At 44.3% G+C, this 144,179-nt stretch overlaps 3 protein-coding genes and 1 long non-coding RNA gene across 9 annotated transcripts; 2 read left to right on the top strand and 2 right to left on the bottom strand.

Moving 5' to 3' along the window:
- Positions 1 to 35,959: 35,959 nt before the first annotated feature.
- ITM2C (integral membrane protein 2C) lies at positions 35,960 to 84,562 on the top strand. Of its 2 annotated transcripts, none has more exons than XM_045031014.1 (6): positions 35,960 to 36,338; positions 68,262 to 68,402; positions 72,313 to 72,510; positions 75,721 to 75,831; positions 79,889 to 80,039; positions 81,370 to 84,562. In XM_045031014.1, the coding sequence occupies exons 1-6, from the start codon at positions 36,237 to 36,239 to the stop codon at positions 81,459 to 81,461; spliced, it is 795 nt and encodes a 264-aa protein (XP_044886949.1). In that variant the 5' UTR covers positions 35,960 to 36,236; the 3' UTR covers positions 81,462 to 84,562. The 2 variants fall into 2 exon arrangements, with proteins under 2 accessions (XP_044886949.1, XP_044886951.1); XM_045031016.1 differs by lacking the exon at positions 35,960 to 36,338 and adding an exon at positions 37,825 to 37,947.
- Positions 84,563 to 88,674: 4,112 nt separating this feature from the next.
- Positions 88,675 to 100,915, top strand: LOC123376979. 5 transcript variants are annotated; one of them, XR_006582016.1, is made up of 7 exons: positions 88,675 to 89,830; positions 90,684 to 90,749; positions 92,700 to 92,797; positions 93,107 to 93,169; positions 95,387 to 95,416; positions 98,710 to 98,760; positions 100,205 to 100,915. It is a non-coding gene; the product is annotated as an uncharacterized LOC123376979 (long non-coding RNA). The 5 variants fall into 5 exon arrangements; XR_006582015.1 differs by having other exon boundaries at positions 88,675 to 90,194; XR_006582019.1 differs by having other exon boundaries at positions 88,675 to 90,194; positions 98,710 to 98,961.
- Positions 100,916 to 127,535: 26,620 nt separating this feature from the next.
- On the bottom strand, positions 127,536 to 128,468 carry LOC123376833 (G-protein coupled receptor 55-like). The gene has a single exon (XM_045029075.1). The coding sequence runs from the start codon at positions 128,466 to 128,468 to the stop codon at positions 127,536 to 127,538; it is 933 nt and encodes a 310-aa protein (XP_044885010.1).
- A 4,162-nt stretch (positions 128,469 to 132,630) lies between these two features.
- LOC123376832 (G-protein coupled receptor 55-like) lies at positions 132,631 to 133,563 on the bottom strand. The gene has a single exon (XM_045029073.1). It carries the CDS (start codon positions 133,561 to 133,563, stop codon positions 132,631 to 132,633), a length of 933 nt encoding a protein of 310 aa, XP_044885008.1.
- Between the last annotated feature and the right edge of the window lie 10,616 nt (positions 133,564 to 144,179).

Genomic DNA, 144,179 nt, shown 5'->3' with positions numbered 1-144,179 from the left:
GGCTTGGATGAGTAAGAATTGTGCTTTACACAACAGTGGGGAGGTGGGAGACCCAGCAAGCAGCCACGAATAATAACTGAGGCTCTGAGGACTTCCACACTTCTCATCTGTTTTGTGATTTTGCTTAATTTTATTTTAAAATGTATTAAGATGAATTAGATGCAGAGCAGTGTTTCATATCCTGTTAATTAACTTAATTTTAAAAAGCACCATTTTTTTCTATCTAAACTAGGGTAGGGAAGTCATTATAAATTGTTAAAAATAATTGAAAGCAGCCACCTCCTATATCAGCTTTCATTGTAAAGTAACACGATCTCTCTTATATATGTATTTCCATCCTGTCACATTGACAGCTAGGTTATATTAATTTAAATACTCAGAAAGTACGTCCTTTAGTTATGTCTGTGAATTTCTTGTTTGTATCTTGCTAGCAAAGTTTTGCCCTAAGTGCCTAAAAATAATTATTAATTGAAACTGAATAACTCATTAAACTAAGAAAGATGAGTGTGGGAATGTATTGCTAACTTGGCGGATGGGAGTGTGGGAAGCTAAGGCATGTAGGCTTCAAGGACGGGCTAATTAGGCTGTGAGCTGTGTAGTGAGATGCTGGCCTTGGGCTGGTTCTCATCTGCCAGTAGGCAGTAAACAGGATAATAAATCAGAAAGTTGTACAGGATGACAATTACCCTATGAAGTTATAGCTGTGCCTGTGTGTATCTTATTAACCAATTAGCAATTGCTTGATTGCCTGCTATAATTGTATATAAGAGCATGCTGGAGAGAAATAAAAGACTTTGCTACCAATCACATTGATTGTTGGGCTCTGTCCATGCCCGCTTGAGAAGCACTGAGATGCAACAAATGGTGACCCCGACGTGATTCGAATCGAATGATGATAGTGTCGGTGGCCTGACCTGAGCCCAGAGGAGAGCGGCTATAAGTCGCGGCGGGGAGTGCTGGAGAAGCCCCCAGGCGTCCGAAAGGAGAGGCGCACCTGAGCTCAGAGGTGAGCGGCTATAAGCCGCAGGGCGTCCGAAAAGAGAGGCGCACCTGAGCCCAGAGGAGAGCGGCTACAAGTCGCGGCGGGGAGTGCTGGAGAAGCCCCCAGGCGTCCGAAAGGAGAGACGCACCTGAGCTCAGAGGTGAGCGGCTAATATGGGTACCGCTGTATCAGCTGAAGAAAAGATAACACAGAAGCTTTTATTGCACATTATGAACCGACAGGGGGAAAGAATCTCCCCTGCTGCACTACCTCACTTATTAAGGAAAGAGGGGGAGCTGGAGAGGCTCCTCCTAACCGCCCTTTGGGCACAGGACGAGGAGGTGCTCTGCTGGAAGCGAGCCCTGGACGGGAAGACTTTGGAGTGCACGGCGCAGGCAGAGGCTCGTGCCGTGGCCCCGGAGGTCGTTTGGACCTACAAGCAAGTAAGTTGTTTTGGCAGGAACCTGGAGAAGGCATCCTACGCTGGCTGGTCTGAGCCTGGGACAGTGCCGGGAAAACAGTTATGCTTCTCCGGTATGAGCAGCAACAGCTGGGTGTTCTGACACAGGATGCACAGATCAAAAGAAGCCAAGCAGGGAAGGAAAAAGAACAGAATGAGCTAACCGAAGACAGCTCATTCTTTTCTGGCCCCGGTCAAGGACACATTGCTCACAGCTAAGACTTGGCGGACAGCCTAGACAAAGGGGGGCTTGACTGGGCCCAAAAAAGCTAATGAGAGCTGCAAAACCCTGCTAGGCACTAACGGAATGTGTTAGCTGTCTCTTTTCATAGGTATGGAAGAGCTGCCCAAAGATCCTAGCAGCCCTGCCACTTTTTGGAACCAGAAGACTGACTGCTTGGACCCATGATTTTTACTGCAAAAAGACCCCTTCACATCAGGAGAATTTTCCTACTGATGATTGGCCTATTTTTTTTTAGCTCCATTGTGCTTCTAAACAGCAGGAAAAAAGGACAAGGTGACGTGCTGGTTAACCTCTCCCTTGTCCGCTGCAGCCCCCATTGTGTCATTGGACTTTTTTGAAAGAAGCAAAACCACTACAGGATGATGTGCTGGTGACCTTTCCCCCGTAGGAGCTGAACCACGACTGCTTCGGGAAAGAAGAAGAAACACTCACATCACTGACATTGCCAAAGTCCAGAAATTCCTGATTAAAAGGACATTGAGAACTGACCCTGGTGAAGAAATAAAAAATTGTACACTGGCAGGAAGAAATTTGGGACTCCTGCTGAGAAATGTGGTATTGATTGGATTTTGGGGTTTATTCTACAGGCTGCGCCCTGTGTTTTGGATAAATCCTTCAGTATGTATTGCCTTCCCTAATTGGATTGTAAATGATATTGCCCTTATTTAGTTTTTTATTGTTGGAGCTCCGCCAACCCAAGTACAGGCTGGAGTTGGTGAGTTACATGTCATTTCCACCATTAGTTTTAGGATTTAAAAGCTACTGGCAAAGATGGTATGGGCTATTACTGAGGCTGGGAAAGTATTGCGGTGGGAGCTAGTACGTTTAATATCCTGAATAACCAGCTGATGGCCATTCAGAGTGATTTTAAGCACCAGGATGGCCCACTGCCCTTACAGATACATTAGGAGTACCATCTGATTTGGGGCTGTAGAGACATACCTGGACACTGTCTGGGTGGAAGTGTGAATATTTGCAGTGCTCCTCCCCAGCATGTGGACCGGTTGGGTTGGGGGGTGAGGGCTCTCACATACCGAATCCTGCCGGGTCCATGGGGAGGATGATTGTGGAATTAATTACCCCCTCATTACTAACCCCAGCTTCCTAGAGTTTAATTGTTTTTTGTCCTCAAAGTTTGAGAAAACTCAGCCAAAAGTTTGTTGAGTATTCTCAAAGGGGGGAGGAGTTGGTGTTATTAGGCATAAATTTAGGTAACTCGGGAGGATGGCTTTGGGCCTGTGTGACCCAAAGTACCTTTATGTAAAGTGCTTTTGTTAGCCTTATTAGATTTTTGTAAATTTTGTGTTATGTGCTGATTATTGGTAGCTGTAAGATTGCTTGATACTAGATGTAGCCTATATTAAAATAGATAGGCTGAAAGCAGATGTTGTAATTAAAGTTATATGCATGAGAATGTAGCCCCCATGGTGGGAAAGTACAGATAACTGTTCACAGAATACCAGAAGGGTGGGGGCTAGTTAAAAAGTACACCCTCCTAGCTAAATTGGTAGTGGAATAAGTTAGTGTCCATGAAAGGAATGGTTTAGCAAAAGGAAAAAAGGATCGGGCCCAGGCGGGAAGGCAACAAACAGAGAGATTGGAAAACTGGTTGGAAACTTTTGAGGGTGTAGTGGATAGAAAAGGTAATTAAGCACAAGCATGGGGATTTCAAATATTCAGGAGAATATTTGGAATGGTTATTTGGATTAGTAAGTGGCTGTTGGAAGACAAGCTAGTAATTTTTTAGGAGAGTAAAAAGTTAATTCTGTGGTTGCTAGAGGGAATAGCAGTTGAATTTTGTAAAGATGCTAAAGAGTAAAGTTTTTGGTGTTTTTGAAATGTTTGTAAATAAATTTAGGCAAAGAAATTAGTTTGCAATTGTTTGGTTATAAACAATTTTGTTGCATTAGCTGAAGAATGTATATAGTGCTATGTAATTGAAATTGTATTAGGCTTAAGGGCATATAGTGGTGATGTTTTTCTTCAGTGTTTAAAAGCAGAAGTTAAAAGTAAAAAACTTTAAGCTGTTAATAGCTTTGAATTCAGAAGCAAGCCAGGACGCAACTGTATTACTGTAAATGATTTAACTGATGAAGTAATTCCCCTGTTTTGCCTGAAATTAATAAGGGTATTTGTGTATTTTACGTAATGATTGATTGCCCAGTAGGGGTAGACCTGTTTTTGTTTTTTAGATAATTAAAGAAAATTAATGCCAGCTGCACAGTATTTAATATACCATGCATTTACTAATTAGAGTTAAAATTTATGTTTTGTGCTTTGTTTTGTTTTGTGGTGTTTGTTTTCTGGCCAGAATTATTGTTGTGTTGTTTTAGGGAAGATTTTTATGTGGTTTATGGTGTGTTTTTTCTAGGACCCCCCCGCCCCCCTCAGTGTCAGTTTGATCACCTGACATATGAGGGATGAATTGGTAACAGAAATTTGTCACAGGTTGGTGTGCAATAGAGAAGGGGGGAACCCTGCAGAATTTACACCATTTATTTGTTTTATTTTGTTTTATTTTTGGTGTTTTATGTTTTGTTTTGTCTGGTGTTGTTGGTGTTATATGTTAAGGATTGCATGGTTATAGGTAGGCTTTATAGAGTTTTAATTTTGGTTTGTGATAGATTGTAGTAATGTAATGCTATAAGCTGGGAATGTATTGCTAATGCCTTTCCCCTTTTTTTTTGATTTTGAGAAAAGGGGGGAGATGTGGGAATGTATTGCTAACTTGGCGGATGGGAGTGTGGGAAGCTAAGGCATGTAGGCTTCAAGGACGGGCTAATTAGGCTGTGAGCTGTGTAGTGAGATGCTGGCCTTGGGCTGGTTCTCATCTGCCAGTAGGCAGTAAACAGGATAATAAATCAGAAAGTTGTACAGGATGACAATTACCCTATGAAGTTATAGCTGTGCCTGTGTGTATCTTATTAACCAATTAGCAATTGCTTGATTGCCTGCTATAATTGTATATAAGAGCATGCTGGAGAGAAATAAAAGACTTTGCTACCAATCACATTGATTGTTGGGCTCTGTCCATGCCCGCTTGAGAAGCACTGAGATGCAACAGGTGAGTCTCCCTGAGTAGATTTTTCTAACAGTCTGAGAAAACACCTGGAGGCAAGAGCCCTGGCAGTGTGTTTGGAGGTGCTGTCTGTGTTAAGTTTTCCCACAGATCTGGTCAAATTGAAACTGGCATGTGACCTATCAATCTCCGTGGAGGAAAAGGATGGGGGGGGGGGAAGAATGGGGATAAAAAGGCTACAGGTAAGTGTCCACCCTTCTTTCCCCTCCCCAATTAGTCTTCCATCGAGTCACTATTCTTTTAGCTTATTCCTCCCTTCTGTCCCCCTAGTTTTTCCGCCACTGCATCATTCCACAGACTGGCTAGGCAGCAAGTGAGGGAGAGTAATACATGAAAAGAAAGGATGTCTCTTGTGTTAAGGCACTGCCTGGGGACCCAGGAAAGCACAGTTCTATTCCTAGCTCTGCCACAGGCTTCCTATGTTATGTTAGGTGAAATCTGTCGTCATAATGCATAGACGTGTGGGTGGGTGCTAAGGTTGCACAGGGAACCTTCATTCTGGCATTTCCTAACTTTTGAGTGTTTCACTTGTGCAATTTTAACAGTCCTTTAACGAAGTTATTTTTTTGCAGTGAAATAGTAAAAACAATTCAGAAATTTAGCTGTCTGTGCTGCAATGAAACAGCCCCTTAGCCTGAGTTCTGTGAGCCCAAGTCAGCTGGCACGGGCCAGTCGTGGGAGTCTAATTGCAGTGTAAACATTGTACCCTCTCAGGCCAGACTATCCTGTGGCCTGCTCCAGCATTTGAAGTGAGGAAACAAAGCCTCTCTGAGCCCCCTCTCTTCCTTCCCTCTCCACTCTCTGCAAATGGGAGCCAGCCAGTCCTGACACCATTTCAGGGTGCAGGTAGGGGCAGAAAGAGTAGAGAGGCCCATGGTGTAAAGATCAATCTTTTGTGTACACCAGCTGTTTTTAACACTATGCTCTTCCCAGGGCTCCACGCTGTGCCCTTGTGACCCAATCCCCCCAGCTGCTGTGGAAGCTGGGGTATATCAGTGTTGTTTCATTGACTTCCAGAGCACTTTTGCAGCTGAGGATCTGGCTCTACAAACATAAACTTGCCATTTTCATTTAGGGAAACATTTAACTCAATGTACAGTCTCCAGTTACTGATATATTTCAGGCTAACAATAATTACAGAATGCACTTCCCTAGGCAACCTAGAGCGCCACACTTCTCGATCTTCCACTGAAAACTCAGACAAGTCTGACTTAACCCACATTAGCACATTAAAAAACCTGTCATACCTATTAGTATTCAAAGAAACTTAACAAGTGCAGTGTTTTTAGCAGATGAACATACACATGAAAACCTTATAGCTGTTTCTACTTCATTCTGCTTCATACATATTTGATATTTTTTCCATGATGTTAACTTTGGATTTTCTGTGAACAGTCCTCCCACTCTGGCCAATTTGTTTCCTCCAATAGTCTAGGAGCTACTAATGGATGATAAAATAATTCTTTATTTCCTTGAGAGAGAGACCATTTCCACTAGGCAGGCCTGGAAGTATTACGCACAGGCCAGACCACAATGAATGTCCAACTACGGATCAGATTATCAGCCAGTGTAAATTAGTGTAATGCCATTGTAAGTGGCAATGGAAAGGAGATTTTTTATTCATCTGTAGTTTTATCCCAAATCCAGAGGGTTGCAACCCTTTGCCAAAGGATGAATATGAATTTCCTGAGGGCATCATTTCTTTTATTAGAGCACATTACTCTAAAGATGATACATTTTTGCCACATTTTTCTTGTTCAATAAGCCGCTCCCCAGTGTTTTCTGGATTAAAATGCCCCAATGTACTAATATTTTAAATTGACAACCCTGCTAGTACAATATACAACTTGCTATGACTACGTGCAGCAGCTTTAATGATCTGTACAGAGTGGCTGCACACATTCTCCATCTCGTCTTATGCTGTGTGTTTGACACTCTTGCCTTAGCTAGAGTTTTCCATTGTAGACATGACTTGCATTTCTAATATGAAAGACAAGAAGGGGAGCGGGGTGGGGAGGGGAAGAGAGAAGAGACTTTTTGGAACCTTTTGTGCCCACTGTATAAATCACAAAGAAGCAAAAATGGCACAAGTCCAAGTTTTTGTTTTTCTTCCTTTATGGGTCACCTTTGATGCTGTATTTGAGGAATTATGTTATGTTCTTTGGAGTTTTCTGTACTACAACTCTTCCTCACCAAAACAGCAGCTGAATAAAATTCCTCCTCTTGTTTGTCATTCCGTGAAATATGAAGGTTCTACCCCTGTCTATTGGACTTTCTCATGACTGGACCTTGACCTTTCAGACTACAAATAGATTCTTCTTGGCTTACTCTGTCATAAAGGTATTCTTCCAATTCATTCAGTTTTCAGTAGATGAGCAGCTGTCCAATCTTACTGTGGAGGATGATAATAATGAAAGTTGAAACAACATGTACTTGCTTAGGCCATGGCTACACTTGCAAATTTGCAGCGCTGCAGCAGGGTGTGAAAACACACCCTCTCCAGCGCTGCAAATTGCGGCGCTGCAAAGCGCCAGTGTGGTCAAAGCCCCAGCGCTGGGAGCGTGGCTCCCAGCGCTGTACGTTATTCCCCACAGGGAGGTGGAGTACGGACAGCGCTGGGAGAGCTCTCTCCCAGCGCTGGCGCTTTGACAACACTTAGCGCTGCTTTGAAGCGCAAGTATAGCCTGTGAAGGGCTGAGTAGTCTCAACTCCCATAGCTTGGGAGTTGAAGGCACTCAGCACCTTGCAGATTGAGTTGTTAGGCAGGGGCCATATCAAAGACAAACCAAATGGAATTAATGTGATTTTGTTTCTGAAATGCTGCCCTCTGTTGCAAATTCAATTTTAAAGCTTCCACAGAGCTTAGATATAGGATAGAAGGAGCCTGTTTTGTCCAACAGTGTTCCTCCAGGAATACTTGCTGAGAACTTGGCTGGTAGTATTGTTGTTGTTGTTGAATATTCCATTCATATTTCAGTAGCACCTAAGGGTTAAGGCCCCAGACATGATACCAATAAAACAAAATGTCTAGATTTGTATTGCTACGGCTTTTACAGGTTCTGGAATTTCCAGTTAAGATGAACTATAAGTCAAGGTTTCGATTGATTTCTAAATATTTAATAAAACTAGCAGGGAATTAAAATAATTTGAATCCTGGGAGCGATGCAAGTGCAAAGTGTTATCTTGTTTATCTTTGCACTGAGTGCAGCATTGCTTAGCCTCACAAGTTCTGAATGTTTCACCTAAACAAGTTAGACATTTTAATTACACTTGTGGTTTAAAATTCAGTAAAGTTAAAGTCAATCTGTTCCCTAGAAGAACATGCTGACCTTGGGTATGAAATCTTCTGACTTAAGAGGAATGTTACGGTTATTGATTACAGATGTTATTTCACCCAAAATGCAGAGGGTTCCTTGGCCTATTAATTACAGAGACACACACATCCTGTTCTCTTTGGTTCAATCCACTGGAAAAATTCAAAATGACTATTTGCCATATATTGATCTATATATAGACATAGCTATGCTGTGTGTGGTGTATTTCCCGCAAAAGGAAATATATATGTATTTCTCTTTGTGGGAAATCTCAGAACAAAGACTTCTGCGAACAGAGCGCCCTGTTTCTTGTCAATAAACACCACTTTCATTTGCAAAGGGGAGAGACAGCCATTGATATCAATGGAGCTAAGACAATTGACACTGGCTCAAGATCTGGACCAGTCTGTAACCTGGGTGTACAGTAAAAGAGTAGAGAATTTGCTCAGAGGGAACCTAGGCATTTTTGCATTTGTGCCTAGATAACATAAGTCAAAAATCCCTTACCATTTAGAAGAGAATAATCAAGGAGAGACCGGGCCTTCAAGTATGCATGCCTGGCAAGAGGAAGAAGTGGTGTTTAAAGGTCAGAGTGCTCTCTTGCATTTGAATAAGAGGGCTATATTGAAAGGGCAAAGGAAACATTTAACAGAGAAATTTCAGCTCCTATGGCTCCTCCATCAGGTGCTGCACAAAAGAGGTAGAATACCAGTGAGAACTGCAATGCTGGCTAGGTGTTTAAAGCAAAATGGAAAATAAATGAGCCATTGCTTTTAATTTTAATGAGGAGGAATGGATTTGTGCTCTTTTTAGCTTCTTTATGGCATAAAAGAGCAGCTCGAATACTTTTCATTAACCAGAATGTTTTTTTTTTCTGCCCTTAAAAACAACAAAAAGCCTCCCAACCCCAAATCAATGGAAAATATCAGGAAAATCATGACTGTGTTCCTTGTTTTTGGTGAAGGACTTGTTGGGAATCTCAGACATAAGCCTTCTCAGCCTTTAATTGAAGAGATGGGATGTTATATTTTTTTAACAAAGACACCATTTCTCCCAAGTGCTTTTCAGACATTTGAGTTATATAGGCATTAGCAAAAACAAATGAGAAACCATTTTAAAACAGTCTGTCTAAAAATATTAGACTGACTAAAATAGTGAGTCTGGCTAAAACCATATTAAAATCACTTAGGTTTCATTTAGATGGCATGTCAGTTATCATACTAAATGTTCTTTGATCATCCACAGAATCTTCCAGGGAAAACAGAATAGGCCTGAATTTCTAATTTTAATAAAACCTCAAAAAGCCAAAATTGTCCTTAAACACATTTAATAAAGAAAAGAGTACAAATACATTTTTAAATGTTATTTTACAGGGCACTTTAAAAGCATGTAAGTGGCAACTCCTTTGAGATTGTTGGAGGAGAAAATTACCAAAAAGATGCCCCTTTGGCCTTTTGGCAAATGTTAAACAAGCTACACCAAATCTTGACTGGCTCTTGTAGGAGCTGGTGAGCATTAAAAACAACCAAATCAGTGGGTGAGCTGCCTGGATCAAGATTGTGAAAGGATTTATAAGGCAGTATGGGCATCTTTATTCTGATACACAAACTTGAAAGTAGTGCTACAGCTTATATAATAAACTGCACAGTATTTGTCACTGAAAACCCTAAAACCAGTGAAAATATTGCTAGTAAAAGTCAAAGGTTTGGTTAGGACTAGTTCATGCTGTACAACAATTGATATCACAGGGACACACTAGAATAACTTAAAAGTTTATCATGTTGACCGTGGGAGCTGCATGCTGAAATGTCTGCAGCTTTTGTAAAGTGTGCCATTTGGAGAGAGATCATGGCACTTCACTCTCTAACCAAGCCTTTTCCCAAAGGAAGGTCTGTGTTTGGAACAGATTTGGGCTGCATAACAAGAAGCCGAAGGTGCCACAACCAGATAAGATATCTTAAGACACATCTACACCCTTTAAAGCATTCTCTTTAGTCATCGGGATCTTAGCCTAGTTCTTTCAATTTGAATTTACTACTAATTGCTAGGTACTGTACTAAAAATATCCTTTCTAAACGTATTAAACTGTGTGATATCAGAAAAGTTCACTTTTTATTGAGATTGTCCATGATCTGTAACTACACATCTGCTTCTGAAGACAATTGTCCAAGAAATGTAAATTAGATAATGTGCATACTCTGGGGGATGGGATAGTGTTGACATCATAAGTGCTCTGTCACCTAGGCAATGGAACTTGCTGCTATAGTAACCTGAAAATGGCATTACTCACTAAATATGAATTTTAACAAACAGAAAGCATCGAAGTTACAAGCAAGGCGTTTAAATCTTCTCCCTCTCTATAATTGAATTAAACCACCTACTGTACTTTTAAAATATTTTGAGGAAAGGTCAAATAAGCCCATAATGAAAGGTTTTATTTCAGACAATTTGATTTCAAACTGTGCACTGTAAAATATGGAGCTGATTGTCACACACCAAATTGGTGGATAACCAGTTACATGCTGCCATGAGTATCATCTCCGGCACCCTGCGTCCAACTCCACTTCCATGGCTCCCAGTTCTGAGCAATATTACTCCTCTTCATATCAGAGAAGAGATGGCCACTGGCAAGTTACTGGATAAAACACGCACCAACTCAAGCCTGCTGCTGCACAATGACCTTTTTAAAGCACCAGCTGCACATTTGCTGCCACGTTGCCCATTATGCACCATGCCAGGATGTTAGGGTGGAAACCCTCTGGCGAGAGAAGTGGGTATCTGTTACTTATAATCCTCAACTGGTCCCTCGTTGCCGACTCCACAATCTGCCAATGGTCCTTGTTGAACAGGTTCTGGACTGGCAAGGTCTCTGCACAGCCAACCAGAATCACTGGGGCCTTCACGACAGCCCTGTGTGCAGCTGCAGTGTAACACAGATGATGACGCACATTGTTGATGAATGCCTGCTGACTAGGTTCAGCGATGGCCTAGAAGAACTGCATCACACCACTGAAGATGCCATTGCTTGGCTAGACGACTATGCACACGCTAAATAAAATAACTGTAAAATACATTCCTTTTGCACAGAAATGCTAAATTCAGGGTAGTGGTGTTTGGAAAAAAGGCAACACCGCTGCCTATTACTGTTTGTTTCATCCATTGACTCAGAACTCATTCAATTAGCTGAAACAGAGCGTACTGAATTGCTTTTTCAGTGTTTGTGTATTGGCACTTCTGGCTACTAACTACTGTGGTATTATTCCACTTGACCTGAAGATTTTACTATGAAACTATCCCTGCTGTTCAATAAAGGATTACCAATATGTCATAGAGCTTGGGCCAGTCAGCTTAAAACACAGGTTGGCAACAGATTGTGCCTAGAAGGGTCCCAGTGTTCTTTCCCGTCCTCCCACAACTTGTCTTTATGATTAGGCTTGGAAAGATTAATTTTTGTCGGTAAATGTCAACGTCAACAAATACACACAAACCAACAAAAATATATTTCCATTTATGATAATCAAAAATTGCATGGAGACAAAGTAAGAAAAATGCTGCTTGAGAACTTAGTAGAGTTTGACTGAAGGATATTTACTTTGTATATTTTGATATGTGATGCTGACAAATTGTTTTTTAATGGTTATCAAGCTTTAACTTTTTCAATCTTAATGGCTACTGTCATTACATAATTATTGTCTGACCCTCCCAGGATTTGCAACAAATGACAATTTAAATAGATAAAAATAAACATTGATATTATCTGTCAAAATGATAAAAACATAAACATTGAATTCTGCCAAGCCTATTTATGATTGAGACACTGCTGCTGCATTGAAAGGCATCTGATTAGTATACAAGATCTTCCGGCTGCCAATGGAGCCCTAGAAGATTATCCCTGAAGACTGAATTCTGCAGAGCATCAGGATCTGAAGAGGCTGTCTACAAGATTTGCCCTTTTCCCCTTAGGAATATAAGTCCAGTTTGCAATTATAGAGCCTAGTTTCAGAACCCTCCTCGCATTTGTATACAATCTTTGATATAAAATAACAGAAATAAGGGGAGTGTTAGTGACCCTTATAGTTAAGGTTGCGTGAGTGTTTCCATTATTCTTAATCTCTTTTTGAGTTTCTCACAGTTTTCCAAAATGTTCACTTGTCAGGGAGAAGGTTCCTAAATTTGGGGTTTGCCTACAAGGATTTTTTTTTAAAGTTTGCATAACGAATAGTTCAGCTGCTTGAGAACAAGGAGAGTGGTAAGTAATTGCCATTATAGATAAAAAACAATCTTGATAGCTTCTCTCTCCCCAACAAAGCTCTCCTTGAGGAATGCCCCTTTGAGATTTTTGGTGACAATTTGGCTTTGATCTGGTGTGCCAGGTGAAAGTGTTTATAAACACTACTGTATATCTGAATATTAATGTATGCCTGATGTGCCTTGCACTGTGCCACAACTTTCAATAAAATCAAATGTCTAAATCTTCATTCAGTGCAATTAGCTTGCATACTTGGTGTTGGTGGGGGTAGATACCAAGATAGGTACTTTCCCCATAGATACCATACTCTAGTACCCTGGCTCTCAACCTTTTTTCACACATGATCCACACTCCACCCTTGGTTTCGTTCCAGACCTCACCCCAAATCCCTCTATGCATAGGTGTTCTATGAACATGCCATAAGGCAGCTTCTGCCCCAAAGAGCCTGAAGTCTAAAAAGACCCAAGGAGAAAAACAAATGAAAGGATTAGGATACAACATACATAAAAATAGTTAGCGTTGTGATAGGCACATGTCTTGTAAGTTTCATTTTTTTTGAAGCGAGCTGCAGGGAGAGTTATCACAATACATTTTAATTCCTCTACCATGCAATTACACCTATTAACCCTATCAGTTGGCCAGTTCCTCACAGGCAGTGAGGGATCACTGGGTCTCTAGAAGGGATCTGAAGAAGGGAAGCACAGAGATTTTTACAGTTCAGTTTGGGGAAGGGGGTTCCATGCTTAATGGTGGCATGAAAGTGAGTGCAGAGTGAAGGGGATGACTGGTCATTCAAAGCTGGCACTGCATCATTACTGGTGGAGGAAGTAGTTATAATCTACTGTGACTTGGAAGCCAACAATTTCAAAGCCCCTTGCTCCCTCTTCACCTCGTTGATGAAGTTGTGTCCTGGAGAATGCTCTTGGTGGCTGACTTCAGGAATGAACTACTTAAGAGGGTGAGTGACAGGTATTCTTGGTGAAGGTCCCTTGGTTCTGGAATTCACGCTGTGTGGCCCACCCAGATGAGAATTTGGTGATTTTTAGGATGCTGTTGAATTTGTTTGCCCTGGATTTTATTTCATTTGGGCTGTCAGCCTACTTAAATGGTAGGGGCTAGATTGATTTCTGCTAATTGCTGGTTGTAGCTTGTTTGAATTTTTGTGATATGTGCTCACAATATAAATAAATGTGACTCTCCTTTGCCCGGAAAGCTTTGTGTCAACCATGAAATTCACAGATCTTATTGACTATTAATTAGGTGCCTGGTATGTATAGAATGCTGCATGTTGCTAGGAGAATGCACTTAGGGACTGATGATTATTCCCCTGTGCTCCAATTTCCAGTAGGTTTAGGTACAATAAACAAGGTAAAAACAATTTTCCTAGTGTCTGAATGAAAAGATTGTTCACTGAATCATTTCCCTCACAGGAAGGTGAAAGCGTGAGAGGATGCTCAGACAATTGTTCAGCTCTCATTATTAGAGTAAAACAGACCATTACATCTCTGAAAGGCTGGCCAGGATTTCAATGATCACAATTGCATATAGGGTGTGTTAGAATCATAGAAGGTCATCTAGTCTAACCCCCTGCGCAAAGCGGGACCAATCTCCTGACAGATTTTTTTTTTTACCCCAGTTCCCTAAATGGCCCCCTCAAGAATTGAGCTTACAGCCCTGGGTTTAGAAGGCCAATGCTCAAACCACTGAGCTATCCCTCCCTTTTCAGCAGTAGGTTGCATTTAAGGGAAACACTTGAAGGAAGACAAAAAGGCTTGTGTGTTTAAACCCCCAGTTGTAGTGAGAGGGGAAACAACAGTCCTAAATCCTATAAATTGTTGATCAATGAATTAATACTAGTCAAAGCTGTAGGTAGCTAGAGGGGTTTTGGAGATTCCTGCTCCACCCCTACAGTATGTTAGTAACTACTGGTGTGGTGTCTTGTGATAGTCCTTCACTTCCACTAACAGCTGTACCGAGGAATTAAATTTCCACTTCCTGCTATGTCAGAATGAGCCCTCCTAAGTGCAGTACAAAACCTGGAGACATTCCTTAGGATCTGCCATTCGGTGAAGGGGAGCAAACTCATTTTTGGGTTCATCCCTGTTGTAAAAACACTACAGTACCTATCCCAGGGTTGTGGAAACCAGAACATCACCTGCTGCAGGCTCCATATGGTTGGTCTTTCCTCCCCAACTAAAAACTGCTGGAGAGTCGGTGCTAATATTCTGTTTCATGCACGTGCTCTCTTCAGAGTGTTCTGTAAGGAAGCATTTTACCCATGCTGAGCTTAGTCACTTTCACTCATAGCAGCCCTAAAGCACCTCCTTGCAGAATTGCAATGCTGCTGGTCCTCGCCATTAGCCAGCTTGAAAGCAGAGCAAATACAACGAAGAAGAAAAGGAAATCAGGAAATGCTATATTGGGTCACACCATTGTGCATCAAGTCTTGTATATGCTGCTTCAAAAAAATGGAGTTCACGGCCTGTCCCAAATATAATGCATCTGGTCAACTCTACAGTGTTGTACATAGTGGAGAAAGTTCTTTCTGGTCCCATCCAGGTGATCAGCTTACGCCCTGTAGTTTCAATATAAATTTCCATAGTCTCATAAAATTATCCAGGCCTTTTTAAAGGCAGCTGAAGTGGTCATATTCCAAACCTTGATGTTTATAGCATTCAAAAGTCCATGCTGATTAAGGGCACATTTATTTGGAGACCAGTATCTAGCAGTGCAGAAGATCAATGCTACCAGACTCCATCTTTTCAGTCTCCAGGAGTGAGAGACTATTCTTATCCTTTAAGAATAGCAGGTAAGTAATTTTCTCCTAAGTATGTAATGCTAATAGATCCCCACTCTGTGCCTTCTGCTGTGTCTAACCATCAGTTCCATTTCTGAACCAAAGGTAGGGAGCACAAAAGAATGGAGCTATTAAGGGTCACGGTACTATTTCAGCAGGGTCAGGCTTGCACCACCCACTGGTGAGGCAAATTAATGAATGTTGGGCTATTAAACTATGTGTGTTCTCACTGGTCATGAAATCTAATGGGGTGTGATTTAGGAGTGAGATTACATTCTATATTTGATATACTTAAATTACAGGTAATTTCTCTGTCTCTTCCAATTAAACAAGTTAATTACAGGTATGTATGTTGCAAAGAACAAACCAAAAATATTGGTGCACTTTCTACTCTGTGTGTATTCCTTTAAAAAGTGCATTATGGATCTTTACCAGGAACCCTACAGGTCTTCTATCCCAGCTAATGTGTAATCAATGTATCACAGGAATGTAAAATGAATAAATACAATCAGCTGATGATTGAGCATTGCACATTTTTACAGTACAGCATTTAGCAGAAGCCACTGTAGGAGATACAATGGGAAAACTGAATTATTTAATGGCTTTAAAATTCACATTTTCTCCCATCCATGTGATACATACGGCTGCTCTATAAAAACAACTCCATAAAAACCAACCAACCAACCAACCAAAACACCCGAGCTGGTTCAAGATATATTAAAGATTGCTTTCTTATGCTGCCTATACTGCTTTAATCAGTTAGATGGATTCCTTGGTTTCTACATTAGGTAGCACATTTTAAAAAGGTGAAAAAGTGCCAAAGAATGGGTTGCTTCTTTGATAAAGGTTTATAAAGTCCCTACTGATCCATTACTTCAGAAGTGCTAGCATGCTGGCATTTTTAATGAAAGATCCGTCAAGTTAATTGTTCCTAGGATTCAACTTAATTGCATACAGGGGATTAGAAACTTTGTTATAGTGACCTAATAAAGTATCAGGGCTGTTTAATAAAGTGAAAGGGGAGGCAATTTTAAACTGAAACCTGCCACTGAGTAATAAAAATGATGGTAGGTTTCAGTTACATCTTTTATATGAAACACCTCTAGGTCTCCCATGCAAGGAAAGGAACATGTTTTCTTAAACTATGCTGCTGATCAACTTTAGGTTAAGTCTCTGTCAGCATTTATATTATAAAAAACTCAGACTAATGGGTTTTGTAGCTGAAGTGTGTTTCTTAATGAAAAATGGCTGTATCCTGAAACTTGGCATGTGGTGGCCACATTTAAATAAATCACTTGGCTAGATATATAAGTATATAAACAAAAAAAGAGGAGGTTTAGCAGAATGACACTTGTCAATTTTGTTGAATGGAAAAGCTTCGACTTAAAATAACTGAAGCAGTTAAGGATTTTAGACCCTAATCTGTTCTAGGGAAACAGCCAGTGACTTGTGAAGACTGTTTTTTGTTTTATTTTTAATTGATCATACTGTAACTGAGAATAAAGCACCTCCAGCTCTGCCACCATTTCTGTGTGTTCCTGCTGCTATCTTCACAAGTGCTTCTGACTAGTAAACAGTTTTGGGGTCTGTGCATATTCCCATTGGCACAACCGCATAAATGATTAAATAAACCTAAGCGGAGCTGTGCTAACTGACTTTGGCTCCATCCAGGAACCAGGGGGAAAGAAGGCTGATAATACAGACAGTGCTTAATGTGTAATGAAAGAGGTGCGGGGGCTCAAGCAATTAGCTCCTGGGGCTCAAGTAATGTTTTTACATTCATAACTGATGCAGCAAACCTAGAGGTGCCGGGGCTATGAACTGCCACACCTAGAGGTCTGGAGCTCAGCCCTGGCTCAAATTAAGCACTGGAGATAGACCCCATGACTCACAACACAGTGTTTTTTTCCTCACTCCATGTTGGAAACTTGGGACTTTTACACAGTTGTTGGTTTCAGTCTTTCCAAATTGCAGACATTATCACAGAGTCAGCGGGAGGCAAGGAGACTGAACTGCCCACTCAGCCCTAGACATGAGTCTTTCATAACTAGGACCCTACCAAATTCATGGTCCATTTTGGTCAATTTCATGGTCATAGCATTTTAAAAATCATAAATTTCATGATTTTGGCTATTTAAATCTGAAATGTCATGGTGGTGTAATTGTAGGGTCCTGACCCAAAAAGGAGTTGTGTGTGTGTGTGGAGGGGGTGTGTGTGTCAAAATGTTATTGTAGAAGTGTTGTGGTACTGCTACCCTTACTTCTGCGCTGCTGCTGGCAGTGACGTGGCTTTCAGAGCTGGGCACTTGGAAAGCGGCAGCTGTTGGCCAGGAGCCCAGATCTGAAGGTAGCAGCAGCACAGAAGTAAGGATGGCACAGTATGGAATTGCCACCCTTGCTTCTGTGCTGCTGCTTTCAGAGCTGGGCCCTCAGTCAGCAGCCACCACTATCCAGCCGCCCAGCTCTGATAGCAGCAGTGCAGAAGTAAGGGTGGCATGATATGGTATTGCCAACCTTACTTCTGCGCTGCTGCTGGTGGGGCGCTGCCTTCAGAGCTGGGTGCCCAGCCCACAGCCGCCACTCTCCAGTCGCCCAGCTCTGAAGGCAACACAGAAGTAAGGATGGCAATACTGTGACTCCCCTAAAATAATCTTGAAACCCTCCCCTGCACCTCCTTTTTAGATCAGGACCCCCAATTTAAGAAACACTGGTCTCCTTGGTGAAATGTATATAGTATAGGGAAAAAGCACACAAAAGACCAGATTTCACAAGAGGAGACCAGATTTAATGGTCCGTGATGCGTTTTTCATGGCCGTGAATTTGGTAGGGCCCTATTCATAACAGAGAATGGATAGATTATTTGGGAATGTTGGTTTCAGCCACAGTACCTGTTCTGTGAATTGGGGACTAGACCCTTCAGTGCTGTCAATCTGACACATTGGCTCAGCATTACTGTCAGTTTAAAAAAAGAATGAACTATTGTACACAGGAGGCAGCCAGGCTGGCTCAGTTCTTCATCGATAGTGTTTGAGTTGCATAAGAAGTAAAGAAACATTATCACTATAGGGAGCTTTTGTGCTAACAAAACACTGTATTATGCTACTTTTCATTACATTTCCTCCCTAGCAAATCAACAAACTAATTCTATCAGAACTTCATTAATTAGCTTCAGAAGCCTCATGCTTAGTTCTGTCATCATCCTTCTCAAATGTGAATGTTATAAAACCTCCACTACTTCTCTCCCCACTCCTGCAACTAGATCCAAGCAGGCAGATTCTCACCATGTGGATAAAATTGGAGGACTGGTGCCTTAGATTGTAAGCTCTATGGGGCAAGGACCATAATTTCATATACACCTCTACCCCGATATAGCACTGTCCTTGGGAACCAAAAAATCTTACCACGTTATAGGTGAAACCACGTTATATCGAACTTGCTTTGATCCACTGGAGTGCGCAGCCCCGGCCCCTTTCCCCACCTGGAGCACTGCTTTACCGCGTTGTATTCAAATTTGTGTTATATCAGGTCACATTATATCGGGGCAGAGATGTATGTTTGTATGGAGCCTTGGGCTGTGGAGCCCTGATCTGGATTTGGGTTTTTGGGTGTAACTGTGGTATTCATAAATAATAACAAAATAGGAAAAAGACGATTGTTCTCTCAGTGCCTGGCCTTAAATAAATCAGAGGGCATTGCATGAATGTTCCCTGTTATTTATCAGCATTTCTTGTGAGATTTAGCTTTATTCTTGTTTTGATCCCTGAGTTCTGAGTTTGATCTCTGACTTCTTGTGTGATAGAGGGAGACACGTTGGATAGTTTCGTTATCACTTGAGTGGGGACAAGTAAAACAGCATTGCTACCACTACAGGGGGTTCTTTTATCAGCAAGAGCACTTATTAGTATGGCAGCAGGGCCAAAATATTGCAAAAGGCTAAATTATTGGCAAGATCAGAACTTTTGTTCAAACTGTGCAGCCTAATGGAATGAACATAGGGCTGGGGACAGGAATTCCTGAACGCTAAACCTGGGTGCATCGCTGACTTGCCTCAGTAGGGTCACATAGGGCAAAATTTTCAACTGTTTTTTTTCAGTGCCTACTTTTTTGAGTGCCCAGCTTGAGGTGCCTGGGGCCTGCACAGCACCTCTGAAAATCCAGGTCCATGATGTCTCAAATTGAGCTCCCAAAATCGGAGGCTACTTTGGAAAACTGTGGCCTTAAACTTTTTGTGTGTTAAAACAGAGATCCTGATACATCTACCTGCCTCACAGGGTTGTTGTGAGGTTTAATTAGTTAATGTCTGTATACTGTTTAAGAATTGTAACATGGTAGCTAAGTGCTAAGTATTATGATTGTTATGCTTCAAGTTATAATCACTGCCAACAATTCCTTCTGCAAATGAAGTTCAGCACTGGGTTAGTCCATAATATTATCTAAAGCAGCAGCACTCAGCTATTCACAGTCAGAAAGTCACTCTGTCATCAACTGGAGCCCCAGAGAGTCACAGAATTAATCACATTATTTTTTTTTAAATGTACATAAAATTTACATAGGCTATGTCTATACTACAAGCTAGGAGTGTGATTTCCCCTGCTCGTGTACACTTACTCTAATTGAGCTAGCATGAGTATAAATAGCAGTGGGTGTGTACTCAGCCCAGCTATGCCATGCTGCTGCTGCCCCTACTCAAGCTACCCCAGCTCCGCTGTTATTTACACTCATCCTTGCTCAGTGAGAGCTGGCGCAATGAGCAGGGGACTCACACCCCTAGCTCAGAGTGTAGACATAGCCTATGAGGGACAGCAGCGTAAGCTCACTTCCATCTGAAAATGGAGCCTTTTGTTACAAGTAACAGCAAACATTACTATAACTGAAGAGATTAGAAAGTATATTTTTTTCTGATTTCTTTATTTAGCACACTGGCCAGCATCTGCAGTTCTTTACTCAGCATTTTGTGTACAAATGGTGTCAGGGTTCCCTCCCCACTCTGAACTTTGGAGTACAGATGTGGGGACCCGCATGAAAGACCCCCTAAGCTTATTTCTACCATCTTAGGTTAAAAACTTCCCCAAGGCACAAAGCCTTTCTTTGTCCTTGGATGGTATTGCTGCCACCACCAAGTGATTTAGACAAAAATTTAGGAAACAGGTCACTTGGAATCCCTAGTTCCTCAAAATATTCCCTCAAACTCCTTTATCCTCTTTTCTGGGGAGGCTTGAGAATAATATGAGTACCGGCCAGACCTTTTGTCTCTAGAACACTGAAAATCAATCAGGTTCTTAAAGGAAGAACGTAATTTTTTTAAAAAGTAAAAGAATCACACCTGTAAAAATCAGGATGGAAGGTAACTTTACAGGGTAATAAAAAGATTTAAAACACAGAGGAGTCCTCTCTACGCTCAGCTTCAAAGTTACAAAAAACAGGAATAAAACTCCCTCTGACCATAGGGAAAATTCACAAGCTAAAACAAAAGATAATCTAGCGCATTTTCTTGCCCTTACTTACAATTTTTGTAATCTCAGATGGATCATTTTAGGTATGTTTTCAAAAGATGTTTTTCCTGCCTGGTCTCTCTCTCCATCCAGAGAGGGAACAACAAAGAGAGCAAAAAAAAACAAAACAAAACAAAACCTCCCCCCGCGACAGATTTGAAAGTATCTTCTTTCCTTATTGGTCCTTTTGGTCAGGTGCCAACCAGGTTATTTGAGCTTCTTAACCCCTTACAGGTAAGGCAATTCAGTACTGCTACTCAGGAGGTATTTTATGCTACCCTTAGCTGTATGTTTATGAAACGCCCCCCCCCCCTTCCCCAATCATAGATGGTACTGGACACTGAGTGTCACACTGGCTGTGATTTTTTTTCCTGGAGCTGTAGGAGAAAATAGAGTTAATAAGACACATGCACCTCTATATATACTACTGATTATATAAAAACTAACAATATTTCCCACATTTTAAGGACAATTTTAACCAGTTGATTCTGGGAAGCTTTTACAGGAGAGTGCATCAGCCACCTTGTTAGAAGCTCCTGAAATGTGTTGTATATCAAAATCAAAATCTTGGAGAGCTAAACTCCACCAAAGACATTTTTTGTTATTTTCCTTGACGGTATGAAGCCACTTCAGTGCAGCATGGTCAGTTTGCAGGTGGAAACGCCATCCCCAAACATATGGGCATAGCTTTTTCAGAGCATACACAATGGTGTAATATTCCTTTTCGGTGATTGACCAGTGGCTTTCCCTCTCAGACAGTTTTTTGCTGAGAAACACGACAGGATGGAATTCTTGATCCGGTCCTTCCTGCATTAAAACTGCTCTCACACCATACTCAGATGTGTCTGTGGTTACTAGGAAAGGTTTGTCAAAGTCTGGAACCCTTAGCACGTGGTCAGACATGAGTGTTGCTTTAAGCTGGTTAAAGGCCTTCTGATACTCTTCAGTCCGCTGAACTGCATTTGGCTGTTTCTTTTTGGTCAGGTCTGTTAGTGGGGCAGCGATTTGGCTGTAGTGCGGTACAAATCGCCTGTAATAACTGGCCAAGCCTAAGAATAATTGAACCTGTTTCTTTGACTTTGGGACAGGCCACTTTTGGATAGCATTTACTTTGGCCTGTAGGGGGTTGATAGTTCCTTGACCCACCTGGTGTCCAAGGTACGTCACTTTCTTTAGCCCTATTTGACTCTTTTTAGCCTTAACAGTTAGTCCTGCCTTCCTTATGCACTCAAAGACTTTTTGTAGATGCTTCAGGTGTTCTGCCCATGAATCAGAAAGTATGGCCACATTGTCAAGGTAGGCAACTGCAGATTCTCCCAATCCCACTAGGAGACTAACCATAAGTTTTTGGAAGGTGGCGGGTGCATTTTGCAGCCTGAAAGGGAGCACATTAAATTCATATGGCCCCTTATAGATGATGAAGGCCAACCTTTCCTTAGCAGATTCATCTAGCGGTACTTGCCAGTACCCCTTGGTTAAGTCTAAGGTAGAGATGAACTGGGTATATCCCAGTTTCTCCAATAGCTCATCGGTGCGTGGCATTGGATAGTTGTCTGGGCAAGTTACAGCATTTAGCTTACGGTAGTCCACACAAGGTGTATTTCCCCATCTGGTTTGGGAACTAGAACCACTGGAGATACCCATGAACTTTCAGAGGGGCAGATTCCACCCATCTGTAGTATGTACTGGATCTCCCATTTTATAGCAGTTTTGGCTTGAGGAGCCACCCGGTAAGGTTGGGCTCCAATTGGGCGAGTATTACCTGTGTTGATGGAGTGGTATGCCTATCCTGGGATGGCTGAGAACACTGGCGTGAAGCTAGCACACAGCTCCTTGATCTGCTGTCGCTGCATACGTCCAAGGGTCATGGAGAGGTTCACCTCTTCCATTTCACCGTCACTTTTTCCATCATAGTAGACACCTTCAGGCCACTCAGCGTCATCTTCTCCCGGGGCTGTAAACTGAAGAACCTTTAACTCTCTGGAACAGAAGGGCTTTAGACAATTAATATGGTACACATTAGGCTTTAGGATTGAGGTTGGGGATGCTATGAGATAGTTAACAGCTCCCAGGAGCTCTTGGACTGTAAATGGCCCTTCCCACAATGCTTCCATCTTATGGGCCAGGAGCGCCTTCAAGACCATGACCTGGTCCCCTACTTTGAAGGAATGCTCTCTGGTATGTTTATCATACCAGGCCTTTTGCTCTTCCTGAGCATCTTTTAGGTTTTCTTTAGCAAGGGCCAAAGAGTCTCTGAGGGTGTTTTGTAGGTTGTTTAAAAAGTCCAGAATGTTAGTTCCTGGAGAAGGCGTAAACCTCTCCCATTGCTGCTTCACCAACTGTAATGGCCCCTTAACCTCGTGGCCATACACAAGTTCAAATGGTGAAAAGCCCAAACTGGGATGTGGTACAGCCCTATAGGCAAAGAGCAACTGCTGCAACACTAGGATCCAATCATTGGAGTGCTCATTTACGAATTTATGTATCATGGCCTTCAAAGTTCCATTAAACTTCTCCATCAGGCCATTGGTTTGATGGTGGTAAGGGGTGGCAACCAAGTGATTCACCCCATGAGCTTCCCAAAGGCTTTTTATGGTCCCTGACAGGAAATTAGTTCCCAATCCCATAAGGATGTTGGAGGGGCAACCTACCCTGGCAAAAATGTCCGTTAATGCCTGGCACACACTTTTAGCCCTTGTGTTGCTTAGAGCTACTGCTTCCAGACATTGGTGTCAAAATCCATGAAAGTCAGTATGTACTGCTTTCCTCTGGGTGTCTTTTTCGGGAAAGGACCCAGAATATCCATAGCTACTCGTTGAAATGGAACCTCTATTATGGGGAGTGCCTGGAGAGGGGCTTTGACCTGGTCTTGGGGTTTTCCCACTCTTTGGCACACCTCACAAGACCGGACATAGGTAGAAATGTCCTTGCCCATTCCCTCCCAGCAGATTGACCTCCCCAAATGGTCTTTGGTCCTGTTCACCCCAGCATGGCCACTAGGATGATCGTGGGCTAAGCTTAAGAGCTTTACCTGGTACTTAGCTGGAACTATCAACGGTCTTTGAGACTGCTAGTCCTCCTGGTGCCCACCCGAAAAAGTTTCCTTGTATAAAAGTCCTCTTTCTACAAAAAATGGGGATTGATTAGAAGAGCTGAGAGGCAGTGGGTCGCTTTGTGCCGCCGTCCAAGCTTTTTGGAGGCTTTCATCTGTTTTCTGCTCTGTCTGGAATTGTTCTCTTGATGCTGGAGACAGCAGTTCCTCACTGGATTATGGACTTGGGCTTGGTCCCTCTGGAAGCGATGTAGGCAAGGGGGTTGTTTCCGTTGTCTGTGAACCACTTTCTGTTGGTGCACTAGGTTGTATTTCAGGCTCTCGCTGAGCCTCTTGTGCAGGTTTAGCAGTGCCCTCTGGCCTTGGAGTTGTAGACAGGGTTACAAGTACTGGATTGAGTGCTGGCAATGGTGTTGGTGCTGGTTGCTCCACCAGTTCCGGCTTTGGGACTGGTTCTGGCTGGGTCTCTGGGTCTGGATCCACTACTGCTGTTGCAGACATTGGCATGGGGTCCAGTTCCATCACCTCAGTCTGGGTCACTGGTAACACAGACTGGGCCCTGGTAGAAGGCTCAGGAACAGAGCTAGGTGTGAAGGCTTGCTTAGCCTGGCTGCGGGTGACCATTCCCACCCTCTTGGCAAGCTTACCAAGGGAATGGGATAATCATCATAGACTGCAAAAGTCCTCATTCCTGACCAGCCCTTGTACTGGACAGGCAACTTGGCTGTAGGCAAGTCAAAAGAGTTTGACTTGAAGGGTTGAATCATCACTTGGGCCTCTGGGTTGATGAATTTGGGACCACTAAGGATTGGTGGATAGCTGACACCTATGCTCCAGTGTCCCTCCATGTGATAACCTTCTTCCCACCCACACTCACAGTTTCCCTTCGCTCTGAGAGTAACTGGGAGGCATCTGGGCCTAAGGACCTTTTCTGTGATCCCGGTGAAATGAACTGCAATCTGTTGTGGTTCTTGGGGCAGTTGGCCTTTACATGCCCCAGCTCATTACATTTAAAACATCGCCCCACTGACTGGTCACTGGGGCGAGGTGGGTTGCTGGAGAATGGTGTGGTGGGACAATAAGGTGTCTGGGGTTTTCCTTGGGATGTTGGTGGTACCTTGGGCTTCCGCAAGTGGCATGGTGTGGTCTCAGGGTGTCCCTCCTGGTATCTGCCCAAACTGCAACCAGGGTTGTTCCTCTCTGCTACCTCCACCCGTTTTGTTCCAAATTTTTCCTGCCTCTCTGACGGTCTGGGACTGCTTGTATTGATCAGCATAGGAAGCAAGACTTTATTCTGAGTTCATTTTTTTTATCCCATAAACATTGTTTTACATCATCATTGGTCATAGGTAGGAACTGCTCCTGTACAAACAAATCACACATCCCTTCAAAGTTAGTTACCCCTTTCTTTGACCCATTTATCTAACAGATCCTTCATCTGGTTTACATAAGCCATATTACTTAGTCCAGCCCCTCTCTTAAGGGCTCTAAATTTTACTCTGTATGTTTCAGGTTTAATTTGAAATTGTTTCAAAACCAAATCCTTAAATTTACCATAGTCAGAAGCATCCTCGATAGGCATCTTGTTGAATATGTCCAGAGCTCTTCCAGTCAATTTTGCTACCAATGTGGTCATCTTTTGATCTTCAGGAATTGCATGGAGGGTGCACAGTCTCTCAAAGGTGATAAAATATTTAGCAATATCACTGGATTCATCATACTGTGGACATAGTCGCTCCCATTTGTGGATTTTTGGGGAAGTGAAGCCAGCTGCTGAAGGGTTCCATTTTCTCCACTTCATCACCTCCAGTTCATGCTGCCTCTCTCTTTCCTTCTCCTCCTGAGCATGCTGCCTCTCTCTTTCCCTCTCCTCCTTAGCAGCTTTTTCTCTGGCCACTTGTGCATCAATCTCCATTCATTTGAATTCCATTTGTCTTTCATGTTCCTTCTTTTCCTCTTCAGCTTCCCATCTGGCTAATTCCAGTTTTTTCTGGATCTCACTTTCTGTCATATTCACTAACCTTCCTGCCCTTACCGCAGCCTAGCCCAAGAGCTAGAAAAAAACAAACAAACAAAAAAAAAACCAGCTTGTGAATTCCCTTGCTGTAGCTTAACTCCTCTGCCTTCAGGCAAAGAAAAACAAACAAACAAACAAAACCTCCAGCTGCTCTCAGCTAAAAAAAAAAAGTGACCTTTAAAAAAAAACAAAACCCTCCCTGGTTTTCAGGCAGCTAAAAGGAAAAAATGTGTCCTTTTAAAATCCTGAGGTCTTACAGGTAAAGATTCAGTACAGCTGCTCAGGAGGGATTTTATGTTACCCTTAGCTGTATGTTTATGACAAATGGTTTCAGTACAGCCACTAGAAAATGAATCAGTTTCCCCCTGTTTGTGTAGGCCTGTAGCAGGCTGCAGCTGAGAGCTGGCTTTCAATAAACTGACAGTTAAACAAAACTGAAATAAAACTGGTGAGGGGTTTTTCTCCCAACTCTCCTCTGCAGCTTGGAGTCCAGGCTGCTCTCATTCTCCCTACACCAAGGAAAGGCTAGCAGCTCCTCTTCTTCCTACCATTATCTCTCCTACTCTAAAGGTAGAGGCAGATTATAAGATACACTTCTTCCCAGAGCTTGGCTTGATCCACTGAGAGACAGGGGAGCCCAGCTCTACCCTCTATTACAAGGCTCCTGATTCCATGCCCTAAAGTGTATGTCTACACTACACCTGGGAGGTGTGATTCCAGCATAAACAGACTCATGGTAAAAATAGCAATGTGGTATGGCAGCTTCTGAGGCTAGCAACCCAAGTCCAAGTCTGCCTAACCCCCTGGTCCAGATAGTAACCTGTTTTTTTCCCCAGATACCACCTGTTTCCCCAGAACTACTTTCTCTTTGGCCTGGTCTACACTACGGGTTTATACTGAATTTAGCAGCATTAAACCGAATTAACCCTGCACCCGTCCACACAACGAAGCCCTTTATATCGATATAAAGGGCTCTTAATATCGATAGCTGTACTCCTCCCCGACGAGGGAGTAGTGCTCAAATCGGTATTGCCATTTCGGAATAGGGTTAGTGTGGCTGCAATTCGACGGTATTGGCCTCCGGGAGCTATCCCACAGTGCACCATTGTGACTGCTCTGGACAGCAATCTGGAGTCGGATGCACTGGCCAGGTAGACAGGAAAAGCCCCACAAACTTTTGAATTTAATTTCCTGTTTGCCCAGCGTGGAACGCTGATCAGCACAGACTGTACGGGAGATACTGGATCTGATCACTTTATGGGGAGACAAATCTATTCTATCAGAGCTCTGTTCCAGAAGACGAAATGCCAAAGCATTTGAAAAAATCTCCAGACAGAGGCCACAGCAGGGACTCAACACAGTGCTGCGTGACAAGTGTAACGGAAAGCCATAGAATCAAATGGACGCTCATGGAGGGAGGGAGGGGGGACTGAGGATTCCAGCTATCCCACAGTCGTCGCAGTCTCCGAAAAGCATTTGCATTCTTGGCTGAGCTCCCAATGCCTGAAGGGTCAAAAACATTGTCCCGGGTGGTTCAGGGTATATCTCGTCAATTTACCCCCCCTACCCCCCGTGAAAGAAAAGGGAAAAAAAATCGTTTCTCGCCTTTTTTTCAATGTCACTGTATGTCTACTGCATGCTGCTGGTAGACACAGTGCTGCGGCGCTGAACAGCAGCATCCCCTCGCCTTCCTTTCCTGATGGCAGACGGTACAAAATGGTGGAAAACTGTCCTCATCATCCCGTGAGTGCTCCTGGCTGGCCTCGGTGAGGTCGGCCAGGGACGCCTGGGCAACAATTGGAATGACTTCTGGTCATTCCCGGCAGACGGTGCAAAAGGATTGAAAACTGTCCCCATCATAGCAACTGGGGGCTGAGCTCCATCAGCCCCCCCTTTCATGTCTAATGAAGATTCTGTACTGCCTGGACTATCATAGCAGCGGGAGGCTGCCTCCCCCTCATTTTATCTCACTAAAAAGTCAGTGTTTCTTATTCCTGCATTCTTTATTACTTCATCACACAAATGGGGGGATGCTGCCACGGTAGCTCAGGAGGGAAGCAACGGGTGGGATTGTTGCAGGGGCACCCCCTAGAATGGCATGCAGATCATCATTTCTGCGGGATATCTGGAGCTCTGATCCGGAGCGGCTGTGCTCTCTGGTTCTCTAGTAGACTTGCCCCATATTCTAGGCAGGACTGACTCTATTTTTAGACAAAACATAAAGAAGGGAATGACCTGGGGAGTCATTCCCATTTTTGTCCATGCGCCTCCGGCCGACCTCAGTGAGGCCAGCCAGGAGCACCCATGACAGCAGCAGACGGTGCAAAAGGACTGGTAACCGTCATCACTAATTTCCAATTGCAGATGGTGCTATAGCTGGTAACCGTCTCTTTAACCTTGCAAAGGCAAATGAATGCTGCTGTGTAGCACTGCAGTACCGCGTCTGTCAGCAGCATCCAGTACACATATGGTGACAGTGACAAAAGGCTAAATGGGCTGCATGGTTGCCATGCTATGGTGTCTGCCAGGGCAATCCAGGGAAAAAGGGCGCAAAATGATTGTCTGCTGTTGCTTTCACGGAGGAAGGATTGAGTGACGACATTTACCCAGAATCATCTGTGACACTGTTTTTGCATTGGGATCTCAACCCAGAATTCCAATGGGCGGGGGGAGACTGCGGGAACTATGGGATAGCCACGGGATAGCTACCCACAGTGCAACGCTCCGGAAATCGACGCTAGTCTCGGTACATGGACGCACACCGCCGAAATAATGTGCTTAGTGTGGCCACATGCACTCGACTTTATACAATCTGTTTTAAAAAACCGGTTTATGTAAAATCGGAATAATCCCGTAGTGTAGACATACCCTTTCTTAGTGTCTGCTTCTGCCATCCTCTTGGTCTACATCTACTCCAGAGCTCTTGTACCAGGATAGCCTGGCCTCATGAGACTTCCCCCACTGGCTGTTGAGGACCAGCAAACCAATGAGAAGCTCTTACACAGCATGAGAGAAAAACATCAATTTTGTTTAAAAAAAAATTGGGAGGTGGGGGGTAGACACAGGCAAAGGCTTAATTTTGGTGAAATTGATTAGTTTCAAGTTGTCTCTTTAATACATTTATAAAGTTGACTAAATAAAGGTTGAAATATTAGACATTTTCACTTATGTTAGTTTGATATTAGCAGAAATAATGATTGAATCACCTGTCCCTCTACAACTGTTGTTTTAGGAGTTGATCCTGTAAAGAGCCTTATTAGCCTAACTTCAATTCTAGGCAAATTGGTTGAAACTATAGTAAAAAACAGAATGATCAGATACATAGATGAACATGATCTGTTGGGGGAAGAGTCAACATGGCTTTTGTAAAGGGAAATCATGTATCACCAAGCTATTAGAATTCTTTGAGGGTGTCAACAAATATGTGGACAAGGGTGATCCAATGGATGTAATGTACTTAGACTTTCAGAAAGCCTTTGACAAGGTCCTTCATCAAATGCTCTTAAGCAAAGTAAGCAGTCATAGGATAAGAGGGAATGTCCTCTCATAGATCAGTAACTGGTTAAAAGACAGAAAACAAAGGGTTCCTTCAAAATAGTGTGCATTTCTGGTCACCCCATATCAAACAAGAGATATGAGAATTGGAAAAAGTACAGAGAAGGGCAACAAAAATAATTAGCGGTATGACACAATGCACAGTCAACCTGTGAAACCCATTGCCAGGGGATGTTCTGAAGGCCAAAACTATAACTGAGTTAAAAAAAAACCTACATAAGTTCATGGTCAGGGATGCAAACCTGTGCACTGGGTGTTTCTAGCCTCTGTTTGCCAGAATCTGGGAGTGGATGACAGGGGATGGATCACTCGATGATTACCTGTTCTGTTCACTCCCTCTGAAGCACCTGGCATTAGCCACTGTTGGAAAACAGGATACTAGGCTAGACGGATGTTATATCCTTGGGGGGAGCCGGTTTAAGAAGAAATCACTTGAGGCCAGACAGCAGACAGCTAACAAAACTACCATTTTATTTACAGACACAGAGCTCACCCAACCGGCCGAAACCGGCTGGGCTATCCCCTAATAATCTAACTCAGTTGCCATAGGAACAAAAACCATGACAACCAAATACACAACATATTCCTCCCCCCCAATAAGAACATCCCCTAAATAAAACACACACTAGACTAGAGAAGGAGGGTAGACTGCCTCCATTCCTGGCTAAACCCTGGGGATTATTTTGCCCCATAACCGTGGGTTCGCCCTAGCTAAAGATCCAGCCGATGAGGAGGCCTTCTGTCTCTAGGTGGATTACGGCGAACTTCTGGTGTTGTTGCACCTGAAAGTACCATGGGCTCTGGGTCTGCAGCACGAACAGGTGAGGAGGTGGTATCAGCTCGTGCTGGGCAAAGGGGTATCTCAGCCGCTGGCAGTAATGGAGGAGAACAGTCAGAAACAGGTGATTTGTGATTCGGTGTCTCACCAGAAGTGGTGAAGTCAGACCACTCAACTGCAGATATGTCCTGAAGACTGGCATGACCTGGCAACAGCTGATCTACATGTCGCCGCCAGGTAAGATTCTCTGCAGTCCGGACTGTGTAGGAAACAGGTCCTGTTTGAGTGATGATTGTGGCAGGGACCCATTTAGCTCTGGAAGTATAATTCCGAGCCAAAACTGGCTGTCCCGGGCTAAAGGTTCGCTCTTTTGCTCTGGGTGCCCGTCTGATAACTTGATTTTGCTGCTGATGTTGCACAATTTGTCGGGGTTCAGAAGGTTTCAGCAGATCAAAGCAAGTGCGCAGCTGTCGTCCCATCATTAGAAAGGCTGGAGATGCCTTGGTCGTAGCATGAGGTGTGTTTCTGTAGGAAAGTAAGAAGGTATCCAGACGCTTTTGAATGGAGTGTTGTCCCCTTGCTGATTTCAAAGCGTGTTTCATTGTCTGCACAAATCTTTCAGCTAATCCGTTGATGGATGGATGATATGGTGCTGACATGATGTGGTGTATCCCGTTTGCCTTCATAAAATTTTGAAACTTCTGAGAGACGAACTGCGGTCCGTTGTCGCTCACAAGTTGTTCTGGCAGACCAAAACGACTAAAGAGTCCTCGTAGTTTTTGGATAGTACTCTCTGCAGTAGTGGACTGCATTATAGAGACTTCTGGCCATTTAGAATGGGCATCTACTGCCACCAAGAACATGCTTCCTTCAAGGGGGCCAGCGAAGTCAACGTGAATACGTTGCCATGGGTTTTCAGGCCAGCCCCATGGGTGTAGGGGTGCCCACTGGGGTGCATTCCTCACACCCTGACATGACATACAAGCTTTTGCCTTCTCTTCAATAGCACTGTCCAATCCAGGCCACCAAAAATAGCTTCGTGCAATTTCCTTCATGCGCACCATTCCACAGTGACCAGAATGTAGCGGTTCTAACATCTGTGATCTCAGTGGTGGTGGAATAATGACACGTCTCCCCCACAACAAACAACCAGATTGGACCGATAACTCCGTCCTCCTGGACATGTAGGTAACAAGGTCGGGTGAGACTGGAGAGGTTTGTCGAGATTTTCCATGCATCACCAGGTCCATAACTTGGGACAATACTGGATCAACGTGAGTTGCCTTCTTTATCTGAGTAGCAGTGATGGGTGTATTCTCTACCTGTTCAAAGTAGATGATTTCCTTTTGGGCACTATCTTGATGTTTGACCGGCAAAGGCAACCTTGAGAGGCCATCTGCATTGCCGTGCAGAGTGGATTTCCGATATTTGATTTCATATGTGTGTGCTGAAAGTAACAATGCCCAACATTGCATACGACTAGCAGCTAATGGGGGAATGCCCGTGTAGGGTCCAAACATTGACGTCAGAGGTCGATGGTCTCTGAGAAGAGTAAACTTTCGCCCAAACAGGTACTGATGAAACTTCCGAATTCCAAAAACAATTCCTAATGCCTCACGTTCAATTTGGGCGTAGTTAGTTTCTGCTTTGCTTAGAGTGCGTGAAGCAAAAGCAATAGGTCTCTCTTCTCCTGAAGGCATAATGTGTGACACGACTGCTCCCACTCCATAAAGGGAGGCATCACAGGCCAATTGTAGGGGTAAGGATGGATCAAAGTGCGTTAGAACTTCAGAATTTAGCAATGCATCCTTAGCTTTGTTAAATGCAACATCACAGGCTTCAGTCCACTTCCAGGCCTTGTTCTGCCCAAGGAGCTCATGAAGTGGTTTTAGCAGTGTGGCTAACTGTGAGATGAACTTTCCATAATAGTTCAGTAGTCCTAGACACGAGCGCAGCTGGCTTACATTTCGAGGTGGGGGAGCCTCCACAATAGCTTTAACTTTTGCAGGGGTCTTATGAAGACCTGCAGAATCAATGATGTGTCCCAAATATTCAACAGAGGGCTTGAAGAATTCACACTTGTCTTTGCGAACTCGTAGGCCATACTCTTCCAGTCTTTGTAGGGTAGCCTCTAAATTCTTTAAGTGATCCTCTTCATTTCTTCCAGTGACCAGGATATCATCCAGATAGCACTGAACTCCTGACAAGCCACACAAGATCTGGTCCATAGCCCTCTGGAACAGGGCGGGAGCAGACGTTATTCCGAAGGGTAGGCGACAGTATCGATAAAGCCCCTTATGAGTCACAATAGTCAACAGCTCTTGGGACTTTTCATCGACGTGCATCTGTAAATATGCTTGACTCAGATCAATCTTACTGAACTTTTGTCCCCCAGCCAGGCCTGCGAAGAGGTCATCGATGCGGGGAAGCGGGTATTGCTCTGCACACGACACTGGGTTGACAGTGACTTTAAAATCACTGCAAATCCGGAGACAGCCATCTTTCTTCACTATTGGAACGATAGGAGTGGCCCATGAGCTATGGGGTAACTGGTATTAGGACTCCATTGGTGACCAGGCGCTCCAGGTCCGCTTCGACTTTCGGCCTGATGGCATATGGCACAGTTCGGGCTTTCAGATATTTTGGTGGACTGTCAGGTTTAATGTTCAATGTCACAGTGATTCCCTTCATACTTCCCAAATCATCTCCAAAAACAGCAGCATGTTTCCTTAGTATAGGGGTTAGAATGGTTTCTTCTTTAGTCATCCGGTGCACTTCTGCCCAGTTCAGTTGAATCTTCCCAAGCCAAGACCTACCCATTAAGGCTGGGTAGTTACCTCTCACCACAAACAGTGGCAATTTAGCAGCCTGTCCATTGAGCTCCACCTTAACATCAATAGTGCCCAACATGGGCACAGCTTCTCCCGTATACGTCTTCAGAACAGTTTTTGTTGCCTTAAGCGGAAGATGCTGTAGCTTTTCTTTATACACAGTCTCGGAGACCAGCGAGACGGCTGCACCGGTGTCCAATTCCATGCGTATAGGTTTGCCATCCAACAACGGGGTTACCCAGTATTCATGTGAGCCCATTGCCAAAGACAAAACATGCAGTGGCACTTCCTCTTGCGATGAGGTGTCACTTTGATCATCCTGGGTCTGCTCTAGGGTATGCAGGGTTCCTCTTTTTGTCAGCCAGACCACAGGCCTCTTTTTCTTTTGTTTACAGGCACACTCAATGTGTCCCTTTTTGCCACAGTGTCGACACACCAGGTCCTTACACCAGCATTCTGATGCCTGGTGACCCGGCTTACCACAGCGGTAACATTCTTGACTCTGCACAGTTTTGTGGATCGGTTCTTGTGACACTTTTTGCACCCTAGGGGATGCACCGATGTATTGCGCCTCCCCTGTAGCCAGTTCCATGGAGACAGCAATATCAACAGCCTTCTGTAATGTAAGCTGAGCCTCTGTCAGTAGGCGCTTCCGTATAGCTTCACTGTAGAGGCCACACACTAACCTGTCACACAGGGCATCATTTAACATCTCCTTAAATTCACAGTGTTCTGCTAGCTTTTTTAAAATTGCTACAAATTGTACAACTGTTTCATCTTCCTTTTGGTCTCTTTTGTGGAACCTATATCTTTCAGCAATTACCAGTGGTTTTGGGGAAAAATGGGACCCCAGGATTTCCACAATGTCACTGTAAGATTTAGTCGCTGGCTTAACAGGGTGTAGTAAGCTGCGTAGCAGGGAGTAGGTTTTAGCCCCTACAACACTTAAGAATATTGGCACCTTCTTCGCTTCCGTAATGTCATTTGCAATAACAAAAAGCTCAAAACGCTCAGTATACACATGCCACTGCTCTATATTCTCATCAAAAGGTTCCAGTGGCCTGGTCAGAGTAGTTTAGTTTCACTTTCACAGTCAGTGCAAACAAGCAGCTTTTTTGTTTGTTTGTTCTTTACCTTGACTTCTATTTCCTTCTGTTACTGGAGCAGCACCGGACTCCCACCCTCGTCGCCACTTGTTATATCCTTGGGGGCAGCCAGTTTAGGAAGAAATCACTTGAGGCCAGACAGCAGACAGCTAACAAAACTACCATTTTATTTACAGACACAGAGCTCACCCAACCGGCCGAAACCGGCTGGGCTATCCCCTAATAATCTAACTCAGTTGCCATAGGAACAAAAACCATGACAACCAAATACACAACAACGGACCATTGGTCTGACCTAGTATGGCCGTTCTTATGTTCTTAGACACATCTTGATTATACTGATTGAGTGGTTGCCTTAGAAAAAGATGATTGGTTGTGATCGTTCAAAGACATATGCACATGTTTAACTTTAGTGGCTTGACTTCCTGTGGTTACTTACAGTGCATAAGTCTTTGCAGGATTGGGACATACATTGCCATATTTTTTCCTGAGGCAACCACCTCATCATCCTTCTGAGGATATCTAATCTTATCAAACCTGAGCAGAGACCTGTATGCATATGGTTCAAGGGATACATAAGCAATAGTGGTTGTGTTCTAGAAAACAAATCTCATAGATAGTTGACGTTTCAAATGTGACTGCTGGCTGGTGCAGTAATCATCTTTATATGTGTAAGAATGGATTTTTAACTTGTAACATTCAGAGCTTGAGTATGCTCTTCAGTGGTGCACATTACTAAACATTTTGTAAAATCAGCCCCTTTCCCAAAATATAGGATGATATGTGCTGCACAATGTTAGTATTTATTTATACAGTACCTGAAGGCATGCTTGGCATACAAAGGCAGAGGTCCCTGTCCTGAAGAGCATGCAACCTAAGGTCCAGGTGAAGTGACTGCAGGATGAGGGCCTAATTTTAGACATGACACAAGTAGTGAGTGTAATGGAGGGGATGGAATATGAAAAGACAAGGTTTACACTGATAAAATCACGTGGTTGCTCATTTATGCTATGGGCACGTCATGTTTGTTCCATTAGACTTATTTATTAATTGTAAATTAACTCACTTGTAGATCGAAGGCAAAACAGGATTGATTTTTTGTTTTAGGGGGGATTCGCATGAGGAGAGGATGTTATGTGGAACAGGGATGAGGGGCATTGCATATAGGGGTGCACCCTGTATCTGAAGAATCTGGTCTGTATATACCTTTCAGTTATTTAATGCATATTTATACCATAGATCACAATGCCTCCATGAGAAATATTTTTCTTAAACTTACAAGCCTGAAAAGAGAGTAAATTAAATGCATAAAACCATGAACAACTAGCATTCTCTCTTCCATGGAGAAAAGCAAGGTTAGGCACAGTTTGTGTCCTCCCCCATCGTTTCTCTTGAATCTAGGATGTTTTGTCGTAGAAGTGCTAAGTTTTATTATTTATTGTTAATGTAGCATGTCTGGTATGCAAAAGTCTCTGCAGTCCCTAAACAATGGAGGTAATCAAGTATGAATTCCAGCCTTAACTTTCAGCTGTTGGGTTTGCCAATTTAAGCCAGATGCTACACTATTTTAACATTTAGGGCGAGATTTTATATTCTTACATTGACTAGGACCATACTCCATCAGTGGTCTCATTGGAGTTAATAAACTATTCTTAGTTCAAAGCATTACTAAACCCCAAGAAAGGCATCAGGATCTGGTTAGTGGTGGATGCTTTCCCAATACATTTAAGAAATGCACGAGAATTTTTGTTTTAAAACTGGAATGCTGAAGTGAGAAAACAAAGCCCAGCTTCCACTGTTGTGTGTTGTATTAGGACTAATTCATGGAAAGTATGATTCTAGCCATGATGGGGGAAATACTTTATCCACGTAACTGACCCAGATCTTTGTTATTTGTATGCAGAAAGGGGGGAGGGGGTTACTAGGAGGGAAGAAAAGGGCAAAATGAGGAAGGGGGCTAAAGCGTTCCTGGCCAAGCGGTTGCAGACGCTGTAACTTTTTCATGTATGTGCTTTTGATCCGCTCCTGCAGCGCAAAAGGCGCCCTGCAAACCCAGCGCGTTGGGAAAGGTTGTAGGTGTGTTGCAAGGAGCTCCTCTTCTCCCACATCCCCCGGAGCCAGAACCCCAGGGGCGCCGTTTCCACGCAGAGAGGGGGGAGCACGGAGCGGCCATTAACTCTTGCAGGGCCTGAGTTGCGGCGCCTGCGCTGGTGCTCTGGGTGTGAGCGGCGGCGGCGCGAGCGGGCTGTCCCGGGGCGCAGGGCAGCGCAGCGCCGAGCCATGGTGAAGATCAGCTTCCCGCAGCCGGCGGCCGGGCTCAAGCCGGAGAAGGCGGCGGAGGGCGATGCGGTCAGCTCGGAAATTCTCCTGCCTCCGTGCGGGGTGAGTCGGGGCGCGGGCTCCAGCGGGCGCCCCTGTTCTCCGCCCCGGGCCGGGGGAGCAGCAGGGTGCGTGCAGCGCGCCTCCAGCCGCCGCGGTGCCAGGGGAGGCAGGGTGGCCGCTCTGCGGGCGGCCCGTGCCTTGGGGTATGGGGCTCCCCCGTGCACGGTGAGCCCGGGGCTGGGGGCTCCAGACATGGCAGCGCCCCCCCCCACTACTGACCGCCCCCCCATGCACGGTGAGCCTGGGTCTGGGGCTCCAGACAGGGCAGCGCCCCCACACTCCGCCCCCCCATGCCCGGTGAGCCTGGGGCTGGGGGCTCCAGATAGGCAGCCCCCCCTACTGTCCCCTGCCATGAGCTGGGTGTGTGTAGGTGTCCAGATATGTTATCCTATCCCCTACCCGGGTCCCAACCCACTCTGAGTCCTGTGTTTGTTTTTATTTTGGCGTGCGGGGGGCTCTACCGAATGTATCTGTGCTTGCTTCCTCAATAGATCATGTGTTGAATCTGGGGAGCCCTGAGCGTCTCCCCCTCACTCCCCCCCATTGTGCATTGCTAGTCTGGGTGGCCACGGGGCCTTTGGGGTTATTTTAGGCCCCAGAGCTGGAGAGAAAAGAGCAGTGAGCTGGGGCACAGAGAGCGCATGCTGACTGGGTAAAAAATGTGCAGTGCCTCCTGCTCTGGATTGTAAGCCTCTTATTTTGCTACAGAGGTTTTTAAAGTGAAATCCTGCTTGCGAAGGCGGTTTCCCTCTTCCATCCCCTGGGCAGTAGTGCCCTGGTGGTGTCGGGGAACCAAGAAATGATGTTCGCGATGGCTCTGGTGCCTGCTTTTGCTTAGTTTTAGACTTCCTCGATATCACTCCACTCCTCTGCTCTGCGTTCTTCTTGTTGGATCTTTCACTTGCACGTTTTCCCTCCTACCTAGAAGGAATGGCTGTCATTTCCCTCCAAAGCCTGCCTGGAACATAAATAAAACAGCCAGATTTGAGCAAGCAGAGCCCTGTTTACCATTTGGGATTTTTCTGTTAGTTTGTTTCTATATAGCTGAGTCTGTATGGGGAGATCTCTTCCTCCTTCAGCCACCCCAAACCCATGTCCAGATAGCCTGCTGAGTCCCTGGGTGGGGACATCTTTGTCCCTGTTATTTAGGAAACTGCCCCTGACTCTTGTGAACTGCAGCCCCCTTTGTCTGGATGGTAGATTGACTTGGAATTAAAAAGACATCAGCAGATCTTGGCACACTGTTGACTTGTTACTGGGACATCTGGACTCATTTACCTGACATGTGTTCACCCCACCCCCATAGCTGGCCTCACTTATGTTTGCTGTTAAAGGGCTGCCCATTGAAACAAGGGCCCATTCTTTCCTTCCTGTTCCTGAAGTCACAAATTCAGCATTATATGACATCATCCAGTGCAGGGCAACAGATTGTGATGACATAGGTACAAGATTATAATTGTACGGCTCAATCAGGGACAAACTGGGTTGTGAGAGGGGGAGATATCCGGTGTTCGCTTGATGGTAGCAAAGGAAAAACAGAAGCATTGGGCAGCTTTTAATATTTTTCACCTCCCTGCCCACACCAAGTTAGACCTGATGTGAATTCTCTGTAAGCTTTTTTTTTTTGCGGGGGTGGGGGGAGGGGAGTGGAAGGGCTCAGCATAGCTACTGCTTGTGATTTTCTTACATGAGCAGACACCGTAAAAGAACAAAGCTGTATGGCATTGTAGATATTGGTTTGTCCTAGGGTGAGAAATGGGCATATTGAGAGGCAGCTGGGCATACTATTGTAGGGAGTGGTCCTGCTTGGGCAATAAAAATACAAGATGAGACCAATAAATACAAATATTGCAGCAAATAACGCCTTTTGGCCCTAGGCATTCACTTGGGTGGAGGTGATCTGGGGCTAATTGTTCCAGGATGATGATCAAATGAAAATGTCTTTTGATTGAAGTTCATCATTAGCATGGAGAAGAGAGTGGGAGAAATGAAAATTTGAGGTCTTGAGGAAATTCCGGGATCTTGGAAAGATTAGGAACCAGGGGAATGAAGTGGTGATAAAGTGTAACTAAGAGCATGGCACAATTGTGCTCAGATTATTCACTTTTTCAAAGATAGGAGTTGATGTTCCCAACTTGAATTTACTTTGCTGGCTTTGATTTACTTTCGGTGATGGATGATTGAGAAAGGAAAGGTCTTGCACAGAGGTGACTAGTGGGAGGGACACAAAGGGAGGTATCTGCTAAGCGGGGAGGAGGGAGCCCTGTGGAGATTGGGATCCTGCCAGGTACAGAGGTGTTTTGGGGGTATTATTACCTCCTGGGAGTACTAGGTTGTTCTTGGGATCCTGGGATCTAATTGATGCTGATGTGTCCCAACCAAGGAATGCTGTAATGAGGTAATTGGCAGTGCTTATTGCATGCTAGTGGCTGTGTATATGGTACCTCTCAATCGGAATGAACTACTATTCCTAGATGAAGAGGTCAATATTGTCACATATGGATAGGAATCTAAGTGCTCCTCAAATCACATGAACTGTTACGAGCTCATCCTGCAAGGTGTTCTTTGGGGGTGGACCCCCACTTGAAGTTACTGAAGGTCCATGTAGGTGTGCATGTGGAGCGTCTGCCTGAACTGAACAACCACAGGATCAGGGCCAGCTTAACTGACAACACTATCTGATTTAAAATGCTTGTGAAACAGATGGTGGCATTTAAACAACATTTTACATCCCTTCACAAGTCCCTGAAAGTGTGTGCAAAGTTTGATTATTTATTACATTCTGATATCCCACTGTGTTGAGAAAAATTGTGATGTATCCATGTTGTTGATACCAAGCTGGTTGTTCTGAAGTGCATTCTGGCTCTGGGAAGTGTCTGCCAGAACGGGATTGTGCAATTCTCTATGAAGGTTCCATTTATAAAGGATTAATAATAGGTGGTTTAATAAATTGTTTAATTTTTAGAGTCCAGCAGGTCAATAGGTTGATCAAAACCGTGATCTTCTCTAACACCCCCTACTGATGTGCTTATAACTGTACATAAAACATATTGCTAGTGTCTGTGTAACAGGCGTAAAACATCTATTAATCATTAACCCTTTATAAGCTATTTATAAATGGAACCTTAATATAAAGTATCACCATTTATGGTCTCTCGATTTTTGGATCCAATTTGCTCAGGGTTTTTTCTCTTTCTCCTTCTCTCTCCAACTTTCAACCCTGAAAACTCCACCTAGAATTGGAAAATCATGCAGGTCTCTTTTGGCTCACATGTCATCTGCAATAAAGATTTCTACAACTGGAACTTAGTTAAGAATTTTACTGATGTTGCATAAGTCAGAATAGGATCCATCTTCCCTTCCTCTGGTCTTTTGAAAAGAGGAGTTAAAAAGTAGCAAAAACATACTTCATTCAGCAGTGTTACCAACGCCAAGCATTCAAAAATCATGAAGTTGGCTTAGATCATGAGATTTAAACACAAACGAATGTTGGGTCATTCTTCTTTGCCTTTTGGTTTCTGAGTCTTTAGGATGCACTTGGGTCATGTTTTCAAGCTTTATTTTTTTCCTCCAGCCCCAAAGAAATATACCGTTTTAAAAAATGAAAGCTGGGACTTGAGTAGTCTCTGGAGTCCAGCAGTTGGGGCTTTAAGAAAAACACCAAATATTGCAAGATTTGTGATCAAATTGAAAGTTAGCAGCACCAAGTCAGTGACAATGAATGCACATAGGAAGCATGTGAGAGAGTGGTATTTTTATGATGTCACTTTCCAGACTAGTACCACACTTTAAAGGATTAGATATTTATTGATATTATCTTGTGTGTGTGTGTGTAACTCATGCTAACTGGACCAAAAGGGAGACATATTTCTTTGTGTGAGTAAGTTGTATAACAGAACAACTTTTACTTACTCAGTGGGGTTTCTCATTCAATAGGGGAAGGAGTAGGGGAGCCGTGGTATTGCTGCCCTTTCTTCTGCACTGCTGCTTTCGGCGGTGCTGCCTTCAGAACTGGGCGCTGGGCCAGTAGCCACCACTGTCCACTCTGTCTTCAGATCTGGATGGCTGGATACTAGATTTCCTGGGGGAGACTAGATTTCATAGTTTGTGATGCAATTTTCACGGCTATGAATTTGGGAGACCCCTAATTATAAAAAGTTAGTAAAGGAGGAGTCTGACAGCAAGCCCAAGTGATGCAGCAGGGAAGTACAATGCTGCACAGTTGAGGTGATTGATTTCATTTGGAGAGACACTGTAATTCAAACTCAATCAGAAAGTCCACATAATTTTGAGGCAATCACAATATTTGAATATTTCGTAGTGAAAACAATCTACTTTTCATTAACACAACCTGGAAGACTCTTAACAGCCTTGCTGAGTGTGGATTCAATAGTCTTTGGGGTTTGTAGTCAGCGGAATGACTTGTATTATCTTTTATTAAAATATATTTCAACATACTTAACTGCTTTCAGTATGAGTTTTAATCAGGCTACAAGATTGATTTTGAAGTGGAAAAGTACAGTTATATATGCAGATATTTTCAAATACACTGATGACAAAACAGCTTATTGTCTTTTATTTGTGTATGATCATGACACACAGGTTAAGTCAAAAGATTTGTTTAGACAGCCTTTAAAAAGGCACTCAAGATTAACAGACCTAACCTGTGCTGGCCTCAGCTCTCCACCCCGGTAGTAATGGGTAACTATTCTACAAGGATGGTGCAAGATCTGGAGTAAGGGGTTTCTTAAAAATCTCTTATGGGAAAGTGGGATAAGGGGGTTTGGAAGATAGGGTTGCCAACTTTCGACTCACACAAAACCGAACACCCTTGCCCTGTCCCACCCCCTGCTCAATCCATCCCTCCGTCCCTCGCTCTCCCCACTCTCCCTCACTTGCTCATTTTCACTGGGCTGGCTCAGGGGGTTGGGGTGCAGGAGTGGGTGAGGGCTCTGGCTCTGGATGTGGGAGGGGGCTCCGGGCTGGAGCCGAGGGGTTCGGTGTATGGGAGGGGACTCAGGGCTGAGGCTATGGGGTTGGGCTGGGGATGAGTGGTTTGGGATGTAGGAGGGTGCTCCAGGCTGGGATTGAGGGGTTCGGAGGGTGGGAGGGGGATCAAGGCTATTGCAGGAGGTTGTGGGGGCAGGAGGTTGGGGTGCCAGGAGTGAGGGCTGGGGGTGTGAGCTCTGAGGTGGGGCTGGGGATGAGGGGTTGGGGGCACAGGTCGAGGGGTTTGTGGGTGGGGGATCAGGGCTGGGGCAGGGGTTTGGGGTGCAGGAGGGGGTGAGGGATGCAGGCTCTGGACGGCGCTTATGTCTAGCAGCTCCTGGAAGCAGTGGCATGTCCCCTCTCCTGCTCCTATGCAGAGGCATGGCCAGGTGGCTCTGTGTGCTGCCCCATTTGCAGGCGCTGCCCCTGCAGCTCCCATTGGCTGGGAATAGTGGCTAATGGGAGCTACAGCCGGCACTTGGGGCAGGGGGTAGCGCATGGAGCCCCCTGGTTGTCCCTACATGTAGGAGCCAGAGGGGGGACATGCTGCTGCCTTTAGGAGCCGCATGGAGCCACAGCAGGTACGGAGCCTAATGTAGTCCTGCTGTGGCACCGACCGGACTTTTAACAGCCCAGTTAGCGGTGCTGACCGGAGCCACCAGGGTCCTTTTTCGACTGGGCGTTCCAGTCGGTAACCAGACACCTGGCAACCCTATTGGAAGAAGGTATTCCTAATTTCCAGCCCTCTTTTTGCCTGGTTGCAGTTCAGTTGCCTTTGGTCAGAAACTATGGCTGAGCTCCCCACTCTGCTGAGTGTGAAGCAAAATGCCACTTCCAGGAAATGTAGTGTTGGGTGTCAGCAAGCAGGACTGCAATAGTGCTTAGTATGGCTCTGGTAAGACTGCACTTGGAATACTGTGTTCAGCTGTGGGCTTTTAATTTCCCATGGAGACAGAGGCCAATTGAAGGGAATGCAGAAAGGAGTCATAAAATGATCAGGGGCTTGAGGGATTGATTTAAGATGAAAGATCGAAGAGCATTGTTAAATAATGATTAGATCTGTGAGATATTCATCAACACCTTTCAAATATTTGTAAACACAGAGAGGGAGCAGAAATACTTAGCATGGACTGAGGGAGCTGGGGATGTCAGAGGGGGATACAGCTGGAAGTAATTAAGGAAGGGGAAATTTTTAAATGTTTAAAAAAAAAAAATCTTCCTGCCACAAAATGGGCAATGTGTTAACTTGGTGTGGGTGTAGGGAATTATCGAGCATTGGAAGAGCTAGCAGCCTCATCCCTTTCCTATTGAAATCAAATGGAAATTTTGCCATTGATTTAATTGGAGCAGGATTGGGACCTAAAATTTTGAATTGGTATTCATGCTTTTCATCTTGAACCTGGTCCAAAGTCCACTGAAGTCAATGGGAATCTTTCTGTTCTCTTCAGTGGGCTTTGAGTCATGGCTATTCTGTTCATCGCTGTGTGATGCTGAAAGTGCTTATTGCGTGGCTGTGTCTGCTGCCCTGTGATCATCCTGCACCCCTTGATGGAGCCTAAATCCTTCCTTTTTTTTGTGTGGCCTCCCTCATATCAGATGGACCTTCCTTTTGTGGCATCCTGATTTTCTCCCTGCAGAGTTGCTAGCATCCACTGTAACAGCTCTGATGATGATTACAACCAGCACAAGAAGAATAGGTCTGGCTGTTGGAGTAACTGCGAGTACTTACTGTGAGCATGAGTTACTTGGCTCTAAAGGAGTTAACAGTGTAAAAAGGCCTAAATTCCTTTTCTGGCAATTATGGGGCCTTGGGGATTTTCTTCCTGGGTGCACTGTATTTCATCACTCCCACAATAATGACCCTCCCCTACTTAAGTAACTGCCATAATCAAATTTCCCAATAAAAAGCAAAAGGTCACTTTGAAATGCGGAAGGTTAGGTCCTCTGTGCCACAGTGTGAGGTGAGCAGTATCTCCTAATGCGGGGACTGAACATCAAGCCACCACATCCACTCTGGTTTCTTCTCCTTTCTGTTTTTCCTTCATGCTCCAGACAGGGAGAGTTGGATCTGGCTCTTCCCCTGAACTTACCAGTGACTCTGTCTCTCTCAGATTAGAGGTTCATCTGAGGTTTATAAAGTTGCTGCTCTGAGGGTGGCTGAGTTTCATATGTGGAGAAAGTGGATAAGGAAAAGTTATTTACTTATTCCCATAATACAAGAACTAGGGGTCACCAAATGAAATTAATAGGCAGCAGATTTAAAACAAATAAAAGGAAGCTATTCTTCATGCAGCGCACAGTCAACTTGTGGAACTCCTTACCTGAGGAGGTTGTGAAGGCTAGGACTATAGCAGCATTTAAAAGAGAACTGGATAAATTCATGGTGGTTAAGTCCGTAAATGGCTATTAGCCAGGATGGGTAAGGAATGGTGTCCCTAGCCTCTGTTTGTCAGAGGATGGAGATGGATGGCAGGAGAGAGATCACTTGATCATTAGGTCCACTCCCTCGGGGGCACCTGGCATTGGCCACTGTCGGTAGACAGATACTGGGCTAGATGGACCTTTGGTCTGACCCGGTACGGCCGTTCTTATGTTCATATGTGATGCGCAGGGGCATTGTGTTCCCAAGGGTCTGTGATTCCTGCTACATGTAGCCAACATCCCTTGTTTTCTTGGCGATCTGTGTTTAAAGTAGAGGTGGCAAAGATATGTTTAAACATAATAGCTTTTCTCAATCTGCACTTCTCTTGACCTCTCCAGTTATTATAGAAGTTATTTCTATGTCAGGAAGAGGTTTCTCCTTTCGTATACGCCTACAATGAAGACTCAAAAGAGCATTGTCCAAGCCACGTTGGCAGAAGTGCTTGTCAATGTGATTCTGGTGCAGGTGGCACTAAGTGCTAGGGTATGTTGTGCAAATTGCGACTATGAGTTTACCTGAACTCAGCAGTACTGTAAAAATTCTTAAGATGTTTCAACAAGCTAAATAACAGATGTCAATGGGAAAAGGTACAAAAGGGAGATAAAATAACTGTATTAGTCAAAACAAAAAGGCCAAGTTGACATGATTCAAGGACTGTTGAAATTATGCTTGTTAAAAACAGGAGATGTGGAGTTGTAAATTAATGAGGCAAAATTGGTATGTCAGAATTAGCCCTAACAAATGGACAGAATAATGAGGGGATAGATTGTTCCACCTATCACTCCCTTTGTGGTTTCTTAAAAGGAAGAGATTTTGTGAGGAAAAACAAAAGGAAAAAAACTCAGAATGAAAGAACAGACAGAGGCTACTGGAGCAAGCTTCACCATCATGCATGCCATTCCCCCCCCGCCATGTCTCCTGCAACCCTGAACCTTTGTCAGCCTGATCCTGAGAGGTATCTTGATGACTTGAGGCTAGAGAGAGGGATCCAGATGACTTTGCCACCCTTACTGGCTCCAGCTGACTCATAATTACTACCACAGATAAAACAGGATTGGATTTTAACAGCAGCAGCTACATCAGCTGTAGTCCATCTCAACTGATTTCTTCGCTTACCTAGTTATTACCATCTTTAATGCCATCTAAGAGACTGCCAAACAAGGGTTTGTTTTCCTTCTGAAATGCTCTGCAGCTGAAGGGAAAGGGAACAAGAAATATTGTTAAAATGCATGCCTTGCTTAATGCTTTACATTTCAAATGCTTTAACTGGTTTTTCTTCTTTTCTGTATCTTTAATAAAAGGTTAACAGGAATTTTAATGGTGTGTTTGCCATGGTACTACACAGGCTGAGGTCTCTGCATAGAGAGCGCTAGGCCTTATTTAATACTGTTTTAATGTTCAACAGTAACTGGGTTATGTTAACACCTTTAGCTCATATTTTCCATCTAAATTAATACAACATTTTCTGTGGCACAAGATAACCTAGATGGCTACATGGGAATGGACTGTGCTTTGCCTGCTTGTAAAAGCTGCTCAACACCAGGTCTAAACTAGCAGTTACACAGTGTTTAGCCAAAGTCATTCTGATAGTATGGTTCCAGCCCTCATATAGTGAGAATAGGGCTCTGGTGTGTGACTTCCATGCAGGATGGTTTGTGGAACAACAGTGCTGGGTTAAAGAATTTGGGGGCCCTGTGCACTACAGAAATTGCCCACCCCCAGTTCCTCCACCCCTTCACTCAAATTTGGCCTGGCACCCACCTGTCATGATGCAGGTTCAGCCAAGTCAAATCTTAATGCTCTGACCCCATATGCCACGTCACAATCGCACTCACTCAAATTTGGCCTGTCTGCCGCACCATCATGGCAGAGGGGTGGCCAGGCCAAACCTGAGCAGCGCTTTGACCCTGTATGCCAGGTTGCAATGCCACCCACTCAGAGTGGGTGGTCAGGGGGCCCTCTGAGATCGAACCCAGTGCAAGTGTACTGAGTGCACATCTCTTAGCCCCAACTTGGGGAGCAAAGAAGAGGGGATGTAAATAGACATCATATGATAGTAGAGACAGTAACACAAGCATGTGATATCTAAGTAGATTTATTTTGAGTATGTTCATCTAATTTTGTTTACAAGCATTAGAGTCAAGAGTTCAAGTTTCTGAAGTTGTTTGTACTTAAATTAAATTAGATGTTGCTTTGAAGATGTTTGGTTTTGTTTTTTCTCTATCCCCAAGTCTTACATATCCAACAGGGCTGAAAGAACTTTCTCTTCATTTTGCTGCATTGGTCATGAGACCAGAATCTGACATTTTAAAAGAATCATGGTCTCTGGTTATCAGCTTTCCAGTGTATTGGGGGGAGGGGAAAGGGGCAGAGGTGGGAGGATTGGGAAGGCATTGTTTGAGAAATGGCAACTATTTCCTGCAGGATCCACTCTTCTGGAATGATAGGATCTTAATTGGATTTTAGACATTATTGCTGGATATTCTAATCAAGGATAATATAGGCTGCTGCTAAAACTGGAGGAGAAAAAAGTTGGTAAAATAGCTATTTCTAACAGAGAAGTGCTAAATAATACTGGGGTTAGAAACGTGGGAATCTCTTTCAGCAAATGAGATGTAGGCTGAGGTGTTGGAGGCTTTCTGAGCCTGTGAATTTTGGTTTCTTAAAAGTGAACCCTCAAGCTGAGTACATTTTTTAAAAAACTGAACAGGATTCCAAGTCAATACAAAATTGTAAATAGGTGTGTTTCTAGCATGAAAATGGATCTTTCATTTACCTCCCTTCCTCACTGTACCTTTCCCCTTGAAAAGTTGGTAGTACAATAAGCATTGTGGCAAAGCATGGGGATCTAGTTGAGTGTCTCAAAAAGCAATAGTAATTTTAATAAGCATGAATGGAAAGAATGTGAGAAAGAGGCAGTAAGCTTATCTCTATATGGAACATACTGATCCAGCTGCCTCCCCCCTGCCTCCCAGGACACTTGAGAGTGATTTTTTTTTTCTTTTTAAAGTTTGAGACATTCCTTTTGAGATGCAGTAAGCTCTCTGCCAGTCTGTCTGAAACAGTTTTTCATAAGAACATAAAAATGTTCATACTGGGTCAGACCAATGGTCCATTTAGCTCAGTGTCCTGACATCCGACAGTGGCCGGTGCAAGATGCGTCAGAGGAAATGAACAGAGCAGGGCGATTTTCCGGTGAGCCATTCTCTGCCATCCAGTTCCAGCTTCTAGCAGTCAGAGGTTTAGGGATGCATTTGGTTGCATCCCTGACCATCTTGGCTAACAGCATATCATAGATTTATATAGTGGCATTATGATATTTTCTGTCTTATTTACCTATCCATTTCCTAATGGTTCCTAACATTGTCTTAGTTATTTTTGACTGAAGCTGCACAGAACTATCCACAGTGACTCCCAAGATCTTTCTTGAGTGGTAACAGCTACTTAAGACCCCGGATTATGTTTTCCAATGTGTATTACTTTGCATTTATCAACATTGAATTTCATCTACTGTTTTGTTTTGTTTTTATCTGCCAGTCACTCGATGTTGTGAGATCCCTTTGTAATTCTTCACCGTCTGCTTTGGACTTAACTGTCTTGGGTAATTTGGTATCGTCTGCTAACTTCGCTACCTCACTGTTTACTCCCTTTTCCAGATCATTTATGAATATGTTGAACAGCACAGGTACCAGTATAGATCCTTGGGGAACACTGATGTTTACTTCTCTCCACTGTAAAAAAAAAAAAAAAAAAAAAAAAAAAAAATATATATTAATCCTACCCGTTCCCCCATCTTTTAACCAGTCTATTAAAGGACCTTCTTTTTTTATCTCTTGGCTTCTTATTTTGCTTAAGACCCTTTGGTGAGGGACCTTGTCAAAGGCTTTCTGACAGTCTAAGTACACTATATCCACTGGATCACCCTTGTCCATATTTGTTTGACCCCCTGAGAGAATTCTAATAGATTGGAGAGGCATGATTTCCCTTTACAAAAGCCATGTTGAAAGTGTTCCACAACAGATCATGTTCATCTATGTCTGATAATTCTGTTCTTTATTATAGTTTCAGTGAGTTTGTCTGGTACTGAAGTGAGGTTTACCAGGCTGTAATTGCCAGGATTGCCTCTGGAGCCTTTTAAAAAATGGATGTAGCATTAGTTATCCTCCACCCATCTCATACAGAGGCTGATTGTAGCGATAGTGATACCACGGTTAGTAGTTCTGCAGTTTCATATGTGAGTTCCTTCAGAACTCTCGGGTGAATACCATCTAGTCTTGGTGACTGTGACGGAGTGGACTAGCCCTGAGGTCCTGCCACACCCCACCCCAGAAAAGGGCAGTAGAGAGGTCCTCCAAGATGCCTAAAGTGGCTGTGTGTGAAGCAGCCAATCAGGGCCCAGCAGGTTAGTATGAGAAGAGCTGCAGGGCCAGAGCGAGTTCAGTTCCTTGCTAGAGCTGGAGGAGAGTGGATGGTGCGCCAGGCTGGCTGCTGGGACTCCACAAGGACAATGCCCTGAGGTAAGGGGGAAGAATGTGCAGGAGCTGTGGGGAAGTGGCCCAGGGAATTATAGCAGTAACACACTTTATTTAAAGGGCCATTGCAGACAGCTGCTATCTATAGGGTCCCTGGGCTGGGACCTGGACGGGCTCCCCCGTCATCACCAACCACTGGGAAAGTGGCCTGGACTTTGAGACAACCCAGAAGGGGAACTGTAGTTGCCCAGCTGAAGAGCTGGAGCCAGAAAGGCCCTGAGAGGGCGAAGACACTGCCTCCAGGGAAGGAGCCCTGGGGCACTGCTTTATTCCGGAGCAGGGACAAACTGAGAGAGACATCACAGAGAGCACTTAGAGAGGCCCCTGTTGGACTTGTTGCTTATAGCTGTCAGACAGACTGTGTATGACTTGGCCGGAGGGCTGAGTCACTGAAGACCCACCACAATCAGAGTGTGCGTGCAGGCACATGCGCTTGGCCAGGGGGCGCTCGCGAGAGGTGAGTGACTTATACAGTGATTCATTACTGTTTAATTTATCAATTTGTTCCAAAATCTCCTCTATTGACACCTCAATCTATGACAATTCCTCAGATTTGTCATCTACAATGAATCACACATGTGTGGGAATCTCCCTCACGTACTGTGCAGTGAAGACCGAGGCAAAGAATTTATTTAGCTTGTCTGCAATGGCCTTGTCTTCCTTGAGTGCTCCTTTAGTACCTCAGTTGTCCAATGGCCTTGCTGGTTGTTTGGCAGGCTTCCTGCTTCTGATGTACTTAAAAAAAATTGCTGTTAGTTTTGAATCTTTTGCTAGTTGCTCTTCAAATTTGTTGGACTGCCTAATTATACTTTTACACTTGACTTGCCAGAGTTTATGCTCTGTTCTAGTTTCTTCAGTTTGATTTGCCTTCCAAAGTTTAAAGGATGCTTTTTTGTCTCTAGCTGCCTGTTTTACTTTGTTGCTTAGCCATGGAGGTGGTTTTTTGGTACTCTTACTATTTTTATTTTATTTTGGGTATACATATAGTTTGAGTCTATTGTGATGTTTTTAAAAAGTTTCCATGCAGCTTGCAGGCATTTCACTCTTGTAACTCTTCCCTTTTAGTTTCCATTTAACTAGGCTCCTCTTTTTAAACTTGAATGCTGCTGTGATGGGTTTCTTAGGTATTTTCCACCCTACAAAGATTTCTAAGTACTATATCAGAGAGTAGTCTCTGCTGGTATAAAAGTCCTGTGGTTCTCTAAGCCTATGTTATAAACTATAATCAAAATACATCATGTTATATCTTGTTGAAACCTCTCTCTCTCATTATTTTTCTCTGACCATTACATTCATGACCGTGCATTATTACAGCTGGAGTAAGTAGCTGAGATAGAAATGCTTATTAGAGATTTCTATCTCAGTACTTATATGGCTCCTGTTATTGTGGCATTTGAATGCTTCACAAGTATTTAGAAATAACAGCACTCTCTCCTTTCCCTACCTGTAGGCAAAATAGCTTGACAAGTTTAGTAGTTGGATTTTTTTTAGTGGTTTGTGTGGGTGGGGTGTGTGTCTGTCTACATGTTTGAGAAGAAACTGTTGCAGGAAAACTAAGTGGAAGAGATGGGCTTTGTATTTTCTGAACACACTGAGGTTAATGGTTATTCAGTTATTTCATCTGGACATGAATTCCCTCCTTTGGCTGGGACCAGCTCTCATGACATTCCTGTCTCTTGCATTCCTGAGCCACCCACTAGTGACCAATGTTATTTTGGTTCCAGTAGAACACGGCTGTTATTGTCCATGCCCACTGAAGAGGAAGCCATCTCTCAAAAGGGACATGTAGAATAGTTTTCAGGTAGCAGTCGTGTTAGTCTGTATCTGTAAAAAGAACAGGAGTACTTGTGGCACCTTAAAGACTAACAAATTTATTTTAGCATGAGCTTTCGTGAGCTACAGCATCCGAAGAAGTGAGCTGTAGCTCACGAAAGCTCATGCTAAAATAAATTTGTTAGTCTTTAAGGTGCCACAAGTACTCCTGTTCTTTTTATGTAGAATAGTGAATCACACTCTGTGTTCAACCCGAAGTCAATTTAAGCCTTTTGTTTCCAATCCCATAAAGGTGTTAATTGCATCACCACCTCTCCATGAGGTCTGGGAGCTGTATAATAGCAACACTGCTGTTGCTGCTCTTTCTCCCCCTCATTTGTTTATTAAGTCTTTCTGTATATTTTTATCTGTCCATATGCCAATGACTAGATCAGGAGTCAGTTGTTTTGTTTATAATAATACATTGCTGCTGAAGTGAGGGCAGTTCTTCTATTCAAGAAAATACTAATTGTAGATCAGAAAAAAAATCTAACTGGGTCCTTTCTAAGGAGGATGCATTATTGCAAGTGATCTGTTTTTGTGCTTGCTGTTTGTTTGCACATGCATGAGGTTACAGGGAAGATTTATTTTCCTTTGTGAGACTGGTATTTTTTTTCTAATGCCATGCGATCTAGCTCGCAGAGTCATCAATTTTGGCAAATACTGTTCTAGCTTAAAAAAGAAAAAATCTCCCTGATTTTATTTCCTATGTTGTCTAGATCATTAGTGAGCTATCACCTAATCTCCTAACTCCCAAGACTCTTTTAATAACAAATCCGAGAAGACTGAATTTGTCTCACTGGGTTTTTAAAAATTGAAAACAATTCCTGTGTGTGGTAAACTTTCTAGTGCAAGACTTGTTTTGTAAAGATTTTTCAGATCCTGTTGCAGTCAGTGTAACTTATGCAGAGAATTACAAAAAGAGTCTGTCACAGGGTGGCTGGCCCTTGTAACTGAAGCACGTCCAACTCCTCTGTGACAGAACAAATGCTCCCAGTTTGGCCAATTAAGAGGGCAGGGCAGCACCTGGGGGCTGTAAAAGGTTAGGGAGAGTCCCAGTGAGTTGGAGAGTCCTGGTGAGAGTCAGGGCATGTCTACACTGCAGCCCTAAGTCGACCTAACATAGTGTGGCTGATGTCCACACTAGCCTCCTTCTGTCGATGGGGTGCATCCACGTCCTCGCCAGGAGCAGTTCCACTGAATGAAAAGCGGCAGTGTGGGGGTCTGAGAGCCAGGGCTCTCCGCTCCACGCAGATTCCTGCCAGGAGTTCAGCTGCTCCCCAAGCTTCCCACTCTCAGCCAGTAGCGGGGAGCAGCCGCCTGGGTTTCTCAGCTCCCTGAACAGGGGGTCTCCGGGCAGCATCCCAGCTGGGAGTGGGAAGCTGGGGGCAGTTGGGCTTTAACTGCCTGGCTTGGAGCCATGAAATTGACAAGAATGACAGCTAACAGCCCGTGTAAGTAATGCAGTATCTACACAGACACTGCGTCATCCTAAGTACAGTGATATAAATCCTACGCCTCTCATGGAGGTGGAGTTATGTCAGTGTAGTAGGGCACTTACATCTGCGGGACAAGGCTGTAGTGTGTACACTGACATAATTAGGTCAACGTAAGCTGCCTTATCCTGACCTAACTGTGTAGTGTAGACCAGGGTTCAGTCAGGAGATTGGAGCAGAGAGCTCCCCAGGGAGGGCCTGCAGAAAGCTCTCTGCAGGCTGTCCCTGGGAGGGAGGAATTGGATAGAAGACTATATGTTTGGGACTTGAGAGAAGGCTGAAGTCAGGAAAGCAGTGAGAGGGGTTTGCTGTCTGGCGTCCCTAAGCCAAGGAGCCTGAGCCAGAGAGCTGGAGAGGACTGGAGGCAGGAGTAGCAGCAGAGGGATTTGCCTGCTGGCTCTGAGCTCATGCTAGGGGCTGTAGAGGGCAGAATAGTAACAGTGGAGGAGCTTACCCACTGGCATCTTCAGGGCCAGAGAGCTGGACCCAAAGGAACCATGAGAGGGTCAGGGGGAGTGAAGGATGCTTCCCTGGCAAGGATGCTCCCAGCAGAGAGACTGTAGGGATTCTTGCAGGGAAGAGTGGGGTTTCACTCCAGTCAGAAGAGCTGGAGTGCATGTCCTGGTACAAGGACTGTGCTGGAGAGCTGGGGTGTGCCTGGTGGCAGACACCAGGGTTGCACTGGAGAGCTGGGTAAGGTGGGAAATGCCAAGGCATGGTGGGGGGACACTGGGGCTATATTTAATGTGTTAGAACTATGGAGTTGGGAGGAGTTGTGTGCACAGGGGGCTTTCTTTAGTAATAAATTAACTCAACCAGGGCTAGAGGCACTAAGAGACTGGACTGTTTCAGGGGACTCTGAAAAGGGAACCTGAGGCAGGCATGCTGGTCGTACTGTGGCTTGCCGAAGGAACATGATCCAAGTGGCATGGCCCCATGACAGAGTCATGGCCAAATTTTCTGGAAGTGAGTAATGGTTTTTTGTGTCCAACTGAAGACCTCTTAAAGGGTTCCAATTTTCACAAAGCACTGAGCACACTATAGTCTGAAATATTATTATATTATTTGTATGACCCTATCTCCTAGGAGCCCTAGTCATGGACCAGGACCCCATTTGCTGGCACTGTACAAATGCAGAACAGAAGGATGGTCACTGCTCTCAAGAGTTTACAGTCTAAGTAGACAAGACATACTGGGGCGGAGTGAACAGTGTGATGGCAGCAATTGTCATGGTCCAATATTTTGTGGGGTTTTTTGGGATGGATTTAGTTAAGAGGGATCGGTTAAGAGAAGGGGGATGGGGCATTGAAGGATGGGGGTGCAGGGGCACAGAGAAGAGGAGAAGATGGTAAGAGGAGTAACACTGAGGTGAAGAGACTGTGAGTGGGGGGAGAGAGATGGTTGGACCAAACAGCCAGTCAGCACAGGGCACAGAAATCCAGTCAAAACTGTAGAACATTCTCCAAGGCTCTGTTTATGCTGCACTGTAAACCTGCTTGTGGACTTGGTGTTTCAAGGCCTGTGCTTGATCATCCATTCTGTCTTGTAAAACTGGGCTTACAGTTGCTGGACCCAGGTGTCTCAGCCGTGCTAATGCATCCACACTGCACTACGCAGACCTTCTGATTCGGGTCTGTGCCTTGACCTGTGTCCATGCTGCAAACTGAGAGGGTTTGGACTGGGACTTGGGCTCTGACCTACCCTCCTAACAGGATCCTAGGGCCAGGGTCCTGCGTCCTTGCTAACCTGAATCATACTCTTGGAGGAATTCTGTGCCAAAACATTTAAAATTATTTGCCCAAAAAAGTAAAATTCTGCACACAATATTTTAACATTCTGCAAATTTTGTGTGTCAAAATAACACTACATAATCACGCCAGTTTCAAATATTTCGGTAATTGATTTCAAAATACCTGTCAGCAAGTATGTCTGTAACAATACAGAGACACACGAAAACACCCGCACCTCTTCCTCCCCAGAGCCCAGCCATCACTCACTTTCACCGGGCTGGGGCATGGGGTTGGGGTGAGGGCTCCAGCGAGGGATGCGGCTTCTGGGGTGGGGCCAGAAATGAGGGGTTCAGGGTGTGAGAGGGGACTCCAGGCTGGGGCAGGGGGTGAGGGGTGTGTGTGGAGTGCAGGCTCTGGGAAGGAGTTTGCGTGTGGGAGGGGGCTCAGGGCTGGGGTTTGGGCTTGGAGGTGGGGCTGGGGATGAGGAGCTTGGGGTACAGGAGGAGGCTCAGGGCTGGGGTAGGGGGTTGGGGTGTGGGAGGGGGTTTGGGGTGTGGGCTCCAGCTGGGTGGAACTTATCTCAGGCGGCTCCCAGCTGTCCGAGCAGTGGGGCTAATGCAGGCTCCCTGCCTCCGCACAGCTCCTGGAAGTTGCCGGCATGTCCAACTCCTATGCGCAGGGCCAGAGGACTCTGCACGCTGCCCACACCAGCAGGCACTGCCCCTGCAGCTCCCATTGGCCGCGGTTCCCAGCCAATGGGAGCTGTGGGCCCAGCGCGCGGCACCTCCCCTGCACCTAGGAGTTGGTCATGCCGGCCACTTCTGGGAGCCGTGTGGAACCAGGGCAGACAGGGACCCTGCCTTAGCCTTCCTGTGCTGCTGACTGGACTTTTAACCGCCCGGTTAGTGGTGCTGACTGGAGCCGCCAGAGTCCCTTTTTGACCAGGCAGTCCAGCTGAAAACTGGAAGCCTGGCAGCCCTAACCCCAAAGGACCAGAGGCCCCTGCTTTGGCTGCTTCTGCCTTTAGCAGCTGGAACCTCTGGCTGGCTCCACTTTGCAGCTTTCTCCTAAACCCACATGGTGAAGAGGAGGGGAGATGCCCCGAGACCTACTGCCCCCACATTGTACTTGGGGGAGAGTCTCCATTGTACAGTGTTAGGGGTAGGAGTGGCCCCAGCTGGGCCCCTTTTTAGTGTGTCTCAGGTTGAGTGTTGAAAAACAGGCATCCAAAATCATTAATCATTTTTGCAAATCTCAGCCTGTATCTTTACAGAAGCTCAAAAAGTTGGTATTGTTCTTAAATTGTACATTTGGGCCTGAAGTGTGTACTAATGGGACTTGGAGTCTAAGGGGAAAGCATTACTAACTTCATTGATGCAACAAAGCAATGAAATGCCCTATTGCTAATGTACAAAATAAAAATTGCCTCCAGGATTCAAAAACACTAGTAGAGATGAATAACTTCAGAGGAAATGCAAAACCTTTTGATGGTGGAAGTTTTTTTTGGAATGTTGTCTGTTCCCAAACATGTCAAGACTGCAGAGCCTTTTCTTCTTCTGTAAAATTCATTAGCACATCATAGTAAGTCACTAACCTACTTGGCTTTTGTTTTGGCATTACTTGTACAGTCAGACAAAAAACGGCAGTATTCTCTAGGTTCGTCTACGCTGGAAAATTAGGTTGACCCAGCTACATTGCTCAGGGGTGCGAAAAATCCAGTGACATAGATAGTGTCTACACTGAATGTGTCTACTGCAGCTGTGCTGCTGTAGCATTTTAAATGTGGACAAGCCCTCTGTCTGAGTTGTACATGATCCATTGTGGCATTTGTATTTGAAAGGAGATTAGCGGGCTGTCTCAATGGAAGGTTTCTGCAAATAGCTGCCTGATCTGTATTTATTTTGCTTTTGTGGCATTGAATAGTTTTGTTTCCTCATTTACATGTACTAGATAAGGGTTTTTTTCATTTTTTTTAAGGACAGATTTCTCAAATCTGGGTGTACAAAGTCATGCTCAGAAATCCATATCTAAGGATCTAAAAAAAAACTGGCCTGATTTTTCAGAGTGGTTGTGTGCCTGCAGTTCCTGTTGGTGTATGAAAATCAGGCCACTTTTATTTGAATGCTTTAATATGGCCTTAGGAACCTTATTGTAAGCACTTAGGTTTGAAAATTTGTGCCTACGTCTTCACCACAACCATTTATTCTCTTCTGTCTTCACTTCTGTTTTACTTGGGCTTGGAAATCTAGCTAAAAGTCTTACCAGAATAGGCTTTGTTAGTGCTGCTAATGCCTTACATGGTTTTCCTCCTGGGAAACCATGAGGGAAGCTGGAAGAACTTCAGCTGAAAGCTATTATGCATCTGCCAAAGATATATATTTATATAAATTAAACAAGTATCCCCTACTCTTCACTAAGAGGGAAAATGGAACAGCCCCTTGGTTCCCTAAATCTTTGAAGGAAGGACAGGTTGGGGGAAAGAGGGTTGAATACTCCTTTTTACTGATTGGAGAGAATGAAAACATGATCACAGAACTCTGAATGCTCTCACACATTAAGCTGCATATTTAACATACTTCTATTTTTGTCATCTAGCCACAAAACTGTTTTAATTCATTAGCAGTTATTGTTGATATTCTAATTCACATTGCTGCAAAAAAGCTAGAAACAGGCAGGTAAACTTTGTTTCTAGTCACATGGGGTTGTATTGTTTAAAGATGTGATTAGATTAATTAATTGTGACCTTTTTGCCTTTAAATATGATAGTCTGTTGATTATAGCAGTTTCTTTGTGTCTCCTACACCTCTGAGTCAAAAAGCCACCGTTTGTGTTCTCAGTGGAAATGCTGCTTTTAGGGCCCTGTAAAAACACCCTGTATAAGTGCTTTGCACAGGAAAACTGGTTGCCTTGGAAACCATGATGCAATATTTTTTTCGTTTCTAAATCAGAGCATTAAAAATGCTTCCCAGTCCATAAGATGTCCGGATTCTTTGTTTTGCTACAAGAAATGATGTTCGTGGACCCTTCATAGTATTGCTGCAGCATGGCACCTCTGATTCGCACCCCTAGCCATATTCAAGACACTTTCTCCTGCTTATATGTCACTTCCCATTTCTGTTTATGTCACTGGCCTCTCCTACCTGCTTATAACCAGTTCTTATGATAGAAAGCAGGAGCACTTATCCCAATATACCAGGAAACCTTTTTAGTGTGGAAAATTATTGAAGTGGTTCAGAAGAAATTTCACCTTCTTAAATTTGCCTTTAAGAAATATTTACCCCATCTCCCTTATTAATTTATCAGCTCATTCCTTATCTGCACCCCACTAGATTTTCTTCTTTAAGATCCCTGTAGGAAATCTACTGCCCCTCTCTGACACCAAACCTTGGATGCGGGGCTTTGGATCGGAGACCGGAGCAGGAGCGCGGAGCAGCTCCGGAGCAGTGGAGCTGCAGGTTTTTTCCTGGAGCTAGAGCGGAGCCAGAGCACAGCTCCAAAGCCCTGCTTGGATGACTACTCCACCGTTAGCTGTTACCTTCCCCCAAGAGGTACTTGGTTTGAGCTCCTATGGTGTAGATCAGGAGTCTCAAACACGTGGCCCGCAAGGTTATTTTCTGCAGCCCGCGTGCCCTCCCCCAGCATTTACCTAGAGCGGCTCTGGCCCGACGCGCGCCTGCCTGCCCTACCCCCATGCCGCTCCTGGAAGCAGACAGAACCTGGGGGAGGAGAGGCGCAGGGGTGTGTGGTGTTGTTGCTTCAGGCACCGCCCGCAGCAGCTCCCATTGGCCTCGGTTCCCCGTTCCCGGACAATGGGAGATGCTGGGGGCGGTGCCTGAAGCAACAGCAACCCCCCCCCCATGCCCTTGCTCCCCCACGTTCCAGCCACGGAGCGGTGCGGGGGCAGGGCGGGCAGGCAGGCAGGGAGCCTGCCCTGCCCCCGTTGCACGCTGGGCCAGAGCCCACCCTCCGAACTCCTGCAGTCGAACCCCCTGCCCTGAGCCCCTTGTCACCCCCTGCACCTCGACCCCCTGCCACACCCCTCCTGTACCCCAACCCACTGTCCTGAGCCCCCTGCCACACCCCGACCCCCTGCCATACCCTGCACCCTGACCCCCTGCCGCACCCCTTCTGCACCCCGATCCCCTGCCCCACTCCCGCCCCTCCTGCGCCCCACACCTGAACTCCCTGCCCTGAGCCCCCTGCTGCACCCCTCCTGCACTCTGACCCCCTGCTCTGACCCCCTGCCACACCTCTCATCCCTCCTGCACTCCCCACCCCAACTCCCTGCCCTGAGCCCCTGCCACACCCCTCCTGCACCCCCTAAGGGCAGGGAGGGGGCAGAGTTGGGGTGGGGATTTCGGGGAAGGGGTGGGAAGAGGCAGGGCAGAGCGGGGCCTCATGTAAGGGGTGGAGTTGGGGTGGGGCCGAGGGCGGCTGGGGGTGGAGGTGTCAGTAATGTGGCCCTCAGGCCAATGTACTAGTCCTCATGTGGCCCTCATGGTCATTTGAGTTTGAGACCCCGGTATAGATGACTCCTTGGTACTTCCCTGAACTCTGTAATGCCTCTGAATACAGAAGGCACTGATACTGAATGCTGGAGTCTCATGGTATGAAAGCAATGGACTGGAGGATTGGTGGATGGGAAGTATGCTTTGGCGTTAGAAGGAAGGGGTGGGGTGCATTTTGATGTGGCGATTGGGACATATTTTTTCCTTAGCAAGATGATCTAAAAGATTTTTGTAAGTATGCTAGAGCTTTTCTGAACCTTTTCTGATTTCTGACCATCGCTACTATATGCACTACACCGTGGCTAGAAGACTCACAAGAAGTTAAGTATATGTTATTTATTCCCAAAGTCATCAAAGGTGCTTTTCATACAGACCTTTTAAAATTCCATTAAGTGGTTGCTAATGTTGGAGAAATTGGACACATGATGATGATTGCAAATCCTGGATACAGGTAGCTTGACCCTTTTATCTCTTCCCATAATTGACACTGACCTTTGGTTGCCAGAATTAGAAAATTGCACCATTGTGTAAATCTGTATTTGTTTCCAGAATTTCATTTTGCTGTGTGCTCCCAAGGTTTGCAGTCTGCTTGTGGTGTTTATAGTTCTGTTACCATACCTTACACTTCCAGAATACAGACAGTTCTTTTAAAACAACAAACAACTCTCTGAAGATAGCCAGCATTATTGTAGATTCTGCTCTGCCTTTCAGATTATCTATTGGCTGTAGAGTTTCCTCTTAAAGCTGCATCCCACTTCAGGCTTCTACTCCTAAGTTTCTACTCCTTACCTTCAATTCAGTTTAGAATGTCAAAATAATGTCTATTATTTTTAATCCCCCAAATGTGCCCCACTTTTGGGATGCATATTTAGAACATTTGTCAGGCAGTCTCTCTTACCCATTAACCCCTGATAAATCTAGGACAAAGGATTCCAAATCTGAATAGCACACAAATGCATAAAAGCAAAGAAAAGAGTTGGTATAGATATAGAAAAGTCCATTAAACAGCTGAATACATACAAGCGTGTTTGACCTTAGCTAATTTTAGTATTGCATTATCAACAGGAATATGTGTTTATTTTAAAGTAATTGCAGATCACACCAAAATGAAAGGGGAATGTCTTGAATCCCACGCAGAAGGTTTCAGGAGAAAGTGGTAAATAATAACATTCTTCTATGTAATTAGATGCCATTCTGATGGAAATAGAGTGCTGTACTAAAAAGCAATAAGCTTTGAAGGGCTGAATGCCCTTAACACTTTTCTGGGAAGGTTGTTACAGTCTCATGTTTTGATCTCTTGGCAGCAGCTGACAAAATAAGGCAGACAGAACTATTTTAAAAGCCAAAGAGACAGGTACAAGAAAAGGGCAGGAGTTAAATCCATCTCAGCTAGAGGACTCAGGTGGGGTATGATTTGAGAGATGTAAAGTGTGACATGGCACAACTTCCGTTCCTTCACTTTCATTTATCATCCCCATCACACGGTCATTAGGAAGGAGAGATCAAACCTGGTATCTTTTTTTTCATAACCCTGATGCAGTATTCATAAGCAAAGCTAAAGACCAGGCTAAATGGTTGCCATTACTGTGCTTTGTTAATAATACTCTAGTTTTCTAGGCCAAGGATTGCAAAGCATGCTACACACATTTAGGGGGAGATGTTCAAAGGCCCAAAAAACACCTAAGTGTACAGTTCCCATGGAAAGTCAGTAGGAGTTGGGTTCCTAACTGCCCTTTGTGCTTTTGAAAATCTCCTCTTCCATTAAACTTCTCCACACTCCTGAGATATAGGTGTTATCAAACTGAGGCACAGAAAGGTTAAGGACATGCACAGGGTCACTCATAAACTCACTGGCAGAGCCAGTAATAGAATCTAAGTCACCTGACTCCATCCTGTGCCTTTTCTACAAATCCATCTTTCTGACCCTACCACCTTGTTTTTCCACAAGGACATGAGCTTTGACAAGCTTCCTCTCCTGGTTCTGCTTTTTCTCACTTCAACCTCAGTCCCCAAAATTGCCTTCATGAAGTCTGATTTTAGCTCCATCGTTCTCCCACCCAAGGAGGATTGAGTCATGTTAGAGTCCTTCTACATCAGGCATCGGAAACCTGGAGTGTATGGCTGCCTTGTAATGTGAGTTAATGAATGTTCTGTCTCTGCAATACTCTGCTGATCCCCTGTTAGCAGAAACCTATGTTGGACTTTGTATTCTGTTTCTCCTTTCCCTTTATGCATCCTTCCCTATTCTGTATTGCCAGATGTCCTTTCCTTCCGCAGCCTTGTGTGTGGTGTAAATGTACAGGAAACGTGCAAGCCCCCCGAGCTCTGTGATGCAAACAGCCACTCACTTGGAAGCATGCCTAACAAGAAGAGGTAGTACAGATTTGCTGCATGCCCTCTCTTGGGGCTCAGAGGTGGAATCATGTACGTCTGCTTGATGCACTTGTAAGGAAATGGATATTATTTCCCTTCCTGCAACTTGCCAGCTATTCCTGTGTTGCTGGGGAGCTTCATCCCCATTTTCAGTTTCCATTTCAAGCACACAGATTAGTGCACACTGTGAGTGTGGCATGTGTGTATTAGTATTGTTATGACTATTTATTGGTATTATGGTAGTGCCTAGCAGGCCCGGTCATGGAGCAGGATCCTGTTGTGCTAGGTGCTGTACAAACACAGAACAAAAGGACAGTGTCTGCCCCAAAGAGCTGTTTATTTTAAAAATCATTGTAGCTAGATATTTATTTTTTGGGCCAGGCACATGCTGCACTTGCAGCTGCAATAAATCCCCATGCTTTTGGGGGAGCCTAACTTGTACCCAGGACTTCCCCTCTCAAATAGCCTGGCAACACCCCTCACCTTAAAGAATTCCATAAGGGTCCAACCCCTCCCAGTTGCAGGAAGCCTTTCTACCCAGCTGATTCTCTCTGCTCCCCCCTTCTTCCCTTCAGTAATAGGAAGTACCCTGACTCCACTCTTCCAAGTGCTGCAAACCCAGCCTATTCAGTTGTCTAACCCTCCCATCCCAGATATGTGCTGCGGCTTATGGAAGTCTACCTGAGGCCCTGCATGTTGTATCAGGCCCTACAAAACCTAGCACCCGCTCTACTTGATTGTTTCCCCATTTTGATACTCTTTAGACCTTGGATCTGTTACCCACTGTGTTCACAGATTCTGTCCAATGCCTAGCACGACGAGCCCTGACCTGTTTGGCCCATAGGTGTAACTCCTGTATGTGTTCGTAAATAGTTAAACAGGACACTGTTGATCTTGATCTTGTCTCTCTTCAGCCTGCTGTTTATTTAAAATTAAAAGAAAAACCCCAAACAAAGAGAGAGAGGGTTTTTGTATCTGCCTTAATTTTAAGCACATTCTCCCAATCAGCCTGCAATGTGACTTCATGGCCATGGAACTGCCCTGACAGTAAATGGGAGATGCTGAGGATATCTGACCTTCTGTACATGCTGCTCTTCTGCTCTGTTCTTGTGAGCAGGCAGAGCACTGAACCATACAAAAGAGCCTGTTTTATCAGAAAACAGGAATTCTTGTATATTTCAATGCCCTGTCTCCTGGCAGGAACTTAGGAATATCTTCAGTGCATGCATGCCTGCAGATCAAACCAAATTCAGCGAGGTTTATTATTCAGGCCCGCTAGCTTAGATTGCCTCTCTCTATCCCTGTGCTGTGCAGCCTGTTCACTAGAATACTTGGGTAAAAGCCAAGGGACACAGGCTCCCTTGTTTAGTAATGGACGGTTCCCTACCCCCACATGGGAAAATGTGCTTGTGCTCCTCCCCGCTCCAGACAGTGAGCAGTGTGAGTTTACTGCTAAATCCGTAAAGCAGACGTATCTCAGATTAGCTGGTTCTTTTTTCAGTAAGGCTGTCCTGGGCTCTGCTGTGTTTAAATATTCTTTGTCAGTACTAAATGTGTGGTTTGCTCACTACAGTGACCTTCATTGTACTACTAGATTGTGTGCCTTGTGTTACAATGTTAAATTAGCATTATCAGCATGTAGTGAAATCCCAGGGACATTGGGGACAATGATGTAATGTCACACACCAGACGCTTCTCATGTGATTTACTGTCAGTGGTTAGACACACTCATACCACACACTCTTGGGGCTTGGCTACACTTGTGAGTTAGAGCGCATTAAAGCCCTAGCTCACTCCCCATCCACACTGGGAAGGCACGTAGAGCGCAGGGCTGCCCGGGGGGGGGGGAAGTGGGGCAATTTGCCCCAGGCCCCCACGAGAATATAATATTCTATAATATTGCAACTTTTTTTTATGGAAGGAGCCCCCAAAATTGCTTTGCCCCAGGCCTCCTGAATCCTCTGGGCAGCCCTGGTAGAGCGCTCTGACTCCAGGGCTAGAGCACTCCTGGTACCCCACCTCAGCGAGAAGATTATGCTTGGTGCGCCTTGGCTGAAATGCCCGGGCATCAGTGTGAACGAGGTGTTTCATTACTGCGCTCTGATCAGCCTCCAGAAACGTTCCATAATCTCCTTAAGTCAAGTGGCCACTCTTGTCATTGTTTTGTAATTACTGCAGGAATGTGGATATGCCCTTTGAAAGCTCCATTTTGGACAGCCAGCATGCTTGTCTGCTCTGAGACAAAGCAGCCATTAGTGTGGAATGCTGTGTGTGTGTGAGAGAGAGAGAGGCGGTTGGGGGGGTGGGGGTGGGGGGGCTGCTGCTGTCTGAACTTACAAGAAAGCATGCTGACATGCTCTCAGCCCCCCCCAAAAACCCACTCTCTCTCCCTCAACATACACACAACACACTCCCTGTTACGCTCCACCCCTCGCCATTTGAAAAGCACGTTGCAGCCACTTGCAAGCTGGGATAGCTACCACAATGCACTGCTCTCTGTGGCTGTTGCAAGAGCGCTAATGTGGCCACGCCAGTGCGCTTGCAGCTGTCAATGTGGGCAGATTGCCGCGCTTTCCCTACTGCACTCTACGAAAGCTGGTTTAACTCAAAGCACTCTACATCTGCAAGTGTAACCATGCCCTGGGTTAGTGTCCAACTCTTGTCCCCTTCCTGTGGTTTGCCTTTCCATTAAACTGACTCTGTCTCAGCTTTCTCCTGAACTTGGCTTGTTCGGAAGGTTTCTCCCTCAAGGCCCTTCTCTTGCTGCCCCTAGGTCACTCTTTCCCCTCAAACTGCTCTTGGGCTTGAGCTAATGAGCAGCATCTGGTCTGATGCCCTACATGAGTCAGCAAAATAGATCTTGATGAACAGAAATTTGCACACAAAGTATTGAGACACATTTTTAACCTTGTCGAGTTAGTATATTGACCTCCCAAGAGAGTGGTTTTTTTTTTGGAAGACCTTTTTATATATTATTATTTTTAAAAAATGCTTCCCAATGCTAGAACTATGAAAGGTGGGGAGGATGCTAGCCCTGCAAAACTTGCAGGAAAGAATACTGTAAGTATGATATGTTACTGTGCTTCCCAATAGTGTGCTGGTTCCATTTGAGATATGTGCTATGTCTAATTTCGAGATGGACTGATTTTCTTATTAAGATTAGTTAAAGGAAAAACTGCTTCCATGTTAGGGAGTCAAACATTCTCAAGGCAAAAAGCTGTTAATGAATCAACTGCGATGAATTTTTTTAGAGCGTAATGGGCAATTTTAATTTGTAATACAGGGAGTAGCGATGTTACTGAGAACATACATACTTTGTGACTCTAGTAGTTGACAGCCCAATAGCAGATGTGGATGCTTTTTCTGAAGTTTAAAGATGTGGTTAAAGCAGGTTGTACACCAGTTTTTCCAAGAGCTTCCATTCTGTCTGTCTCATAAGTGACTCTGCCTCTGGCCTAGAGGCTCAAATGCAGATTGTAATTTAAAAGCAAATAAGTGTCAGTTTGTTCATGGTGACAAATGCTACTTCTCACCTTGCAAGTTTTTAAGCTGCTGGGCTGAGATGATCGGTGGGGCAAGTGCTCTTTACAGTGTATTTTGTCATGGTTAATAGTTCTCCTTTAACTGAAAGGCAGCATCTTTAACTTGTCTGACTGAGCCTTGCTCTTCTTTCCTCGTGTACTCTTACTTTCTTCATTTACTCTCTGGCTTTACTCTTTCATTGTTTCTTTGCTTCTCCCAACTCAAGCTAGTTTTTTTTCTTCTGCAAAATTCGAAGCATTTTTATCTTGCCACAGGGATACTTTGCAGAGATCAGAAATTTGTTATGTGCTAGAGCAGGGGTGGGCAAACTTTTTGGCCCGAGGGCCACATTGGGGTTGCAAAACTGGATGGAGGGCTGGATAGGGAATGCTGTGCCTTCCCAAACAGCCTGGCCCCCACCCCCTATCCACCCCCTCCCACTTCCCACTCCATGACTACCCCCCTCAGAACCCCCGACCCATCCAACCCCCCTGCTCCTTGTCCCCTGACTGCCCCAACCCCATCCACACCCCCGTGCCCTGACAGGTCCCCTGGAACCCCACCCCCTATCCAATCCCCCCTGTTCCCCATCCTCTGACTGCCCCCCCCCCCAACCATTCAACTGCTCCCTGTTCCCTGACTGCCCCCGGAACCTCTGCTGCCCAGAGCACTGCCCACACGGTGGCGTGGCTCTGTGGGGGAAGGGGGACAGCGGGAGAGGGGCCAGGGGCTAGCTTCCCTGGCCAGGGGCTGGGCAGGACGGTCCCGTGGGCCGTAGTTTGCCCACCTCTGTGCTAGAGAGAGCAGAGCAAGTCTACTCACAGAGCAAGTCTACTTTCGCTGCACTGTGAAAAGGCAAATGAGGGAAATTTGCCCAGTTCAATTGTTTTTCATGTTAAAACACTCTCTTTAAGTTTGAGTTTTATGTGCTTTGATCTTTCTGAATCCTCTCCAAATGCTCACACCCCAGCTCATCCTCTCCATGCAGTGTTAGCATCCACAAGAGGCAACTTGCTGAGAAAGCTGTGGATGCATTATCTCTTACAGGAACCTGGCACTCGTTTCAAGTAATTCACCCATAAGCGTTAACATTTTTCTTGGCTGTTGTTGCTTGAGTTTTAGTAGCAGGACCACCATTTTTTTTCCACCCTCACTCTCTCTGCATCATGACTGTGAGCACTAATATTCAGCAAAGTGTGTTTTGTCAAGGCCGTTGCCATGTAGCATGTTTTTCCCACCTCAGCATTGCTGGTAGAGATCCCTTAACTTCCTTATAAATGTGATTGGTTTTGAATAGTCACTGCTTTGAACTGCTCACTCTGTGATGGGAGAGAGCTTAAATTTTCTTCAACTTCCTTACTCTCTTCATGAAGAAGCAGTGCAGAATTGATTATGCACTGATCCCACAGCATTGGGAGTTGGCAATGTATTGCAAAGTTGTATGTGTTGTGCAAGCAAGTGGGGAAAACAAATTTAGGTTAGCTTCTCCTCGAGGTGCTTTGGGATTGCAGTTCATCTGACACCACTCACATTCTTGTCTTTGCAGATATACCTGTAATAATACTAAAAAAGTAGAAAATCTGTCTGATCCATGTCATCTGGGAATTAATCGTGCAGTGAAGTTGTATAAAAATGAGGTTAACAGCGTAAGGTCAGATTATTTGCTGACTGGCATGGTAGAGGTGGGACTATCAGAGCCGGTGACAGTTCCCTAATTCTCTGGCCAGCCGTTTTCCTGGAGACAAGTTAGTGCAGCCTAGAGGCTGCTCTAACATACACCAGATAGTAACTGTCCTTCTTTTCTTCCTGACATGCCCCTCTGCACTGGAGGTTGTGGGGAGGATGGTGTAGGAACTGGCAACACTGTCTCTACATCTCATTTGGCCTATGCTATACCAAGGGAATTTCCAGCTAGGAACGGGCAGCCTACCTGAGCAGAACAAAGGGAACAGAGTGAGGCAGAGTATCTGCCCCACTGACTTCAACTAAGATAGAGGGCTGCTATCCAGGCCTATAAAGATTTTGCCCAGGAAGACCACTTTTGCCTTTGGGGAAGGAAGATCTATGGGTTCAAGGCTTGGGATCATTCTACTGCAGTTCAGTAGTGGACGAAGGGGAGTGTTGCCGGCACAGAATGCCCGAGGACAGCAACAGGGAAGGTTCATTGCCCGGTGTGCTTCGCTCCAATAAACACACCAAGGTTGAGAAGCAGACAAAGTTTATTTGAGATCTCAAAGCGGTGCAAGGAGACAGAGGCGTCTCAAATCAAGCACACAGCTACAAGCAGCTTTTTCTCTTTTTATACATAACTTTAACTAAGCCTCTTCTATCCCCCCCACTCCCCCTCTCTCCCCACCTTTCATTCCCATGTAGCAGATACACTTTGCAATAGCAATTACATTAAGCAGTTAAGTCATACTTGGCATCTAACAATTTAGCTCATTAGTAACTCTTCTGTGAACCGTTATCTTGTCTTACTTTCTTTGATCTGTTATTTTGCCCCTTAGCCAGGAGCAAGCAGGCCTCATTATAGCAGGCCTCATTATTACCTTCTGGTACAGGTGTTGCAACTGATAACCATTCTCTGTTGCTGGCCTGTTAGGTCGATTAAAGTTCAAACATGGATCCGCTTTGGTTTATTCAGGCCTACTACAGAAAGGCTTCATTGACACTGTGGTTTTCCACCCTCTTGAGTTACCTAGTTACCTAGATTTATGCCTAGTGACACCAACAGGAGGGGATGGGTCTCAAGTCAAAGTCAAAATGCTTTTTATTTCTCTGGTGGGGAAAGCTCTTACTGTGACTTGTTTAGCCCAATCTGCTTTCCAAGCCGCCTTCTGATCACAGCCTGATTGCATGAAGCATGAAGACTTGCAGGACTTGAGGCTTGGAAAGCAGATTGAGCTAAACAAGACTTTAAAAATAAGCACCTTGTGCTGGATTCCACATAGAAGGTTCCTGGGTTTGACCTTCCACGGACATATTGGTCATCTCTGCAATAAATTCTGCTACTCCTGATGTAGCCATCTAGCTCAATCAACTTCAGGTGACATTGTAGTTGGTGCCCTACACCAGCCATACAAAAGAAGAAGCAACTCCTCTGTTTGCATGGCCAATCATCTCCCTAACTACCGTTTGGTAAATCTCACCTTTTCCCTTTGGATTTGTAATGGATTTTGAAGTTAACATGACATTTTGCATAAAGCAAGATTGTAAACAACATGTGAGAGAATATAAAATGCTGGCACATACTTGTCAGTAGGATTTTGGTCATTCTTCTGCACAACCAGCCCTGGAGCACGGAGCATAATTTATTTTGTCTAGGTTCTAGATACAAAAAGGGGCTAGATTTTTATTAAAAAATAATAATAATAAATCTCATATTGCCCTACAAGTTGTAACACTCTTCAGGCCAACCAAAGTCAGTCCTTTTTTTAAGTGCTTAGGATCAGTTATTATTTCTGTTGAGAGATTCCATCCCTTCCTTCTCACAGATAAAGCGTGTGCGCAGTTCCAGTCTGCATTATCTGCTTGTTTAGCTGGAATGTAGCTTTACATTCTTCCTTTTGGAAATCTGAGCACCTCTAAACCTGCCTGTCAATTTTCATCCCCCTGGTTCAGGATTCTAAGTGTCCTTATGTCCCCTATCTTAATGTTCTAGAGATTTTTTGGGGGGAAGGGGTGAGGGGGGGGGGTTGGTGGTCATACAAGATCAGAATATTGGTCCATCAGGTCAAATATCCTGTTTCCAAAAGTGGCCAGAACCAGCTGCTTCACAGGAAAGTGCTAAAGTCCCTGAAGTGGGAAACTGAATAATCTATACTTAGGGAAAGTTTATTCAGACCTCTGTCAGAGATTGACTAATGCCCTGAAACATGAGTTTATTTCCCTTCCAAACTCTTTTCTCTTTTGTTCCAAGCCCCATGTACCTTGAGTGTGTGTTAAAGGTGTGTTGGAATATGATTTGTGGGAGCCAGGGTAATGTTTTGAACACAGATGGTTGATAAAATCATTGCACCCCTATCATTAGGCAGCTCTTTAAAACAAGTGTATCCCTGTCCTCTATTTTATTTACTCCAAGGACTGTCCCTGAAAAATTCAGCTCCTCAGTTGATTTTCATATTTTTTTAAAAGCAACTTGTGCACAAATATGGGAGAAATGCACTTACATTTATCAGGCATTTTATTTCATAACTTCTAGTTATATAATTTTCCTGTTTGCTTTGTTGTTGAGACTTATCACAAATAATAAAAAAGGTGAATCCCTAGAAATCTGTCCAGCTTGCTGAGAGTAATGTGTGTGTGCATGTGTACATATATATAGGAAAGGGTATGAAATGTGTCCTTGTCATCCCTATTGGAATGATATTGTCACATAAGGTTCCTAGGATACCCATGTGAGATTACCTTGAAAGACCCTGATCAGCATTTATTATCTGTGCTTCATATTACCATGCGTGGGCTTTAAACAACATGTTGTTGCTCTTCCGATGGCCTCCTACCTCATCTGACTAATGTTTTTGTTCTTTCTTTTCACAGGAGGAGGAGCAGCCTCCCCCAATGCAAACAAGGAGGTCGTCTCTCAGTGGGTTATGCTACTTGACTATGGGCCTCATTGTTTTGCTCCTGGGCCTTGTTTTTGCATCCATGTATGTCTACAGATATTTCTTCGTTACTCAGGTACTATACAATCTGAAAATTCCAGTTCTCCTGTCTGTCCCCCCCCCCCCAAATAAATTTAAGCAGCCACAACTGCTGCCTCATTTATTTAAAAAAACAAACAAACAAACTTTTTTTATGGTAACACCTACCTGTCACAGCCTAGATCAGGGCCCCATTGCACCGGGCACTGCACAGACACACAATAAGAGACAGTCCCTGCTCTGAAGAGTACATGAAAACTTTCCAAAACCAACAGAACTTTTTCTTGCAGCATAAAACATTAACACAATTTGTCTTTGATTTTTCTGTACTATGTCACAATATAACTGGCTTTGCTTAAGCGATCCATATCCATGTCTTGTGATTAGCAGTTACATTTGATATAGCCCATTCCATCATTCGGTACACACAAAGCAGGAGGAGTACATGTCTTTTATACACAAAGTTGCTTTAAGATTACGTTCAAAATTGAGACTGATTTCCAGCAAGTAGATTCACGTGCATTTGTCTGCATGTGATTGTGTATGTGCAAAGTAGATGCATAGGCAAATATATGAAGCTAGTCTGGGCTTATATACAAATGCACATGGCTTTTGCTGATTCCTGTTGGGCTGTGTGTGTGCGTCCACACCTACAAATGCACTGACTTGGGTGGACACAAAATAAGCATCGCTCTATACAGTCTGACCTGTATACGGAATAGCAGGAATACACAGTCCAGAAGCTTTTTGTTTTTCCTGGGTCTATGTAAATGTCCTGTCACTCCTATGTCACAAACATAAGTTTACTGGTCTTAGTCATAAACAATTTTTAAAGTGTGTTTTGCTAGGAGGGAGCAGAAGGGGTTGGAAAGAACACAGAGCTTAAGAGAGACTTTCTTTGTGATCTGTATGTACAGCACCTAGCACAGTGGGACTCGGGTTTCTGGCCCTACTGCAGTACACATAGTAAATACCACCACTAAAGCACAATAGGAAATGCTATTGGAAAATCAGTGTGGGTTTTCCATGAAGCCTGCAGGAGTTAGGTGCCCAAGTCCAGTTGAATTGGGTGCCTTCTGTTAGGTGCCTCCTTCCTAGTCTAAGTACACAGCAGTTAAACAGCAGCTGTTCAATACACTTCAAAGAATATACATGTAGACTCATAGACTTTAAGGTCAGAAGGGACCACGTGAGGGCCCCTTTAAAAATGCATCCGAGGGTGGAGGTAGGGGGGAGTTGTTTTCTGTTATGTAGGTCAGATTGCCCTCAACTCTAGAAAGAGATTGGTGTATTATTTATATTACAGTAGTGCCTAGGGACCCCATTGTGCCATGCACTTTATAGATACATAATGAGAGAGACAGTGCCTGTCTCAAAGAGCTTAAATCTAAATAGACAAGGGAACCAGGGACAGACATGTGAAATGACTTGGTCAGGGTCTCTCAGCAGGGTAGTGACAGAACTTGGATTAGAACTCAGACCTCTGGAGTCTCAGTTGAGTGCTCTAACCACTTGGCAACACTGCTTCCCAATATAATTCTATTTAATATGAAAGCTGGGATCTTTCTGAAACTTCTTGAATGTTCAGCTTTTCTATATTGTGGCAGATAAGTAGTGTTATGTAATGATTCCCTAGAAATGTTTGAGGATGACGAATTAATCATATTCTTTTGTTGAAAATGTGACTTGTAAAATATAGAGTTTGGTGACTTTTAGGATCTGTGTGCTGGGTGGCCAACCAGAATTCAGTTGCTTTGGGGAAGGAGGGAATGTTGCTTATTTATAGTTTACAGTTCTAGGGCAAAACTTGCCAGCTCTTTCAGTCTTGACTTGAAAATTTCTACCCCATTGGTGTCCAGTTGTTGCTGCTTGGTGGTAGTGCCCTGATGTACTAAGTACTTTCTAAATATACAAGAAGGGATGGCCCCTGCCCTGAGTAGTCACAGTCAATGAATGAGACAGACAAGTAAATGGAAGTCAGGGAAGAGGAACAACAAAGGGATTTTTCTGTACAAATCATCTAGTCATTGTAGGTAGCATATTCAAAGTGGGATTTTGAGAAAGAGATCTTAAAAGTTGAGGGGGTAGAGCCTTGTGGATAATTCAGGTGGGTCAGACCACACATAGGATGTGGCATGGAAGAAAGGACAGAGGTGATTGCTCAGGAGACAGCAATGGCTGCATAAGGGTGAGAAGCTCGACAAGGCAGGGTGAGGGGAAGTTGCAGTAGATTAGTGCCCCAGACCCAGATTCAGATCCCCACTTGGGTCACAATCTAAGTTGTCCATATAAAATAAGAAGCCAAATTTGCATGTGATTGATGGTTTCTGCTCAAAGAAGACTCCAGACTGAAGTGCATTGATGGAGCTCTTGTGGGGCATTCTGTGCTTGTGCTGAAGCAGAAAGGAGGACTTCCCCTCCCCCCAACTATTTTCATAAGCACTGAATTCACATACTTTGTTTAAAAAAGAAAAATCCCTTGCCCTCATTTTAAAAGGCAGAGTGCATAGCTTTCTTGCTAGCTGAATTTCTAGCCAAAAATACACCCGGTCATAGCTGTATAAGGGCTTTGTGATGAGGACTGCTGTCTATTGAACAGCTATTACCAAATTAATTCTCTGAGGACTGCAGGATCTGTGTGTCCAGCTTTTATCCACTCAGCAATTTAGTTTTCTGTATGCTCCCTTGCTCAATACATTTCCTTGCTACAAAATTAATTTTTAATCTTCATTTTCAGGTATACAAATAAGTTATTTCCACCTGTCTTTATAAATGAGCTTTAAACCCTGTGACAAATTTCTGACTATTTTTTCACATCTTACCCATAGATGCAGTTGCTGGGGTTATTTTTCCGTCAGGATTGGTTTACAAAAAGCCTGATGTCACATAACATTTAAGCTGACTATTGACTGGGTGGTGGACAACATCCAGTATCGCTGCTATCTGAACAAAAGGAGGTGATCTGCTTGCTGAATAGCACTAAGTGTAAGATGATCCATTCAAGGCTTTACATTGGACATCTTCATTGTGTGCTGCATGCAGGGGCGGCTCTAGGTATTTTGCCGCCCCAAGCACGGCAGGCAGGCTGCCTTCGGCGGCTTGCCTGCGGGAGGTCCCCGGTCCTGTGGATTCGGCAGTGCGCCTGCGGGAGGTCCGCCGAAGCTGCGGGACCAGCAGACCCTCCGCAGGCATGCTGCCGAAGGCAACTTGCCTGCCGCCCTTGCGGCGACCAGCAGAGCGCCCCCCTCCTCCCCCTGGCTTGCCGTTCCAGGCGCGCGCTTGGCGTGCTGGTGCCTGGAGCCGCCCCTGGCTGCATGCAAAAGCAAAGGATAATTTATATCCAATAACAGAGAGAAGCCCATTGAACATTGACAGTGGTGCTTCCTGGCATCAAGGCTGTGTATGCAAGGTCTCAGGTGGTTGCAGTTTGCCCATCTGGTCACGGTGATCAGACTTCATCCTTTTATCCTACTTTTGTTTTTATATGCCATGGGTTAATGAACAAACGGGGTCCAGTGGTGCCTGTTTGTAATGAATTTAGGTAGAGTGAAACCATGTCTACAGTGAAGTCGAAAATTCCTTATGGTTTTGGTGCATTGCAGTGTGCAAGCTGCAAATCCAGTTAGATTGAACCTCTCTGCTTATGTTCTATGGAGGAAGATAACACTGCTGTAAACTATTCCATTTGGGTTTGTATGATGGGTAGGAGGGCTCTGGTGCTTCTAAAGGACTAGAAAAGAGCTACTAATGAGGGGTGTTTTTGCACTTCAGTGACCCGACTAATAAAACACATTGACAGACTTGTTCCTAAATGTTCTCAGGGACATGTTCTCTGAAACAAGCTTAGTGGTGTTTCTTTGTGCCCTCCTTCAGTGCCATGCAAAGCATTGTTTCTTGATGAGATTTGTAATGGGGTGTGTGTATGTTCCATCTCCACTTTGTTCTAGTTTCCACAGCTTCCCCGGGAGAGCGTGTTCCACTGTGGGGTCCTCTTCGAAGACTCTCTCTACTCACCATTTAAGGGGCAGTTGGAGTTGCATGAGGATGTGAAGATTTACATTGAGGAGAACTATGAGCAGATCAACATCCCAGTGCCCCAGTTTGGGGGGAGTGACCCTGCAGATATAATCCACGATTTCCAGCGGGTGAGGAATTTCTGTAGGCAGTGGTTTTTCGTTAGTATTGTTAAAACATAAGCGCTGCCATACCAGCACTGACTAATCATCCACCAGACTCCTTCCCCTGACTGTGGGAAATGGCAGGAGTTTAGAGGAAGGCACAGAAAATATTAATCACCTAATTGTGTAATACTAAACCATGCAGGTAATTTGTTCCTGATCATTGATGTTCCTAATCATCTGCTGGTAATCATGTTATGCCCTGAAGAATGCTAAGTGATATTGTTCCCACATATGACCTTATGTGAAATGTCCCAAGCTGTTTGGTTCAATGTCCTCAGCACTGAGTTCCATGGACTAATTTGGTGCTCAAAGTAATTTATTATCTCTCATATTTTTACTTTTGATGTTATGAGTTTGAGTGCATAACTCAGCTTTGGTTTCTGAATGCACCTTTAAGACTTAAGTATAGCATCGTGACCATATTCATAGGAGCTGCACACTCTGGATTCTTGTCTAAGTGCCTCCAGGGGGTTCTAAGAACCCCCAATATTTCCATTGCTTTACCTGCTGAAGGTACTGTCACAACCACCATCTTTTCAGCTGAGTGTTACTGGGCAGGAATCCTTCAAGTCCGTTGGCATCAGTTCATAATTGACCAGAGGTTCGTGTCAAGTGTTGGATTGCATAGCCTCTTTCTTGAGGTTTAAATGAGTCGCTTCTGCTTTACTCCCAACCCCAGCAGCACAGGTAACACATAACTGGACATTGAATCTGTATCTCACATCAGGCCGTGCAAAGCCACTGCTGTTAAACGAGTCAGATGACTAGATTGTACAGATGGGGTCTCTTTAAATCCCATAAATTCAGTAATGATCCTGTTCACTAACCTCTCACATACAGTATATAAGGCTAACTCTTTGAAAATGTTTGGTTCAGCCGTGCTCTGCTTGAGTATGTAGATCAAACCACAGTGCAGAGACTGACCAAATAAAGAAGTGTTCTGTGGAGTAATGGGAGAAGTCAGGCTTAGGAATGCTCTGGGACCAATGAGTCCCTCTGATATTCATGTTTTTATGTAGGTACTGCTCAAATAGCTAATGCAGCAGGTGGTACGGTAGCTGCACAAGCAGTGATGTCAAATATCTGAAGTTTAATGACTTGGTGTAAACCCAGGCTGCTCACACACTCATCTGCATTCCTAGTGTGTGTAATAGCATAATGGACCACAAGGACGTGCTGAGTTTTCTTCACAGAATTCCTAGTTTTTCAGGGTTGAAAATAACCTTTTTACAGTAACAACACATCCTCAATTCCCCTTTGCCATCCTTTCCTCGTATTGTATCTTCAGCTTCCTTCTGGCGACTGTTACAATGAAAGGGCCTGTTGCCCTTCCTAAAACTCACATTGTTACTGTTTTCGTGGCTGTGTGTGTTGGCAGAGTGTTGCAAGTTTGTTTTAATTCCTTCTACCTAAATGGTGACTTAATCCAAAGAGCAACTTCCTGAACAACTCAAGGGATAAAGGGCCAGATCCTCAGCTGGTGTAAATCACTGTAGGTCCATTGATGTCATTAGAGCTTTGCTTTACAATAGCTTGAGGATCTGGTCCATAAGTGTCCAGGGGAACATAATGACATTGACATCTGTTTTTTTTCTACACATAACACTTATCTGAGGTTGTGTAGTCCATAGTATCTTACTGCTACCCACCTTGACCCCGCTCTTCACCCACATATGCATGCACTTAAATTCTGCCTTAAGAAGAAGAAACTGGAAAATTCTTTTCTGCCACATTGGTTTGCTGCACCTTTTGCTGAAGCTTTAAATAAATAGAAACTGCACATGGAGATAAGGCGCTTTTGATGGCATGGAAGATAGCGTTTTAGTAAACCCCACAGGAGCTAGTGTTGCCTACCTGGGATACTTTAATGTTTGTATACCTGAGCCAAGCTTCTGTGCTTTTTATTGGTGAATGCTCAAGTGCATTGCTGAACAGGGGTAGGGGTAAGCACATGTTTAAAGTTACGCATGTGTGTAAGGGCTTTATTGCTGGATGCTATGGAAGGGAAGAGTAGTAAGGGGTTGTCAGGGCTGTGGACAGGTAAGATACTATAGAGAGAGGCAAAAACTTAATGTCTATTTTAAGTAACATTTTTCTAGATAACTTGAATGTGGGGCTTTGCCCCAAAGGGGATCATTGTGGTAAGTGAGTGTTTTTTTGTTCTTGTTTTTAAATAGTATCAATTTAGTCTTTAATGGAGCATAAGAACATAAGAATGGCCGTACCGGGTCAGACCAAAGGTCCATCTAGCCCAGTATCTGTCTACCGACTGTGGCCAATGCCAGGTGCCCCAGAGGGAGTGAACCTAACAGGCAATGATCAAGTGATCTCTCTCCTGCCATCCATCTCCATCCTCTGACGAACAGAGGCTAGGGACACCATTCTTACCCATCCTAGCTAATAGTCATTTATGGACTTAGCCACCATGAATTTATCCAGTCCCCTTTTAAACATTGTTATAGTCTTAGCCTTCACAACCTCCTCAGGTAAGGAGTTCCACAAGTTGACTGTGCACTGCGTGAAGAAGAATTTCCTTTTATTTGTTTTAAACCTGCTGCCTATTAATTTCATTTGGTGACCCCTAGTTCTTGTATTATGGGAATAAGTAAATAACTTTTCCTTATCCACTTTCTCGACATCACTCATGATTTTATATACCTCTATCATATCCCCCCTTAGTCTTCTCTTTTCCAAGCTGAAGAGTCCTAGTCTCTTTAATCTTTCCTCGTATGGGACCCTCTCCAAACCCCTAATCATTTTAGTTGCCCTTTTCTGAACCTTTTCTAGTGCTAGAATATCTTTTTTGAGGTGAGGAGACCACATCTGTACACACTATTCGAGATGTGGGCGTACCATGGATTTATATAAGGGCAATAATATATTCTCAGTCTTATTTTCTATCCCCTTTTTAATGATTCCTAATATCCTGTTTGCTTTTTTGACCACCTCTGCACACTGCGTGGACATCTTCAGAGAACTATCCACGATGACTCCAAGATCTTTTTCCTGACTCGTTGTAGCTAAATTAGCCCCCATCATGTTGTATGTATAGTTGGGGTTATTTTTTCCTATTAGTGGATGATGCCACTACTCCACCCCATTTTGTAGGGTTTTGTAATTTTTAGTTCGCTCTCCCTTTGGACTAATCAGAAGATCTCTCTGTTTTGGATCTAGGGGTTGACTGCCTATCATGACATAGCCCTGGATAAATGCTATGTCATTGAACTGAACACCACTATTGTGATGCCACCTCGCAATCTCTGGGAATTGCTGGTTAACATGAAGGTATGCTATTTTTTTTAATAGACTTCTGTTGAGTTAGCTCCTGTGCATCAATTAGAATTTTCCCTTGAAAAGAAACTGCTGTATCTGTGAAAACAGGCATCGGATATGACTATATTTCTGTGTACAGTTAAGGTTTCAGAGTTTAACTGAAATGTTATTTTTTTGCAGACAGTGCGGTAACTCAGGCATGTATAAATTTGTATAAGATTATTTTTATTCCCCCTACTTAGGTTTGTATCTGTTAAGAGCAGAGAGGAAATGCTCTGATACCCTTTATGGATTATATAATTGTAGCAGGTTTCAAGGACAGTTTAGTTTGTTTCCCTATTATATTCTCTTATCACTAAATGTAACCAGTCCCAAGGGTAGAAAAAAACCAGAAAAGACAAGCTTATGTATGTTGATAAGAGTCTAAAGAAAAGGAGGACCCAGGATTGTTGACTGCATAACAAAACAATAGAGAAACAGAAAAGCTAATATTAAATCTAGTCAACGAAAATGTCAATTTGTCCTTACTGATAGCTAAATTACAGAGGCAGTAACATGCTTTTTCTTACACGAGATTAAAGGTCTGACTTTCAAGATGTGACTGAAACTATATGCAAATTGGGTATCTGTGTGTCAAGGTCCGTTTTAGCTGAATAATCAGTCATTTGCCTGGGTGAATGCTCGACTTGTATGTGCATTTGCACACGTCTATCTTTAAAATGATGCCCTACATGTGTTTTAAGTGTAGACCTAGTTTTGCCCAGCTTTAAACCCTTCCCTTTTGGGTGAGCACCTGTCTTGGTGACCTATTGGATTGATAAATGTTAGAACACCCCCTCCCTTCCAGGAAGTTCACTCTTTTTCAAAATCCTTACTGAGGGAACTGGATGGCTCAGGTTGGTCCTGAGGCAGTCGGCCTTTTACATCTGGTCTGCTGATTTGAGTCCAGCCCAAGTCGTCATTGACCAAAACTTGTTATTATCTGATGACTGTTTTGGATCTCTGTGAAACAAGTTTGGGGGTCCCAGTCTGGTTCCTAGACTGATGTCTGCATGAAAATCAGTCAACAAAAAGGCACTAATTGGCTGCCTCACAGGATAGGCTAGGATTGAATGGGCAAAGAGATGAAATTATCATTCTGTGTCCTCTGTGTTTGTCTCTCCAGGTCAGTTTTTGTAGATTTAAGAGAGAGAGAGAGAGAAAATCTAAGAACCCTCATCTAGTTAGAGGAGGGGAACTGAAATGCCTGTGGCAAAGTATCCCTGCCATGCTGCAGTGATCAATTTAGATGAGCCAGCAAAGAACCTGTCAGTCCAAGTGGTTCCATATTGAAAACTTCAGAATAGCTGCATCTCCTGATGTTCTATTTTTCCTACAGCGAGATGCTTAAAACTGTTTTTGCCTTTTCTCTTATAAGCAGCCCTTTGAAAAGAAATGGGTAACAATGTCATGACCTCATAATTAAGTCCTAGGATTGAGGAACAATGATGCTCAATTGTTTTAGCTCCCACAAATAACTAAATCTAAAGACTGAAGAAACTAGATTGACTGTCTCTTTCCCACACACTGGGGACAAGAGGAATTCTGCTCTCCATCCTTGTATACTCACATGATAGTTGTGCCAGTAATTGAACCCGTCATGCAGTCGCTTTCTCTTCCTCTAATGCAGGTGGATCAATAACCTAACTTTTATAGAACTGTTGTGTTAGCATATAAGAACTTCCACTAAATGACTGATACTGCAGTATTGCAAGAGAGTTTTATTGATCCAGTAAACTGTGCCAGTCCAGCAGCACAGCACTGTGTTAAGATGACCTGTTTCCCATTCATTCTCTAAGGAGATAACCAGTTTTTTGGCCAGTGGTAATTAAAGGCCTAGGATCTGAAAACTCGCTATCACTGCTTGATTTTTTTCTGATCACATTTAAATTGGCCTCTATCAGGTTTGTAGAAGTAAGGGTTGATGGCGAGCAGAGGATTTGTTAAGAAGAGTTAATGTAGACTGAATGAAGGACTTAAGTGAAAGGTCACCATGAGTGAAAAATTAATCTTCAAATAAAGGCACAGTTAACTTTGAGTCTGTGTTCTAAAGCTCCCAAGCAAATTTTCCTCCTGATCTCTTATATTGCCAATATAGCTCTCACACAAATACCTGATCATTCCTCAATATGATATCACGACTGTCTCTAAAAATGTATACAGACACATGTATGATTTTTCTCTGTGACTGTTGTGAAGAAAAATTGATAGACACTAGATGGATCCTTCTCCTTTCTAGGAATTTGAAGGCCTACCATTATACTGCAAAGTGCAATTTATAAAGATGGTGTGTATGGGATGAGCTGTCAGAAATGATTTGAAATGGTCACTATCTAAAGCCATCAGACCAGGAAATACATACAGTAATACATACAGTAATCCTGGATATTCTAAAGAAATCAAGAAGTGGGAAGAAACATGGAAGGCCAATCAAGCTTTTGTGGTGTGCTCAGTGTCTGAGCAGTGTTTCTTTTTGACCTTTAAAATTAATTTAAAATATAGGCCTTTATTTATATTGAGGCTTGGGGGCAATTATTCCCCAAATTTTTCTTGAATAATAGCTTATGATTCTGTATCCTAATATTTTAATGATACCAGTATTTATCATAATCCCCCTCCGGCCCCAACACACATTTATTTATAGCCTTCCGTTCATTTTGCACCCCTGATCCTTGTGTATACCCCAAACACAAACCATCCCCCTATAGGGGGGAGGGATAGCTCAGTGGTTTGAGCATTGGCCTGCTAAACCCAGGGTTCTGAGTTCAATCCCTGAGGAGGCCACTTAGGGGATCTGGGGCAAATATTCATCCTGCTAGTGAAGGCAGGGGGCTGGACTTGATGACCTTTCAAGGTCCCTTCCAGTTCTAGGAGATTGGTATATCTTCAATTATTACCTTTATTACCATCTGGTTTCTGATGCTTTTGGTCAGAACAACTATTGGGTGGGAACAGTGGGAACAACTATTGGGTAGATGGGATGTATAAAATCCCAGCAAATGGAGCTTCAAACCTAAAATATTTTGATACATCGATTTCAAAAAAAGAGAGCTCTTTCTGATGAGCTATGAGGAAGCAGTTCTGTTTGTTTTCCTGAAAGGGGGTGTAGCTTTATTATATCCTTTTGTATGGATTTGTTGTTTGTTTTGTTATAATAGATTTATAGCTTTGCATTAGGGTATTTTTGGCAGTAATGCAAGGAACATACATGCCACATCCTGTATGAGCTAAATCAGGTTAGCATGCATAAATTTGTGACCTTTAGCTTAGATAAGTGACCTGCCGATTGCACTTAAGAGGTCCACCACAAAGAACATGGAAATAACCATCACAGCCTGGTTCAAGCGAGAAATAACAGATGTGAGAAGGAGCTAATTGTCATTAATATGTATGAATATGCCATTTTATGGATTAAGTGCCCCCCAATATTATGTGGGTGAGGAAATTAAGTTTGGACATGGAACGGGGGCACAGAGTGCTCAGGCTCTAAAAGAGGGGCAAGCCACCATGTTGAGTTGTTAGTTTTAGGTTAGGTTTTCTTGTTTTTTTCTGTAGCTTTCTAGCTCTTTCACTTCTCCTGAGTTTTTCATCTTCCACTTGAGAAATGAGGAACCTGGACTGTCAGACTTTTTTGGCATGCCAGAGACGAGGTTGGTCCTTTTGTTTCTTACCACCAGGTTATCAAGGAAGGGTGTGACTATGTTAATCTTGGAAGTTTATATAATAAATAATACCACGTACCTCTAGAACAATACTATTTCCTTTTTCATTCTGGTTGATTTGTTTTCCATTCCATTTATGTCAGTAAAAGTCTTTAAGGCTGTATTTTGTTCTCAGTGTCCTTGTCAGACATACTGAGGGTCCTTGCAAAACTCTGTTCTGGGACAAGATCTGATCAGATCAATTGGCGAGCCCATTATCTTTATTATAAAAAACAATAATATTAATCCACTAAAAATCAGGCAGCAGGAGCTCAGATTGGATTATCAAATTGATTTTATTTAATTTTTGGAAAAAAATATAATTTCAGAAAGGGACGTACCTGCCTCAGACATACATAATCCAAGAGGAGATGATCGTTACAGAGCATGTCAATGACATGGAGCAGCTTGGCTCCTTTATCTACCGCCTGTGCAGCGGCAAAGAGACTTACAGGCTGAAGCGGAGGACTGCTAGGAGACGTAAGATCCTTGTGGTGCTTGATTGTATTAACCCTGTTTTCCACTGTTTCACAACTGCTGTGATTGACTCATGGTGATGAGAGGTACAGACTCTTTGTGAATAGCCGCAAGCTTTTCAAAACTTTCCCACCATTGCAAACACCTGTGCATCTCCACGCCTGTTAGGGCTTGGCTACACTTGAGAGTTGCAGCGCTGGTGGAGGCTTTCCAGCACTGCAACTTAGTAACTGTCCACACCTGCAAGGCACATCCAGCGCTGCAACTCCCTGGTGGGGCACTGTGCTGGGGCACTGTTTACACTGGTGCTTTACAGTGCTGTAACTTGCTGTGCTCAGGAGGGTGTTTTTTTTCACACCCCTGAGCGAGAAAGTTACAGCGCTGTAAAACGCCAGTGTAGCCAAGGCCTCACTATCCAAAGTCCTTATTCTCCTACAATTGTAATAGATGTTTGATTGGATCAGATTAGATTTTTGACAGGCAGGGAAAGAGGAGGGTTGCAAGCCTTTTAGCATGTTGGTTAGAATCTCCATAGCTGGAGGCTCCATTTATCCCAGGGAGTCTCAGCTTGGTTCTTCCCTCACCTACCCATTAAATATTTATTTGACATCTTCTTTTGGAACAAAATATACTCATCACTTCCTATCTCTGTTAACTTACTGCACCAACAAGGGTAAATGGGCACTGTGATGATACTATGATTCTAGAAATGCTGATAGATATAGATACAAAAATAGGTAATCACATGCTTTGTTGCAGCAGTGCAGAAAACTGTTAAGGTATTAGGGATGCTGGAGTGTGCAATATTTGTTTTCTGAAGAGACTCGAACTTACTCCAGAACAGTTGAATAAACGGAAACTTAAACTGGGGTGGCAAGTATTTAAGCACCCATTAGCTTCATTGGATGCCCTGTCATACTATCTCTTGATTTTTGAGCTAATATTAAGAAGCTGTACACTGAAACCAACTTTTCCACACTACTCCCTATCACTTTCCCCGGCTATTCTAGCGAATGAACTGGGTAGTAAGGAATCACTCCGGTGCAGGGATTAAACTGATTAAAAACAGATACTACATTTGACCAGAGCTCCAAGGAGCTGAGAAGCGATTCCACTCACTTGGTTCTCTTTGCAGGATTGTGGGCTGGTTATTACAAATCTGTTTTCCGGGGGAAGTGAATTTGCAGGGCTTTCCTTGTTGCTATACAGTTGTTATATTTCAGCATGCTAGAGTCGTTTGCATCTCATCTGATTTTTTTTTTTCTACCCCATCCCAGACACACCTACATAATGCAACCATCTTAACTTGGCTTTTGTTTTTGGTCTCTTTTAGGTATCAATCGACGTGAGGCTGGAAACTGTAATCACATTCACCACTTTGAAAACACTTTTGTGGTTGAAACTGTTATCTGCAAAAAGTCATGAAGCAGCTCTTCAGATATAACCCTCCTCTGCTTTGCTTGCACAAATGGATCCTGTCCTTAGAAGTGATAATCTGTCTTACTTTTTTTACTCTCTCCCCTGCTTGGGCAGCACTAACTTCTCAGATCCCTTGTGATTATACATTGGACTCTATTGTCTCTGTACTGTATGTACTACTTACCTGGGACTCTTTGTTGGGCTTAAATTTACACAGTAAACCAAAATGCAACTCAGAATAGACTCAGCCATTTGTGAACACAGCAGGACAGGAATCCCATTATGGAAGATGCGTGCTCTGGAAAGTGTGGGGATGGAAACGGAGGGTAAGAAATAGCCTGCAGTGTAGAAATGTTTCATTCTGCTGGAATCATTAGGTGGTTTCATGCAGACATCATGTTGGCACAGAAAAGCCAAAGTAAAATAATGCCATTAAAGGTGGGTTACCATTTGGATGTAGTAACTAGCAGAATGCTGTTAGATGCAGTAAGAATACAGGTCTGGGGTTTGCAAATGCTGCATCTAGGGAAGTTCTGCACATAGAGAATTTCTGCCAAACTAAGTAATAACCTTTAGTGTAAAGTCTTGTTCCAAGTCATCCAGTGAGCGTGCCTGTTAAGAGCCTATTTCACAAACACCAAATGGAGTCTTTACACACTCGTGCATATTGCTCTGAAATTATCTCACAGTGTACTTTTCTGAGCAAGGACTATCTGATTCTGTACCCGTTGACCATTCTGAGCCCCTCAGCTGATCTGCAGGTGGGGGTAGAGTGGGGAGGAGGAGGGTGGATTCTGGAAGGAGCCAAAGGCAAAAAAGAGTGACTAAATTGAATGGAGACTGATTCAAGCATCATTGCTTCATGACCACAAAGAAGTGAATGGTACACAAGTATATATCCCAGCACAAAAAATGGGCCCAACTTTGAGTGACTTTTCATAGCACATTGTGATATTTTCACCAGGAGGACACTGTTCTTCAGCAGTTAGCCCAACATATTGAGCACAGACATTTATCTTTTTATACCGGACAGACAGGCCTTCACTTTCCATATATTTTCCTGAAGTAAATAAAGGGGCAGAGCCTGAACTGGTGTAAACTGTCATCGCTCCATTGCAGCCCCTTTAACTGGTCCTTGAAGTCAATGGAACTGTGAAACTTTACACCGGCTAAGAATCTGCCCCATACAGTTCTAACTACTGCAATCCATATTTTTTTTAAAAAGATTCCAGGCCTATTTTCTGTCTGAATGTCTCCACTAGTCTCTCACTATCAGAGGCTTGTGGTCCTATCCCATTTCACATGTCCCTTCTCTGTCTGACAGTCTGAGCTATGAGGTACTCCTCTTCTTCATGGGGCATGGGGGCAGACCAGCTAATTGGTTGTATGCGAGGGGCAAGGAACAGCCCTTCATTGGAATTCGGCAGAGTTCTCTGCCTCCACTTCTATGCAAGTGGCATGTTAAGGGGGTCTGCTTGTTTGGGGACTTTGAAGATCTTAATGTACTAGTTAAGCAGCTTTTTCAGTGGTGGTTTTTTTACATTCATTTTCCTTACTTTAACCTGCCAGGATCTTTAATGTTCCCTGGCCCTTCTTACAAGCACAAGCAGTGACCCCAGCTTCAGAGCTTGTAGAAGTAGCAGCATCAGCGTGAACAGTCTGTGTTTTTTGAGAGAGTTCTCTTGTATAGTGTGAAATAGTCCTCCTTTTGTAGCATCACAAGCACTTATGTGGGCTATTTTTATGCCAATAAGTATTGTCTAGCCATGTACAATCTTGCAGAATTAACTGGCATGTTAAAAGAGACCACTCAACATACATATATATATATATATATATATATATATATAGGAGGGGCCTATATATAGAATTTCAAATTGGCACCGTCTTCTTAATTGGTTTCCAGCAAATCTGGACTTGTTCCCCATCTGTTGAAATGAGCTTGATGTTTTAGAAAGAGGAAAGATAAAGTAAAAGCAATAATATATATATTTAAAATGCTGAACTACAGATGTGATGGAATCCTTGCATAGACATTGAAACAAGACCAAGATTTGGTTGATCAATGTACTGCATAGAAATAGTGTGACCTGAACTGCATGTCTATTGATCAGCAAAAAGAAAAAAAAATGTAGGCTGATTATGTATTTTTCACTCTGCTCCATAAATATAGTTAAGTAGGCCCTTGAAACGCAGACAGGTTTTTGTTTTTGCTTGTGTGAATGGAGTGAATTTCCAATTGGCACAGTCTTTTTAATTGGTTTCCAGCAAATCTGGACTTGTTCCCCATCTGTTGAAATGAGCTTGATGTTTTAGAAAGAGGAAAGATAAAGTAAAAGCAAGTACAATCATTAACTCAGCAGAGCCAAAAAAAGAGATTTTTTGTGATAGACAACTTTAAAGTAGTAATGCTGTGATTTAATTATATGAAACCAAAAGCAGAAGTTTTAGGCAAGCATGCAGCACAACGGTAATTTATCTGTCCTGAGATATTGAGGGTTATTTTTTATATAAACCTATGAAAGAAATTGTTAAATTTTAACCTATCAGAATGCAGACTTTTTAGACTTACTCTAATGTTTAAGTTTATGGAAAATGAAAAGTCCTGTACAATTCACACAGCTTAGTAAGGTATGTTTCCCCCAACATCAGTAGGGTATGTGCTTTATGTATAATTAAATTTTCAAAAAACAAAATTCTATCTTTTGTCCTAACCCTACTTTGCAAAGTGGATCACTAATGTATATTGGGAGTCGGGGAGGGAAATGAGCAGATATCAGTTTGCTTGATGCAAATACAGCAAACTGGTAAATTTAAGCCCTGCATTTATTTTTGCTTTTAGGAATCTCAGCCAACCTGCACTCAGGTGGAAATATAAACTTTTTTTCCTCTTCCTTCTGATTCTGCATGTTTTAACTGGTCATTAAATATGCTAACTATGTGCAATCTGTGAACTTAAGAACAAGGCCTTAGTTCTTTAGCGTGAACTAAAGTAATCACAGTTCATAGGATCAAAACAGCAGTTGTCTAGTAACAAAACTTAAAATGCTTTGTATATTTTGTCTGTTAGAGAAATCTGACCTGTTAATAAAATCTTTTACCTCTGATTTCTTAGTTGTTTCTTTATTTAAAGGGTTGGGTTGTTCTGTGATGCAGTTGTTTGAGAGGTACCAGATTGTTAGCTATGGAAACTGAAACCACCTGCACCTCTACCCCGATAGAATGCGACCCGATATAACACAAATTCGGATATAACACGGTAAAGCAGCAGGGAGCCCCGAGCCCTTTAAAGCGCCACCCGAGCCCCGCTGCTTTACGACGTTATATCCGAATTCATGTGGAGCCCTGGGCCCTTTAAATCACTGCCAAGTGCTGGTGCCAGAGCTCTGAGAGTGATTTAAAGGGCCCGGGGCTCACCACAGTGGCTGAAGCACCGGGCCCTTTAAATCCACGCCGGGGAAGCTGGTCTAGTCTGGCATGGCATACCGGACCAAACCCAATATAACGTGGTCTCACCTATAAGGCGGTGAGATTTTTTGGCTCCCGAGGACCACGTTATATCGAGTAGAGGTGTATTTTGTCCCAAAACAGATCAAGCACAGATAGCAGCAGTGGGAAGCTGCTATACCAATGTGCCACCCTCCTTAGTTTGGATGGATGACTGAGAAATGCAGTTACCAGTGGGGTAAGAGCGAAGGTAGGAGCTCAGTTAGCTCTGTCTGACATTTAGGGAGCACCTGACAAAGGATGACAAAGGGTAGCCCAGAAGAGCAGGGAAAGAAGAGAAGCTGAGTATCATGGAGTAGCAACCAATTATGTCTCCCTGATAGTATGCCCCAGCCTTAGGGGCTACTCTAACTTGTGCCAGCTGGGGATAGCTAGAATAGAAAATTACTCTAGCTCACTTTCCCATCTCCAGCTCCTGGAGCTGCAAGGTGAGTGGCATAGAACTTGGTTGTGCTGGCTCTGTGCACACCTGCTGGGGACTTTACCAAAGGAATCCTCAACAATGGGACTTGCAGGTATTTTCTGCTCCCTTCTTCCTGCTTGTGTAGTGCACTGGGACAACAACAGAGCAGAGGATCTGCCTCAAGTGTTGATTGTGGCCAACTGACTTTTCTGTAATATGTGACCTCAAGTTTGGACACTGCTGCTCTGGCTCTCTGATCATTCTTATTGCTCTTCTCTGGACTCGAGCCAATTTATCTCCTGAATGAGGTGTCCAGAATTGTATTTCACTATATTGTTCCTCTTTCTAAATCCAAATTCTGGTCAATTTTTGAAGTACTGTAGTTGATTTTTTTTATTCTCTTCCATTTAGATTCTTTTACTCTGCTCCTCACCAGGTTATTCACTATAACTGTGAGAGTTCAGTAGAAAAGATGTATCTTGTAACAACTGCAGTCTCCAAAACTAAGGCTAAAATGTTATACTTTTACAAAGTTGACTTTCTGGCATTCCTCTGGATGAAGCTTTCTACTGCATTCCTTTGCAGTCAGACGACAGGAAATTCCTGCAGTTCTGAAAAAGAGAACTATTAGTGGAAGTTGAAGTCTGGGCTGTGCACTGTAATGAGAGATTTTACGGCAAATATCAATTTATTGCCTTAAGGTGAATATTGACTGTGGAGAAGTGGAGGTCAATATTTATATCTTGGGACAATAAATCTCAAAATTGACCAAAATAAGAAATCAGTATGTTCTAATTATTTTCATAGCATCTGGAAGTCTCTCCATTGTGGCCATTACTTTCTTAAATCTTATGGCTGGCAGAATAACATTTGAAGGATAGAGGAAGAAATTTTGGAAAATCCTATTACAATGGACTTTTAATGAGTCTGTCAAGAGTATGTGAGAATATATAATTCACAAGACAACTACTTTAACAAATTCAACCATTTTGCTCAAAGCAAGCAAATCCCAATGTCTGAATTTATTCCACAAATGCATTTTTGAATGTAGTTCTCTGTTCAAGTTAGGAATGTTGCAAATTTAAATTGTGTTGCTTAGTTGCGATTGGTCAGATGAGTTACACAGTTGCACAGAGTGAACTTCAATATTCACTCTCATCCAAACATTCGTGGCTGCGAAGTGGACCAGAAAACAAACACAGAAGGGAGGTGCGAACATGGCCAAAGGGAATGATCAGATGAATATCCATAGATTTTTAAACAGCAATGAGTTGTCCCTCTGTGGTCTGGGAGCAGAGATTTTACCAGGCTCATAACTTTGTGGAGATGGTCTGTGCCCCTTTCCATACAGGGTAGAGGAAGAAGTGCTCCATTACTTGAGGCTAAGACACATAGGGCCCAGCACAGGATTGCTCTCATCTCATTAAACCATCAAGTGTATTTATGGGGAACCCCCTCCTCCCACCAAGTGGTGAATGGAAAGGTAGGGGAAATCCAATTGCGGGGACTCCTGCGGAGCCTGGGAAGGAAAAATCAATTTGATGAGAAGGCTGCCAGGAGGGAAAGAATCAATTTCCAGGAGACTGAGAAGACATACACAGTGTGGGGGCGGGGAGTCACAAAGGATGGATTGAGTGAGCATTTGGAGGTAGAAAAGGATGGGTTGAGTGGGGACCAGACTATGGATTGATGGGCCTGGCAGAGTGGAGGATATGCTGAAGGCCAGAGAAGTGCTGGGGGGTGCTGATTTGAGGCAGTGGTTTGAGATGAAGTAGAGCAGTGGTTCTCAAACTTTTGTACTGGTGATCCCTTTCACACAGCAAGTCTCTGAGTATGACCACCCTTATAAATTAAAAACATTTTTAAAAAAATATTTAACACTATTATAAATGCTGGAGGTGAAGTGGGTTTGGGGTGGAGGCTTGTGCCCCCCTCCCATGTAATAACCTCATGACTCCCTGAGGCATCTTGTCTCCCAGTTTGAGAACCCCTGGAGTAGAGCATCTGTTGAATGGTGGAGCTGGGGGACGGGCAAAGAATGGGCCAAATCTAGAGGGCGGATTGTAGGCTGAAGGGGAGGACAAGGTAGGGGGCTGTCTCAGGCAGAACTTGATTGGAGGATCTGTGGAGCCTGACAATTATTCAGATGGGTGGGAGGAGGGAACTGAATGATGGGCATAGAGCTGGGACTGGGAAGACTGCAGGGAAAGAAGATGCATTGGAGAGTTGAAGACAGAAGCTAGATTGTGTTCATGTGGCGAGGGGAAGTGACGAGAGGCTTGTGGAGAAAACAATGGATTTGAGGACAAAATTAGTTGGGGCAGAAGACTACTGAGGTTGAAAGGACAGAGAATGGATGAAAGACAAGAGGTGGATGTATTGGACCTGGGGGTCCTGGATGGCCTGGTAGGGTTGGGGGTAGGTTGAAGGGGTGGGGGAAGGAGAAGGCAAGAGAGAAATAAGTGGTAAGGGCAGAAGGTAAGAGATTATTGAAGATAGAGGGGAAAGAAAATATAGGTAGTGAGCAGGACAGATGATGGACCATGGGGCATGGAAGGGCATGAAGTGAAAAGAATGGGGCAGATGGGATAAGGAGAATTTGGGAAAATGGTATACTCTGGACTGGGGTCCATGGGTTAAGAGAGCTGGGGATGATGAAGGCTGTACTGTGAGAGGGGGGAGGTAAAGATGCAGGACAGAAAATTGGGAAGGGAGGAAATAAAAGAGAGATTTACCAAGCAAATGTAGTGTTACAGTTTGGGTGCCTTAACTGAGCATTTCCCTACCATAACATGTTTTTTGTTTTGTTTTAAATGTTACCTTACTCATGAGTTTGGGGATCACTAGCATCACTATAATGTGTTACTCGCACATGTTCAACCTTAACTCCAGTTTAGAATAGCTGCTTATCTGAGAATGTGAGCAGATGAATGGTAATACACAGGGATTTTGATTGGAGTTATACAGGGAAGCTATCAATGGGAAGCTTTCCCAAAGTGAAAAGTCAGTTGTGGCCAGAGTAGCTTCTGTGTCTGGAATGGGAAATGAGGTCCTAGACTGATCTGTTGAGCAGCTGGAATGGTCAAGTAGTTGCTTGAAGGCTCCATTGTCACCTCCAAGGGAATGAATAATAGATCTGACTGAGGGTTTGAACTGTTACTTGAAGGATGGCATCTCCAGTTTTTGGGAGAGGGGTGAGGGTTGGAACTTCAAAGGCAGTGAGGGTTGTGGCTGCCCCCAGCTGTTGGAACATTCCAATACTACCATGCAAGTGGTACGGCCCAACTGCCTCCAACTGTCAGTTCCCATTCCATTACTGATGGATAGGAGCTCCCTCTGGCTGTCCCTGGGAGCAGCCACAGCCATTCCCACTTCTCGCTGCTCCTTCCTCAGGGTTCCTGCAGCATTTCTAGCAGATTGCTGGTTGCTTGTCAGTTCCCATGCGAAGCCCCCTTTCCCCTCTGGGGCTGTCTTCCAGACTACCCTCAGCTAGCTACACTTGGCAGCAATTTCACCTTAGCAGGAACTGGCTGGAGAAGTGTCTGCATCACCCTGTGCAGGCTCATGCAGGCTTGATGCTTTTGGACCCCCCCCCCTTTTAAGCCCCCGACCTGTGTTGTGGGGTATTAATGTGTGGTCCTTGTAGAGCTAAGGAAAGCTTCTTTGGACCACTCTTCCTCTGAGCCTGGGTGTCTAGCATGGGGGGGAGGGCATTTTCTTGGGGCAGTGATGCCATCTGGCAGAGTGAGCCAGGCCCTAGTGAAGCCTATATCCAACTTGACATGGATAGGTTGAAGCTCTGGACTCAGCTGGGATTTGTCTCCCAAGGCAACCCTGTCGACCTGCCAATGTTATGCTGACACCTGCCTCACCGAGGACAAATATACAACTGGAAACACTTGCTGCCATGCTTCCAATCTCCACAGCTAACAACACAAATTGGCTTGGATCATTACTTTAACCTTTCACACGCTAAGGGAACTGACAGTTGGTGGCAATGTCAGTTGGACTGTACCCCTCACCATGGGAATATGCAGGTGCTGGAGGGCATTGGAGAGGAGGTGGTACAGCCCTCCGAACCTACACTCAACTTTAAGGGTCCTTGGGGTGGACTAAAGCCCTTAGAAAGTTCACTCTGTTTTTTGTTTGTTTGTTTGTTTTTTCATTTGGCACCAGTTCCCGGAGCAGTGCTGTCACTGAGATGAGCACATCTGGATGACTGACTCTGTCCATTACGCAGTGCTGTGAGTTGGTTAACTTTAAACTCCATGGCCATCTTGAGTCTCATCCGATCCAAGAAAGAGCATCTTTCCTCAGAGACATTTCAATTGCAGGCTGCCAAGAAGTCTGTGCTCCAAAATTGACCAAACTCTGTTTCTTGGATTCAACCTCTAGCAAAGAATTCTCCTTTGGCCTCTGTCTTTCTGAAGCAGATGAACAGAAACTAGCCAACCAACAAAACAAAGTATTTTATGTTGACTTCAGCCTTCCTCATACCGCCCAGGGTTGTGCTTGTGCTTACTTTGTTCCTGTGGGAAATCTCACAGATCTTACTCTCCAGGAGTGAGAATCTTGGGATAATGGTATCTCTAAAATAAGGGAAATGACTCCCTTCTCTTTCATTTGGGGGCTCTGCCCTGTGAGGGAGTGTTATGTGTCACAGATATCATGTATTGCCTTGTGTTTATCCTGACTGGGGACATGCTGCTATGCTTACAACCTCTACGGCTAACAACGCAGGTTGGCCTTGATGAGCACTTCAACCTTTAACTCGATAAGGGAACTGACTGGTGGAGGCAGTTGGGCTGTTCCACTCACCACTGGAATGGGTATGTGTGTGTGGAGTGGGCATGGTGCAGCCATCTCACTTTAGGCTTTCCTGACAGAAGGCTTGGGACCTGAGAGTGGGAGTCCTGTGAGGATATTGTCCTCAAAGAAACAGTTACATGGGTAAATAGTTTTGCCTTGTCCATTTAAATATGGATGTGCTGATGCAACATAACTTTAATTTGGTGTTTCCTGAATATACTTAAGTGTATCTTCATTTAGTGATTTCTTAGAACATTCAGGCTTGGTTCCCTGTTGTGGTGAATAGCCCCTGGCTACTTTTAGACTCTAACTCAATTCTACTTTTTAATTTGTGTCTCTGCCTGATGGAAACTGCTTTATCTGAACTAACAGCAGGAACATGGAAAAGGATAGGAAGCAAATCTACCATGATTGCTTTTGAAGCATTCAACAGGCCAATTTAAACACTAAAAATAAGGGTTAATATGGTCACAGCTAAAATCCAATTTGTTTTACCCTTTGATTAATAGATCCATCAGACTACATGTTGCAATAAGAATTGGAGATTGTCACTTCCACCTGCAGTGCAATGCAAAGTGAGTTTAAAGCTTCGGTTTAAGTTTTGCACTGCAACTAGTATCAGCTTAAAAACTCCAGCTTGGTTTGGAAGCCTTTATGTAGAGCTTCAAAATTAGATAAGTGTTCAACAAGGTTAATTTTAAGAAAAAGAAACTTCAGCAGTGTCTCTGTTAAAATGTGAACTCATAGTGTTTCATTAAAGTCCTTTACTGGTATATTCTATAAATCCTGTCCAGTTCAATACTGATTTAGATTTCATTAAATCTAGTATGTGGTCTCCATTGTCACAGGTTCCACTGCGATATCTCTTTTGATTGTCTAGACATTTATAAAGCACCCAATTACCATCATATAGAAGTGCTACTCAATTCTAAAGAATTTGCATATGAAAAAGGCCTTAATTATGTCAGAAGTCTGATGTACAATGATATCATTGTAGCATTTCTCCATGTATTGGCATGTTTATTTCCCCCAATTTTGCCATCTGTTTTCAGGATGAAGGATGTGGGTCCTTCAGGCAGTTTGAAGAATGAACATTTATTGTGTGGCAAATAATTAACCTGTGAAATTGCTGTCCTAATACACATGTGAAAATTGAGTAGTCCATGATGTTTCAGGTTATGAAATTGAAAATTATTCTTCTTTGGAAGTATACAGGACCCATTCAGTTGAAGAGATTATGTAGTGGTGAACTGCAAGACAATTCCCATCATCAGATCTAATATTATCCACTCCACATGAGACACAAATCACCATCTGATATGCCACATCAATGCAAAACTAGTGAAATCCTGTTAGAGTCATAGAATATCAGGGTTGGAAAGGACCTCAGGAGGTCATCTAGTCCAACCCTCTGCTCAAAGCAATCCCCACACTAAATGTACATTTTGCACATTGAGAGGTCTGAACTGTTCCAATTCATCTCAATGGTTCTGAAGCATAACTATGATATTTTAAATGTCAGTATTGTTAACTATTGCCCTGTTGATCAAAACTCCCAAGAAATAAAAGGACCAATCATATTTTGAAGATCTATACAAGGTACTGTGAGAAGCATCTCATTTTAGTGGCATGAATATACAGAGTTAGTGGTATTCTCCCAAGCTCTGCCCGCAAACCCATCTTTTCCTCTTTGGACTCCTGTTAGAAATGATACTGATCTATGTGCTGTTTGTGGTGATGGCCTTGATGCCCCAGTTGAAATAATGAGTACTTACAATGGGGACTGCTAGGCAGAAGTAAGTTTATCTCCACTTCTGAGCAGAAAGAGGAGAGAATTGGATGGACACTCAAATGTTTCCATGGATGGTCCTGAGACATAACTTGTTGAATTCTTCTCAGCTATTTCACTGGACCCAATTACAGATTGGGCCGAAGGGTCGCACTTGTGGTCAAAGCTGTATGTCACATCTTTTGGTTGACACTGATGCTGGCGCTCGCCTCCCCAGTTAGTGTGACTAAGAGGATTTTTAGCATAGTTGAGTTGTGGCATCTGCACAAGGTTAAACCCCAGTCATGTAGTGTAGCTTTCCCCTCTGAAGTTGAATTTATTTGTCCTTGGACACACAATACAAATAATGATGTGCTGCTTCCCACTTCCCCACCTAGGGAATGAGCAATACTCTTTCTCCGTACCCAGGGATCTATACATGGTTGGATGGGGTGGTGGTGGGGTGTTAATCTTTGTGTTTTCTGTTGTTTTCCCCACAGGTTTTCGTTGACCTATTGGGAAGCATTATTTATGTTGTTATCCTGATCTGAATCTTGAATCCCCAAATATTTCACATACCTGAGGTTGAAAACTATATCCTGACTATGAATACTTACTGTTTGACCCATATACCACTAATGAAATGTATCTTTGCCAAATGACATTGTTAGAAGGGAAAAAGGACGGAAAGGCAAAAGGAGGAGAGTGTGTGTGTGTATATAAAGACAAGAGAACCTTATGCTTTTTGTCTCCCTAGGTTTGGCCTCCCTGTCCAGCATCTGTCATCTGGTAGGATCCCTTCCCTTGCAAAGAGGACCTGTCACACCCTAAATAATGAGGAGTCAATTAATAAAGGTAAAATCAAATAAAGTGTATTGAAGGGTTCATAACAAAGAGTGGGGCAGATAAAAGGGGGAATAAACAGCAAAATGGTGGCACGATACAGTGATTACCCCCTCAAACTCAACCCAATAAACAAATAAAAAAAAAACCTTCATAGATCAAAGCGACGGCAAGTGCTTGGGACCTCAATCCTCTGGCTAAGGGCAAGCCTTTGGAGAGGAGCTCCAAGGAGTCCCTTGATGTTCCTTTGGGATCACAGGAAAGCAGAACAGATGGGACACTCAGGAGATGTTGTTTCTTCTTTCTCTCTTCTTTTTACAGGTGAGGAAACTGTTGGAGAAAATCCCTAACCCTTCTACCACCAGGATGGATAGATGCCTGCAGGTAAGACCCGTGACCTGTGACCATTCCTGACTGTCACTCAGATGGACAGCCCTGAGGCCCTGTCCGGGGCAGCCTTTTATACACTTGCCCAGGAAACCCCTTAGAAAAGGCGGGAAACCCCTTAGGAAAAGAGAAAAAAAAACATTCTGACTGGAAGTTGTTTAGAACTCCAGGAGAAATAAACCAACATGGATTCTTGTAGTTACAAAACATCTGAAAGTGAACCCAACCTAACAACATCCCTAACTACAAGGTATTTAAAATGTACATAGGAATTGTTTAGGGTTGCTCCACGGGGTTATAATTAGGTGTGATGTGATGAATTTAAGGAACAGATAAATTAGGCTGCTGTTCAGAAAATTCTTTTTAAACTGACTTTTCTAAAGGAAGTGGTGAAATCTCATTGCTTAAGAGGCAACTAGACTGAACAAGGAACTAGAGAATATACTGTATTGAACAATCCTGTAGTGGCACGAGCAAGGGGTTAATATGTGTTCCCCATCTCTAAATTTGATGATATTCTAATTTATATTAAAAAATTGACTAGAAAGGCAGCTTCTGCTACAATGGCCATGAAAATATTATAGTTAAATAAAAAGTATTCCCAAAAATAGGGATACATTTAGGGGAGAGAGCTAATTGGGCCTCTTCATTATTATCTCAGACCACTCCCATGGTCTTGAGTCCCTGATGCCAGCCTCTGTGTCCCTTCTGTTGCTTCAGGGCTTAGACATGACCTTGAAAATCTAGTTTGGTCTCACTTGTTGCCTGTGAAAGATAAGCAGATAAATGTTTAACAGTGATCTAAATAAGAGTTTGTTGCAAGAGTTGTCTGTTGGCCTGTATCATTTTGGAGCTGTGGACACTTTAGAGGTAGGAGATCAGAGCAGAACTCTGTCTTAGTGACATCATGAAATCCCTTCTGGTAATGCCTGACTGACTTGCTCCAAGCCAGTTGTTCTCAACCTATTTACCATTGTGGGCTGCATATGCCGACCACAGTGTGTTAACTTACGTAGGAGGCATCCAATTGTACCAGTATGGCCCTGGGGATATTACATGTGCCACAGATTGAGAACCACTGAGTTGTCCAAGCACTAACTGAAGAGGCTCAGAGCAGGACTCTGCTGCCATTCTCAGGAGGCCCATGATGGTGTTTTTAGAAGAAATTCTCAGTCACGTTGGGTGTCTCTGGAGCTCCTGGATGTCTGAAATAAGTGTTCACATGGGAAATAAGTGTTCATTCTGAGCAGAAATTCACTGTAAAGAGGTGCTGACCTTTTCTGCTGTCTCTCTAAGAGGCTATTTCCATATAAAAGGAAAGTCTCTTCAGACGCCAGGCGATTTGCCTCAACCTCCCAGCCCACCATAAACGTCTCCCCTTTACTCTCACAGAGATTGTGGAGCACACAGCAAGCAGCAATAACAATGGGATATTGGTTTCACTGAAGTCTGAGTGAGTCAGTAAACTGCACCAGCGACCCTTCAAACAACCAAATGCACACACTACCACCATTCTGCACTTGCTTAGCCTGTAATTAATCAGCTCCTTACTACTGTCCAGGGTGCCTGTGTATGGCTTCATGAGCCAGGGCATTATTAAGGGGTAGGCTGGGTACGGTATGACCGGTAACTGTATTTGTTAACTTGCAAAGGCAAGGAGCTGCTGCTGCTGCTGTTTAGCACTGGAGTACTGTGACTGTCAGCAGCACCCAGTAGACATACGGTGACAGTGAAAAAAGCTTGAACGGGCTCCATGCTTGCTGTGCTATGGCGTCTGCTCAGGCAATCCAGGGAAAAGGGCACGAAAGGATTGTCTGCTGTTGTTTTCATGGAGAGAGGGTTGAGTGACGACAAGTTTTTGGCCCCATCAGGCATTGGGAGCTCAACCCAGAATTCCAATGGGCAGCGGGAACTGTGGGATAGCTACCACAGTGCACTGCTCCGAAAGTCGACGCTTGCCACGGTACTATGGACGCACATTGCCGAATTAATGTGTTTAGTGTGGACATGTGCACTCCACTTTATACAATCTGTTCCCAAAAATCCATTTCTGTAAAATTTAAGTAATTTCGTAGTGTAGACATACCCAAAGATAATCTAAGTACAAAGAAGCAGAATTGTTTCTGAGCAGAATGTTTTTCATGAGGTATCAGCTGCTCTTTTAGCTGAAAACAAAAATTTCAGGTGTTCTTAGATTCACTTTTGTATCCTTAGGTGCACAGTGACAGATCTTACCAAAAACAGGTATCAGATTTGCTTTCATTTTCTTTTTGTCACTTGTCTCCTTTTCATACTCTTTAGAAGGGAGCAATTTTTAACATCTCTTAAAGGAGAAAATCTTAAAAACAAAACAAAACAACCTAGAAACAGGTGGTAAATAGCAGAAAATCCCCAAGGCAGATGTCAGGCTCTGAAAAGTTTCTTTGTAAGTTCATGGCAAAAAAACCTTTGGCTCAAGACAAGCAATTGCCTCACAAAGGCAGGACATGGGAAACGCCCTGCAATAAAATAATAGATTGATGCCAACCCAGCAACTCTGAAGAATGAGTTAATAACCAGCAGAGTGATGGCCAGTAAAACCTAGTGATCATGGGGGGTGGTGTCATAGGTTTGTTCTCCACTTTGATCTTTAGCGTCCACAAGATGGGGACCTGCACGGACTCCTCTAAACTAAAATCCTAGTTTAGATCTGGTACGCTGCCACCAGCCATTTATAATCATTCATGTTTTCCTTAGGCATTTCAGCTGCCACCTCTGCTAAGGGTCCACTGAGCAGTGGCCTCAGCTCTATCATGTACTGGTCTTCAGGGATGCTGTACCCATGGCAGGTCCTTTCAAAATTTTCCAAGAAGGCCTCAGTGTCATCACCTGCCGTGTAGGTGGGAAATTTCCTGGGATGGGAACAGTGCCTGGAGAAGGATTGTTAGGGTTGGCTGGAACATTTGGGTTAGCCCTTGCTAATTCCAGGGCCTGCTGTTGGGCCTCCCTCTGGAGCTCCAACGCCCTCCTGTGGTCAGCCTCTTGCTTCTCCATTTCTCTCTTGTGGTCAGCCTCTCTGGCTTGTTGTTTCTCCATCTCTCTCTTGTGGGCAGCGTCTTCCCTGGCCATTTCTGCATTAATTAGTTCCATCTGTCTTTGATGTTCTTTGTCTTTTTCTATTGCTTGCATCCTAGCCAGTTCAAGTTTCTCAACTGTTTCACTGGTACTCATGTTTGTGCTTTCTGGTGCTGGCCACACCCCTCTGCAGTCAGTGATTTGACTATGTTGCTTTAGCTCAGGTTGCTTGGTTTACAATTTCCTAACCTTTCTATTCATGACTAAATAAAAAGAAAACAAAACTTTTCATTTGCAAATGGTGTTAGCTGTGTTTGCTGTCTGAGAAAAGACAAAAAAAAACCTGGTTTGTCCTGTTTCTAGCAATTGCTAATGCTCTCTCAGTGGGAATCCTTTCTAACAAGCCTTGTTAGAAAAACCTTTGTCTGTTTGCCTTCGGGGTATCTCTCCTTCACTGCTTCCCCAGCATCTCAAAGGAGGAAAAAAAAATCTGGCTTTTGGTTCCTAAAAAACAACAACTTCCCCCTGCTAGCCTGCTTTCCTGCTGTAGAAGGAGAAAATAGCTCTCAATGGCTCTTAAAACATCCCACCACTGCCTACCATGTCACAGGTTTGTTCCCCACTTTGAACTTTAGCGTCCACAAGATGGGGACCTGCACGGACTCCTCTAAACTAAAATCCTAGTTTAGATCTGGTACGCTGCCACCAGCCAGGTTTTTAGTGTCTGGCACACTCCCTGTTCCCCCAAACTTTCCCTGGGGAACACAGATCCAAACTCCTTGAATCTTAACACAAAGGGAAATAATCCATTCCCCCCACCTTCTTCCCCCTCCCCTAGTCCTTGGGAAAGGTACCTTGAATCAAACAAAGAGGGATTCCCTATCCCCCTTCCCTTCCCGTGAAAATCCAAACAAGGGAAGAAATCAATCAAGTTCTGAAAAAAAAAAGGATTTTATTAAAAGAAAGAAAGAAAGTACACTATCTCTGTAACACCAGGATGGAAAAATTTACAGGGTCTAACTTATAAACCTGGAGAGGCTTCCGCCCCCCTCCTGTCTCAGAATAGTCAAAGTAACAGCAAACAGAAATAAAGATATTTCTCCAGCAACACACAATTGCAAATGCAGAAATTAATTATAAGACTAAACCGTCTTTCTAATACTCACTATACTGGATAGTAGAAAATACTTCAGGAAAACTTGGAGAACTTGGAGATATGTCTGGCCTCTCTTAGATCCAAAGAGAGAGCGGCAACCCAAACAAAGAACACAGACAAAGACTTCCCACCACAGAGATTTGAAATTATCTTGTCCCTTGATTGGTCCTCTGGTCAGGTGTTCATCAGGTTACTGAGCTTGTTAACCCTTTACAGGTAAAAGAGACCTTAACCCTTAACTATCTGTTTATGACAGGTGGGTTTAGCCCCCTTTGGGAAAGCTAGTCTCCCGGCCCTGCCCTTTCTGTGAGAGCCTCCCCCTGCTGCTCCCGCCATGGTCAGAGCAGCCCCAGACTGGCATGAGTAGCCCCAGCCACGCTCCTGAGACCCCATGACGCCCTGCAGGAAAAGCTCTGGTCTCTTCCCGAAGAACCTGAGCTTTTGATATGCACCATGCAGGATCTGGGGCAGCTGAGGAGATGGTATGTGCTATTCAGATTTCTGGGTTCATCAGTAATCTCCCTGGAATCCTTAGCCTCCCCTGGCCTTTTATACCCGCTGCCTATGCTAGTGATTGGATAGAGGATATTTAGGGCCTGATCTAAAGCCATTTGAAATCAATAGGCAGACTGCACAACTTCAGGGTGCTTTCAGATCAAGCCCTTAAAATGGCTCTAAGTGGAAATCTTTGAAAAAAGTTTTGTAGTTCTGCAGATGACCCTCATATTTGCTGTATATTTCTTTCTGCATTCTTTAATGAATAAGAGGATCTTTGCGTGAGAACCTGTTTGTTCCTCATTTGCAGGCCTCTTGCTGGCATTATAATTCTTTCCATGTTAACCCACAGTGATATTGCAAACAGAAATTTTCATTTTATTTCCTGTTAGCTACACTATAACATCTGTGTCATTTCCTACCCACAAGTATGTAGGGAGAGAATGAGTCCTCATTTAAGGGGAAGACTGTCATGCTGACTCAAACTCTGAACTAAAAGTTTGTGGTTTCTTCCGGGCCACAGCAACACTACAAACTTTGATTAAAGAAAATTAGGTAGGCCTACAACTGCCAACATTTGAATGAGCATACTTGGCTGCTGGCATCGGCGCTGCATGTACTCACAAGCAGGGCTGGGCTCCATAGGTAGGTATCCCCGTGCGCCTCACACCACTGTCTAGTGCAAAACCTTTTGGGAATTTCTAACAATGTGTTGTGGTGTAGACATGAGTCACCCACAGTTCTCTGGGAGCTAGGGGTCAAGTTGACAGCATGCTACTTTCTCCTTCCCATGCCACCTATATCCCACAATTTTTGCATTTGGCATTCACAGAGCAGCTGCAGCTGGTGAAGCATCACTTCTGGGCTCAAGAAACTAGCTCAGGTGGGTGGAATCACATTGTAATGCAGGTTCATGACAAGAAGTATGGCTGCAGAACTTTTGGATGCAAAAGGCCACATTCCTAGATCTGTGTGCCGAGCTTGCCAGACCTCCTGAGAGGGACACCAGAATGAGAGCTGCACTGACAGTGGAGAAGTGAGTGGCGATCGCACTATGGGAAGCTGCAATATCAGATTGCTACTGGTCAGTAATAAATCATTTTGGGGTTGGAAAATCCACAGTGGGGCCATTGTCATGCAAATGTGGAGGGCATTAATCATCTCCTGCTACACAGGACTGACACACTTGGCAATGTGCAGGACACAGAGGGTGGATCTGCAGAAATAGAAGCTTTGGGTGCTTCTAGGAACTGTGCAGTACTTGCTGTATGTTTATAAATATGAGTCTCTGCTTTCCCAAACCTATAAGTTCCGTGGTGTTTGCTGTATACACCTCTACCCTGATATAACGTGGTCCTCGGGAGCCAAAAAATCTCACCGCCTTATAGATGAGACCACGTTATATCAGGTTTGGTCCAGTATGGCTTTGGACCAGCTTCCCCAGCGGTGATTTAAAGGGCCCGGTGCTCCAGCTGCTGCAGGGAACCCCGGTCCCTTTAAATCACTGCCAGAGCTCTGGCAGCAGGGCTCTGGTGGGGATTTAAAGGGCCCAGGGCTCCGCACAAATTCAAATATAATGCAGTAAAGCAGCAGGGCTCGGGTGGTGCTTTAAAGAGCCCGGGGATCCCTGCTGCTTTTCCGCATTATATCCGAATTTGTGTTATATCGGGTCACGTTCTATTGGGATAGAGGTGTATTTACAAGTATTATGTGCTCTGAGTATTGCTAGTCATTATGCAATATGTTTTGTGAAGTAATAGAGATACATTTCTATTTTTGGAGAATAAAATTATTAAGTGGCAAAAAAGTGCAGAAAAATAATGTGCAAAAGCTGCAGGCAATGCAATACAAACTTTTAACAGAAATGAATGGAGTGCAACTTTAAAATTGGGAAGGCAGCAAACATTTCTGCCCATTTCAGTGTACTAATGTCATCCTTTGTGACTATACAGATACCAACCATGGTTCTCACAGCTCACTGGATGTGAAACTGTGGTTTTCCTTGCTGTCTTGGAATGTTAGGGGTAAGGATGTGGCCTGTGACGTCACGTGGTATGGTGGGCAGCATAGGAAGCTGCTACCATGGCATTCTCTAAGGACTGAGTCTGGGACTTTTAGACCTGTAGGTCAACCATTTCTCTTTGCTGCCTCAGACCCATTATGTCCTGGTGCATCTACCCCTCCTTTTTCTGATGGGACTTATGGGCCTCTCTCCTGTCTGCCATGCTGGCCTTCCAGGCTCTTTGTTCATGGTCCAACAAAGCCATGGCTTGCAGGATCACACTAAACATGTCCTCCCTAATCCTCCTCTTTATTCCTCTCCTCAGAGTCAAGCATTCTGTGAGTGTGGACAGGTCAACCCTGAAGGCAACAAAAGCAGAAGCTACTGATAAAGATAGACAGAAGTATCGTGGGATTTACAGTCACAAGGGAAGGGGAAAAAAAGAAGCTTCAAAACTTCCTTCCCTTTTTCTCATGAAACTTTTAATAAGATACTCTTATTGACACTTCAGTTTTGGATTATCTCTGCACAGGACTCCAGTACCTGCCAGGGTGAGTATGGCCTGCCAGGGCAGGAGGGGAGAAATTTCAGTTGCATGAAACAATATAATTTCAGCCCCTATTCCATGGGCACAAGTATAAGCCAATGCTGCTGAACACTGGCACAAGTTTTCACAGGTAGTGGTGGTTTTAGCTAAAGTCTCACTCCTGAGAGTAACAAAAGGCACAGAAAGCACAGCTGTTACTGGTGTCCTGAAGCTGCCCAAAGCTGTATGCTACTAGACTGTTCGCTGCAATGATGCCAGCTGAATTCATTGCAGAGTGGCATGGGAAAGTGTCCTACCACAGAGGAAGAAATGAGGCCGCTGTTCCTAGAAACCTTCAGGAGCGGATTGCAGAGTATCGGTCTGAAAGTTGCACCAAGATCTCTCAAGAGATTACACAGATAAACAAACTGCTCTTCATGCACCACCTAACCCAACAGGGGAATGAAAAGCAGCTGCCAACTCCACCTCTTTTTTGTACTGCTACCTCTTCTCGTGCAAGTAAAGCAAAAGTTGATGAAAAGTCTGTGTCTTGTTAACTCAGGCACCATCTTTACATTTAAACATTGTATACACACACCCAAGGTCCCTCCCCTTCATTGGGTTCATTCACGCTCAGCTGGCAGGACTGGCTAGACTGTACTGGAGACCCTGGCTTGTGGCATGACTGGGTCCCACCGCTGAATCTCTTCCCTCTTCCTCCTTGCTGTTCATGGCAGGGGTCTCTGTCTCAGGCTCCTCCAAAGTACCCCTGGTAGTCTATGGAGTACTTGTGAGGTCTCTGCCAAATATGGCATGCAGTTGATTGTAATAGTGGCAGGTCTGTAGCTCAGCTCCAGATCAATTATTGGCCTCCCTGGCATTGTGGTATGCCTGGCACAGTTTCTTCACTTTCACACAGCACTGTTGCTGATCCCTGTCATACCTCTTTGCCTGCATCCCCTACATAATCTTTTCATAGATGTTCACATTTCTACAACTGGCCCATAGCTGTGCTTGCACAGTTTTTTCATCCTGCAGGCCCAGAAGATGCAATACCCTGTCTAGTCCAGGCAGGAGCGTATCTAGTTCCTCTCTGAGTGTGGAGCTGGGGTGGTTGGTTGGGCAGTTGCGCATAAAAAGGGAGAGCTGCTGGGCATATTCATCAAAGCGGGCAATCAGGAAAAGACATTTAAAAAATATGCTGAGGGGTGTATTTTCCTGTGTCCATAACCCATGGGCAGTGGAGTTTATAACTATGACCAGGCTGGTCACTGTCACAAGGAATAGTGCATTGTGGGACAACCTCTGGAGGACACAGGTCATGCAATATATACTCTTGCACTGTGCTGACCTCAGCTGATTGACCATGTGGTGACAAGGTTCTTACATCGGCTGGAGACAAATTTTACAAATGCACCAATAGGTTAATGCAAGGCGACTTATGTCAGACTCACTTTGTAATGCACACCAGACCTCCATGTGGCATTTGCTTATTTTACATTGTGAAAAATTTGGCTCACTGGTGAAAATAGCAAAATGAAGCCCTTCACTAGATCTGCATATTCTTGAGAAAACATACACAATTCCCAGGTTTTCTGTGCAGCAGATGCCATAATGGAAGGTGCTGCACTACGGCTCCAGTTACTTTGCCCTACATGGTATTTGATTTGCATTAGAGACATCTCCTTTGACTTCTTATACTGCCACTGTGTGACAGTAAACAGTAATGCATATACAGATGGCCATAGCTGAACTGTCTTCTCTATCAGGTGAGAACTCATAACCAGATGATGGTTAACTTTTCACCATTATTATTATTTGTATTACCATAGTAATTAGGAGCCCCAGCCGTGGACAAGAACTCCCATTCAGTTAGCGTCTGTACAAACATTGAGCAATTCAGCTTTCAGCCCCTGCGGTTAGGAGAAGATAAGGAGAAATGAGGACTCCAATGGGAGAGAGAATATGGGAGGTCAGTCAATCGGGTAGCAGGAGAGAGAAAAAGGGAAACACCCACAGGGTAGACCTAGAGAAGCCAGGAGAGAACAGAAGAACAAAGGGACACCAGGAAAAGGAATTCCTACACAGTGCCCTTCCCATTGTTAAAGGATAGGTGTGAAAAGACCCAATGCTGTCCTCTGACCTGTTGCAGACGGGTGACTAGTTTTTTCTGGGTGCCTCCAGAACCAGGCTCTCAAAAAGCCCAAGGTCATATTTGCATACATGCGAATGCCAACTCCTACCCTCGTTGCCCCAATGGCAAATGAAGCATATTTTCATCTCTGTATCCTCGGGGCAGATGACAAATGTACTCCCTCCCCCGCACACAGCAGCCACAGGGCAGCTCATTCACTGTCTCTGTGAGGCTATGCAACTCCTTCACTCATCCTCCGGGTTTCTCTTCTCTCTCCCTGACTCTGCTTACACTTGCTTATTCTATTCTTGCACGTTATCACCACACTATAGGGACTATTTCTCCTGCTTTCTCCAACAGATGATTAAACAACACACTAAACTACAAGCTAGGAAGCTATGAAATCTGCTATAGCCCAGCACTTTGTTGCAATGGTCCTGTACGTTATGATATTATCTGTTAGTGAGTCACCCTTAAGAAAAATTGTGATGTACAGGGAAAGGTAAGAAAGTGTATGTGCATATGTCTGGCCACAGGAGGTCAGTGTTAGCTACGCTTGACAGGGGTAGTGCACGAGTGTAGCTGTGTGAAACATGCATCTTTATAATAAGAACCCCTATACCTAGGAAGAGTGGCTGTGTGAAAGGATTTAACAACCATATTCCCATAGGGCACAGGCAAGTGGTATTCATGGGGTTCCAGTAACTGGCTGAAGCTTCTGTCTTTAAGGAAATTACTCCAAGCCATTGGTAAATGCAGCCAGACACCAGGGCAATTAGAAGAGCACATCAGGAAGCACTGCACATCAGAGAAGCTTTGAAAACCAGTTCCATGACTGGCCAGGGTCAGTTTCTCCTTGATGAAAACCTGCCCCCTTGGTTGATTCTAAAATTCCCTGTAAGCAAACTGCCCTCCCCCCTTCGATCACAGATTGGAAATAAAGTTACTATCATTTTATAATCAATTAATAAAGAATACATGGTTTTTAAAATAGGGAGATAACTCAGGAGGTAGCCCCAGTGGGGTGGGGGAGGAAGGAAGGAAGAGGCCACTTCAATACTTGTTGAATGACGGCCTTCTGTCCACTGGGGTGGAGCGGTTGGGTGCCTGGATCTTACCCCCGCCCGCCCCGCGTTCTTGGGTATCTGGGTAAGGAGGCAGCTATGGAATATGGGGAGGAGGAAGGGTGGTTAAACAGGGGCTGCAGTGTCAGTCTCTGCAGCTGATGTTCTTCTTCGAGTGATTGCTCATATCCATTCCATGTAGGTGTGTGCGCGCCGTGTGCACGTTTGTCGGAAGACTTTTACCATAGCAACTCAGTGGGTCGGCTGGGCGCCCCCTGGAGTGGCGCCACCATGGCGCCGGATATATACACCAGCCGACCCACCCACTCCTCAGTTCCTTCTTACCGCCCGTGTTGGTCGTTGGAACAGTGGAGCGCTGCTTAGCTGACCTCCACTTCCCTAGCTACTCGTAGTTTCTCTCGTTAAGTATCGTATATAGTTCCGATTTTTATAATTGTAGTTAACTTTATTTGTTTGTAGTATAGTATAGTGTATTTATTTCACAGGGGTTCGGGGTTTATCCCCTTTCCCTCACCTGGTGTCAGGTCCGATGCCAGGTCCACAGGGTTTTATAATGCTCGGCCGGCCTCAAGCCGATGCCGACAAGAGATCCTCTCCTAAGTGCCTCGAGGAATCTCACCTCACAGATAAGTGCCGCATTTGTGAGGCCTTTAATCCGAGAACAAAGGGGAGCGGGACTTTCGTCTCAAGCAGCTCCTGATGGAGGCAGCTCTTGCTCCTCTGCTCTCGGCACCGAGCGCTGGTTAGTCTTCAAGGAGCGCCCCCTCGGCACCGGATCGCCGGTACCGCCAAGGCCTCTCGGCACCAGCCGTCGATAGCTCCGATGTCCACCCGGCATGGATCCCTCTCCTGGAGGATGAAGAGGCTCAAGATTCTTGCTGCGTCCGAGCTGCCTGCTCCGCAGCCCAAGCGCTATGCTAAGTCGGATCGCCCGGCACCGATGTCTGCCGCGGCGCCGACAATATCCGCACCGCTAACTCTGGCCATGCAAGAGCCGTCGAGTCCGGTGCTGGAAAGCTCCCCGGTACGAACCGTGGTCGAGCCTGTTATTAAGCTGCGTTGGAGCCGCCTGCTCCGCAGCCGAGCGCTCTACTAAGTCGCACTGCCCGGCACCTATACCAGCTGCGGCACCGACAGTATCGGCACCGCTAACTCCGGCCATGCAAGAGCCATCGAGTCCGGTACCGACACGCTCCCCGGTACGAGCCGCGGTTGAGCTTGCTCTTCAGCTGCATCAGAGCCGCCTGCTCCGCAGCCGAGCGCTATACTAAGTCGGTCTGCCCGGTTCTGATACCTGCCGCGGCACCGACAATATCGGCACTGTCGACTCCGGCCATGCAAAAGCCGTTGAGTCCAGCGCCTGAACGCTCCCCGGTGCGAGCCGTGGTTGAGCTCACTATTCCCTCCACGCCGGAAACATTTCCACAGCGAGGGAGTTGATGGCAGTGACAGAGCCTGTGCTGCTTCAACCCCCGGCACCGCCGGTGCGGGTTATATTGTCTATTGGCGAGCCTGTCTTGCTCAGGCCACCCTGCGTCGGCACCACAGAGCGGCACCGTTCACGATCACGGTCCCGCAGATGTTCTCGGTCCTGTCGCCAAGCCAGGTGCCGGCACTGCTCACGGTCCTGGCACCGTTCCCCATATCGGTACCGGTCGTACCCGCGGCACCGATCAGCGTCCCGTTCCGAAACCTGGTACACTCGGTGCCTATCCAGCTCCCGGCACCGCTCCAGGCACTGGACTCCCGTAGCCACTCCTGGCATTGAGCCTCGAGATCTCGGTCAGCCTCCCAGCACCGCTCCGGTCGCAGGTCCTATTCTCGCTCCCGGTACCGGTAGGCCTCACGGTACCGATCCCCGGTGCCGCGTCGAGCGCCATGAGCTGGAGAGGGAGACTCTGCCCAGGGCTTTAACTTCTCCATGGCCATCCATTCGGATGTGCACACCAGAGTCTTCCGGGTGCCCCAGGCCAGGACCCTGACCCCCATCAGTGGCTACCCTGTACATCTTGGGCGTGCCATCAGGCCAAAGGCCTACCTGTGATCCCATCACGCTCTGTTCCGTCAGAGCACTGGGTACCAGGGGCGACAGTTAGCCGTCCCCCTCCGACCGGTATGGAGGAAGTCCGGTTCTGCCACCGGATTCCCAAATCCCACTGGATCAGGAGGTCGTCCAGGAGCGTGAGCCCACACAGGACCCACTTGTCCCCGGCCTTTCTTCTCCCTCCGCCCCAGATGAGGCGGTGGCAGAAGCGTACTCCTTGGGCCCTCCCCTAATCGGCCTGGGGGCCCATCAGGACCTCCCGAGATGGGTGGCATTCACTATGAATCTCCAAGTGGCCACTATCCCGCCCGTGGGCACGGGAGTCGAATGCATGTGCATGGTATCCTCCAGGGGCGACGGGCACCTATATGTACGTCTTTCCCCCTGCTCCCTTGTCATCTAGTCCGTCAATGAGACGCAACGACATGGCCTACAGGGACCAGCCCCTATGTCCAAGGGGGCTAAGCGAATGGACTTCCTCGGCCATAAGATGTACTCGGCAGGCGCCCTGCAACTTCGTGTAGCAAACCAGCAAGCCCTACTTAGCCGTTACTATGGGCGGCGGTGGGAGAATTTACGGAGTCGGTTTCTCAGATCTCCCGTCAAGAGTTTGATGCCTCCTGGAAAAAGGGCCGAAAGTGGCGAGAGCTTCCCTCCAGACCTTGTTAGATGTAGCGGACTCCACAGCCACGACTCTGGCCTTGGGTGTTGCCACGAGGCACATTTCATGGCTCCAGTTATCGAGCCTTCCCTCGCAGCTCCTGCACACTATACAGGACTTGTCCTTCAATGACAAAGGCCTGTTCTCAAAACTGACCCTAGGCTGCAAGGCCCAAAGGACAGCGAGGTCACTATGCACTCCCTCTCGGCATGTACATGCCGATGTCTCACTGCCGACCTTTCCGCCAGCCTCACCGCCCTTACCCTACGCCTAGACAACGACAGGGCTTTGCCAGCAGGCGACGCTGAGGCAGTCGTAGGCGTTGGTCGGGACCCCTAAAGGGCCAAAATCAGGGTCCTCCCAACCACCAATCGAGCAAACCTATCCCTCCTCGTCCCTCTTAGGGACCCCTCTCATGAGCAATTCCTCTTGCAAGAGGTGTGGGCGCTCCTCACCATCGGAGCTATAGAGGAGGTTCCAAGGAGGAAAGGGACAAAAGGTTCTAGCCCCACTAGTTCCTGATCCCCAAGGTGAAGGGAGGTCTCAGACCTATCCTAGACCTGCGGGAGCTCAACAAGTTATGATATACCTGGAGTTCCTCATGGTATCCATGGGGACCGTCATCCCATCCTTGGATCCCGGAGACTGGTATGCCGCCCTCTATACGAAGGGCGCGTATTTTCACGTCGCCATTTATCCTCCGCACAGAAGGTACCTCCGGTTTGTGGTCAACCGTCATTTCCAGTTTACGGTCCTCCCGGTCAGCCTCTATACAGCCCCTGTGTATTCACGGTGTCTGGCTGTAGTCGCCGCCCTCTCCGCCACCGTCAGATACACGTTCTCCGTCTCTGGACGATTGGCTCATTCCAGGGGCCACCGGGGCCCAAGTTACCACTCGTGTGGGCGTCGACGAGGTCCTATTCCTGCGTTTAGGCCTGATGTTCCATATAGTGAAATCCACCCTGATTCCCACTCAGGGAATAGACTTAACTGAGGCCACCCTGGACTTCAGTATCGCACAGCCTGCTTACCTACGCCTTGATTTCACGCGATGGTAACCATTGTACAAGCTCTACGGACCTTCCCGACACCTTTGGCTTGAACTTGCCTAGGTTTTCTGGGCCACATGGCTGCCTGCACGTGCGTAACCAAACAGGCCAGGCTTTGCCTCCGTACACTTTAATCGTGACTCACCTCAGTGTACCACCCGGCCAGAGACAGCATGGTCATGGTCGCCTCGATCCCCCCGAGCGTCCTAGGCTCCCTCGATTGGGGGTCGATGCCCTCCCTGACATGTGCAGGGGTGCTGTTCGATCCACCTCACCCTCACCCTCGGTGTCCCTCATGATGGACGCCCCCATCTCTTGGCTGGGGTGCTCACTTGGGTCAGTTTCCCACTCCAGACCTTTGGTTGGTTCAACAGCTGCCCTTGCACATCAATGTCCGGGAGTTGAGAGCAGTCTGTCTTGTGTACCAGGAGCTTCAGCAGCACCTACAAGGCTGTTGTGTCTCGGTGTTCACAGACAACACAACGGACACCCGCTGCATAAACAAGCACGGAGGAGCACGGTCCTCCTCCCTTTGCAGGGAGCTATCCAGCTCCGGGACTCCTGCACAGCTCAATCGACGGATCTGGTAGCGTCCTTTCTCCTAGGGGTCCAGAACACTCTGGCGGATTGCCTCAGCAGTTCCTTCCTGTCTCTCGAGTGGTTGATTCCTCCGGATGTTATCCATTATGTTTCCGGAACTTCGCTCTCGCGGGAACAGAACGAGAGAGAAGTTCTGCTCATGCCAAGGCCTCTCCCCGGGCTCGATCTTGGCTGCTTTTCTGATGCCGTGGACGAGCCATCTGCTGTCCACTTTCCCACCGCTCCCGCTGGTTCGCAAGGTCCTAACACTCGCAGGGACAGAGCGCATCTGATCATGATCGCTCCAGCGTGGTCCAGGCAGCACTGGTACACCATGTTGCTAGACCTGTCGGTAGCCAACCGATTCCCCTGCCTCTTTGCCCAGACCTCATAACGCTGGATCACGGCAAGCTTTACTACCTAGACCTGCAATCCCTGCACATCTCTGCATGCCTGCTGCGGGCCTAAACCGATCCAAGTTATGTTGTTCTGCCTCGGTTCTACAGGATTCTCCTGGGTGGTAGGAAGCCTTCCACTCGGTTAACGTATCCGCCCAACTGGCAGTCTTTCTCTTGCTGCTATGAAACACAATGTTTCCCCCACAGAGGTTCTGATCCATTTCCTCTTGGATTGCCTATGATCTTCAAACAGCAGCGCCTGGCGCAGTTCATCATTAAGGGTGCACTTGGCAGCCGTCTCTACCTTCCTCCCAAGGGAGAGTGGCTGCTTCATATTCTCACACGCTGTGGTTTCTAGGTTCCTCAAGGGCTTGGGGCATTTATGCCCCCAGGTTCGCCACCCCCACCAACTTCTGGGTCTTCAACCTGGTTATAAGCAGACTTATGCCTGCCCCATTCGAGCCACTGACAACATGCTCGCTGAGATACCTGTCCTGAGGGACAGTTTTTTCCTTGTAGCCTTTGCATTGGCTGGACAAATCTCCGAGCTTCGGGCTCTCACAGTGGACCCCGGTACACTATGTTGCGTAAGGACAAGGGGCGGTTGTGACCACGTCCGGCCTTCCTCCCTAAGGTGCTGTTGACCTTTCATATCATCCGGGATATCTTCCTTCCGGTCTCCTTTCCGAAGCCCCATTCATCGCGACGGGAGCACATTTGCCCTCCCTAGACGTCCGTAGGGCGCTCGCTTTTTATGTCGAGCGGACAAGCCTTTTTGTACGCCCCCAACTCTTCGTTGTATTGGCAGACCGGATGAAGGGCCTACCTGTCTCCTCCCAGAGCTTTCCATCTTGGGTGACGTCATGCATTTGCACTTCCTGTGACTTGGCCCATGTTCCGTCGAGCCACCTTACTGCTCGTTTCACCAGGGCTCAGGCTTCTTCTGCTGCCTTTCTGACTCACATACCCTTCCAGGGGCTATGTCATGCTACTACCTGGTCCTCTATCCGGACCTTTGCCTCTTTGGTCTAACTGTCCAGAGATGATGCAGCCTTTGGCTCAGCAGTTTGCATTCTGCAACATCTCACTCCGACCCCACCGCCTACGTAAGGCTTGGGAATCACCTACATGGAATGGATATGAGCAATCACTCGAAGAAGAAAAGACGGTTACTCACCATTGTAACTGTTGTTCTTCGAGATGTGTTGCTCATATCCATTCCAAACCCACCCTCCTTCCCCACTGTCGGAGTAGCCGGCAAGAAGGAACTGAGGAGTGGGTGGGTTGGCTGGTGTATATATCCGGCGCCATGGTGGCGCCACTCCAGGGGGCGTCCAGCCGACCCACCGAGTTGCTAGGGTAAAAGTCTTCCAACGAACGTGCACGTGGCGCGCACACACCTACATGGAATGGATATGAGCAACACATCTCGAAGAACAACAGTTACAACGGTGAGTAACCGTCTTTTCCTGAAGCTCCACCAGATGCCGTATCATGTCCGTTTGTTCCCGCAGTAACCCCAGCATTGCTTCATGCATCCTCTGATCTTCCTGCTGCCACCTCTCTTCATGTTCACTGTCTGCTTTCCTGTCCTGTGTTATTGTGTCCCTTCCCCTTTCTGCTGAGCTCTTTCAGTGCGGGTGGCCTGCATGATCTCAGAGAACATTTCATCATGCGTGCGTTTTTTTCTCCGCCTTATCTGAGATAGCCTTTGGGATGGAGGAGGGAGGCTTGAAACATTTGTAGCTGCAGGAGGGAAAAAAAGGGAGAGAAGTATTTAAAAAGATACATTTTACAGAACAATGGGTATACTCTTTCACAGTGAACAACACTATTCACATTACATAGCACATGTGATTTCAGTACAAGGTCATTTTTTTGCATCTTATATTGAGTGCCTGTGGCTTTGGTGTTTAGACATGAAACACGCTGGGCAACAGAATTCAGCTTGCAGGCAGCCATGGAAAGCCATAGTCTTGTGGCTTCTGCAACCTTCATAACAGCAGCACCCTCCTTTCCCATACCAAGCAAAGCCCGTTGAGTTGTCCATTTAGGGCTGTGGTTTTCGTGTTAACGTGCAGCAGCAGAAATCAAACCCCTTTAACCCTCCCCGCACCACGTGGCTGATATCAGGGAATAACACTGCTAGCCAAATGTGAACAGCTCAGCACCAGTGCTCCCCCCCCCCACCACTTGGCTAACTGTGGAGAGGATTTATTTGCAGCCACAGGCAAACAGCCTGAGGATAACACAGAGAGATAAAGAACAGCTGTTGCTTGAATGCCAGCAAACACCGGGACCATACGCTGCCAGGCTTTCTCATGCAATGATACCAGATTGCTACTAGCTTAGCATGGTAAAGTGTCCTAGCATGGAGAACGGAATAAGGCTGCTCTCCCCAGAAACCTTCTGCAAAGAGTACCTCCAGGAGCTCTTCATGGAGATGTCCTTGGAGGATTTCCGCTCCATCCCCAGACACGTTAACAGACTTCTCCAGTAGCTGTACTGGCCACGAATGCATCCCAAGTCCTCAGGGCAAATTAATCATTAAAAAATGCTTGCTTTTAAACCATGTTTTATATTTAGAAAGGTACACTCACCAGAGGCCCCTTCTATGGCTTCATGGTCCGGGATACTGCCTTGGGAGGGTTGGGAGGGTATTTCAGTCGATGAGAAAAAGATCCTGGCTGTTGGGGAGAATGGTGTTCTGTGTGGTCTCCCCAACCTCATCGTCGTCCTCAAAATCCTCAGGCATGGTGACTGAGAATACCCCATCATCGGAGTCCATGGACAGGGGTGGGGTAGTGGTGGCAGCCCCCCCTAGAATTGCCTGCAGCTCAGCGTAGAAGCTGCATGTCTGCGGCTCTGTCCTGGAGCGTCCGTTTGATTCTTTGGCTTTCTGGTACGCTTGTCTCAGCTTCTTAAGTTTCACACGGCACTGTGTTGAGTCTCTGTTGTGGCCTCTGTCCATCGGGAGATTTTTTCAAATGTTTTGGTATTCCATCTTTTGGAATGGAGTTCTGATAGCATGGATTCATCTCCCCATACAGCAATCAGATCCAATACCTCCTGTACGGTCCATGCTGGAGCTCTTTTTTGATTCTGGGACTGCATGGTTACCTATGCTGATCAGCTCTCCAGGCTTGGCAAACAGGAAATGAAATTCAAAAGTTCCCAGGGCTTTTCCTGTCTACCTGGCCAATGCATCCGAGTTCAGATTGCTGTCCAGAGCAGTCATAATGGTGCACTGTGGGATGTCTCCCAGAGGCCAATACCGTCGAATTGCGTCCACACTAACCCTAATTCAAACCAGCAATGTCGATTTCAGTGCTACTCCCCTCATCAGAGAGGAGTACAGAAATCGATTTTAAGAGCCCTTTATGTCGACAAAAATGGCTTCGTTGTGTGGACAGGTGCAGGGTTAATTCAATTTAGTGCTGCTAAATGTGTAAACTCGTAGTGTAGACCAGGCCTATTTCTCTTCTCTTGTTCTTCCTAACTGATTACATTTGCATAAACACTGATCTTTTGTTTCTTAAGAGTTAATCCACCCCTGCAGCTTGTTCCTCATTTAAAGCCTGATCCAAAGTCCTTTGGTGGCAATCAGAGACTTTCCATTGATTGCAGTTGGCTTTAAATCAGGTCCTTGAAGCTTTAAGCCTCTGTGACACTAGAATAATCTCTATAGCAACTAATTGTGATATAATAAAAAAAAAAGGGTTATGACTTCAGATAGGTGAAACAATCAGCATTAACTGAGGCAACATGGTTCCTTGGTTACAAAGAATTAGGGAAGACAAGAACGGAAAATGTGCTATATCAGTAGAACTAGCTCTAAATGAGGTATTTTCCCACAGTTCTCCAGGAGGCAACAGAACTTGTTTAAAAATCCCAACTTTCATATGCAGCTTCATGTTCTGCATAAAATTCCATCTCTTTCCAGTGCAGAAAATATGTTAAGAATGTAGGGCTCACTAATTTCAATGGATCAGGCCCCTAGAGCACAGTCAATGAATTGTTCAGTTCCAAATACACCAATACTTTATCACAGAGAGTTCTGGATTTTTAAAAAACCCAAACAATTCCTTATAATTTTAGAAATGATCTATACTGTTTTTGTTTCCCTGTTCAGTGTTCTGATGCTAATTCAGCACATTCCTTCCCAACCAGTCACTCCTTCAACTCTATTACATTTTGGCCTTGTCTCCACTGTAACTACACTGGTTTAACCTCCCCAGCTTATATCAGTAAAGCTTATTCCCATACATGGAGAGTGTTTGTGGGTCTGAACATTATACCAATATTGCAGAAGTCAATGGCTAATTACTGTTTGCAAGATGTATTTGCTATCTGTATAAAGACAACTTTATTTTTAAAAAGTGAGCTGCTAAAAAGTATTATAAGCCAATCAAAGTCAAATTATTCAGGTAGGAAAGATAATTCTGATCTAAATGTGGCCTAAATTAAGTGCTTACTTAAGTGCTTGTTTTTATTACATTTCAAAACAAAGGGGGGAAACACAATTTTAAAAAACTGAGAATAGCGGTCTGGGTTGAAATCATGAGCTCTACTGAAGATAATGGGAGTTTTGCAATACCCTTCAGTGGAGCCAGGATTTCACCCTGGGTTCAGAAATGCATGTTGAATTATGAAGCTGCATTTTCACATGCCGTTATTGTACATGTAAATGAGTCATCATAATTGCTTTCAGAATTATGTGCTCTGATTCTGAAAACTTACCCAATAATGTCTTAGCTTGCATTTATGAACAAGTTTAATTGCTTGAACGGGTCTCCATATGCCCCAGACTCAAACTACGAAGTGTTTCCTTCACTCCAAAAGCAGCCCAGATCCACTCCAGTGAGACATTCAGTCTTTGCTGCTTCCCCCTATCTGTTCTGTATGTCACTCTGTATTTTTCTGTCTATAATAAAATAATTTGTACTGTCCACAATTCTGTTTATCTTCTATAAAAACTTAGAAACTAACTAAATAGAGTAACCATAGGAGTTCTCTTCATTATCTTGGTGTTAATTGGAACAGATGTGTTAAACCTCTGGATATACATAGAAGTGTGAATCAGAAACCTATATTTTAAGTCTCTGGGTACTTCTGCTTTCTATTACTCTTATAAGTAAGAGACTTATTAAATCCCAAACTACTTTCGAAGCGTCAGTTGTAGCTTCATAGCTCTGTTTGATTTCCATTTTGCATTTAAAGCAAAGATTCAATATCTTTGTTATGAATGAGAAAAATTGTATCCATCCTGACTTACTGCATTTTGCCCTGAGTATAGAATGAATTTTCTAAGAGTAAATTCATTCATTAGACTGAGTTAAAATTAAATTTAAAACAGTTCCTTGAAGAAATTTAATATTTTTGTCGGTCTTTTCATAGTCCAAAATCATCTTAACAATCAAATAAAGCAGAGCTTTCAAACTTTCCATATAGTAGTAATTAAGCTAAGTTATTAATGATTGATATATCACTATAAAGGGAAAGAAAATATGAAAAAAAATCTGATTTGTCTATATAAATAATTTAATATGGGACCACAAACACCGTCAATCACAGCTCCACCACCATAAGGCCAGGGAGAATTTTGGTTTCCCCTGGAGAATAATAATCCTGGCCGCTAAAGCAGGTGAATGGCACCAGGGCAATGATCTATTGCAGGGCTCTCACAAGACAGGATAGTTACTATGTAGTGGTGAAGGTAATTATGTGTGTGGAAGTGATTTTTTTTATATGCACCTCACCCAGGGCAGATTCACTTTTGTTTCCTAAAAAAGAATGCAGCTTTAATCAAAGGCAGGACTTGCCCATATGAAATATGGTAACAGCCCTTTAAGATTATGGTCTTCTGTTATTCTAGATCCCAATATAAACCAGTGAGAGAGTGGGTACCTAACACAGATATAGTTGGAACAGAGAATGGTTAATAATGGGAATTAGTTTTAGGGTGTCCTTTTCTTCAATGCTTCTTACTGGAGCAAAAGGAGTACTTTGTTTTTTAACCCTTCTCCTAATCTATGCAGTTGTAGGCCTAGATAAGACAAGATATTTGGGAGTTGTCTGAAGTTTAATTGAATTAATTGTCATTCTGGAAGAATGCACACCCAATTAACAATAGCTTTATTGTCATAATAACAATGGCATTGGGCACATTTCCTTTGATTGTGGCACTATATAATTAAAAAAAAAGAATAATTGGGATAAAAATGAAAAGGTGTCTACTATCCTCTACCAGTGTCACAATAGCTGAGAGACACTAATTGATGGTAGTTTGTTATAACATTGAAAATGTGTTATTGAGCAGCAGGAAAAAAAATCTTTGCATTTTGCAGTGGGTTCCATTTCTGTCATCATTGTGAAAACAAATAGATGTGAACCAGGAGAGAGACTGATTTTCATTAAAAAAATGAACCACAGCATTTAATTGCTTGAATCCAAGGTTTTGCTTTGGCCCATTAATAAATATACGAGCCAGCAGCAAAATTCAGATTTAGATCTGTATCTGAATGTCTTCACAGGTGTGTGTGTTCAGAGCTAGAGTTTTAGTTATGGTCTTTCTCTAGCAAGCTCTGAGATCAAGCAGTGGAGGTGCATCTGTGAATACAGTGTTACATTCTGCATCCTCCTGGTACTTACACATTGCAGTGCCAATACCACCTGCAAAAGCAGTAGATGAAGAAAGACCTAAACCACTTAGAGAAGAGGATTACTTTAGCCAGGCAGGCTTTCCCTGTTATAAGTGAAATGGTTAGAGAAGCTTTTTGGGAAAGGCAGGAAATCTTCCTAGAAGAGGTTCCCATAGTATATGTCCAGGGAGGTTTGATTCCTTCTGAGCTTGATGATCCTCATTAAAGGTGGACATAAATATAGAATCTGTCTACCTACGTATTACCCACTGATCATTATATATGAGCACTTTCCATGTCAAATCAATCACAATAGGGAAGTTCCTAGTGAATGCCATGGTAATAACTGAACTTGGGGAATAAACAATCATGTTTGTAAGTAAACTTCCCCTTGTTTACTGTCTTTTGAAGACTGCTCCTCCTCTGAAGGCCTTTTGACTGGGACTCCTACCTTACCTTTACAGCTGGCTGGGAATTTTTTGACAAAATGTTTTCCCACTGAAACATATCTATTCATCGTAACCAAAACTTCTCATGGGAAAGGGTTGAGTCCAACAAATTTCAAATTTGTTTGGAAAAAAAATTCAAAATTGTCAAACCATCCTATTTTGACATTGCAAATTTTAGTTTTTTGGTTTGAAAGAACTTATATTTCAAAACAGTTAGTTTATAGTAAAAAAAAATTTAGATGGTAAAAAATGAATGAAACTTTTCAAAATGAATGAAATAAAATTATTTTGAATGATCCTAACCTCTTTTTTTAAAAAAAAAATTATATAAAGATTTTCATTGTATGAAAAATTTCAAGATTTTAACTTTGTCCCAATTCAGGATTGGAAATGTTTTGAAATTTTTTCCTGGGATTGCAAACCTGTTTTCCAGCCAGCTCTACTTACCTTAAATTAGCTGGTGGGCCCACATGTGCAAAGGCAGCCATAAGAATGTCGAATGGGTCACTGCTGGACGACTATCTACTCAGCTGTTCTGTCTCAGTTTTCAACTAGATTGGGGTAAGTGACCACTGAAATAAAATACAATGGGAAGTGGAGGATTCTCCAGCTCTTGAAGTCTTCACACCAAGACTGGTTGCCTTTATGGAATACAGTCGAACCCATTTATCTCGACCTCGGTTAACTTGCCAACCCTATTAAGTCGACGTTTTAGTAGTGGAACCGCCAAACTCCCTCTTTGTCTTAACGGTTTCTCATCGGTTATGTCGATTCTTTAATCTCGCCGAACCCTAATATCTCGAGCACAGAAGAGCTTTTGCCACTAACCGAGGTCGAGATAAATGGGTTCGACTGTAACTCCGGCGGCGGCCCTGCCCGGCTCCTGCCGCATCCCTCCCCGGCCACGCGACTCCTGCCCTAGCCCCGGCTCCCCAGCCCCGCGGTTCCCCGCTTCGCCGCCCGCCCGGCCCCGCTTCCCCGGTCCCCGCTTCGCCGCCCGCCCGGCCCCGCATACCTGGTCCCCGCTTCGCCGCCCGCCCGCCTGGCCCCGCATACCCGGTCCCCGCCCGCCCGGCCCCGCATACCCGGTCCCCGCTTTGCCTCCCGCCCATCCGCCGGCCCCGCGTCGCCGGTCCCCGCGTCGCCGTCCGCCCGGCCCCACATCCCTGGTCCCCGCCCGCCCGGCCCCGCTTCGCCGTCCGCCTGGCCCCGCTTCGCCGCCCGCCCGCCCGGCCCCGCATACCCGGTCCCCGCCCGTCCGTCCGGCCCCGCATACCCGGTCCCCGTTTCGCCGCCCGCCCGTCCGTCCGGCCCCGCTTTGCCGGTCCCCGCTTCGCCGTCCGCCCGGCCCCGCTTCGCCGGTCCCGCTTCGCCGCCCGGCCCCGCTTACCCGGTCCCCGCCCGCCCGGCCCCGCTTACCCGGTCCCCGCCCGCCCGGCCCCGCTTACCCGGTCCCCGCTTCGCCGCCCGCCTGTCCGCCGGCCCCGCTTCGCTGGTCCCCGCTTCGCCGCCCGCCGCCCGGCCCCGCATACCCGGTCCCCGCCCGCCCGCTCGGCCCCGCATACCCGGTCCCCGCTTCACCGCCCGTCTGCCCAGCCCCGCTTCGCCGGTCCCCGCATCGCCCCCCGCCCGTCCCCCCGGCCCGCTTCGCCGGTCCCCGCTTCGCCTGCCGCCCGCCCGGCCCCGCTTACCCGGTCCCCGCCCGCCCGCCCGGCCCCGCATACCCGGTCCCCGCTTCGCCGCCCACCCGTCCGCCCGGCCCAGCTTCGCCGGTCCCCGCTTCGCCTCCCGCCCGCCCGACCGGCCCCGCTTACCCGGTCTCCGCCCGGCCCCGCATACCCGGTCCCCGCGTCGCCTGCCGCCCGCCTGCCCGGCCCCGCTTACCCAGTCCCCGCTTCGCCGCCCGCCCGTCCGCCTGGCCCCGCTTCGCCGGTCCTCTTCGCTGCCCGGCCCCGCTTCCCCGGTCGCTGCCCGGCCCCGCTTCCCCGGTCCCCGCCCGCCCACCCGGCCCTGCTTCCCCGGTCCCCGCTTCGCCTGCCGCCCGCCCGCCCGGCCCCGCTTACCCGGTCCCCGCTTCGCCTGCCGCCCGGCCCGCTTACCGGGTCCCGCTTCTTTGGCTGCCCAGCTCCGGGTCCCCGTCCACGGCCGCCCGGCCCCGCTTCCCCGTCCCGCTTCGCCGGATCCAGCCACGTGCAGGCACCGCGGTAAGGGGGCAGGGAGGGGGTGTTGGAGAGAGGGCAGGGGAGTTCAGGGGTGGGGGGTGGATAGGGGTTTATCTCGATCATCGGTTATCTCGACTATTTTTGGCAAACCCCTAGGTCGGCGACATAACAGGGTTCAACTGTATATGCATTAGTCAAACACAAGTTACTGAGCTCAATACAAGTTCATCTTGTATGGTCTGTGTTATATAGGAGGTCAGACTAGATGGACTAATGGCCTCTATGGAAAGAGAGAAGATCAATTTATTTGAAGAAACTGGTGCTTGTGAAAGTGTCTGCAGTTAAAGTTTTATTTATTGTAGCCCATCTATATTTTTGGGTTTTTATTTTTATTCCACTGTTCTTTGTCTTTTTCCACTTGGCTATTTGGTGTACGAGACTGTCTATATCAGATACTGCCTCTTTTGAAGGTTCTTAAAAGGTATAAATCAAATTATAAGAAGAATGAAACATTATTCATTTCTCTCCAGTGACAGGGTAAGAATAGCAGAGGCATGAAAATTGAGGCAAATGGAAACTTTGCTGCTGACAGTTGCCAGGTAACCTGTCCTAAGCCTACTGGTGATACGTGTTTATACAAGAGGCAATGAAACAAACTACAGGGGTTCTTCTGTAGCGGAAGAGGCAATCAACTACAAGAGCTGTGGTTAACGCTTAGAATTGAGAGCTGCCAGTGACAGTGATGACAAATCAGGACTGCAAGAACCTAACTAGAGCTGGTATCATGATTTGTGTTGTGTGGTAGGTCACCCAAGCTATATGTTATTGTTTCTGTTCTCTGATGGTATTTGATCTTTTTCAAATAAGAATACTGAATGACAAATAATGCAAATCCAGTATATCAGACAAATAATCATTCTTGCTAAAATCCATTAAACTTTGCATATTTGAGAATATTTTGCATATCTAATGGTTATCCAAATTATTATTTGTATTCATAGAGTTGGAGGTCAGAAGGGACCATTAGATTGTTTAGTCTCACCTCCTGTATATCACAGGCCATTACATTTCACAGAGTTACCCCTGTATTGAGGGGTGTATATATATATAATAACTTGTGTTTAACTAAAGGATAACTTGTGTTAACCATCTCTTCCAGAAATGTAACCAGTCTAGAGTTAGAGAATCCACCACTTCCAGTGTTCTGAGGGTTAGCCATCCTAACTGTTAAAAATTGGTGCCTAATTTCTAATTCGAATTTGTCTGATTTTAGCTTTCAGTCATTGGTTCTTATGTCTTTCTCTGATAGATTAAAGAACAGGCTAGGTGAGATAGGTCTGTTTTATGTCTTGGTGAGAACTGGGTGGCTGGGACCTTTGGGTCTTTGATCAGCCCGTGTTTGAAGTCTATGAATGGTTAATCCCTCCCTTTTAGCAACAGGATGGAACTAAGCAGCAAGGGTTAGTATATTAGTTAGCTGCTAGGTTAACTCCTGAGCACGTGAACATGAAAATGAAATGGGAGTTTTGGAAGGATATAAAAGGCATTCTTCTTAGATACTGTTCTGTGATCAATACCATGATAGCCAGTGGAGGAACAGTGGCTGTGTCCTGCAGTGGAAGTACCATGTTTTCTTTACAGCTGGAAATCAGGATGGACTTCCACTCTATGAAGTGGAAGTTGATGGTTGTGCTGGAAGAAAATGTTTGTTGGGAAGGATAAGTACTGATAGTGCAGAGAATGAGCGAGGATGAGGAGTTCTTGAATAATCAGATTCAAGATTTAATGGGAAACCAGCTTAATTCACACTTAGTTCACACTGTTTCAAAAAGTCCTTTGAAATTCTTAACTTTTTCCAAAATTTACCATAGTCATGTCTCTTAGAGAAGTTACATACGAGTCCACAATAGCACATAAACAATTAATTTTTTTAATACAATATATCCCAGAGGTATTAAATTTAAGACAACAAGGCTTCATTTAATTTGGTAAGTTTTATCCAGGAGATTTCCCTATTTGTCACAAGGATGACTGGATCTTTAAGCACCTATCTATAATGTGTAGGGGAAAAAGCTGTATGATCACAGGGAACTTCAAGCAGAGTGACATGTGTTGGAGGTCTCCTGTGGCCGGTGGCAGAACACAGACTTGATCGTACGCGAAGGGCCACATCTTGGCTGGTGTAAATTGTCATACCTTGAGCTGCTCAGGCTCTGGGTCACATCAAGTGATGATGGGCAGAGTTCAAGTTTCAAAGTTAGGGTATCACTTTCAACACCCAAAATTTTGGTTACTTATCTAATGCTGATCTGAATTAATTTGAATTTGCAGAATTTGCCAGAAATCTCATGGGAACAGAATCTTTTGCAGACTCTCTGAGCATGGTGCACTTTTTCTTGTGGTACTGTATTACGTCACCACTGGTTTAGATCCATCTAGAATCCTGAAGTATAGAAGTGAGTGAATGTGAACAATAAAGAACAAATGTTAACCAAATCTTTCAAACTAGAGCTGGCCAAGCTTTAGGGCATGTCTACACTGGAAACTTAAGTCGACCTATGATAGGTCAACTTACTACCACTATAGTAATTACTATGGTGGTTCATGTCCACACTACCCTCCTTCTACTGGTGGCGCATGTCCCCACCAGGAGCGCTTGCACCGACTTAAGAGGGACCGTGCAGGGGGCTGAGAGCACATGTAGCTCCCTGCCAGGATCCCAGCTACCCCCTTTGCCCCCGGGCTCTTGGATCCCTGCTCCTTGTGGGAGCCAGGAAATTTGAGGCAGCCACTAGGAGCCATCTGGGAGTGGGGAGCTGGGCAGGCAAAGCCTGGCTCAGAACTGGGGAGCCGAAAGTGAGGAGCTCAGGCAACAGCCAGGCTGGGGTAGCTGAAACGGAGGGACAGCCTGGCTCTGGGTGCCAGGGAGTGTGGCAAGCACAGCCCATCAGGGAGCTGGGGAGGCAGTCAGGTTCCAGCTTTCTTGTCAATTTCACAGCTCTATGCTGACAAGAATGACAGCCAACAGCCATATAAATAACAGTGTCTACACACATTGTCCTACCTATGCGATATAAGCCCTACGCCTCTCATGGAGGTGGAGTTATTATGTCAGTGTAGTGGGGCATTTATATTGGTGGGAGCAAGGATGTAGTGTGTACATGAACATAATTAGGTTGATGTAAGCTGCTTTACAATGACGTAGTTCTGTAATGTAGACCGAGTCTTAGTTAGGACAGTATTTGCTATAACTCAAGTCTCAGTTCTGGGTAGTGAATCATTTCCAAACCAATCCTGATTTTTGTCAACTGAATTCATTACTGGTAAATATTTGCCGGAAAGTTTCCTTGACTAACTTTCAGATTACAGGCTGTTTATGAATTCTTTATTTCAGCTATTTCCTAGTAATATATACCACTGGCATTCTCTAGTTAAACACAAAAAAAACACCATATCCTCTTTCAGCAGGTATGAAAAGGTGTGATTTATTCAGATATAAAGTATCAATGATTGAATAAGATCTCTCGCATCTAGGAGTCCAGTTCTCCAATGGGATTATTCGTGTGAGTAAAGGTTGCAGGATCAGATCCCAGGAGCCTTTCAAGAGCACAAGATTTAATCTGAAAAATGGTGCGTGTGAGAGAGACCAAGCAGATGGTAGGTAGTAATTATGTCTCTCTCTTATTTTAATAAGATCTCTTTATAATTCTTGGGAGGATCAGTAAGAATCTTCCTTCCCTAGAGCAGGAGGAAAGAACTCTTCTAAAACTTGGGCCCACAAGCCTTATTACTCAACGCAGGCCACTGTGGTGGACCTTTTGCCTCCTCCAGAGCTGGCTGAAGCCAAATCAACCCCAGTACCAAAGGGTGGAACCAGCAACAGTTCCCTCTTGGCTACAGTACTGATATCCATGGTACTATTACTATTATCTATTACTAGCTACAGATATAGAGTTCTAGACACTGCCTTTGGTACCATTGCTACAGGTACTGGTTTCCCCAGTAATGAGAAATCCTAAGAAGCCCCTGGCACCAGTACTCTCCCCTCTTACCAAGGGGAGGACAGCACAACGTCTAGAGTGAATATATTTCTCTTTCTTTTTCCTCAGTCGAGCTGTTTCCCTTTTCTGGACAGCCAACAACTTTGCCCTAGTGATTCCCTTGATTAAAAAAACACCTACAGCCCCCTATGGTCACCAGGGATTTCAGTATAGGAGGCGCTTGTCCTCAGAGATTCCCAGAGAAATCCAAACTATGGTTGAAGAACTTCCCTTTGAAGGACCAGATCTTGTCAGTTCTCATATGGATTAGTCATTACACATCCTAAAGGACCACACTGAGGTCCCTGAGTATCTGTACACCTGTTACCAGCAGTAAACCATTTCATTTATAGGGCCAGTTCAGACAGAGCATTAATGGCAGGTCCTCCTTATGAAGTAGTCCATCCACAGGGTTAAAGTAGTGCTGAGATCCCATCCTAAATTCCTCATTAAGGAGGCGCTGGATTGTTATTTAAACCCAAACCATCAATTTCTCAGTTTTCCTCTCCAAACCCCACTTGAACCTGGGGAAGGCAAACTGCATGCCATACATTTTCCCAGTGCCCTGCTATATTACTTGGATAAAATAAAGCCACTTGATAATTCTCCTGTTTATTTGTGACATTAGAAAAACAGTGCAGGGCCAGCTAGTCTCTCCTCTGATATTATTTTCCCAAGTTACCCAATGCATTACAGTATTGCGTTAGTTAGCTAGTCTACCCCTTCATCAGGAATTGGATCACACTCAACTATTGCTCAGGCAATCACTGCAGCTTGCCTAAGAAACATTCCTATACCAGAAATCTGCAGAGCCAATGTAGCTTATTTTGCTCACTGAACTAGTATAAACAATACTTGAAATGACCCTTTTTCCAGTATAAGATGTCTACATTGGGAAGGTTTGACATTATAGCTATGCCAGCAAATCGTTTCAAATAGAGATCTGGCAGCAGTAACTAGTTCTTCGAGATGTTTGATCCATTTTGATCCCATGACTTGCCCTCCATCCCCACTCCTTCAGAGTCTCTCTCTGCTGGGATTCTGAATTAGTGAGGGAACTGAGAACTGGTTGGGGCTGCTCTTTCCTATATGCTCTCAGATTGAGGTGGAGCACAAGGACATGCAGGGCATGGCCCCCGTAAACACTGCTGATCAAAAGATTCTGACCTTGAACACATGAGACACATGCACACTACCAGCACCTGGACAAACTTCTCAGAGAACCACAGTTTCTGTAAGGTAAATAACTGTTGGTTTTATACAAACAAATATACAAACCTGTGGACCCCTTTACTGCTCCTGGCAATCTTCTTTCCTTGTCTTGAAGTACATTTGAGATTAAATCGCCCCTTCAGATCTAAATGTCTGAGGCCATGTCTACACTACAGGGACTGTCATGGCATAGTTATAGCACTGTAGCTATGCTGGTGTAATTCTGTAGTGTAGATGCAGCCTACAGTGATGGAAGAGGTTTTTCTGTCACTGTAGGAACACCACTTCCCTGAGTGATGGAAGCATTTTGCCACCAATCTAACTGCGTCTACGCTGGGGGTTGGGTCAGATTAGCTACAGTGCTCAGTGGGGTGGATTCTTCATATCCCTGAGTGATGTAGTTATGTTGACTTACATTTTAAGTGTAGACCAGGCCTGAGAAAGAAGTGCTTCTCTTTGGGGAAAGGGGAGAAGCAGCACCTTCTCTGGCTGCTTCTATGCTGTCCAAAACTTGTGCTCCTTCCTTGACTCTAAAGTCCCTATTTCCCTCATCTCCTCTGCCTGCAAACTGCCTGTGACCAGCTCTGCAACACTGTTGGTATATGTCCTGTCTCACTGAAGTTCTTAGCCATGTCTTTACCTCACACCTTGACTATTGCAGCTGCCTTCTCTATGTCTTCCTCAAGTCCTTGCTCTCTAGAATGAATGAAATAATGCTATTGTCCATGTTATGTGTCTGGTACCAAGACCCAACTGCATCACTCTCCTCCTTAGATTAATTATTATTTGTGACTCCTTTCTGCTAGATGCTGTACATACGTAGTAAGAAACAGTCCCTGTTCCAAAGAGAATACAATCTAAATTGTAATATATACCTGTAGCAGGGTGGACCCCTGCTTCTGGTCTGAAGGGGTATAAAAGCGGCCTGGCAGGGCTTGAGAGCTGCTGCTCTCAAAGCTGGGCTGATTGGGGAAGTGGCCACAGCTGGGCCATACCCCAGTCAGGCCACAGCTGGCCCCTATAAAAGGCTGTGAGCCAGGAGCCCAGACAGTCTCTCTCTAGCTATAGAGGGAGATGGGCCTGGCTGCTTAGGAGCGGAGATAGAGTACCTGAATGGAGCAGGGCTGGGGAAAGACTGAGGAGCTGGGGAGCTCTGGCCTGGAAAGCCCCAGGCTGCAGCCTAGCACAAGGCCAAAAGGTATTGAGGATTGCAGGGGGCAACCCAGGGGTAGGCAAAGGCAACAGGTCCAAACCCCTTTGCCTATGTTGAGTGGCTGATACTGCAGTCTGCCCCAGTGAACAGGGGTGAGATGGGGGGTGGGGGTTCCCCTGGGAGGGGGAGACCCAGTTAAAGGGGCACCGGGGTCCTGGGAGGGACACGGGGGCCAGTAGCTGGAAGGCGGATCACCGGCCTGCAGAGGGCGCTCTGGACGCTGGACTAAGCTAATTCCCCAGAGTCACCAGCAGAAGGTGCCGCAGGGGTGAGTCCGACCCCTCACAATACCCTAAGCTAAACAAAGGGTGGCTGAAATGAAAAATTGTTGCCAGTTTTAGAGATGGGGAACTGGTGGATGTGGAGATTGACTTGCCCAAAGTTACAAAGAAAATCAACGTTTCTGATTCCTTTGTCTTTATCTCGAAATCAGGATGAGGAATTAGCTTTTCTTTGTTTTGTTTTTTAAACCCTCCATGGGTCTGCATTTGACGGAATAGTGGACATGTTGGGCCAAGTTATGCTTTTATTGACCTTGTGGAGTTATTCCACAGGTTTAAAATAAATAAAAGGAAGTTCTTCTTCACACAGCCCTCAGTCCTGGAAATCCTTGCCTGAAGAGATTGTGAAGGCTAGTACTATAACAGGGTTTAAAAGAGAACTAGATAAATTCATGGAGGTTAAGTCCAGAGGGTGGAGATGGATGGCAGGAGAGAGATCACTTGATCATTACCTGTTAGGTTCACTCCCTCTGGGGGCACCTGGCATTGGCCACTGTTGGTAGAGAGGATACTGGGCTGGATGGACCTTTGGTTTGACCCAGTATGGCCATTCTTATGTTCTTATGAGTAAAATTACAGTGAGTTGTGTATGAATCTGTTGGAACTAAGTGGCAACAGGAAATGGAAAAAAACATGAAATATAGATGAAGTATAGATTGGGTTTTGCTTACATTTATAAACATGGCTGCTGGATAGTTTTATTGTACATACCTAAATACTCAGATTCAAATCCTTAAGAAGAACATTACATCAGTTGAAACACTATTTAAAAGAAGACTGGTGAACTTTAAGTGACCTTTGAGATCTAAACAGCAGCATGGATTGAAATCTATGTAATTTTTTAGCCTCCTTTTCAATAAATGTATTTATGGAATTTTTCTGTTGAAATCTGATAAATAGAACATATGACCACAAATGAATTTCATTTCTTCAGGCTGGAGACTCCACACCAAAGGTCAGTAGCTCATGGAAGAAATTGATATAATGTATGTTTGTTGTTACCCTTTATACATGTACAGTGAACGGGCTGTTGAAAAGTTGGGTTTCTTTCCTTACACAGCAGCCAATAATGCATGAATGTACCAAATTATAAAATCCTAGATCAACAGGACCATGTATATCAATTACTTTAGTCAATGAACTTCTTAAAATGAGATTATCTATTTCAAATGAACACAGGAATTAAAGGCATTGGTGAACCTTAGTCCTGCCTTTCTGTGTAATTTAGCTCTTATATTTTTGCTATCAGTTTAATAAGGCTAAATGGAAACCCAGTGTGGACAGAGAAAACTGAAACTGAATTAATGTACTTTACCCTACAGAATGTAATCCACATGGGGAGGGAGGAACATTCACTGTGCAATGTGAGTAAAGTCTATCTTGCACCTATTGCACCAGCTTGTGATCTCAGAAACGTTGTAAATCCTGAGCAGGCCTAATTCTGTTTTCACTTACACCTCTGTAAATCAGGAATTCTATTACATTCTCTAGAGTAAGCGAGAGGAGGGTATGGCCCAATTACTCTGAATTTACTGAAATGAGAATGTCTCACCCTGTACAACTGAGTTGGATTGTCTCAAGATGATTATAATTTGGTAAAGGAAAATGAAATGAGTTTGCTAACTTGTGTGACAGATAATCAATAGATAAGCTAGCTATAGTGTATGAAAGATTTTTGTGTTGCCTTGTTTGTTTAGGCTTTGGTAATACTAAACCTCCCTAATGAGCCTGAAGAATTTTTTCCCCACTGGGTTGTGTATGTTGCTGTTGACACCATTGGATCCAGGGGTATTTTGGCCATGCATCTCTGAATGGTATGGAAGTTCCTTTCAGACACTGGTGCCTGCACTCCTTTAAACTTGTCTTTCAGATTTCATTCCCTTGTTTTTGTTTTTGATTTTATTAATAAAACTAGGTTATAGCTAGCTGTTAAACAACAGTGCAGATGTATATGAAAAGGAGATGCTAAGGGGGAATTGACGAGTCAGGGCTCTGACTGAGGTATAGACTGGGTCTGGGATTTTCTAAGCTGTCTAGGGGCTTTAAATATACAGCTCCCGTTCATTTAAATAGTGATCATGTGTCTAAATCCCCTGAGTGGCTTTGAAATTCTCTTTTAGCAGCCTTACAGCATATATTCTAGGTCTCCAATTCAATATAGGCAAGGTCTGTAGAGACGGAAAGCTGTTTCAAATCCAGCCTGTGTTTTGTAAGGCAGATCTTTAGGAAATGGTGAAAATTGTTACCAAACATCAGCCCATGTGAAATGGAATTGGTGGTCTCATGTCCAAATGGACACATGTGCACATCCCCAAAAAGCATGGGCTTGATTCAGCCCACGGGTGTGCAGGTTTCTATTAGCAAACCCTAGCAGTGTAGCTCTTTGGTGGGGAAATGGTGCCCACAATCCTGCTCCACCATGAGTGACTGTAAAGCAAGGAAGGGGCATGTCCAAGACATACTGGTTCAAAACAACCTCAACCCACAATGCTAATATGGAGCTCTGGATGCAAATATAGGGTCAGATTATGCAACTCTCATTCATGCTGAGAAGTACTTTACTCATTGAGGAGTTCCACTTAAGTCACTGTGATTACTTGCAAACTAAGTCAACATGAGTAAAGCTGGCAGAGACAGGGCCTCACTCTGTGCCTGCCGTGTGGCTAGGCAGAGTATCTCTGGCTCCAGGGCTGTCAGACCCACACAAACACTTTTCAAGAAAACAAGAGAAACCACTCATGATTGGGATTTGTGTCACCATTTACAGGAAATAGTTCAATTCTTATTTTTTACAAACCTTAAGACAAAACAAGATGCAAAAAGAACAATTAAGGAGGTGGTTCTTAGTTCAGGTTTCACTGTATATATATTTTCAAATAAATTCCACCTTGAATGTCTACAATTAGGCACCTAAATTAACTGAGCCTGCACAGTTCCTATTGAAGTAGCTCTTCAGTAGGCAACACTTTCCGGTAACCATTTGGTGTTCAAGTACAGTTATGTTTGACTGTTAGAACTACTTTCATTTGGCAATTGAATTTTGCTGGTCCTTTGGATGGTGGCTTAAGAGAGAGTTCAGTGAGCATTAGATGAAAACAATCTTTAAAATTAGCTAGAAGTGGTCAGTTTTCAAAAGCTTTCCCCTTCTGCTCCAAGAATAGGTGAGACTTACAGCACTTTGATTAACTACTGTTGGTTGTTTTCTGACTCTCCTGAGGTGGGGATTTCAAAAACTCCTTAAGGACAAAATAATAGCAAATTGCATCCAGGCAGCAGTTGAGGTTAGCCCAGCAGAGGCTGATCTGAACAAAAGAGCGTATTATTGGCTGATGATTGCTCATGATGACGTCTGTTTTAACCAAATAATACAAGAGGAATGCCACATGGAAAGGGGTGAAACAGACGACAAATGTGACGAGGTTTGCTATGACTATCTTCACTGATTTACTTGTGTCAGTAAGGGAATCATCTGGCTTTCTGCTCCGTTTCAAGCATATGATGATCTGAGCTGTGCAGAAGATCATTGCTGTCACACTGCCAAGAAACACAGTCTCCAAGGTGACAAGCACACCTGGGTTTTCCCATATTTTATCAGAGAAGCCATGGAAGCACGTAGTGTGTGTGCTATCATGGAATTGGTAAGTAAAGGAAGTTCCAGCCCAGACACCCAAGCAGACAATGGAACAGACCATAGCAGCTTTCTTGGTGGATCTCAGGGAAACGGCTAAGAATGGATGTCGGATGGTGATATATCTGTCCACACATATACATACGGAGATGAGAATACTCCCATACATGTTCACAAAGTAAAGGCTTTCCAGGAATGAACAGAATGCAGATCCCAAGTTCCACTCGTCCTGGGAGCCAAAGGAAATTATTTTAAAAGGAAGAGTAAACAGCAGCAAGGTATCCAGAGTAATAAGTGACACCAGGTAGATTGTTGATTCTGTCAGCTTCCTGATCTTACAAAAGACAAACCACAAAGCCATCATATTGAACAGCAATCCCAGGACAAATGTTGGAATGTAGACGATTATCTGGAACAGCTGCACGTAAGTTTCGACAGTGCTATTTGCCATATCTTGTTTTACTGAAAAATAAGGAAACATACTCATGTTCACATTGAAGAAGTCAGATTATAGGTTTTAGAGCCTGATCCAAAGCCCCTTGAGGTAAGTGGAAAGATTCCAATTGTCTTCAGTGAGCTTTGAATCAGACCCTTAATGAACATCATTTTGTTTTAAATATGGGGACCACGAGCATCTTACTCAGTGCTAGATCATACCATGTTTGCCCAATCCTGAATGGCGTGGATCTATACTACCACAGGCGAAGCTTGAGGACAGATTGTGTCTTGGGGAAGCACAGACTCCTGGAGTTCAGTGGTGTGCAAGCTCCTCCACCCTTAAAGATGGTGCCTCCTGTTGTCCCTGTGTGCTTAGTTAACTTTGTAATTTGGTGTAGATGGGGTCAAGTCCTTGACCCCACCAACCCTTTGGAGTGATGCAAGACTGTTGGGGGTGATTGGAGAACTCTCCCTGCATTCCCCAGATTCAGGGATTGCAAGTGTGACTAATCCTTGCACTAATCCTGAGAGAAATGGTCAGATTTCAAGTGGGATAGTTTAGGTTGATGTTAACAACTCAGAAGCAAAATAAGAAATAAGAACATGTGTTTTCAGCCACATGTTAGACTTACCATAGGCTATTTATTACTCTCCGTATATGCAGTCCAAGCTCCCAGGTGGAGACAGTGACTGTGTAGCAGATCCTTTCTCAACAAACAGGGTGTTAGGAACCACATAGGACTCTAAACACGGAGCTGCGGTGGTGAAATATTCCACTGTTCCTTGGTGAATTGAGACTCCAGTTTGATTCAACGCTCCCAGACTCTTCTGAAAAAAGAGCTCTTGTTTGTCTCTGCAATTCCAGTCTCTTGCAGAAGCTGTTGTAAAAGCAAATGTGCAATAAGTCCCTGTCCTTTCTCCGGTCATTCAAAACAACCATTTCCTCTAACAAACCATTTTTATTAGCTCCGTGCCACTGCTTGACAAATATATGCGACTTCAATATCGTCCAATGCTACCCAGAGATTGCTGCTACCTCCCTGCGATGCACTTCCAGTAGGACTTTGAGTTCAACACATTTTCATTTCAGTGTCACCAATGTATTGTAAATTAAACTGTTCCTGTATTTCAGACTAAGTTACTTCCCCAGCATCTCACATGACAGAGCACCACAACATGGTTGGATAGAGATTAAGATCAGCACAGAGGACATTTACTTTGTTACACGCAATTTATTTTATTAGCCTCTAGCAATTGCAGCTGGATTGGAAAGTGGAGAGGATGCTTGCAATTTACCCCTTCAAGAAGACATTATAAGGTGATATAAACTACTGTGTAAATCAGTAATCAAGATTAACTTAGAACTGAACAGCAGCACCTAAAACATATCTTAGGTAATTAGTAAATGTGTTACTAGCAGGGTTGTGTGTATGCAATGCATCATTCCTATAATAATATTATTGAATGAAATTCAGAGGTATTCAGCCACCCAGCGTGCCCTACTTAATTCCCACTGAAACATGCATAGACCTTATACTGTCTCCCTGCACAGAGGGGCATTTCACCCAAGCTGCTTAAAGACACTATCCATTGTTTTGTAGAAGATATGCTGGGCTAGCTTTTCAAAAGAAGTTTGCATATAAGGGGATATTAGGTTGTGAGCTCTTTTGGAAATCTGGTCCATAGACTCTATGGAAAATGGAGCTGGGTAAAATAGATGATAGAATATTTATGACATTCTTCAACCGTTGGTTTGGCTCATTTTCACATCCTTGAAATATTTTGTGACAATTTTGATCTGCTATTATGTATTTTATTGATTGCAAATTGGCTTTTGTGCTAGCAGGAGAATTTAATGCAGAAATGCTATGACATCCTCTATGTTAGAATTACCATGAAATGCTGTTTCCTTCTGTGAGGAGCCCAATATGTGCAATAGCTATGTCCTCAGCATGTACATCAACTATCTGGTCCCCACCCTTTAGCCTCAAAGGGTGTTCCCTTCCTCAGTATTCGATTAGCTACTTGCTGAGGCATATTAGCCATAAATTTCAAGCACAGCTCCCTGTAGCTTGCTCCAGGCAGAACAGCTGGGTGCAAAAGAAGCCCAATGATGACAATTATTCTGATGGTAAATCTAAAGCTAAGATCATGCTGATAAGTTTCCATGGTTCCACTGTCTATGAAGTCTCCCTTGCTTATAGAAGAAGGATCAGGAAATGTCCCTTAATTTCTTGAATGCTTTGGGATCCTGCAGGATGAAAAAAACTGTGGAACGGGTTCTGACACCCATACTAGGATTGAGTTACACTTTTCTCCATGTATAGTCCTATTGATTTGAATGGGAAGTGAGGATGTCAAAAACTGGCCCTATTTAAAAGTAAAGTCCATCTTGCACCTGTCGCACTAGATGTTGATCTCAGAAACATTGTTGTAAATCCTGAGCAGGCCTGATTCTGTTTTCACTTATGTCTTTGTAAATCAGGAACTCCATTATGCTCACTAGAGAAAGCAAAAGGAGAGTCTGGCCCAATTACTCTGAATTTACTGAAATCAGAATGTCTCACCCTGAACAGCTGAGTTGGATTGTCTCAAGATGATTATAATTTGGTAAAGGGCAATGAAATGAGTTTGCTAACTTGTGCGACAGATAATCAATACATAAGGTAGATTTAGTGTATGGAAAATTTTTGTATTGACTTGTTTGTTTAGGCTTTGGTAATACTAAACCTCCCTAAGGAGCCTAAAATTTATTTTCCCCACTGGGTTGTGTATGTTGCTAGTTGACACCATTGGATCCAGGGGTATTTTGGCCATGCATCTCTGAATGGTATGGAAGTTCCTTTCAGACACTTGTGCCTGCACTCCTTTGACTTGTCTTTCAAATGTCATTTCCATGTTTTTGTTTCTGATTTTATTAATAAAACTAGGTTATAGCCAACTGTTAAACAACAGTGCAGATGTATATGAAAAGGAGATGTTAATGGGGAATTGATGAGTGAGGGCCCTGTCTGAGGTATAGATTGGGACTGGGATTTTCTAAGATGTCTAGGGGCTTTAGATACACAGCCCCCATTCATTTAAATGGTGATCATGTGTCTAAATCCCCTGGGTGGCTTTGAAATTCTCTTTTAGCAGCCTTACAACATATATTCTAGGTCTCCAATTCAATATAGGCAAGGTCTGTAGAGATGGAAAGCTGTTACAAAACACAGGCTGGATTTGAAAGGCAGATCTTTAGGAGATGGTGAAAATTGTTACCAAACATCAGCCCATGTGAAATGGAATTGGTGGTCTCATTTCCAAATGGGCACATGTGCACATCCCCCAAAAGCATGGGCTTGATTCAGCCCAGGGGTATGCAGGTTTCTATTAGCATACCCCAGCAGTGTAGCTCTTTGGTGGGGAAATGGGGCCCACAATCCTGCTCAACAGTGAAGGGAAGCCCAAGACATGCTGGTTCAGAACAATCTCAACCCACAAAGCTAATATGAAGCTCTGGATGCAAATATAGGGTCAGATTATGCAACCCTCATTCAAGCTGAGAAGTACTTTACTCATTGTGGAGTTCCACTTAAATCAATGTGATTATTTGCAAACTAAGTCAACGTGAGTAAAGCTGGCAGAGACAGGGCCTCACTCTGTGCCTGCCGTGTGGCTAAGCAGAGGATCTCTGGCTCCAGGGCTGTCAGCGTGGAACCTTTGCTGACACTAAACCCACACAAACACTTTTCAAGAAAACAAGAGACACCACTCATGATTGGGATTTGTGTCACCATTTATAGGAAATAGTTTCAATTCTTATTTTTTACAAACCTCAAGTCAAAATAGGATGCAAAAAGAACAATTAAGGAGGTGGTTCTTAGTTCAGATTTCACTGTATTTATAATTTCAAATTAAAAAATTCCACCTTGAGTGTCTACAATTTAAGACACCTACATTAACTGAGCCCCCATAGTTCCTATTGAAGTAGCTCTTCAGTAGGCAACAGTTTCCGGTAATCATTTGGTTTTCAAGTACAGTTATGTTTGATTGTTAGTTAGAACTACTTTTATTTGGCAATTGATTTTTGCTGGTCCTTTGGACAGTGGCTTAAGAGAGAGTTCAACGAGCATCAGATGAAAACAATCGTCAAAATTAGCTAGAAGTGGTCAGGTTTCAAGAGTTTTCCCCTTCTGCTCCAAGAATGAGTGAGACTTGCAGGACTTTGATTAACTACTGTTGGTTGTTTTCTGACTCTCCTGAGGTGGGGATTTCAAAAACTCCTTAAGGACAAAATAATAGCAAATTGCATCCAGGCAGCAGTTGAGGTTAGCCCAGCAGAGGCTGATCTGAACAAAAGAGCGCATTATTGGCTGATGATTGCTCATGATGACGTCTGTTTTAACCAAATAATACAAGAGGAATGCCACATGGAAAGGGGTGAAACAGATGACAAATGTGGCGAGGTTTGCTATGACTATCTTCACTGATTTACTTGTGTCAGTAAGGGGATCATCTGGCTTTCTGCTCCGTTTCAAGCATATGATGATCTGAGCTGTGCAGAAGATCATTGCTGTCACGCTGCCAAGAAACACAGTCTCCAAGGTGACAAGCACACCTGGGTTTTCCCATATTTTATTAGAGAAGCCATGGAAGCACGTAGTGTGTGTGCTATCATGGAATTGGTAAGTAAAGGAAGTTCCAGCCCAGACACCCAAGCAGACAATGGAACAGACCATAGCAGCTTTCTTGGTGGATCTCAGGGAAATGGCTAAGAATGGATGTCGGATGGTGATATATCTGTCCACACATATACATACGGAGATGAGAATACTCCCATACATGTTCACAAAGTAAAGGCTTTCCAGGAATGAACAGAATGCAGATCCCAAGTTCCACTTGCCCTGGGAGCCAAAGGAAATTATTTTAAAAGGGAGGGTAAACAGCAGCAAGGTATCCAGAGTAATAAGTGACACCAGGTAGATTGTTGATTCTGTCAGCTTCCTGATCTTACAAAAGACAAACCACAAAGCCATCATATTGAACAGCAATCCCAGGACAAATGTTGGAATGTAGATGGTTATCTGGAACAGCTGCACATAACTTTCAACAGAGCTATTTGCCATATCTAGTTTTACTGAAAAATAAGGAAACATATTCATGTTCACATTGAAGGGGTAAGATTATAGGTTTTAGAGCCTGATCCTGGTGAACTGAGATTCCAGTTTCATTCAACACTCCCAGACTCTTCTGAAAAAAGAGCTCATTTTCCTCTGCAATTCCAGTCTCCTGCAGAAGAATAATAATTGTAAATGCAAATGTGTAATAATTCCCTGTCCTTTCTCCAGTCATTCAAAACAATCATTTCCTCTAACAAACCCATTTATTAGCTCTGTGCCACTGCTTGACAAAGGTATGCAACTTCAGTATCATCAAATGCTACCCAGAGATTGCTGCTACCTCCACCCAATGCACTACCAGTGTGACTTACTGAGTTCAACACACTTTCATTTCAGTGTCACCGACGTATTGTAAATTAAACTGTTCTTGTATTTCAGACCAAGTTACTTCCCAGCATCTTACATGACAGAGCACCACAACATGGTTGGATAGAGATTAAGATCAGCACAGAGGACATTTACTTTGTTACACGCAATTTGTTTTATTAGCCTCTAGCAATTGCAGCTGGATTGGAAAGTGAAGAGGATGCTTGCAATTTACCCCTTCAAGAAAACATTATAAGGTGACATAAACTACTGTGTAAATCAGTAATCAAGATTAACTTAGAACTGAACAGCAGCACCTAAAACATATCTTAGGTAATTAGTAAATTAGTTACTAGCAGGGTTGTGTGTATGCAATGCATCATTCCTATAATAATATAATTGAGTGAAATTCAGAGGCATTCAGCCACCCAGCATGCCCTACTTGTTTCCCACTGAAACATGCATAGACCTTATACTGTCTCTCTTCACAGAGGGGCATTTCACCCAAGCTCAGGACTGCCGGGGGGAAAAGGGGGCAAGTGGGGCAATTTGCCCCAGACCCCACAGGGGCCCCCACGAGAATATAGTGTACTATAGTATTGCAACTTTTTTTTATGGAAGAGGTCCCCAAAATTGCTTTGCCCCAGGCCCTCTGAATCCTTTTGGTGGCCCTGCCCAAGCTGCTTAAAGACACTATCCATTGTTTTGCAGAAGATATGCTGGGCTAGCTTTTCAAAAGAAGTTTGCATATAAGGGAATATTAGGTTATGAGCTCTTTTGAAAATCTGGTCCATAGACTCTATAGAAAATGGAGCTGGGTAAAATGGATGATAGAATTTTTATGACATTCTTCAACCGTTGGTTTGGCTCATTTTCACATCCTTGAAATATTTTGTGACAATGTGATATTCTGCCATTATGTGTTTTATTGATTGCATATTGGCTTTTGTGGTAGCAGGAGGATTTAATTTAATTCTGAGATCATTGTGGGATAGCTTGTGATACCCTCGCCCACACTGAGAAGTACTTTACTGTGCCATTGACTACTTGAGAAGTAAATTACTAGTTTATATGAATAAGGGTATCACAAGCTAGTCCTATGCAATATTCAATACTGCTGCCAACTGAAAAATGTCAATAGTCATTATTACTTAGTTTCTTCGAGGCAGGCACTTGAATCTTGCAAGAAACTTTACACTGGGATTCTCAGAGATGAAAAGCATTAGCTAATGAATTATTCTGAAGTAATGAACATTGATGGAGCCCTTTACCCAGCTGACTCTACAGCTAATGAATATTTTTCATTAGCTACAGCGTCTGGGAAATCCTGGAGTGGAGGTCTATGTCTATGCTAAATAAGATTCCTGTCTCTACCCTAGACCTACCTAGAGAAAATCCAGCTATTTTACGAAGGGATTTCACACCAAAATCTGGTGTATGTTTCACAGACAGAAAATATGTTAAAATAAATGGCAAAAGAACAACTCCATTCATTCCTGAAAAGATATCCCTTCACACTATGATGAAAGCAAAAATAGTTACAGTCTATTTAATTTGCAGATGTAGTAGCAAAAGAAGGTTATTAGACATAAAAACAGTTTTTACTACAAGCTTAGAGTATAATATACTGCATTCTATTACCTTACCTCTTGTTACCTCTGAAAGAGGTCATTAACTTGTCCCCTTTGAACTGGTAGATTTCTCTCTGGTTTAAGCAGCGGGTGTTAACTGCATACAGAATAACTTCCAGTCTACAAACCAGAGGCAATTGTGTTCTGCTTTTCAGCTTCTGATTATGTATTTCCGTTTTAACACTGCTTTTAGTAATAGCCTTTCACCTACACACATGAGCACGTACGAACACTCACATATAAACTGAAAAAGTTAACTCCTTTATGCTTGCTGGGTCAGTGTCTCTGTGAGTCTCTTACAGTAAATGAGATTCCACTGTTACTGGGGGAAATCCTGAGATCAATAGCAAAACACTCATTTTCTTTAATATGGCCTGGATTTCAACCTTATGTTTGACATCTGTCTATATAGAGTGGGATATCATAATGTGCTTGAAGTTAATGAGCAGAGATACCCAAAGCAGACTATGAAGATGATCTGGAAAGAGAGCTAAACAGTGAGGTAGCAAAATTTGCAGATGATAAAAAATTACTAAAGATAGTTAAGACCCAGGAAGACTGCGAAGAGCTACAAAAGGATCTCTCAAAACTGAGTGACTGGACGACAAAATGGCAGATGAAATTTAATGTTGATAAATGCAAAGTAATGCACATTGGAAAGCATAATCCCAACTATACGTATAAAATGATTGGGTCTATTATTAGCTGTTACCACTAAGGAAAGAGATCTTGGAGTCATTGTGGATAGTTCTCTGAAAACATCCACTCAATGTGCCATGACAGTCAAAAAAGCGAACAGAATGCTGGGAATAATTAAGAAAGGGATAGATAATAGGACAGACAATATCATTTTGCCTATGTATAAATCCATGGTACACCTACATCTTAATACTGTGTGCAGATGTAGTTGCCCCATCTCAGAAAAGATATATTGGAATTGGGAAAGGTTCAGAAAAGGGCAACAAAATGATTAGGGGTCTGGAACAGCTTCTGTGTGAGGCGAGATTAATAAGACTGGGACTTTTCAGCTTGGAAAAGACACAGCTAAGGGAAGATATGATTAAGGTCTATAAAATCATGACTGGTGTAGAGAAAGTTGATAAGGAAGTGTTGTTTACTAATTCTCATAACACAAGAACTAGGGGTGACCAAATGAAATTAATAGGCATCAGGTTTAAAACAAATAAAAGGAAGTATTTCTTCACAAACACACAGTCAACCTGTGGAACTCCTTGCCAGAGGATGTTGTGAAGGCCAAGACCATAACAGAGTTCAAAAAAGAACTAGATAAATTCATGGAGGCTAGGTCCATCAATACCTATTAGCCAGGATGGGCAGGAATGGTGTCCCTAGCCTCTGTTTGCCAGAAGCTGGGAATGAGTGGCAGGAGATGGATCACTTGATGATTCTGTTAATTCCTTCTGGGGCACCTGGCAGTGGACACTGTTGGAAGACAGGATACTGGGCTAGATGGATCTTTGGTCTGACCCAGTAGAGCCATTCTTATCTTCTTATAAAAATGACATTATAAACAAATGGGATATTCACGGAAATCTTCAACATCTGTTACATGCATTTATTTCTAAGTGGGAAAGTATTATTAAAGCCGTTTATAACGAACACTCATGAGTTATAGGAAGTTTGTTCATGAACTAAGAGTCTTTTGTTCCACAGACGAATAGCTTATTTTCTACCCACTTACCTTTTATGTGTGTGTGTGTATGTATGTGTAGGGCAATGGAAATGTCAGAAATCAAAAGCGGAACTGAAGAGACTAAACCTCAGTGGCCACCACCACACAAAATGAATGCATTCACATAGCACAGTGCAGAGCTTGGTATACAAATATAGACAGATAGAACTTAAAGGTGACCTTCATGGGAAAAGAAAAGGGGAGGAATAGGCCCTTCTTTTTTGCTAGTTTAAAAGATTCTCTCCTAGGGGAAAATTAAAAGGGGGGCAGGATTGGCAGTTTTGCATCATTGTTTCCCCTTACACGTTTGAATTTTGTTGTTTCTATTTCCTTTTGTTGTTGTTGCTGGAGGACTTCTTAGACGATCCAGAAATGTACACAGGGAGCTTTCCCAGCCCTTGATGGCAGGGGCTAGCATGCTGATACCAAAAAGAACTTTTCTCTAAAATGTCTTAGGTAAATAGGTTTTAACAAAACATCCCAAGCAAACAATTAAAATGAAAACCAACCCCAACCCCTTCCTCCCTACTTTTTACTCCTTAGCTGATAGCTTTTAAATTCTCTTGGACTGCCTAAAAATCACATATATATCTAGAGCTCTGGATGGTTTTGGTAACAAAGCCAAAAGGCACATGAAACACAGCTGGTTTAATTCCCAATGAAGACATTGTGTATCAAAAGGTTCATGAGCCTGAGCTTAGCTTTGAGCAAAACTAGGTTTGGATGGTTTTGCACCAGAATTTGGCAAAATATGCAGCTTCAACATAAAATGGAGGTGAAACTTGGTGTCTTCACCAGTAGCGGTGCTAGGATTTGGGACATGGGACTCAGATGTCTGGCTTGCTACATGGTTTAATGTGCAGAGCTTATTGGTCTGAACATCATCGTGTGAGCAGGGAAATTATGCTTTCGACAACCAAGATTGTAATTAAAAAAAGTCAACTGTTGCCAAAGACCTTTTTTGAGAGAACTTAATTTTAAAAAAGATTTTAAAAAATTCCCCCTTTCAGTAATGATCTGGCCCATAAAGGGGCATTATTCTAGCCTCTCAGCAAACTCCAAAGCTGCCTCAGTACCTTCAGTGCCTGCTAACCCCACCTCAATGGCCCAGGTAAACAAGCACTTTTCCATAGCTGCCAACATTACAAATGTCTCTGAAGGGGCTGTTCTTCAAATAATCCAGGCCCCGAGCAGCCAGAGAATACACGCATATTCCAATGAAATTTACTTTGTCTTTGTGACTACCACTTATCAAGGCCTCAGCATTATACTGTTTCTGTATACCAACACAGCAGAATATAAGTCTGTTACAACCCTCAACCCCACGTGCAGCTGTGTTTCCCCTTATTGCATTGTCTTGTGGTAAACCCCAACCAGCAGGAGACTCCCTTGGGTGTGTTCAGGGGCTGGCGGTTGGCTTGCTTCCCCCTCTGTCTTTTCAAGGGGCATGTCCCCTCTGGCATCTTTGAGCATGGGTCTTACCCCTTCTCCTCCCCTTCCTTCTCACCCACATACTTGGAGTTTCTCTAATCTCTCTCTTTGCCTTTGATTTTGCCAGTGAATCAGGATCTAGAACTAATGAGCAGAAGTTTGGGACAGTTCCAGGCAAATTGTTACTGCTAGAAAGTGTGAGGTCCATGGCTAAGGGTACTTAAGAGCCAGAATGAAAATGAGTCCCTTAATCTGTTGACTGTGCTGCCTTTCTTGTTGTTGAGCTGCTCCACCTGGTGGCAAGAGGTCACACTGGGTGCTTAGCATATTGTAGGAGTGGGATTTACTGCAGAAGCTGGCTGAGAAGGAGATTGCACCAGCTCTAGACTATGGCTACACTACAGCTTAAGTTGACATAAATTATGTCGTCCAGGGGTGTGAATTAGCCACCAACCTGAACAACATAATTTATGCCAATTTAGCGCTGCCCACACTGGTGCTTATGTCAGAAGGAGAGCTCCTCCTGCCAACACAACTACCGTCGCTTGTGAGGTCTTAAATGGGAGAGCTCTCTCCTGTCGACTTAGAGAGGCTACACTAGAAAGCTTGCATTGGTGCAGCTGCATCAGTGCAGTTGTGCTGTGGTATGCTCTCTAGTATAGCCATAGCCCTAGTGTTACCAGTGGCCACTTGGGTACTGGTGAACCCCATGGATGGGACTTGATCTGGAGTGGTCCCATAACCTCTGGTCATGGTTTACATAGATTCAAAAGTCAGTCCAGGATAGCTGTAAGGGGACTGTGAAAATCATGTCATAAGGGAAAATGAGTGGCAAATTTTTAAACCTTAGCGATCACTTTATACTGATTTATGTTTAGAGGCTATATTGCCTTTTCTTCCCCAATTCTTCCCTTTCCTTTTCCGTTTAACTCCTCTCCCGTAAGTAAACCCACCCAGAACAAATAATCATGGCACTATCATATGCACTGTTGTAGCTATGTTGGTCCCAGGATATTAGAGAGACAAAGTGGGTGATGTAATATCTTTTATTGGACCCAACTTCTTTTGGTGAGAGAGCGAGAGAGATGCTTTAGAGCTTATACAGAGCTCAAGCCTAAAGAAGAGCTCTGTGAAACTCGAAAGCTTGTCTCTCTCACCAAGAGAAGTTGGTCCATTAAAAGATATTATCTCACTCATCTTGTATCTCTAATGGCACTGTCATGACACTTGGTGCCATCTAGGGTTGCCAACTTTCTAATCACAGAAAACTGAATACCTAGCCCTGCCCGTTCCCCGAGGCTCTGCCCCCTCTCACTACACTCCCTCTCCCTTGGTGGCTCACTCTCCCCCACTCTCACTCACTTTTACTAGGCTGGGGCAGGGGGTGGGGGTGTGGGAATGGGAGGGGGTGCAGGCTCCAGGGTGGGGCCAGAAATGAGGGGTTAAGGGTATGAGAGGGGTGAGGGCTCCAGCTGGGGGTTCAGGCTCTGGTGTGGGGCTGGGGATGAGGGGTTTGGGGTACAGGAGGGGGGTCCAGACTTGGGGATGGGGCTGAGGGATTTGGAGTGTGGGAGGGGGCTGTGGGTTGAGGCGGGGATGTGGGGTCTGGGCTGGGGGTGCAGGCTCTGGGGTGCGGCTGGGTATGAGGGGTTTGGGGTGCAGGAGGGGGATCTGGGTTGGGGGGGCTCAGGGCTGGGGGTTGCGGCTGGGGTTGGGGAATGGACTTACCTCAGGCAGCCCCTGGTCAGTGGTGCAGCGGGGCTAAGGCAGTCTACCTGCCTGTACTGGCACCGCACTGTGCCCCGGAAGCGGCCAGCAGGTCCAGCTCCTAGGTGTGGGTGCCATGAGTCTCCGCGCACTGCTCTTGCCCACAGGCAGCCAGGCATCCCCCCCGCCCGGCTCCCATTGGCCTCAATGTGAGTGGGGTTTCAGGTGGGTGGAGTTGTGGTGTTCAGAATGTTGGACTATAGGACCTTTATTGAGACTAGTGGGATTGAATAAAGGCTGAGTATGTTGATTTGGGTTTCTTGCTTTTCACACATATAAATGTTTTTTGTCTGTGTTCTGTTTCCCTTCAGTAAAATATCTTCAGGAGAGGACTGTTTATTTTTCCCAGAGCTGAACTCCAACTATAACTCTAGGTTGGGGCTTGAGCCATTGTTTTAGTTATTTTCCAGAAAGAGTTACTTTATATTATTAACCTGGCCCCTGTTGCTGCTGTTGATACCTGGTAGAAGGGTTAATGCACACTGAGATGAATGGTTGCAGTTTGTTTCTTATTCTGTCAGCAGGCTCAGTCAGATGGCAGTGCAGAGAGTCACATTTGAATTTTCTTCCCAGTCAGAAAGGCCAGAATAGGGGTGGCTGGACAAGAATTCTATTTTGGGATTTTGAGGTTTGTTTTCATTTCATACCAGAATGAAAATGAAGCCTTTCAAAACTGACAGACAATGAGGCACCCCTTTGAACCAATAGTGAGAATCTTTCTCTCCCTCCTGTTGGAGCTGTTCCACTTTGTATAAATAATGAAATGTTCAGTGGGCCAGAATAAGAGGCTGACTCAATAGCCTGATGGACAGCGCACCCGCCAGAGATATTGGAGACTCAGATTCGAGTCTCTCCTCTGAAGCACACAGAGCGATGACTTGAACTTAGATCTCCCACCACCTAGGTGAATGCCCTAGCTAGTGGGTTATTGGCTATTCTGGGATGGATCTCTCTGACCAGAATATCCATCCTGGACCTGAGAAACCTTCCTGATGAAACTGATATATGTCCATGAAAAATTTTGGTTTCAACAAAAAATTTCAACCTGTTGTAGACTAGAATTGTTCTCTTTTTAAAATGAAAGCTGAAATTCTACTGAACCTAAATGCTTGCATTTGGGGTTGAGGGGTGAGAGAGGAGGTCACCATCACAATCGCATGTAGATCTTCCACTGGTTTCAGTTATGTTCCTACTGGACATCTTGGATTCCCATGCAATTCAAAATGAAACTTAGTATGGGGGATGCAAACCAATATAGATCAAAAACTAAGAAAATGTTCTCATGTAACACCATGAAACAAAACTGGTGAATTTTATCTAGCTCTTTGACAGATCTACCAGAATCTTTAAGGTAGGATTGAAACGCCGTTGCATTGTGATAATGAGAATGGAACATAACAGAAACAGAAAATAAGATAAAAGGTCACTTTTGTGTTTTTTAAAGTAAACAGTGGGAGGCCTATTTTCCATTGATGCCTTACAAAAGTAAGAATATGATTATCTGGGAGATATTTAGAATATTTTAATATTGATAATGTCAAGATTTTTCATTCATCTTCATTATTTTTATTTCATTTGTGTTTTGTGGGCCCAATTTAAACTAAACTCACATTAACACACATAACACATCATCAGGTTTCACTTTCAGATACTTTGAATGAGAAACTAGAACACAGTGATACTTTATCTATGAAATATTACTTAACAACAGAAAGCAAATAAAATATCAAATCAACTGTGGCTTTTAGTCTCCAAATAACCGAAACTGAAGCATATCAGATCATTTTTCTGCTTTTGTCAGCTAGTTCATGTTTTTAAAACTTGTTGCTTGGTTGCAGTTGTGGACATAAGAAATAGGGTGAGGAACTAATAATCTTTTGACCAATCTAATTGAGAGTGCCTAGCTCAGTGTTTGAGGCACACAGAGGTTTGTGATGAAGGGGATGATTGAAGCCTCTGGAAAATTCCCCTTAAACCATATTACATTTTAGCAATATTAAAAGGCACAAGAGACAGCCATCAGAGTTAACTCCCCTTTCCCCTTCACAAGCAAGGGGTCATCATGTTCCTCTACTTGGATGACTGTCTACTCGAAGCCCCCTCCCAGGACGATGCCCTGGAATCTACTGAAAAGACAATGGCTCTCTTCTCACAACTAGGACTGGAAATAAACATGCAAAAATCAATGCTGATATCCATACAAAAACTAGAATTCATTGGGGACCACCTTGATGCACTTGAGGCCAAAGTCTTGTTACCACCACACAGATTTATTACGCTAGTCAATCTGATCACAACACAAGCCAGTCCGTAGACTTTGGCCAGGATCTGCCTACAATTATTAGGTCACATTGCAACAACCACCTTTGTAGTATGGCATTTCAGGCTTCATATGCGTTGTCTTCATAGAAGGCTCAGGAAAGTATGCATATTGCACAAACACAGTCAGAACATGTGTCTCATGATGCCACTCAAAGTAAAAATTTCTCTACACTGGTGTACTCAACACCACAATGTGTATATTGGAGTTCCCTTCACACAACTTTATTCATCAATGATACTTACAATAGACACAATCTTTATTAGGTTGGGGAGCATACTTGCACAACCACACAATCCAGGGCAGGTGTTCCCCTGCCTAGTCAACATTACATATCAACCAACTATGAGCGGACCACAATGCATGTTCAGACTTCTTACCTCTGGTCAGGAACAAGACCATAAGGGTACTGATGGACAAATTGCTTGCATGTTTTATATAAATGACCAAGGAGGAGCAAGAGCAAGATCATACTCCCTTTGCACTAAGCACTGAGATTATGGAACTGGTGCATCTGTCACAACATCAATATATCAGTTACCTATCTGCCAGGATGTCAGAACACCACAGCAGATGCACTAAGCAGAAAATTCTCTCAGGACCATGAGTGGGAAATAAACAAAATACACAAAATATATTCAGACACTGGGGTTTCCCAAATATAGACTTTTTGCTACAATCCTGAATGCCAAGTGTCCGCAATTTTGCTCAAGGGCAGGATTGGGACCCCGATCTCTGGGTGATGCTTTCCTCATTAAACAAGATGCACCTCTACTGTATCCTATTAAAGTGGAGCACCACAGGGTGAAGAACCTCAGTTACCGCACAAGGTGAGTAACTCTTTTTTGTTTTTTTTGTTTTGTTAAAAAACAAAACTTTTCATTGAACGTATGTGGATGCCGAGACCATCTCTGGTTCGGCTAAAGTCTAGTCATGTACTACTGATTATGGGGCTAGACTGATGAAAGCACAGCAGTGTTTCATATTATATTTGTGTGCTTCTCTCACATGCTACATACATCGCATCCCACACATAACCACAGCAAGTACTACTAGCAACACTGCAAATAGTAAAATTTAGTCAGAAAAAATGTTCATGCTCTTTACATTTTTCAGATTTCTTATTTGCTGACACTTGATACAAATACTTTTGTGTGTGTTTTGCACAAGAGGACTCTCTAACTGATTTTATCAGCATGGTTATTAATTATAATACGTTTGTGATATGAGAAGAATGCTTTTGGTAAGCCTTGCAAACTTTTTTCATTAAAATTAGAACTGGTTGAAAAATTTCAAACACTGTTGAAAAATAAGGGAAGGGAAATGGGAAGAGGAGGGGACATTTCAGTATTTATTTTCCAACTAGCTGTCATTAATACGTACATTTCTTCACTGGAGCATGTTTCTCATCTATCCTCCCTTCTCTGAAGAGATGTGGTCTAAGAACTGG

The sequence above is a fragment of the Mauremys mutica genome, chromosome 9 (genome assembly GCF_020497125.1).
Source record: "Mauremys mutica isolate MM-2020 ecotype Southern chromosome 9, ASM2049712v1, whole genome shotgun sequence".
Taxonomy (NCBI): domain Eukaryota; kingdom Metazoa; phylum Chordata; order Testudines; family Geoemydidae; genus Mauremys; species Mauremys mutica.
The sequence above is the reverse complement of the archived record's forward strand: the minus strand, read 5'-3'. Positions and strand labels throughout refer to the sequence as shown.

What these genes read in the sequence shown, in the direction of transcription:
- ITM2C (XM_045031014.1), top strand. Translation starts at nt 36,237, where the DNA reads ATGGTGAAGATCAGCTTCCCGCAGCCGGCGGCCGGGCTCAAGCCGGAG. An exon ending in TTCTCCTGCCTCCGTGCGGG is followed by an intron (nt 36,339 to 68,261) that starts GTGAGTCGGGGC and finishes TTCTTTTCACAG; the next exon opens with GAGGAGGAGCAGCCTCCCCC. An exon ending in AATTGCTGGTTAACATGAAG is followed by an intron (nt 75,832 to 79,888) that starts GTATGCTATTTT and finishes ATATAATTTCAG; the next exon opens with AAAGGGACGTACCTGCCTCA.
- LOC123376832 (XM_045029073.1), bottom strand. Translation starts at nt 133,563, where the DNA reads ATGAATATGTTTCCTTATTTTTCAGTAAAACTAGATATGGCAAATAGC.
- LOC123376833 (XM_045029075.1), bottom strand. Translation starts at nt 128,468, where the DNA reads ATGAGTATGTTTCCTTATTTTTCAGTAAAACAAGATATGGCAAATAGC.